The sequence below is a fragment of the Neopelma chrysocephalum genome, unplaced genomic scaffold (genome assembly GCF_003984885.1).
Source record: "Neopelma chrysocephalum unplaced genomic scaffold, ASM398488v2 Primary Assembly neopelma1_25, whole genome shotgun sequence".
Classification (NCBI taxonomy): domain Eukaryota; kingdom Metazoa; phylum Chordata; class Aves; order Passeriformes; family Pipridae; genus Neopelma; species Neopelma chrysocephalum.
Genome location: NW_020897694.1, coordinates 30,921,023 through 31,065,201, shown reverse-complemented (window position 1 = coordinate 31,065,201; position 144,179 = coordinate 30,921,023). Strand labels below are relative to the sequence as shown.

General features: G+C 39.7%; 4 protein-coding genes across 24 annotated transcripts; 3 read left to right on the top strand and 1 right to left on the bottom strand.

Annotated features, from left to right (window-relative positions):
- Positions 1 to 38,980: 38,980 nt before the first annotated feature.
- CD99 (CD99 molecule (Xg blood group)) lies at positions 38,981 to 66,283 on the top strand. Of its 2 annotated transcripts, none has more exons than XM_027674772.1 (11): positions 38,981 to 39,131; positions 56,338 to 56,373; positions 56,730 to 56,789; positions 57,275 to 57,307; positions 58,223 to 58,264; positions 58,417 to 58,449; positions 59,804 to 59,875; positions 61,418 to 61,459; positions 61,992 to 62,102; positions 62,929 to 62,982; positions 66,164 to 66,283. In XM_027674772.1, exons 1-11 carry the CDS (start codon positions 39,071 to 39,073, stop codon positions 66,187 to 66,189), a joined length of 570 nt encoding a protein of 189 aa, XP_027530573.1. In that variant the 5' UTR covers positions 38,981 to 39,070; the 3' UTR covers positions 66,190 to 66,283. The 2 variants fall into 2 exon arrangements, with proteins under 2 accessions (XP_027530573.1, XP_027530572.1); XM_027674771.1 differs by having other exon boundaries at positions 62,926 to 62,982.
- Positions 66,284 to 72,703: 6,420 nt separating this feature from the next.
- Positions 72,704 to 91,718, top strand: XG (Xg glycoprotein (Xg blood group)). Its single transcript, XM_027675188.1, has 9 exons — positions 72,704 to 72,764; positions 83,077 to 83,118; positions 83,433 to 83,489; positions 87,131 to 87,166; positions 88,030 to 88,095; positions 88,979 to 89,035; positions 89,671 to 89,709; positions 89,991 to 90,110; positions 91,287 to 91,718. The coding sequence occupies exons 1-9, from the start codon at positions 72,704 to 72,706 to the stop codon at positions 91,301 to 91,303; spliced, it is 495 nt and encodes a 164-aa protein (XP_027530989.1). The 3' UTR covers positions 91,304 to 91,718.
- A 3,299-nt stretch (positions 91,719 to 95,017) lies between these two features.
- GYG2 (glycogenin 2) lies at positions 95,018 to 114,642 on the top strand. 5 transcript variants are annotated; one of them, XM_027674768.1, is made up of 10 exons: positions 95,018 to 95,050; positions 95,272 to 95,433; positions 101,005 to 101,146; positions 102,894 to 103,068; positions 104,261 to 104,423; positions 104,959 to 105,085; positions 105,971 to 106,193; positions 108,402 to 108,542; positions 110,203 to 110,313; positions 112,198 to 114,642. In XM_027674768.1, exons 2-10 carry the CDS (start codon positions 95,427 to 95,429, stop codon positions 112,357 to 112,359), a joined length of 1,251 nt encoding a protein of 416 aa, XP_027530569.1. In that variant the 5' UTR covers positions 95,018 to 95,050; positions 95,272 to 95,426; the 3' UTR covers positions 112,360 to 114,642. The 5 variants fall into 5 exon arrangements, with proteins under 5 accessions (XP_027530569.1, XP_027530570.1, XP_027530568.1 ...); XM_027674769.1 differs by lacking the exon at positions 95,272 to 95,433 and having other exon boundaries at positions 95,030 to 95,050; XM_027674767.1 differs by lacking the exon at positions 95,018 to 95,050 and having other exon boundaries at positions 95,071 to 95,433; positions 110,189 to 110,313; positions 112,198 to 112,311.
- Positions 114,643 to 121,093: 6,451 nt separating this feature from the next.
- On the bottom strand, positions 121,094 to 142,592 carry LOC113963544 (arylsulfatase D-like). Of its 16 annotated transcripts, none has more exons than XM_027674752.1 (12): positions 142,477 to 142,588; positions 139,537 to 139,606; positions 138,887 to 138,940; positions 138,420 to 138,560; positions 137,553 to 137,674; positions 136,546 to 136,668; positions 133,959 to 134,382; positions 132,289 to 132,425; positions 130,294 to 130,428; positions 127,905 to 128,067; positions 126,767 to 126,888; positions 121,094 to 121,900 (listed from the first exon to the last, which is right to left on the bottom strand). In XM_027674752.1, the coding sequence occupies exons 2-12, from the start codon at positions 139,587 to 139,589 to the stop codon at positions 121,530 to 121,532; spliced, it is 1,845 nt and encodes a 614-aa protein (XP_027530553.1). In that variant the 5' UTR covers positions 139,590 to 139,606; positions 142,477 to 142,588; the 3' UTR covers positions 121,094 to 121,529. The 16 variants fall into 16 exon arrangements, with proteins under 16 accessions (XP_027530553.1, XP_027530549.1, XP_027530554.1 ...); XM_027674748.1 differs by having other exon boundaries at positions 142,462 to 142,575; XM_027674753.1 differs by having other exon boundaries at positions 142,435 to 142,532.
- Positions 142,593 to 144,179: the final 1,587 nt, after the last annotated feature.

Sequence of the window (144,179 nt, the reverse complement as noted above, 5' to 3'; positions counted from 1 at the left end):
TAACTGCCAAATCAGACTTATAATATATCTCAGAAGTTCATCATGAGCATGTATGAAAGAGTTCAAAGTAGGAAAATGCAAACAAATCACAGTCAAAAATAAATCAATTAGGATAAAATTGAGGATTCTCCTGCTTCCTGCCAAATTAAAAGTTGAAAAGAATACCGCTGCCTGGTCAAACAAAACATCTTTCATGTAGAACAAAAGGTTTCATTACTTTCTGGGACATTTCTGAGAGAGACAAAGGGATTTTCCTTAAAAATGAAATTAAAAATCAGCAATTTAAGGTGCTATATTACATGCATATTGACATTAGCTGGAACACTGAAGTTATTGAATGAATCAAGTGATTTGTCCTTTTGGGGATTATTAAAATGCATAAGGTCTAACATTCTTTCCATGCTGCAGTGTAGGTTACTTTGAAAGTTCTTAAATTTCAGGCCAACACCCATGTATTTCTTTGCCAGAACCAAATCAGTTCTTTGAGATTAACCTCCATGATTGCTGAAAATGATGGTTCTTTTCTTGCCAATGTAGCACGTTCTGAAACACCACTGAAGATCTCATTTTATTGCTGTTACCTTTAGAAGTATGTCTCCTACTGACTTTACTGATAGCAAGATGAGGTGTTTCTACAGAATACAATATTTTCCTATGAAAGCAATATCTGTGCTGACTTCAATGGAAAATTTTCCTGCTAATGGAGCATAGGATTAAGCCCAGTAAGATGATTGTGATTTTCACCTTGGTGGAAATAGAATGGAATTACTTTCCTTAGCTCATATTTTGTGCATAATTTGCTACACTGCAATGATATTTACTTTGGGAGTATAATTTACTAAGCTAGAAATTGTGAAATGTAAATATTAGAGCCTAACAGTCTGATTTGGTTTGGATGCATGAATGCATGCCTAAGCTCTTCCAACCTCCTGGACACACCAGGAGTGTTCTTAATTAGATTTAGTCTTTAAAATAAAAGAAAAAAGTCTGCCTAGTTTTGTAGGGATATAATTTTAGTAGCTAGGTGATTATTAGATATTATGCATAACATCATCTGAATCATTCTTAGCTTGGAGATACAATCACGGGTTCCTATTCCATAGTCATGCTTGATAGTTACTTTTTAATATTTTATGATTTTTAGTAGACCAATAAGAGAAGCTGCACTGTGCAGTATTGTATGGTGTTCTTAGAAGAGGTTTCTGAAGAGACATGGTGCAAATACTTCTCATTGCTCCCCAAACATTAAAGAGAACAGCAGAATTTGGGTGGGGGGCGGGCAGGAATAAACACTGAGAATGGATCAGTCCTGCCTGGTATATGGTCTTCTACTATAGAAGCCTGCAAGGACAGAATTTCATAAGGACACCGATGAGATTTCCCTAGTGGCTTTAATAGATTTAAAGAAGAGGCAGCTTTGTCTGAGTCTGCTCCCTGCTCCCAGCACCTGCTGGAGGTAGAACTTTTGACCCGCTGGTCAGTCATACACAGCATCCCAAGTCACAAAGGGAGAGCCTCAGAGTCCAGCCCTTACCTGGGTGGCACATTCCCCAGGAGCAACAGAGCCCCTTTCCCTCACAGGAGGACACTGGGGCAGAGCAGCTCCTGCAGCAGTGCCCCACTTCTTGGAGAGGAGAGTCCTTCTGGCTGCAGCAGCTTCACTACACAGAGCAGCTGCTGCACGTGGTGGTGGTATTTCAGTTCTGCAGAAGACTTTTGTCTTAACCAAACTCTTTTGCAATCTGTGCACTGAGTTGAAACAGAGGATGGCTGTGGCTTTGCAGCAGCAGATGGCAACTGCCCACGTGGAGGAGGGTTTGTGTTTCTGGGACTGTGTTTCAGGGTCACAGGTTTTCAGCTTCAGCCCAGCTGGGCATTCTAGTTTTAATGCAAAAGCACTTAGATTCAATTAGGCCAAACTATAGGAAATCATTATGAGCTCAAAGATTTCTAAATTAGATCTAGCTGAAGGGTGAAATGTACATTTTCACAGAGCAGGCACAGTGTCTGTCAGGGGAGTTCTGGCAGGGCCATTCCAGCTCCCTGCTAGTAACTCCCTTCTGACAAGAGGAAAAGAAGTTAAGCTGGCTTGAGGTATTATATAAGATCAAAAATAGGGTTAGAATGAAATTACAATTACAAAGTGCTAATTGAATCATGGACACAGTGACTGCTGGAGCTAATTAGAAAGGGACAGGGTTGCCTGTGTACCGGTACCTCATTCAGGATGGGATTTGCCCTAATTCAGGTTCTTTGCATCACTTGATTTCCACTCAGAGCAGCTACTGGCAGACAGAGAGGTGTTTGGCTAATACAGTTTCCCATCTTGGCATTTTAACATAGAGTACTTCAAGAAAATGAGGGTTTATGAACATGCAGTATTCTTCCATGAGAGATTATTCAGTTTAAAACACTGATTTACTGCAACTTAGTGCCAGGTGACTAAGAATTGTCCTGCAATTGTACACAGGCCTGTCAAAGCTTGAATGCTTCCAAGGCGAAACACAAAGCAAAAAGCTTGTTGGAAAGGTAAAAATTAAAGAATATTAACAACAAAATTAAATATTTTTTCCGCTGTATCCAGTATGGAGAATTAAGCTTCCCTTATTTATTTTATACTTTCAGTAGATATTAATTCTGTTCCATATAGTGTAATACACTTTGAACAACAAAATGAAAAGCATTGCAAAACTCACTGTTACCTTTCTAAAGCTTTTTATGTTTTTATTCTTTTTATAATGTAGATACTGCAAAAGATAATCATATGCTATTAAGGACAATTTATTCATATTTGGTTTTTTAAAAAGGTAGGAAATGGCTGTGTTATCATTGCAATTTTTGGCTATTTTACTATTCTTTCACATTTGTCATTTTTAGTGTGGAGTAGAACAGACAAAGCCACTTGCTAAATAACAACACCTCTCCCTCCTAAAAGCAAGAAATGGGATGAAGGAGAGCTTGATTAGAGGGCTGGATACTGAGGGAAAAGAAATTACAGCATAACTTCAACCACTGTTATTCAGTTTGTAATAAAAGTAAAATCCTTTACAATTTCTGGGCTTCAGTAATATGTATACCTAAGTATTATATGTACTTAGGTATGCACAAAACTGAAGCATGTGCTACTTGCCACTGTCTGAGACCTATAAAAATCTATGGATATTGACACTGACTTAGAAGGGGGTGAAAGCAGAAGGAATTTCACCCAACGACACCATTAACTCTTAGAGTTTTCCAATTCAGTAATGTGAAAAATGTTAGACAGAGCGGGAACAGGCTACATACTTATTAACAACTTACCCAATTTCTACCATTTAATTTACTCCCAGGTATCACAGCTCTAGATCTTTTTTTTTTTTTGCTGTTAGCCATAATTATAATTGATTTTCATCTCCCCTTTTATTAATCATGCTTACAAAAATAAGGAACTTACTGTTATCCTCTTGTTGAAATTATGTGAGTCGAGATTGCTTGTAAAAGGGGTGCTAAGAATTCGAGAGAGGGATGACCAAATGACAGAATGACATTGATATATTTGCCAACTCAGTTTTTATTTCCATTGGTATTTGTAAATATCAAATATTTATAAACCGTTAAATCAGTATTGTATAGAAAAAACACCGTGCAGCTCAAGGAAAAATGAGAACAACTTCTATCATTGGCTGATTTAACACAGCACCAGCCTATTACAGCCTCTTCCCAGGAAAAGAACTGATGCAATGATGATATCAGAGACATAAGCAGAATGAAATTTTCTAGATATGTTTCTTTAACAGCACCTAGGAGCCAAGCCATAGACTGAACTGTGACTAGATCAAGAGCTGTATAGGTTTTGAAGACCGTTCCTAATCCAAAGAATTTAGGAAAACGTATATGCTAGAGGGGACACAGCAAGGCTATTAGACATATAGACCTTTTATGGAATACCTTTTAAGACAAGCATGTGTAAGATACAGTTTTTTGACCATGTTAGGCCAAAAAAGAGATGAGAAAGGAACAGATTAGAGAAGGCAGGGATGGTGTAAGGAACAAATGCTGCTTCCTATAGAAGGGAACCTTGTCTGCATATGGCTTCATGCCTGAAGACTGAAGAGCTGGTCCTAAATGCACAGGTCCTTCTGAGTGTTTCTTGCAAGAATTTTAGGAGCCTTTCTGAAAGAAAAGAAATAAAGGAAATTTTCTTCAGCAAGTTTATTTTAGGAAATTAAATAATAGTAGAAATTTGAGCGTCATCAATGTATCTCAGCATAATTAGCTGCTTCGAGACCTTTAGAATTTATTTGCTTGCCTATCGCAATTTCCAGAAAGATAGGAGAAAAAACAGACTTCTCTAGGCTGACTCAAGCAATGTTAAGTAAAGGAAATGTTAGGCAGAAGTGTAATTATGAACTTGATTACATTATTCCAAATATACATTGATTAAAAATACATTAAGTTAGAACAGGAGATCAAAACAGGCCATCAAAATAAAACAAAAATATAGATAAATACGGTTGCTGACCTCCTTATATGTTTGTAAGAGTTAAAGATTTCCTTTTTTGTCCTCTCAGAGAATCAAACAAAGAAGAACAATTGTCTTAATTGATTTAATCACCACGTTTACAAGTTAGGATTTTAAAACTCGTAATTTTTCTCACAAGCTGGACAAGGGATTGTTGATTTTGTAAACCTAGTTCCTTTGTATCCTGTCGTAATCCCTTGCCAATTTCTTTTCCTATAGTTTTACAGCCACCCTATGTATTCCAAGCAGTGTTCTCAGTAGCTATAGAAGGTCCTGGAGCATCATCGTACAGGTGAAGCATTTTCTGGTTTGATTTTTAAGGAGAGACAAAGCTTTCAACCTTTTGATGAGGTTTTACTGAGTTTCCCTAGATTCCACTCTGTAAAGATACAACTAAACCCACCGCAATAATCTTCTTCCACCTCAGCTTTATGCATTTTGGTAACCAATTACTCCAAACTCATTGTAAAATGAGGATGAAAATACGATTTCCTTCTTCAGCAGCGATAAGAGATAAAGACAAGGGGTAAAAAAATAGTATTCACAGTGCCTTGCAAACCAAACGAGGTTGGAAAGTTCTGCTTCTAAGGTCATCATCAAATGATCCCCGATCACTTCTTTCTCTTTTTGATCTTTGTTTATTTACAGATGATCACTTCCAAATGGTGTCTTGCCGCTGGCATAACCACAACATGTTATGTTGAGCTATGGTTTTGTTGCAGCAATCTCACAAGCTGGAAGGAAAGCAACTCACTAACAGAAGTTTCCTGTCACTATTATGTGTCTTCTCTTCTTTGGAAAGATAATGTTAACAGAGAGGGATGCTTCATTTCTTGTTTCTGACACTCCAACAGCCCCAGGAGGATTTTTTCCCTCAGTGGTGAGGGTGCTAGATTTCTATGAATCCCCTCTTCTTCGTTTTTCTATCATCCTCTGAATGCCTAGCTTGCAAGTGACAGGCCAGACTAGCATACTTCCAGTGTAAAGAATTAAAAGAGGATACATTAGTTTTCTGTTCAGCCTGAATTTTGAGCATAATCTAGAGGACTATGTGTGGGACTGCAAATGCATCCTCCTGGGGCCCAAGGACATACCCTGAGCACGCTGGCTGTTGGGGCACAGGTGAGTTACGGGGGTGAGGTGCTAGCACAGCACACTCAAAACCCTACTGCCCCCAAAACTCTTGCTCAGAAAAGTGTATTCTACAGAATCCCTTCATAGATTACAAAATGTAGCTCACTCATGATTAAAGGTATGTAGCCAGATGCAAGATGTAACATTTCTAGGTTTGTTTTCATTAGCACATTCTGTAAAAACAAAACTGAATTATTATGTGCAGTGGCTGCTCTATCTTTTATTCAATATAGGACACAGCAATGGAGAAGAAAGGGAAGGAAACAGAATCTGCCATTTCTAGGAAAAATCTAAACAAATCCTAATTTGCAAATAACTTTCAACGATGGCATGCTATGAACTAGAAAGAAACACAACAGAACTGAAACAACATAGAATCATAGAATCATCAAGGTTGGAAGAGACTTTTAAGATTATCAAGTCCAGCCATCAACCCAGCACTATCATTGTAACCCCTAAACCACTAAACCTCATCACCCAGCACCAGATCCAGACACCTCTTAAACACCTCCAGGGATGGTGACTCTACCACCTCCCTGGGCAACCTATTCCAATGCTTGACCACTCTAACAGGGAAAAAAATTTCTAATACCTAATCTGAATTTGCAGTGTCTGAGTTAAGGCCATTTCCTCCGGTCCTCTCCCTGCAGGCACGGTAGAAGAGACCAGTTGCCACGTGGCTACAACCTCCTTTCAGGTAGTTTTAGTGTGCAATGAGGTCTCTCCTGAGCCTTCTCAAGACTGAACAAACCCAGCCATTCTTCATAAGTGTTCTCTGATCCTTTCATGAGCCTTGTTACCCTTCACTGGACACGGTCCAGCACCTCAATGCCTTTTTTTAAAGTGAGGGGCCCAAAACTGAATGCAGTACTTGAGGTACAGCCTCACCAGTGCCAAGTATAGGGACGTGATCATCTCATTTGTCCTGCTTGCTACACCATTCTTGACAGAAATGACAATTTGTATCAGTAAGAAGTATTTGCCATCATTCTGAAAATAAAGGTGTTAGAAGGAGAATCCCATTATGAAAGGGGTGAAAGGTGTAAGAAAGATTAATTTTTTTGAGGGCACCGTCAACACAGTTTTACCAAAAGTAGAAAAGAAGAAAAAAAGAAAGCTGTCTTGAGGCTTGGGCAGACTCTCTGGCAGTCCAGAAAGCTGACCCATGTGTCTAAGACTGGGTTCATGATGGCAAGGTGCCTCACTCCTGGCCCTCAGACCAGAAGTCCTAATTCCCCAGAGGACTGTAAGCTATCATGGGCTATTCTGGGATGGATTTTTCATAGTTGTTTGCATCCAACAAGGACAAGTCTTTCTAATTTCTCAAAGAATTGCTAAGTGTCTTCTAAACACTTTTCCACTTGCAGCTCCTGACACTGGGAACCACTAGGAATCATCAAAGGCTTTTGTCAAAATGGGAAAGGAAGACAACAAAAGACAATAGGGTTAAAGGTACGCATAGTTACAGAAGCAAAGCCCTTTTAAAGTCAAAGAAATGGAAAAAAATCCCCACAGAAACAGTACCGTAATTCTATAATCCATCCCAGATATAAAGGTTTGCCCTCACCTGTTTGAATCAATAAACAGGCTCTCAAGATCAAGCAGCTGAAAGTAAAGACTTGTGGAGTGATATGTTTAAAGAATTGAAATATGCTTAAATAATGGATGTTTCAGCTTGCGTATTGCACTTGATCAGCATATTTTTCCTTTTTATCACTTGCAGAAAACCTGCTGCTGTCTCTTGAGAGGCAAATAATTTAAACTGTGTCTAGGAGAGCTGTGATCTAAGATAAACAGCTATCATCAGAGTGATAGAGCCTGAGACAGCATGACACATATGAGTCAGGGAGCTTCATGATCGCAGCCTGATTGTTAGCTTGGAGATTCAGTCTATCTGTGCTAGCCTAAGAACAAATATCTATAAATATCTGTTAGAAAGAGTGCAATTTTTTCTTCATATAATACCTGTTTTATGCTATATTGGAGCCAACTGAGTCACTGAAGTATCAATGCACTGTTACAGTGCTTTTTTAAAAAAAACTATTTCCATGGAATCTGAAATTGTGTATGCCTTTAATTATTTTATAATCAAAATTTGTAAGTGAATATTAACACTCTGCTTCTTGCAAACTGCAGCCAAAAACAAACAGCTAATGTTAGGTGCTCTCAAAAAATCAGGCTGCAGAGGATTCAGGCTGGACTTTCCAAAATAGTGGGAAGATTTCCCCTGAGTTCTCCTACATCTCAGTTGCTTCTTGGTCAAATGGGAAGGACACCCCCTCCCTCTCCCACAAGAACAATGTGATGGTGAATTCATTCAGTCTCCTGAAGCACCTGTGGCATGGAACACAGAAGGAATCATGGAGAACAGGTATGTCATACAAGCTGGGCTGGGATAGTTACTAGTGAACAAGGCAAGAGGCCTCCCATGGAGCAGCACCATGACAAAGAAGAAAATACCTGCTTGGGAAATAACCCCTTCCCCCCAGATACCCAGTCACGTACCAGGACCAGTGGGGAAAAAACCAAATCTTTTTAAGACTTACATCACACTACACATTCACAAATGGTCCAAGACAGCATTTAACAGCTGCAAAAATCTGCATGCCCAATATATCTTTACTTTTGAGACAGTAATTTTGTAACCTTGCCAAAGTACCATTAACAATTTGATTAACATTACTGAAAACCTCTGTTCACACAGCCATGACAAAGCAAAACCTGAGGTCTTCTTAAACTACAAAATTAGCCTGATTAAAACTAACTTTTCAGTTGTGTTTATCCTGTAAGTCCAAAAATATGCATTTTCCCCTGTTAGAAAGATGCTCACAGCTTTGCACTGAAGAAGCTGTGCACTGTCTTGTGCAGCTCTGTCAGTATTAATATAAGTTTATGAAGACGTTGAATACTTCTGAAGGAAATTCAATAGAACACATTGAAAACTTATTTAGCCAGTTCCCAGCCCGTATAATGTGCTTTCCCACAGTGAGTAACTTAGGGTCCCTTTTCTGTCTTGTATCAAGTACCAATGGAAATTATATTTTACAAAGGAGAAGAAGAACCACAACTGCAAGTGGCACTACAACAGGAGGCATCTGTTCTATATAGCTCTGTCCTGTTATTTGTGACAGAGATCCTGAACTGCCTTCATCTTGTTTTCATTGACAAGGGCCGCAGTACTAAAAGCACACAAACCACACCATTTCTTTTATTGTTTTTGCTGACCAATGGTATGCAAAGGAGTATCCTGATTAGATATTCTTAAAAATGGCTCTATTGAAATGTAGGGAGAGAAATATTAATGCGGAGAACTTAGCATAATGCTCAGTGCTGCCCATGCAGCTCTCCCAATGAGTTCCAATGAGCTTCAGAGAGAATAAGTTACTTTGACATGCCACAGCTGCCAGTGTTTAAAGTACAAACATAAAATAAGCTTTGCCCACAGGGAAATGCAGGCAAGTTCCTAACTCTATGTAGAATTTGTAGATTTTTTTTCTTTAGCTAGAAAGGCTTTAGTTGCCTTTCGAAGAAGTGCGAGTATAAGGTAACACCCTTTCTTCATGGAGTCACTTGATCTACAGAGAGCTCAAGTTCAAATGTTCTCCTCAAGGCACTTATACCCCAGGAGTGCATTGTGGCCAGTGAGATATGCTCCTGTGAGGTTCTCTCAAACTTTTTTGCTAAAGCTTATTTAAATTTTTGCTGGATAAGATGAAGAAACAGAGCTAGAGTGATGCAGAAGCCTGCACACTGCATCTGCAGGAGGCATGCTCTCTTTTCTGAAGACAAGGAACTTTAATCATTTCATATGAAGTAAAAAACCCACCAAACTTCAAAAGAAAGCAATGACAGTGTTACTATGAAAGGATAGCCTCCTGCATACTGATGAGAGTTTTGCAATGCAGGTTGTAAATGTTGGTTCAGCTTCCTTTGGTCTTCTTAAAACTGCATCATATGAAAAGTTAGAGAAGGGATCAATAATCAGTCTTCCTTTCTTCTCAGGTTTCCGGCATATAACAAATGCTTCATTTATGGTGGAAAGCATATTTCCTTTCTTTTTCCTTTGGCCCACACTCCTTTGCTTTCCGGGCATATGCTCAGAGGCCGGGACTGCTCTTCTACTTCAGTTCCTGGATCTGTCTCTGATTTCATCAAACATCTGCAGATTTTCTGTGCCTCAGTTTCTCCATGTAAAACACTGTCTTGAGATATCAGTAGCTGCAAAGTAAGAAGAACAGGGTGAGGATACAGGAAATTTGGAGAGTTGACAGAGTTGTATTTCTGGAAATTTTATTTCAAAGCATTATTAAAAAACTTGTCAGTCTTGCAACTTATTAGTAGCCTGATGGCATACTCTGAAAAAGGGAGGTATTTTACATATGGAATATAAACTGTAAGGCCGGGGGGAAGTATCATAGTGTATTCCTAACAAAGAAGGACGGCAGAAAGAAAACAATGCTGCTATGACACTTAAGAGTATTAAGTTATATTGTTTGCACTGGCCTAGATATATTTTCTTCTTTCTGCTCTAACTAGAACCATTTTTTAAAATTCACCATTACTCCAGTCAGAAGTAGGTGGGGCTTGTAAGTCTGGAATAGCTACTTTTAGAAGGACTGTGAGTCTTTTGCATGAAGCCAGTTACGGTTTGGAAAGCAGAGGCTGAATTATAGAGGAAGTGGGTTTTCTGCTGGTTTTAGTTTTGGGGTTTGTTTTGTTTTGTGTTTTGGGGTTTTTTTTTGGTTGGTTGGTTGGTTGGTTGGCTTTATTTGGTTGGGGGGGGTTGTTATTTAATCTCTAATGCATAAAGCTGGATCAGAGCAAATTCAAAGGCTGAATACAGAAAAATTTGTATATTTGAAAGCTGAGCCCATCCATAACAAATGTTAGTAGAGCAGATCTTTTGTCTCCCCAGACAACATAGGCACCTCTCTTAAGCTTAGTCTTGCTACATCTCTGCTACGGCTGGATAATATGAAAAAGAAAAAAAAGCTCTTATAAAAAAAATTCCAACAATGCTTTCCTTGGGAATATGCATTCATTACACTGATTACACAGCACTCTTACTGTGTGTCCTTCTGCTCTTTACTTGTTCTCCAAGGAGTAAGGATTAGTGTTAACATGACATCTCAGCTAGCTTGGTAGCCAGTCCCTTATTACAGGTTCTACTCTGCATCTGAGATGAGACTGCATTAAGCACTGGCTTTGTGATGTATGCTAGGAAAGCCCTAATTTTTGTATTTATGAAACAAAGAACAAATTATCTTGTCCTGGAGTTCTCTTATAACAAGATTTTGCTGTACAAAATTTTAACTTGTTTCCTCCCTCCATCACTCTTCCGAAGTCTTACCTAACAGGCCACTAAAGGGATTTGTTAATAGCTATTCCCTTCCCCTGACTTTCCCCTCATGGCTGTTGAAAATAACTTTCTGTAAGAGAAAAGCAAATGAATCATGATTATTTTTCAATGCATCATACAAGCCATCAGTACTTATTGTTTAGGCTCTACAATCACCAGTGATGACAAATGCAAAGACAATGAAATCATCATCTAATTTTGAGGTCCATTTACCTTTTTAGCACATAGAAAAATTACCTAGCTGTAAATGGAGGTGTTTTTCATTGTATACATAAGACAGGCAATTGTAGCTGAAGTACAACAGAGCCTCGGGAAGGATATAAGCAGAGGTTCTTTGTTCCCCCCAATGATGTTGTAACACTTAGGTGCATAGTAATACAAGGTCAGAAGTGAACATTTCTGCATACCCAGTGCTGAAGCAAGAGTGTGTGCACAACTAGTGGTTTTCATCAGTCTTAAATACTCAGAGTCTGCCTGTTCAGGTTGTTACAAACTGGTCTGTACGTGGTCAAGTTAGGTGACTTTCTACAATGGCTGGTTGCTTTTTTTTCCCCAGCAGAATGTCTCTGTTATCTCAACATTATTAAGAGTGTTTCCTGGTTAGAAATCTGACGTTGCCAGCTGTATCTTCCTGATAACCTCAGCATGCTCCAGGGTCACTGAACGGGTCACATGCACATTTTACATACCACAGTAGCCACAGCCCATAAAATTAATTTCTATAATGCTTTTGGCATCACCTTTTATTAATATATATTCAATTATGGCAATTATGATCAATATATATTCAATTAGAGCAATAATAGTGATCTCTTCAAGTTAGAGTTCAGAGGCAGCCATGAAAGTACATAGCATGACTGCAAATGTAGGGGCCCTTCAAGATTTCCCTTGAGGAGATGTGAGAGAGGAAGAAAGAGATTTAGTCTCCTAGTCTGCCTCTCCACTGCCCACTCTCTAAAAAAAGGTGCACCAGAGAGGAAACTGAAGCCACACCCATGTCATTAACTTGCCACATCCTGCCACTATGTCAGAAGTCACCATCTGCATCTTCACCTCTAGCTCAGCCACATCACATGGCTCCACAAATACCAGCCTCTATAGTATGACCAGAGGCCCCTTCCTTCTGCACCAGAGACCCAGCAGTCTTGTCTTCACTTAACAGGGAGATCAGTGACTGGCTTGTGTGCTGGTCACTCTCATGTGAGGGTGACTTTGCTTGGGACAGGGTGTTGTGCCATAGCCAACTCTCCTCCCATTGCTACAGCAGAGACCTGAATTACTGGTGGGTCAGCTCCTGAACAGCTGCGCTTTGCAGCATGTATTTTTCTGGTTTATAACCAAGATCTGTCACAGTTTTTAGGTCTGTAAAAGACAGGGTCAATCACCTTCACCCACTACATCCAACAGCAAGGTATCTGATGAGAGAAAAGGACACAAGCAGCTCACAATCTTTCTCTCAGGCTCCTTCTTCCAATGTGATTGTTTCTTCCAGTGAGATGGAAATGAGATGAAACTTTGGAAGACTCAAGTGGTATTGAATAGAGAAGCCGGGCAGGAGCACTGGACAGAGGAGATGTGATGGGAGGTGCCCTAAAACAGGGAGATGAAGTAGAGGAACTTTGCTTAGCTTCCTTTCTCCTTTCTGTGAAGCTTCAAGAACCTTCCTCAAGATTTACATCTATTGGACTAGTTGTCCTTAACAGGGAAAGTGAAGAGCCCACTCCAGGAATTAAGTCACACACTTCAGCTTCCTGGCAATAAATAACAGAAACGGATCAAAGTGAAGGTATCAGTCAGCACATGGGTGTCTTTTCTTCCTTAAAGCCAGGAAGTCCAGTCTATTTTTTCTACTTCCCTGCTGTCATGGTTTAACCCCAGTCACTAACAAAGTACCACACAGCCACTTGCTCAGTCTCCCCACCCTGGTGGTATGGGGAAGAGAATCGGAAAAAGCTGAAACCTGTAAGTTTAGATAAGAACAGTTTAATAATTGAAGTAAAATATAATTAATAATAATCATCATTATAGTAGTAGTAATGAAATGGAGAGAGAAAGGGGGGAGGGGGGTAATAAAACACAAGAAAGACAAGTGATGCATGATATAGTTGCTCAGCACCCACTGATGGATGCCCGGCCCGGCCCCAAGCAGTGATCAGCCCCTCTTGGCCAACTGCCCCATTTTATATGCTGACATTATATAGTATGGAATATCCCTTTGGGCAGTTTGGGTCAGCTGTCCTGGCCATGCTCCCTCCTTGCTTCTTCTGCACCTGCACACTGGCAGAGCGGGGGAGACTGAGAGGTCCTTGACTTAGGGTAAGCACTACTGAGCAATGCCTAAAACATAAAAATCCAAAACACAGCACTGCAACAGCTACTAGGAAGAAAATTAATTTTATCAAAGCCAAAAGCAGGACACCTGCACTTGTAACTTGAAGCACCTTGGCACCTTCAGAAACACTGGGAGGTTGTCTTTTAATTCCACAGTTTTATTGTAAAATTTGTCTATTACAATTAAAAGGTGGGGTGGGGTTTTTTTTGTGAGTGTTTATTGATTATAATTTCTGATTTCCCTCTCCTCATTCAACTCTGACACAGCTGTGTCTTTTGGTCAATATCCACCTTCTAGTAGCTAATTAACTTTTACCTGTTAAGTTCAGATTTTACCGATTGTTTTAATATGATTATTTTCAAGAAAGAAAAAAGAATGCAAACAGTTCAACAAATATTTATAACGCGAAACCAAACACTCCAAAACCAAATCCAAATTAATCTCAGCAATCCTGATCACCATGAAATGCTTGGTGGCCATTAGTCTCATTTTCATCTGGACTATGCACCTCTGCCCCTTGTGCTTTTAGTCAACCTCGAAGCCTCTTGAGGTTATGTAGTTCTACAGTACAGTTATGGATGAGAGGGCTGCAAGTAGCAGTGCAAAGAGAACACTCAGTGGTGTAGTAGTCCTGTAACAGAGCTACAGAGAAAATACTAATATTTGCAGGTCTCCCACTCATACCTCTCTCGTCAGTACTGTGAAGTTATGCATTACAGCAGTGTGAATCTGCAGGGGTTCTGTTTGAAAAAAACAAAATCAGAAGAAAATACACAGAAAATCAGGTTGTAAGAGAGGAAGCTTCTAGAAGAAGATAACATTCCTCTAAACAAAGCCCAAGGTAACATGACCTGTATCTACAAATAAATAGGACTAGGAAATAACCTAACAGAAGTAAACTCATTCGTGGTGAAAAACCTCCTCTAGGTCATCTTGTAAAGTCAAATCAGGTTTACTTGAATATGGCATAAAAAGCCATTTTCAAAGTCAATAACATCTTCTTGAGTAGGACCTTCTAGGAGCCTTGAATGATGCCTATAGACATTTGGCAATACAATGTGAATTGAAGGAATTCATAGTACCCATGGGTAACGGTAGATGAGTTGGAGGGGGGAACCTTCAGGCCTTGGCTTCAGTCCATTACCTAGAAAGGTGCATGCTCTCCCACCCTGCCCCCCACCTCGTGGCCTGTGACCCCCCCAAAGGAGCACACACGCTTACCACCAGGGAGGGACGGACGAAAGAGGAAATTTAATGTGGGGTAGGGGTTTATAAAGCTCTTGGGAGGGTCAAAGGGGACCGTTTAAGGTGAGGGGTCTTACAAAAAACCAATCAGGTAGGGAGTTAACAGCCAAATAAGGAAGGGGTTAACAAAAGACCAATGAGAACACCTTAGGACATCTTCCCAGGACACTCCTGCCTGGGAGATAAGGGGTCTTTACAGAGGGTGTCGGGAAGAAGGAGCAGTAACTTGGCAGAAATGCAACAAGCCATCTTAGTACATGTTTAAACAACATTAAAAACTTCTGATTCACCAGTCCATCTTTGGCAGGACTTTTTCCATAAATCCATTGCTACACATGGAAATTTTTAAAACCATGTCAGCTTCCTCAGAAATGACGTAGTGTGCTTGTAGAAAAGTCAGAGGACCAAACCTCTAAATGAAATATCCCTACTGATTCCTGCAGTCCAAACCAACCCCAGCAGAGGATCTTTGGAAAAAAACCACCCAACCAACCAATGAATCTTCAGGCTCTACATGTTTATTTAATTCTAAGAAATTAACCCCCTTGGATCCTTTGTAAATCCTAGATGCATCATGCCTATGACATTGCTCACATGAGTAGAAAAAAGTCTTCTGTCTCAAGGAGCTTTATGGACTACTTCTATAAGTGATAACTGTAGGGATAGGTACAAATTCAGAAGAATTTGTGACGGAAAGCAAGGAACTCAGTTTTCACTAGGAAGGCTTTCTGCTTAAATGGTGACTCTTTCTCAAAGGCAGTTTCAATGCTTTCTCCCCCCTCCCTGCATAGCAAGAGTTCTCAGCCTTGCTCTCTGATATGTGAGAGGAGAGTGATAGCCCTAAGAGACATGCACAGAGGCCTTGGGAAGGTGAGGGAGAAACAGAGAGGATAAAGAGGCCCTGAAAGGGCAGGAACTCACCTTTTTTCCCCAGAGGCCCGGTGCGCCTGCATCATCAAGAAATGGTCCTTGCATCTGAAATAAACCTTTTTTTTTTTTAATCCTTCCAGTGCCTTGGCATTATTGGGAAGAATAATAATAATAATGGCCAGTCTTCGCGAACGAAGATTTTGGGAAAGGTCTTTTACCTTTCCAGCCTGCGCAATGGGTTTTTTAGGTGAGACACAGCCTGCGCTGAACTGAGCCCACCCTTTAATCCTAAGGTTCATCTGCCGGGGCCAAGCGAGCTTGGACAATGGCAGTGAGGTCCTCAGGATGTAGGTTTGTTTAGAGTGACCTTCTCATAGATGGATGGCCTCACAGGCTAACGGGCTCCATCTGCCCGGGGGACTGGGAATCGAACCTGGGTCGCAGCGGTGAGAGTCCCGCATGCTAACCACTAGGCCACCAGGGGTCCCCATTGGGAAGAATACCTGTGTATGTTTTACCTTACATAGCAGATTCTTAAAAAAACCCAAGCAACTTCAGGGTGTGGTACATTTAAATAAGGGGGGTAAAAATGACAGCTGTGACAAACAGGAGATGGGGATGAATCACTGAAAGTTATGTGATGGAAATGCAGATGGCATAAGAAAGAATTTGAAGCTTCCAGAAGAGGGAAGCAAAGAACGCTTATCAACACTTTAAGATTCCAAAGTAATTCATCAACATTTCTCCCTCCTCTACTGTTTTTGAAGCAAAAGTTGAGTGGCCCACTCCTTAAAAAGTCATGATGGCCTCTTCCTAAAACAGTTGCTGGTTTTCATCCCTGAGCTGAGTAAAGCTTGAGGAAATTCTTGGTCACAAGGTACATTATCTTCCCAGTGCAGATAGTTAATTCATAACAGCTACTCTGCTCAAGGGCTGGCTGTTGGTTCTACTCCATGCAACTTTGTGGGGAGTCTAGAACAGATGTGATATGCTGTTTGCATAATTCAAAAATCTCTGTGTATTTTTTTTGTTCTAAATTTTAGCTCTTGGAATCATGTGATTAAGAGAGGACCTCCAGGTTTTTGTCTCAATTACAATTCTTCCTTGTGATGGTTTCAGAGAAACAGTTGAAAACAGGAACCATGAATGCTAACTACAGAATCTGGTAAGACAAAATACATGATTCCAAGCCACTACCATAGTTTTTTTTTTGTAATCCAATACTTATTTGAGGATCAGTATGAGGCTTGTCCTGAGCAGCCTGCTGTGGCTAGTCTTGCTTCAGCGGGGGGTTGGACTAGATGATTTCAAGAGATGCCTTCCAACCACAATGATTCTGTGATTCTGTGTTTGCAATGTTAGACATTTCATTAAAATCGTAAAGGGGTTCATCTTACAAACAGTAAGGAGACCTGTTGTTTTCTGTTGCTATGTGCTGATCATTTCCCAGATGTTCCCCCCTGAGTATAAGAGCACACACACATACCCTCACCCTCACATACAAATACACAAACAGATGGTCTTGCTCTTTTCTAGTCTGTATGAATAATGACTTGGTTATGATAAAAAGCACAACTGGAATTTCTTTTGAATACGTGTGTCAGAATGATAACGTAAGCCAATATGATGACATTTCATTGTGTTAAGCCAGTGACAAAGGTGAAAAGTATGAAGGTGCCAGTCTCATACTTCTCTCCAAAGCAGTTTATTATGAAGCTCTGATATGCCATATTTCCACCAAGGAGAGAGTGAGATCTGAGAAATAAGCCTTCATATGCAGCCCAACATATCCCACTTCCACAGTGATCGTGCCTGACTGTGGATCTGTGACAGTCAGGGTATTTCAGAAGGCTCTTAAGACACTGGCATACACTTTAACTCACCACTTCCCCAAGCAGCCATGTGTCCACGTCTTGAGTACATCACCTATAGAGTCTGAGCATTGTGAGCCTGAAACAAGTAAGAGATTAGTTGAATTAATAGCACTTTGTGCCCTATGAGAAAGATAAATCATAGAGTATAACTTGCATTTAAGGTAAGCAATCGTACCTTGCCATTTTTAAAATATGTCTTTCATGGTGTCTATTAAGTTGTTGAAACCACTGGCTTCAGAGCTCTATCAAAAATGTAAACATGGGCAACTCTTTCCAGCATTTTCTTTCTGCTCTGAGCACTACAGGACTAAGGACAGTAGCCCACTTACCTTTTAATTGTCGAATTTCATGTATTTTACCAGGAAGACTCAGATTTTTGGGTTTTGGTTTTTTGTTTTTGTTTTTTTTAAGATAAAAGCATGGAGAATTGTTTTGAATGCAAATACCTTTATGAAGCATATGTGAGATTATAATATACTTATGGAGGACAGTAGAAATCTTATTCATACACAATTTAAAAACAGTTTTCTTTCATTAAAAGCTGTTACAATATGTTCAATATACTGACTGCTCAGCAAAGAAATCCTGCAGGAGAGAAAACAATAGGTCCAATTACCAAAAACTTGGAGTTCAGAATCCATACCAAAAGCCAAGTGCCAACACAATATTTTTAGAGAATATAATACATTAATTGAAGTTATCACCCTCTTTTTATGGAAATCCTGGGCTATTATAAAACTTGTCCAGTAGGTAGGTGCTTCCTATTCATAAAACAGCTGAGTGCTGAGGGCACACTAATGAGTCATTGCTCTGCCAGAACCACAAGCCTCAGGAATGAATGGCTTGCAGGGAGTTGGGGAGCAGTAGCCATGTAGCTGTGCAGAACATTTTGCACTTGCTGATCATCTTTAATGAATGTATTTTACCCCTTCTCCCTTTCAAAACCAAGGACATTATTTCAAATTCTCACGTTCCACCAAATAACACACAGAAGGAAAGATCACAGTCTGAGACCAAATGTCAGCACCTGTCAGCATTTTCACTAGCAGTCCTCTTTATCTGAAAAGCTACTCAAACTGTTTCATAAAGCTACTTACATTAATAATAATGATTTCCTTGCTATGTAAACTTAAACGCTTTTTGAAGTTGGCCATAAAAAACCCATATGTCTGTGGCTAAAGGAAACAGTCCTTAATTTATGGGCTGAGTGTTTGCAAATGAATGTGTATCTGAGATATCAAGACTAACATTTTCCTCATGTATTACGCTGTGCATTGCAGTGCTTCAACATTGAAAGTAAACAAAACCCACTTAGCTGGTACCTCAGTAGCAAGTCTGTAGCTGGAAATGCTACTTCTATGAGCCTTCCAATAAACTTTTCATGTTTAGCATCTGGAACAGCATCAACTTTATCTGGCTCTTCCAAAAGAAATCCAGCAATGTGAATGCAGCGATGTCTTTGAAAACGTCATCTATCAAAGGGTAGGTTGTTTTACTTGACATATTCAATGCATCTATATGGAAAGTTTTACACAAAGGCATCCTAGGTTGATGAGGGAGCTGGCAGAAGAGCTCACCAAGCCGCTCTCCATCATTTATCAACTGTCCTGGCTCACTGGAGAGGTCCCAGATGATTGAAAGTTGGCAAATGTCATGCCAATCCACAAAAGGGGCTAGAAGGAGGACCTGGGAAACTACAGGCCTGTCAGCCTGACCTCAGTGCCTGGCAAGGTTATGGAGCAGATCACCCTAAGTGCAATCACACAACATCTACAGGATCAGACCCAGCCAGCATGGATTTAGGAAGGGGGGGTCCTGTCTGACCAACCTGATCTCATTTTATGATCAGGTGACCCGCCTGGTGGATGAGAGGAAGGCTGTGGATGTGGTCTATCTGGACTTCAGCAAAGCCTTTGACACTGTCTCCCACAGCATATTCCTGCAAAAGCTGGCAGCCCAAGGCTTGGACAGTGGCACTCTCTGCTGGGTTAAGAACTGGCTGGATGGCCGGGCCTGGAGAGTGGTGGTGAACAGTGGAGAGCAGCCAGGCAGAAAGGGACCTGGGAGTCTGGATTGACAGGAAGCTGAACATGAGCCAGCAGTGTGCCCAGGTGGCCAAGAAGGCCAATGGCATCCTGGCCTGTATCAGGAACAGCATGGCCAGCAGGTCCAGGGAAGTGTTTATTCCCCTGTACTCAGCAGTGGTGAGGCCACACCTGGAGTACTGTGTCCAGTTCTGGGCCCCTCAGTTCAGGAAGGATATTGAGGTGCTGGAGCAGGTCCAGAGGAGGGCAACAAGGCTGGTAAAGGGACTTGAGCACAAGTGAGGAGAGGCTGAGGGAGCTGGGGTTGTTTAGCCTGGAGAAGAAGAGGCTCAGGGGAGACCTCATCAATCTCTACAACTCCCTGAAAGGAGGTTGTAGCCAGGTGGGGGTTGGTCTCTTCTCCCAGGCAACCAGCAGTAGGACAAGAGGGCATGGTATTAAGCTCTGTCAGGGGAAGTTTAGGTTGGATATTAGGAAGAATTTTTTTACAGAGAGAGTAATCAGACACTGGAATGGGCTGCCCAGGGAGGTGGTGGTTCAGTGTCCCTGGAGGTTTTTAAGATGAGACTGGATATGGCACTTAGTGCCGGTCTAGTAACCACGGCGGTGTTGGATCAAGGGTTGGACTTGATCTCGGAGGTCTTTTCCAACCTGGTCGATTCCATGATTCTATGATTCTATGCTCTTCCTAATTTACCACTCATCTGGCAGGAGTGTTCACGTGTTATAATTTTACTGAAAATAAGAACAATTATTCTAGCTGCAAGGATAACTTTGTTGCTCTAAACTGCTTAAACGCTTTTTGTGTGTCCCTTTTCCTTCAGAAAACAAAGTAGCATAAATAAACAAGGACCACAATGTTAAACAGAACAACAACATTTGTCTCTTGTTCTATCATATTAATCAAGTGTTAAGAATGCATTTGTAGTAAATATTTATGGAATGCTTTCTCTGGTGTCCTGGGAACACACTGTGATTGCTGATAAGTCAAGATGCCATTGCCCTTCTTGGTCACCAGGGTACACTGCTAGCTTATATCCAGCTGGCTGTCAACAAAGATACCCAGGTCCTTTTCCACCAGGCTGCTTTACAGCCACTCTTCCCAGCCTGTAGCACTGCATGGGATTGTTGTGACTCAAGGACAGGACCCATCACTTTGCTTTGTTGAACATCACAACATTGGCCTTGACACATCTATCCAGCCTGTCCAGTTCCCTCTGCAGAGCCTTCCTGCCCTCCAATAGATGAACACTCCCACCCAGCTTGGTGCCATCTGCAGACTGACTGAGGGTGCACTCAATTGCCTTGTCCAGATCATTGACAGAGATATTAAACAGGACTGACATCAATATGGAGACCTGGGGAAAACAACTAGTGACTGGCTGCCAGCTGGATGTAACTCCATTCACTACCACTCTCTGGGCCTGGATATCCAGTCAATTTTTTACCCAGAGAACAGTGCACCCATCCAAGATATGAGCAGCCAGTTTCTCCAGGAGAATGCTTTGGGAAATGGCTTCATTACAGTCCAGGCAGACAACATCCATAGCCTTTCCCTCATCCACTAAGCAGGTCAAGAAGGTTGGTCAAGCAGGACCTGTCTTTCCTAAACCTTACTGGCTGGCTGGGCGTGCTCCCCAGTTGTCCTGCATGTGCCCCTCATGGCACTTGAAGTGATGTGCTCCATGAACTTCCCCAGCACCAAGGTCAGGCTGACAGGCCCGTAGTTCCCTGGATCCTCCTTCTTACCCTTCTTGTAGATGGGCATCACACTTGCTAAGGTCCAGTCAACTGGGACCCCTCTGGTGAGTCAGGACTGCTGGTAAATGACGGAAAGTGTCTCGATGAGCACTTCCACCAGCTGCCTCAGTACCCTACATCCAGGTGGTGATGACACAGACAATGAGGAACAGCAGACATATATCTTACTACTCCTCAATGATTTTGGAAGCATCACAGAAGCAACATATAGAAAAAGATAAAAGGTAAGAAAATAATTATACTTTTTTTACTCTGCTTTCTTCCTTAACTAGTTAGCAACTGACATTTATGTTACTTTCTCTAGAATGAATTTTCTGCAAGAAAATAAAAATTAAGTCTAAAAGAAGGTGGCTACAGTCTAAGTGTAAATCCTCTTTCTCAGGGCAGGAAGGAAATGGGATGTTCTCCAGACATCTGTGTGAGTCACAGCATGCTAACGGGAGGCAGATGGGCATACTTATTTGGCACAACTTTTTTATAATTTGGTGTAACTATTCTCTTAGCTTTTTCCTTAATTACATTGACATGAAGTAAAAAGAGCAACAGGTCCCAGGATGTTTGACTTAGATTTGCCCTGATTTGTACAACTGTAAAAGACAAATATTTCAGGATTTCAGAGGTTAGGACCAAATAAGGCCAGAGATTTAAATAAACCCATGTTTAAGTCTCCATTTCCTTGAATTCCATTTACAAAACATTATATTGAAAATGGAACCAGAAAAGTTTGGACTCAGTGCTGTTAGTACTAAAAATCTGCTAAAACCCTGAAATTGTAGCTTTAAAATATATTTTTAGTATTGTGTTTCACTAGTCTCAACAATAACAACCCACCAGAAAGCTATGCATGCATGAAAGAGCTGGAGGCACAGCAATTAGTTTTAGATATTATGATTTTTCCAGGAGCTGAAAGGATCTGATCAGTTCAACTGCTGTGGAAAGGGGTTGCTATTGCCTAACCCTGCCTCAAGCATCAAGGTTTTGGCTTGCAAATGCTACCAAGAACCTAGGCTTACTTAATACCTGTTATCTAAGAGCAGCATTTTTGTATTCTGCTCAGTGTGCTGCATGCTCCTCCCAGACACACAAAATTAGCTTAACTCCAGTTTGAGAGAAGAAAGGCTGTATCGTATAACCAAGAGTCCACTGGGCAACAGTTCTCCTTCCTTTGGTTGCAAGTCCACACCTGGACACAGAAGTTTTATATTTTCTTTTAAACCCATTATCTAAGATGAAAAGAAAAAAAAAACAACACAAAAACCAAACCAAAACAAACAAATAAAAAACCCCCAACAACCGCCCCCCCCCAAAAAAAACCCAAAACCAACCAAAAACCACAACCAACCAACCAAACAACAAAACTCAAATCCACATATGATTTGTCCATGCTATCAGGTGGAGATAAATTCATTTTGTTATCCAGATGATGTCTGGGAACAATGAAAATAGAAAGCTTCTGGACTGAAGCTGTGCTGGTCTTCAGTTCTCTTCAGAGATGGTCTGTTGCAGCAGGGCTAGAGATTCAAATAGTCCAGATGCTTTACCATAGGTATTGTAGGAGCTAGAGCTTTGCCATACATAAATACTGCAGCAGAGATAGAAATAGTACCTGTACCTTGGCAAGACTTTCTGGGCTAGGCTTATTTATTTGGACTTTGCTGAGTGTGCAGTCTTAAATGGATGGTCCATGAATTTCAGTTATCTGGTCTTTTTTAGCCTCTATAAATAAAGAAATCATAACCCATGAAAAGATTAGCAGCTTTTCTCACTGCTAATAAGTCAGAATCCAGTCAACCAGTGTAGTACTCCAGGTTTCTGCTAGTCAAAAGGCTCTGAAAGACTTAACTGATACAAATTTCAAGTCTCATAGTTTCATAATGGAGCAAATCTCCTTCCAAGGGGATATTAAGATAAACTGTAGTGCTTGGTGTGGTGCCATCCAGCAGACATTTAAACAGTACCAGCTAGGACTCAGAGAATAGTCACTGAGGTTATGAGGTTTTGCTCTGAAGTCTTCTACCAATTCCAGAGCATGCAGAAATCCTGTGCCAAGTTAGGTCCTCCACACTGTTGGGAGAACGCAGACTCCAAAGCTGCTCTATTGCAGGAAGGAAAGAGAGTTCAATCTTTGTTCAGCCAGAAAGTTCAGGCCCTTCCACAGATGCAGCTGAGGGCTGTCTACTACCCTGTGCAGCTGCATCTGGCCTAAGCAGGCAGCCGGGATCTGCCAGGGCGTGTAGCAGGAGTGCAGAAAATACCGATGACTAACACTTACCACTCACACCCTTGCATTACTTCTGGTTTGACTCAGACAAGACTACCCTTTTCTGATATTTTGTTTTGCCATACTCTCACTCACTTCCAGAAGGTAATCTTTCTGACATGTTGATTTTTGTTATTTAGCATTTGATCTTTTCACAAAGGTCAGCATTTGGTTGCCAGAAGGAAGTTTTAGGACAGCTGAAGTGCTGTCTTAGCAATCACAGATGAGATGGTTATATCACACAAAAGCCTTTTTGTGTCATGACTAATTTCAGATCCTCCCTATCTCTTATGCAGATTTCAGCCTTGTTCCCTCATACGCAGAGAAATAAATTCTGCATTTCCTTCTGGTTTTTCCTCTAGGACACAAACTTATTCAGAACAATCAGATGAGCTCAGGAGGCAACAGGAGGACATCACCAACAGCACTTGCTATCTACCCTGCAGGACTCCTTTGCATTTCACTGCATGTCTGTCCCTGGCACAGAAGGGCTACAGGAGCTAATCTTCTTCCTATAACTGCACACTTGGTCAAAGGCCATCTTTTTTTCTCCCTTTCCCAAGAAAAGTGTCCTGCTAGGGCAAACTCTAGACTGCACTCTCCTGCCAGTGGTGAAATTTTAGCTTTCTATGTTTTTCTGCATGTTCTGGCTTTGCTAGGAGAAGTCTCACCTATGTCAGGTGAGTATCTCTACAAATCTGTTATCTACAGTGGTCCTGACTAACATCTGCTGAAGGATAATCCTCTTCACAAGTGCAGCAGGTGTTACAGAACTTTATCTACCCTTTGCACCACTGTAGCCTCATACATGCAAATGCCTGATAATGTTAAGATAAATCTCAGCAGAGGTAAAGTATGATTGCCTGCCCTATTTATAGGTTCGTTATTCTCTAGATGAAACTAATGTACACACAGGTGTCCTGTTCCCAGGAAGCCATACTCATTATGAAACAATTCAAATATAAATAATTAATCTGTTTTATTGTATCCAATTTCAGGCAAAACAAGGCTAAAAAGAGAAAATAAAAGCCAAACAAATACATAGATCCTACTTAAACAAAATCTTCTAGTTTAATTCTGATGGGGCAGTTTCTTGCAGCTTCTGCTGCTCTGAATAAATCAGGCATGCATTTCCCTTCACTTACTGCTTTCAGAAGTAAAACTTGCTTTGATTACAGCTGATTACTCACATGCTTCTTTCAATATTTTCTGAAAGCAACATCAGGTGTGTCAAAAGACTCTCCTTATGGCTGCTTCCGCAATTACAAAGCAAGTCTCCTAGATACTATTTTTTCTTTACTTGGGTAGATGAACTCCTTACATAATAAACATGCCTTCAATATTTGAACATCTGTGACTATATTTACCTCAAAGGACAGATATACTCCACAGCAGGACCATACCATGTTTTGACTCCCAGTCACCCAGATTATGGCATCTCCTGAAAAATCCTGCAACTATCTCCCATGCTTAACTCAGAGAGATGTTTATCTTAACAGAGAGATGTTTATCTGGATCTTCACCTGAATCAGTACTGAGATGGTGCAAAGTGGTACATCTGAAGCCAAGGGGCAGGAATCACTCCCAGGCTCCCCTGGTAGAAATGCAGCTTGTGTGACTGTTGATGGAATTTTTTCATCTGTTTGAGAAGAAACTTTTACAACTACAGTAGTTTTAAGGACTTGCTCCCATCACTTATCAAGAAGTACATATTTTCATGACAATTCAGCTATCAGATATGCAGATGGCATCCCTATCTCCCTGCTTTCCTAAAGACAGACAGCAAGAATAACAACATGTATTGTTACTTAAGTCTTATAATTTGAACTTGAGAAATTAATACTTCTTTTTCCAGAAACACTGAAAGAAAATCCCTTGCACCCCATCTATTACATTAGGGGGAGAAAATGCTGAAGAAACTTGAGGGTGGCCCTCTCTGCCAGTGCCTTCCCTGGACTTTCTGTTTCAGTCCTGTTGCCATTGCACTGTTTCCTCAGATTACAACTCCATAACATAGCACCACTGATGGTGATCTCTTCTGGTTCCCCATTTCTAAAGAAAAAGAAAAGCTTGCCTTGGTTTTACAGGTGAGATGTCAACATTCCTTCTCAATCTAACGCGAGAGCTGGCTTCCTTCCCTACTCCCTCAAGGACCAAGTGCCATGCCCAAATCTCTTTCAGAGTATTCTTCTAGTGTGGTCTTTAGTTCAAATAAAAGCTGGCATTGAATTTTTCTTCCTGATCTTCCTCTTGACAGCAGAGGCCAACTTCACCACTCAGCCAAAAACAGGAGCCCTCCCTCAGCTCTATCCTCATCTGAGATGTATTTAAGCAACCAGTCAGCTGCTTTGTACAATTGCACAATATTAAAAGCAAAGAAAATATATTAAATTCTACATTAGGCCTATGGAAATATTAGAGAAGTATAATCAACATTAAAAAATCACACCGAAGATGACTGTTAGAGTATGTACTAAAGAAGGCAAAGTCAAAATTACAGAATTCTAGCACAGAATTTATAAGAGAGATATAGAAAAAATTAAGCCAAGCACTAGGGGACTTGCCTTAGAGCTAAACAGCTGAAAATGTTTAAATGTTTAAACCAAACATTTTGTAACTAACTGTTATTTAGGACTAGCTTTGTTAGTAAGATTCACAACAAATTAAGAAGAAAGGTGCAATAGCCTGAGGCTGGAAGTGAGTAATTTTTTTCCTACAGTTCCTTTTTCATACTTGGTTTAGTCAAAAGATTGCAAGTTCAGTGCAGAAAAAAAAAGCACAAAAATTTTCAGCTTCAGTTGCTCACAGCACAAACTATGCTGACCTTTTCCAGACAATTACATAAACCAGCAATGATAAGCAGTAGGGATCCCTATTAAAATACAACCCACAGCTTTTGTATGTGTGCATGCCTTCTTTTTGACCCACAGTTACTGGCTACACTGAAAAAGATTTTATGAAGAAAAACAACAGATATGACAAATTCCAACAGAAATCAGATTCCAAATATGAACAGCAAGCATAACCACAGCTGAATCCAGCATTTGCTTAATTCACCAGGGATGGTCTGAGACATCTTTTATCCTTTATATTCAACTCAAACTAGGCATGCTCGTAAAACCCCATTAATCTGTTTCATGAGTCATGGGCATCTTTGTTCTGTGCACTTTGCTGACAGTTTCCTTTATCTGAGGGTGGAGAATGTGCTTTGTATAAAGTTTCAATTTGTGTGTAAGTTTTCTCTGGCAGAGTGCATGTGCCCTACACAAGAGACTGTTTTCCTGTGCCACATATTGCTACAGCTGAAATAAAGTAAAAATCTCAAGCAGGAAATCCCTTAATAAGAACTGTTCCTCTTTTCTCAGACTTTGCAAAGAAATGGAAATGACTGAGCAGACCTTTGGTTGCTTGGTTTTTAACATACAGGCTAGGTAGTTGTATTTAACAAAAAAAGTAAGTAAATCTAGCATCACTGTTTGCTTGTTGGATCACCAATACAGTGATTAGGGTTGGGAAATAAGTTATGGTGGGTTTTTTGATAGCAGAAGGCAGCTTTCTGTGGAAAAGGAATGCCAACCTCTCCTACACAGTTTGCAGGGGATCAGATTTCAGTTCACTGCTACTCCTTTTGACTTTTCCAGCAAGAGCAGGCATTTCTGAGACATTCCCCAAATCCTGTTTGAGGATGGCAATATAAACAAATGATTCTTTTTTCTTGAAAACAGGTTTAAATTCACCATCAGTAAAGCACACATAGTTACATAAAAATGAATCCACCTCTCAGTGCAAAAAAGAAAGTTCTACTTCACCTTCTGAAGGAACATACTTCGAGGATGTATAGTTTATTATTTTCTTCCATTCTTTCATTCTCTACTAAGGAATGTTTCTGAGCTCTAAAATAGCTCCACACAAAATTAATGCTGTTGAATTAATGAAGGTCTGCAAGCCAGATCCCTGAGAATTTGATCAAGGGATCAAGTGTTGATTTTCACCTTCCCATATTATCAACCAGAACACTTGAAAAAGGATGTAAACATAAATGATGTAAATTTAACTTAAGTAAATATAAGCAATATTAGATTTTATATATGTATCAAATTAGTTGCATGTATCAATCTCAGCTTTTAGACTTGTAAAATCCTTTATATCATTATACAAATGCATCACTGAATAAATGCTGATAGCAGGGGATAAGATAATTTCTGGTATACTGTGAATTACACTGATAATTAAACATACCTGTTTCGCAAGAAACTTCAAGAGTTGTATAAACAAAATTTAAAAGTTATATAAATTATTATTTGTAAATAAAGGCAAACTTGACATTCAGCTTTTGCCAAAATTGGTGTGCTGAGCTGATGTTTTCCTTAAATCCCATTGTGTTGAGTTTAAAAAGTCCACTGCAAAAGCACTGAGCAAGAACAGAACTTGACAGGTCAGATGCATGTTTGTCCATTGTTTCACCCTCCTCATGCATCCTCTCCTGCTCAGCATTACTTTTGAGGCAGGAAATTCATTACCATAGGCCAAATAGAGAAGCAAAGCTTGATTTTCCTTCTCATTAGGCAGCTTTAAGATGTGAGCACTAATGCCGGTGAGTAGAGCTAATGCAGCAGAGAAAAATACTGTGAATCTGGAAGTGTTTCAAGACATTTCCAGCTGTGCATAAGACAGCAACAAAGAGATTCTTCTATCTGCCTCATCTCAGTGCTGTCTTCAGAAAAGAAAGGGGCTAGGAAGCTATTGTAGAGAGTGGCTGGCAGAGCGTGGAGGAGACTTTTGTACAAAGCTAAGCCTCTGGAAATCATTGGGTTGTTGTTGTTGCTATATCAGAGAAACAACACGTTGAAAACATCTGTTTTTTTCTGGTAGTGTCAGTTTTGTGATGCCAAATACCCTCAGCACCAGAATGTAACACAGCTGAGACTCAGTGTTCTGTGTGCTCCTGCTTGCTGTACTTCAAGATCACAGACTAGGAATAAAAACAGAAATCTCAGTTCCTAAGCTCCCTATTTTCATCACTAAACAATCACTATCTTTGCTCAAAATATGGAAAGTCCTCTTTTGAACCTTTACACAAACCATAAATAATTTTGTACATTCTGTACTCTAATATAAAGGCAGAGGATGTCTGTAGGACTTGACTACTTTAATTATAAAAGGACAGCTCATTCCCTGTAATCACACTCCCTCACAGAATATTCTCAGAGAGAGGCTAAGTGCACCTTTCTCTACCTTTCTGTAATGTTCAACTAAACCATAGGCCATAGCTATACCCAGTGTCCCATTACATGGCACTGTCCTATAGGAACCCATGCTAGCAGGGTGCATCTATACGGAAGGGACTTGTAGTGGGTTTCTGTGGCTGGGTTTTGGTAGTGGAGGTGGGGCTACAGGGATGGCTTCTGTTAGAAGCTGCTAGAAGCTTCCCCTGTCCCATGGAGCCAAGGCCAGCCGGCTCCAAGATGGACTTCCTGCCACTGACCAAGACCAAGCCAATCAAGAGTGATAGTAACGCCTCTGTGACAACATATTTAAGAACAGAAGATTTTTGCATAGAAGAAATTCCAGCCAGGGAAGAGTGGAGTGAGAACATGTGAACAGCAAGGTAGACACCAAGGTCAGTGCAGAAGGAGGGGCAGGAGGTGCTCCAGGTGCCGGAGCTGAGGTCCCTGCAGCCCGTGGTGCAGACCATGGTGGAGCAGCTGTGCCCCTGCAGCCCATGGAGGACCATCGGGGTGCAGAGACCCACCTGCAGCCCATGGAGGAGCCCATGCTGGAGCAGGTGGATGCATGAAGGAGGCTGTGAGCCCATGGGAGGCCCAAGATGGAGCAGGGTCCTGCCAGGGACCTGCAGCCTGTGGAGAGGGAAGCCCACACTGGAGCAGGTTTTTCCCAGGTAGGACCTGTGGCCCCTGTGGGGGACCCACACTGGTACAGCTCATTCGTAAAGGGCTGCACCCCGTGGAGAAGTGACCCACGGGATAGCAGTTTGGGAAGAGCTGCTGCCCGAGTGATGGACTTACGCTGGAGAGGTCCATCAAGGACTGTCTCCCATGGGAGAGACCCCGTGGGAGCAGGGGAAGGACTCCTCTCCCTGAGCAGCAGCAGAAACAACAACTGACTGTAACTCCCATTTCTCACCCCCCTGCACTACTGGAGGAGAGGAGGGAGAACATGGAAGGAGGGGTGTGGAGAGGTTGTTTTAAAGACTTTTATTTCTGACTCTTTTGCTCTTACCCTGTTAGTAATAAATTTAAGTACTATGCCCACTTTGAGTCTGTTTTGCCCGTGAAGGTAATCAGTAAGTGACCTCTCCCAGGTGTTATCTCTACTCATGAATCCTTTGCTGTTTTTTTTCTGTCTCCTCTGTCCAGTTGCAGAGGGGAGAGTGAGAGAGTGGCTTTAGTGGGTGCCTGGCATCTGGCCAGGGTCAACCCACTACAGGACTAAAGTGGCAAATGTATATTTGTCACACAAATGTATACACACCATTGATCTTACCATTGATCAGGAAGAAAGTAATAACAGACTTCTATAGTATTTTGTACTTTTAAAAAGATCCTTACTGACATATATAGCAGCAGATGTCAATTAGAACTGGGACCATCTATAGTAAAATATATAATTATGGTAGAAATGCTCTGGACAGATCCACAAAGTTTACTGCCCTTCTGAGATACTTGATATGATCAACTGATACATTCTACTTTCTTAGCTGGTTTTAAGGTACTGAAGTCTGTCACTGCACTCAACAGAGTGCAGACTGAGGCATAACAAACCATACTAGTCATTACAGTTTGACCTGGTTTTGCACCATAAATGAGATGCAACATAGTCAGTAGCAATGCAAGACCTCATTAATACACATTTGTACTTTTGGTCCCCCCTCCACATCTGATATCACTGTGTAGTTTTACCTTTTTCAAATTTTGGCAAGCATAAAGCTTCAGATTTTACATTACAAGGCTGCAGGGGAACACTCTCCAGTAAGTCTTAATTTCAATGTGGTCTCCCCTCTGACTCCACGGTACCAGATGTAGCTGGGCGTGCTTAAAACTAAGGCCATGGTGAATTCTTTTGCTGCCTCATGTCTAGTGCTCTCAGCAGACAGCAAGGGCAAGCTTAAATGACTTTTCCAATTACCCAGATGCAGAAGTAGAAGACAAGGTAACAAAATGGAATAGTATATCGGAAAAGAAGGTGAAGCAATGATAAGAATGGCCAACAGTAATAACTTCGAGATTTTTGAAAATGGCAATAACAAGCCCCACATGTAAAAATCTGGCTCCATTAGGACCAGTAAGACCCCACTGCAATTCCTCACTCCACTCCCCCACCAAAAAAAAAAAAAAGGTAGGAAGATTTGCTGTCATTTGTTCAAGCTTTCTGATAGCACTCTGGGCACTTAGGAAAACAGCAGTGTAAAAATAAATGAGTCAGAAAAATGGATGTGGGAATGTCAAATGCATGAGCTATTTTTCTCAAGTGACACTTGCTTTCCACATTTCTTAAATTCTATGGAGAAGTTAGTCACAGCTAGTGTTCCCAAGGCAGGAACAGTTATGCTAGCTTGTTTTATGAACTCAAATTTTATATGTTCAAATGGAAAATGCTGTATTGTTTGACTTAACTATTGTTTCCTAAACTACCCAGACAGGAAAAGGGGGTGTTCCAGCTGCGTGGTTTGTATTTCACATATATACCATTTTGCCTTGTATTTATCTTCTTTTTTTTTTCCTTAATTTTGCAATGCAGTAAAAAAATTAGACAATCAAGAACATTATAATTTTGCTTTAGCAAGTTGCACTTTATTTTTTTCTTTAGATAATAAGAGAAAAATATTAGAAAAATACAGTTGTCAATGTTCTTGCTCAGGATTACAGTATAGATCTGCCTCCCCAGATCCCAGCATTAACAAAAAACCTACACGTAAATATGTAAATTTTTATTCATAAGATGTATTTTAAGGAAATAATAAAAGATAACTTGAATTAGGCTTACTAAGTGCCTTTCTGTTATAGATGCTTTTTTATTCCTGCAAAAGCAGAAAGGTAAAAGTGGAAGGAAGTAAATAATTAATAAAGAATTGGAGGAAAACACTATTTCTCTCTGTAGTATGGAAAAAACCAACCTACAGTGTTATTCCTGACCTTCAACTGACTTTAAATCACTACTTTCAAAAATAAAAAAAAAAGAAATTCCAAAGATGAATCAACTGATTAATTTGTGAAATACACTATCACTCACTGCCAATTGAAACATGGAATAATTTAAACTGCTTTTAATTTCTTCTCAGCTGGACCACAACATCAACTACTCCTCAAGTTTCTGCCTTTCCACCCAAACAAATATCTAGGCTTCCCTATCAGTACACCCTTCTTTCCATCACTGTCGTAGGGATGGCTGCAAGGTAAAGGATACTAACAGTAATCTTTTGGGAACCAAACTCAGGAAATCAGCTTTTTTTCACCAACAAAATGCACAAGGACAGCCATTTCTGAGTCAAGATCCAAAAAAAGCTCTATGGGCAGAGGAGGAAACGTCGTGAGCTGGCTAATTGGCGTCATTGAGCACAAAGACACAGACTGTCATCTGCTCCTAAACAGATGACGAGATAAACCACAGGAGAGATCCTAAAGCAGGAAATCCAGTCCTGAAAGTTATTCTTTAAAGAAGAATTTTAAAGTTTTTCAAAGGGAAATAAGAATAATGGTTTTCTACCCACCTTTTCAAGCATCCAAACATTAGGAGGGCATTTGACTATTTGGATTAGTTTGTTCCTCAGACCATGCATGACTTGCAATGTGTTTGGTTCTCCTGTGTGTGGAAGGAGGTTGATTCTGGGTATTCCCATATTTAAAGCATTGCAAGTTTTTCACTGCCATGATTTTGAACTTATTTATATAGCTATGTCTTTTCTAGAGCAGACAGTGTACTAAGTGTCTACCTATCTTACTACACCGGCACCAAATTGAGTGTCTTTCCACACACACGCATTACTTAGTCACTTAAGCATCTTTCAGTCACTCAGTACACAGCCAGGCTATGCAAAGATAGAGGCCACATCTTTCAAACTACACTTGGGCTTGAAGCATAAATTTAAAAGCTTTAATCATAGAATGGTTTAGGTTAGAAGGAGTCTTAAGGATTGTCCAGTTCCAACCCCTTACCATGGGCAGAGACACTTTCTACTAGATCAGATTCCTCTAAACTGCCCCTTGTCCTCTCACTTACAATCCCTGATAAAGAGTTCCTCCCCATCCTTCCTGTTGGGCCCTTTAATGCCAAGGACAACAACAGTACACTTCATAACATACTGGAGCAGCTGCAACACACGACTAAAATAGTTTATGCCTGTCTTAGGCTGTAGATGGCTGAAGTTGCCAACAGCATTTGCCACAGCATCTTAATGAAGGATTCTTATATGGAGATCTAAGCAAGAAATACAGAGATGTTTTTGTTTTATCAGTGGAGCTTAAAAGATTTTATTCTGATGTGATGCATCTTGCGTGCATATACAAAAATCATTATGAACAAAATGCCTTCACAACTGACTGCTAAATTCTTGGTGTGTTTGTCAGAGCTGCTGGCCTCTTTCAAGAATCCAGCTACACCCTCATGGTGGTTACAAAACTGAGCAGTCACCTAACCCATGCTACATAACAGAGGTGGAAATACAGAAGACAATAAACCATAGAAGAATAATTAGCTTTCATTAAGCCTTAGCTTTCTTCCTTGTTCTGAATCAGTTGTTTCTAACCTGAGCCATCAGCACAGCATATAACCTGGGGTTGTCTCGTTGGATGACCACTGAAATTCCTAAATCCTGGTCATCTTAGAGTTCACGCAGTTCGGTAACAGCCCGTCAAAAGCAACTGGTCCAGATCATGTCCCTGGTGCATGTGGCCTTTTGGTCCACATTGCAGGAGGCTTCACCTGAATAGGTCAGAGGGCATGCAGGAAAGCAAGCCCTAGCAAGCCGTAGTTACACAGTGCTACATTCCTGAGGCAAGGAAAAGAAGGGGAACACATAAAGTGACACGTATGATTGCTTCCTTCCATCCTTACAGGAAAGATGTTTTAGGAAACTTGATTGTTTAGGAAACAATGATACATGCAGACTTCAGCTTAAAAGGAAGCTTTGCAAGAATAGAAGAACTTGTGGCCTTTTTTACTGTCTAGAGAATGTCAGTACTGGGAGTACCACAAATATCACACTGTTGCTGAATATGAAGGCATTCCAACTTTGTTTTACTTCTTGTGAATATAACACTTCATGAAAGTGAGCTATTTTTACTTTGAGGAGAAAATACAAGCAAGAACAAAAGCATTGAATAGCATATATTTAGATAATATGGCAAATGACAACAGTACCTGAACAACTAGAACTTATACTCACATGTTCCTGTTTTATAGAATAAAACACCTCTAAAATTTGTCAAGAATGCCAAAATCACATTCATTTAGACTTGGAAGGATGCAGCTCAATCAAACGGTATAAACAATGTGGAACTTACCTGTTTAAGAACTGCTTCAATCAGTTTTCTCTTCTCTCTGAATAGCAGTCAAGCAAAATTTCACATCAGGGAAAATAACATACAAAACCATCATTAAGTTATCATCTTAAAATTATTTTCTTCTTAGAGGAAAAAGACAGACAAAAAATTGGACATCACAGGTTTTTCAAAAGGAACAAACATTTCATAACTAAAAAGGTCACTTTGCCAAAAACAGAGGAAAGGTATTCTAGATTTTCTTTTCATTAAGTCAAATATTTACATTAAAATAAAGGTGACTTAAAATATTAAAAACAAAGTTCCATGGTGAAATACAGAGCTATGAGAAACAGGTTTCAAAAGGTATGTAGTGAATCATGAAACCTGAATCTCAGCAGCTAAATTACAAAGACAAGTTTACACACTTAGCACAAAAATGAAATATTACTAGAGGAATCAAGAGCTCCTATCTGCAGAAGACCTACTCTACTTTTCTAGTAAAAGTTTACACCATAGCATACCTTACAAGGCTTTATCTTAAAAAAAAAAAAGTGCTTTTCACTATCATTAATAAGCCTGTGTAGAGGTCTATACCATATACTGCTACAACCAGACTCCTTTCACCATTTATACTAGACTAGATATTTCTAGCTCATAATGTTATGAAGAAAAACTGTTATAAATGGCTTTCTAGACAGCAAAAAACCTCATCTGAATTCACTGATACTATAGCCTAATGAAACAGGAATTAAAGAAAATAAAAATGTTAAGGGTTGTTGCTGCAGGCTTTATTTGTTTGAAAGGGGTTGTGCAAGAAATAAAATATTCCTCTGTTTCTAATAAAATCCAATAATGCTAAAAAATTCTTATAAGAGATATAAGTTATTTCATTAATCAATAAGCTGCATTTTCTATTATGGAACTAAGCTTGGATGGCACCCATGTAATTTAAAATACAGGTACTTTATAAACAATTTTTCACCTAACGTCTCATCAAATGTAGATCAGTATGCAGAAAAATGATCTATAAAATTGTATTTCTTTTTATGAACTGCTATGAAAAAAAAAACTAAGAGACTTTGGATGTAGAAAGGTATTTGGATAGTTACCAAGAGATAAAAATCAACAAAACAAAGTACAAAGCTATGTGGGGAGAATCTGAAAAGGAAACAATACTCAGCTGATAATTATAGTAGGAGAAGTCTCTACAGTAGTAGAAATAGGATGAGCTTTAAAGGAGATAGGCTGTAAGTTGCCATAGACTTTGGTGCTGTACTACCCAAGCTAGTGCTATAAGTGGTGTAGGTATACTGCAATAATTGCTGCTATTGGAGGGAACAAGTGGTACCAACAGAGAGGACATTTACCTCATGAAAAGCTGCGGGTGGTAAGGACTAGGGAATTGGCTTTTGCAGAAGTTGTTCAGGATCTCCTGAAAAAACTCCTTTCTGAAACAACCACTGTTATCAAGCAGGCTGGTTGTAGAAGAAGCTAGTTTGTTTCCTTGGGAAGAAACCCTTGGGCTGCAGTGTCTTCATGTCTTCTCTGCCCTGCAAAGCAGAGAGCATCAGAAAATAGCACCCAACAGGGGAGCCAGCAGAGATTCTGGAACCTCTTTGGACTCTGGCTTATTGTAAATATACCCTTAGAACTGGGAATACTACTGTTGCTTCTTAAAAAAAACCAAAAACCACCAAAAAACAAAACAAAAAAACCCAACCAAAAACATAACGAAACAAAAATCAAACAATCCTGATGTAGTATTATAATTTTTGACCAAAGATCAAATGGTGTTAATTATATTTTTAACATATTCTTTATATTCAATCCTTTAAAAAAAAAATCGTGATTGTATTGACGGACTATACCATACCAGTTTGTTTGTGGCCCTAAAACTTCAGATTGTTGCTAAAAGTTTAAGCTTATTTACAGGAGACTTTGCCAGTGGAACTAGCCCCTTCTCACAGCTCAAGATGAAAACATTGGGAGAAAATAAGTTGTCACATGTTTGACTTTTATTTAAAAATACATACAAACATAAACTTTTATATCCTCACAGCAAAAAGAAACATAAAATGAGAGTCCATGCTTCAGTAAATGCCATGATAGAAACCAGTGCTGAAACCCTGCCCTTCAGTTGGATTTCTGATTGAGTAAAAACCATAGGATACAATTATGGCAAATACTCTTCCAAAACACGCTGTTAGATGAAACCACATTCTTAACACATTCAAATACACTCCTTAGATGTGACCATGTTCTTAGCCTCACAAACATTGCATCTGAAATACAGTCATTGCAGAGTATTGCCAAAGTCTTGCAAATAAATAAAAGTAAAAAAGGCAACATAATTTCCAGGGTTATTGTACTCATACCAATTTTGTAACAGTAACAGAATGTGTGTACATCAAAGAATAGCTTGCCAATACTACCCATTTCCTTTCTTTTTTTTCCCCTAGTGCTGTCTTTGCCCATCTGCTTCACCATCCACTGGCAGTGGCTGTGGTCTTCTAATTCCAAAAAGCATCCTAGGCAGTAAGGTTGGTAACGTTTTAACTGCTCCATAAAGACCTGGCTTTTAGCAAATAAAAATCTATTTGTCTTTCCTTTGCTTCTTTGAATATCTGGAAAGCTATGATGTTTCTGGTAAGGTTGGAAACTCATTGGTAAAAGGGGAAAAAAGTTTTGCTGAAGCAGGAAAAGAGCTACAAGGACCTTATTTCAGAAAAGGAATTGGAGGAAACTGAGAAGAAAGAACATTTACCTTTGTAGCTCACAGACAGCTCTTCAGCTGTGCATATCACTGAGGTTGTTCAGGTTTGAACAATTTCACCTGGGTTTACAACTTCCAGCCTTCACTGTGATGCTGTATGTCACGTTTTTTCTTCAGGCCAAACCACAGACCATGCACATCTTTTAAAGTTCCTGTTCTTTAAAAATAAGTCTTAAGGTAACCTTTTCTCCTTTCAAGACATCTTCAGATCAGGCAAATGCCCAATCTATCTGCAGAGGCTTCCTGGTAGAGGCTATGGGCAGGACAGAGACAGTGAAAAACCTGTTAGAACAACCATTGCAGGCTGGGCAAGCCAAAGATAAGTGCTACTGGAAGAAGTGGTTCTCAGATTATGAGTATTATTCATACAATCAGATAAACAGCCTTATTACTAAATTATTTTGATTTTTACAAGTGAGTTGGCCTTACATGTGAAACAATAAAGCCTGGATTTTTTTCCTGATCAAAGTCCACCCATAGAAGAGATAGTAATCACAAATAAGGAAACTCATTTTCACAAAATGCCAGTGAAATCTTCAGATCAAAAGATCAGTAAGACTGAACACCCCCCCCCCAGATATTTATAAATCTGGACAATTTATTAGCCTTAGAGTTGCCATGGCCAGCTAACTGTACCCCTGCCTCAAGGATCGAACCAAGTGGAAAACAAAAGCTCTAGTACAAAGCACAGTTACCTCACATCTGTTCTAACAGCAGGTTTATTTTACCTCATCTGAAGATGGTAGCTTTGGTGAAGACTAATTTTGGCAACAGGAAGTTACAGGGCCCTGATCTGACATGGTAATGTCAGTGAGATAAGTTTTCTTTGTTAGTTCTGCAATTCTTGGGTGGCGTTAGTGGTTTGGTATGATGTGATTAGAGAAGTGTGCTGTATACCGAGGAGTACCAACTCTTGTTCTTTTTGGCAAGAAAGCAACTTCTTAGGTGATGCTTAACAACAGCTATAAACAAACATTCTCTTAAAGGACATCCTTTGAGCAACGTTAATAATTTCCTGTGTATGTGTACATAAATGTAATGGCAGGATCCATGCTGCTGGATTATACAATGCATGTGCACATATTCAATATTACCTTCTAGGCTTGGAGTCTGGGAAAAAAAGAAGCTATTAACCATGTAATGTTGACTTCAATACTACTCATGCAAAACTCAGACATTTTAATGGAAAAGCTTATCCTTAATTTAAAACACAGCATAATTTTAAGTGTTTATTATTACAGTTAAACTCTTTATTACCTAAGGGTAAATCTAAAAATTACTTGACTAATCACTGTCAAAAAAGAAAAAAAATAATACCATCAATTTATGAACTGGTGACAGTGATTTGCCAACTCTATGACTTTCCACTTTTCCAGCTGGGAAGGTTCTACAAATGCTAAAGAACAGCTACAGATCTCTCTGAGGAAGGTCTATGACCACTGAATCTGAGTCAGTTGCACAGCACCAGTTACCTTCCGAATCACATGCTGCGTGTCACTGAACTTCTTACTATCCAGTCAATAACCAGCACGTTTGGCAAGTGAAAAACCAGGATTTGGGAGTTGCGTATTTGTCATACCTGCCCCCAAGCAGAGCTCAGCACAAGCGTCAATACAGTTCTGACCACGACCTGCAGCAGCAGCGCTCCAAGCTGCTACTACCACACTTGGGCACAGACTGGACCTCAACACAAGCCATTCAATACATGGCACAAAATGGCCACTGGAAAGGGATTTATAGGAAATCAGGATCTTTAACGTTCGTCTTCCCACAGTGCTGTAGCGCACACAGGTTTACATTTGCACCTATCAGCCATGGGTCAGGGCAGCATTGCTTGTAAATACAAAACTCAAAGCTATTTTACTCCGACTAGAGAAAAAGCAAGCCTGCCATAAGCACGATTATTAAGTGCCCTGGTGCGCTTAATGTTGGGTGATTTTTCCTGAGGAAACACAATGAAAGAGAGTGCCTGGGTGAAGACAGGGCAGCGGTGCCTAAGCGTGCATCTCTGCTATTAAAACCTGTGGCCAGAGTTTAGCACCGTAGCCCCCTTTCGGAGCCTCCCTTGGTTCGCAGGCAGGCTGCACGGCAGTGGTCAGCGCTGAGCAGCACCCCGAAGCAGCTTCTCTATCCCGCCGGTTCCAGGAGGGCTCGGCCCAACCCACACGGGAAACCCAGCTCCCGAGCTCAGCCCGGGGGCGAACGGGACTATCCCACGGCCCCGGTTGGACGAGGTGCCCGCGGGGCGGCCGCGCCCGGCCCGGCAGCGCAGCGGGCCCGGGGCGTGTTCCGGGCGGTGCCGCAGCCCCGGGGCGGTGCCGCTCGCGGGCCCGGCGGGAGCAGCTGCGGCGGGAGTCGGGAGCGGCTGTCAGGGCGCGGGCAGAGTCTGTGTGTGTGTGTTTGTGGGGCGGGCAGCCATGCGGCGCTGGAGACTCCTTCTCTTCTCCGTGCTCCTCGGCGTGCTGGTCTCCGTCAGAGGTGAGCAGGGCCCGGCGGGGAGCGATCCTGCCGCGGATGGACTGGGGAGAGAGGGAGTGAGCGCTCCCCTGCCCTCCGTCCCCGGGCCGGGGCCGAGCGCTGCGGCTCCGCATGGAGTCGGGGCTGGGTGGGGATCGGAGCGGTCCCGGGACAAGAAAGGACGGGAGAGAGCCGGGCAGGTCCCCGGCTGCCCGTGTCTGTCCGGGGCAGGGAAGCGGAGCTCTCTTCCTCCAGCCTTTTTTTTTTCTTCCCCCTTTAACTAACTGGAAAAGTATGCCTGAACTTTCCGCCCGCCCTCCGCACTGGGAACCCTGCCTGGTGTTTTATCTTCGGTGAACGCGTGTTACTTACCCCAGTACGGCCCTTGGGTGCAGGGGGGTCCTCGAAGGAGGCTGGGAGGGGGTTTCAGAGCTGCGGAAAGCTCGGCTGGAGCGCGGCTTCCATTTTAGGAAAGAAAGCGGAGTTACGGCGGTCCTAGGGCATCGGAGAGTTACTCACCAGAAAATCTGCCGTCACCCGATACTCTTTAAAAAAATTAGTATGGCAAAACCTCAGGGTAAAACACACTGGTGTATTTTTTGCTAAGCTTCTCGTTGCTTCGGTGTGTGTCAGGGACGATTTCTTTGAACGCTGATCAAAAAAGTGTGTATGTAATAGCGCGCTGGTGTTTGGTAAAAGGAAACATTGGGCTGAGGGAGGGGGAGGAGAAAAATAGCTAAGTCTCTAATACCAAGTTTTTTTCAGAAGGAAAACTGCTAAACTGGAATATGCAGTGCAAACTGTCATTTTCCATTTATATAACTTTTTTCTAAGACATTTCTTTCTTCTTTTACTATGTTAATAAGCATACTTGGTGCTATGCCTAGGTATTTTCTTTTGGGTATGTTGTAAAAGCAAGACTTCAAATCTTAGATATCTATCTCATCATTTTAAAGGAGAAAGAAAAATACCTATTCCTAACTTTGCCTGGAAGCTGTAGATAATGCATGCAGATGCCAGATAAGCAGTTTGGCATCAAGCCTGCCTTGAATTCAGTTCTGCTGTGGCCCTATTGTGGTCTTGAATCCTAGGTTAGCAAAGCTGAGCTCTTGCAATAATAGTACAATTTTACTGTAACCACCTTTAAAACTAACAGATCATTCAGACTGCTAACATTTATCATCTTACTACTTGTGTGGAAAACTCTCTCCTTTGCATCTGCAAGCACTGCTCAGAGTCACAGACAGCAAAATCTTTGCTGTGATGCTCTTAACATGTGGAAGTATTTGAGGTCACTCAGAAATAGTCTTTCTAAACTTTTGTCAAGAAGTGTGGAGATGAAAAGAGCCTGTCTGGTTTCTGCTTCACTAGAGGGAAGGTGCACAAAAACTGCCTTTAGGAGTTTTGTTTTGAATTCTGTGAAAAAAGATACTATATTTTAAACAGATTGTTTTTACAAAGCTGGTTAATTTATATGGGTACTCGTTAATGCCAATAATATGAACTGAGTAGATCAGTTATAATTAGTTTGGACACTTTTCCTTAAAAATATGTAAGAATTTGAGAACTGGTGAGAATGTCAGCTTGAGGAGGGTGGGGCCCTCCAGGGGAATTTCAGATCTGTGGTGGTGCAGTCTTAAATGACAATAAAGACAGAACCTGAATGACATACTTTTGAAAAACTTAATTTCACTGTCAGTAAGCTGGCTGTAGTCTGACTGTGCAGAACTGCTGTAAAAAGTTAAGGATCTGTCTTTATAAGCAGTTCAGCAGTTGTGTGACTGTGTGGAGATGACTGGTTTCACTGTGACTGCCTGCTTTCATGATTCAATTAGGTGAATCTACTCCAGACTGATAACTTCTTATGGATCATCCATTTTAGGCATGTGAAAGCTGTTAGTGTTAAATCAGTATTCAACATATCATGAGAATTTGAATGTATTATTAAGCAAGGGTGAACTTCATTATTTGAGCTTGCTTAGAGGAAGAGCTCACGGTTTTAACCTCAAAACTGGTATTCAGGTGTTGTCTCATTTGCCAAGTATGAACTCTGCGAGTCTGGCAAAGCTGGAATTCAGATACCATTGAGGCTGTATCCAGAGGAAGGTCGAATATGAGTTTTTATACACTGGTTTCTATGGATAGTCTGACAGCTTGCCCGTGCTAAGGAGTGGGATCTTTCTGCTTCCTCCTGTGTTTGGTCTGGTGCCCATCTGGGCTTGCACTGAGATGATTCAGTTTGATAAGTCAGCAGATGACTAATCTGGTGCATTGAGTTTGCTCTTCGGAGTGTTTGATGGGTATTGATGCCAGCAGAAGGGAGTGGCAGGGCCAAGCATGGGAGAGTGGAAATGAGGTGGGAATAGAGGAGGAGAGAGCAGGAAGCTTCCTGCTTTGGCTGATTGTGAGGAGTGAGACTGGTTCAGTGTTCTTATACCTGCAAAACTACCAGGTTAGCCCAGCATCTAATTTGACCAGTAATTCTGGTTTTCAAAATACAACAAAAGAAAAGTATTAGACAGCATGACTTCTGTACGATGTGTATGAAGACTACAGCAGAAGAAGAATTAAACAAAAAAATCCATACATGATACTCCATACATGGACTCAATGTTCTCAGAGATCTAAACCAACCTAAATGATTCTGTGTTATTCTGCATACGATGAGCAGCAAAAAACTGCTGCATGCAGACACAAGGCTGAAAAGTCTCTCTTATCTGCTGCAGAAAGATCAAGGCATGAAAAGCTATTTTACTGAGGATATAGAGTTTGGACAGGGGGATATATGGTTTAATTATCTGTTGCAAGAATTCAGTAGAGCTCGTTGATTAGAAACGCAATTGTCAGAGGAACAGTTATGGTAGTGAACACCCGTATGTGAGCAAAGTACATGCTGGAAACTGAGGTATCTATGTTGTAAGATCAGTAGCCTAGGGTGATTTGCAGGTGGAGATCCCTTCTTTGTAAGGTGATTGTAATTAGAAGGCTCTGAGGAAAGGAAAGGGAACGCTTGTGCTCCTGACTTCTTGTTGAGCCAAGTCAGTGTTGAGAGAAATGACCAGTTCGATGAAAGATGGTGACATGATCCTGTCTGTAATCTAGATGGAGCTTTCAGCTAGGGCAGGGAGGTGCTGCAGGGACTCCTGGAGAGTGAGCTCTGCTTTTTGGGCTCTGGAGTTGTTTGCTTTTTAAATCTGATTCAAAAAAAACCCAAAAACAAACTAACAAGCTGCCACAAAACTTTCAGTTGAACAATTTCAGTAGCAGTGCTGGACTGGATACACGGCAGTATGAACATTAAAAGTGCAGCATGTGTTTCTCCATCTTTCTATTTTCTCTAATTTGAAAAGCTTGAGGCCTTTTTTTTTTAATGTGGTGTTATTTGAATAAAATGGCCACTGCACTGCTAAATCAAAATGATGTCACTGCAACAATCCTTAAGCTTTCCATAGTTACAGTGATTTAACTTGGCAAGAGTTAAGTGTGACTCAACCTACTGCAATGCAGCCAAGACCAATTTCAATATTTTCCTGATGTGCATGTGATGGGTTTGCCTGCGCTTGAGAAAGGACTCTGCTTTAACTCTTACTGTCTTGAACTTCTCATTCGTATCACCTTTCATCAGGTGACAGCTGTGTTGGTAAAATGCAATAATAATAGGAGTCATTGGTTAAGATCATCTTGCCAGGGGCGTTCCTCTTTCTTCTAGCTAAACTGCTTTTTCATGCTCCAGCACAGGAACTGACTCTTTGGAATCTAGTAAAAGTGTTTTGAGAGAATGTTATGAGCAAAACAGTCTCAGGTTGTAGAACTTTTCCATTCTTCTGACACAGACAGTAGTTTTCCTCACTGATGATGATTATCATGATTTCAATCTTGAGTAATTTCTCCACTGCATTAGTGATCACTTAGGGGTCTGTGCATATGTATTCTCAGAGCCAGTGGTGTTCCTGAGCATGTTCTAAGGGGACTCCAAAGGCCATTACTTCTGCAAACTCATGGCAGCCTCTTCAGCATGTAACTTGTCATGTGCTGGGGCATTTTATAGCCAGAAGAGTTCAGCCTTTTTCATGTTGTTGATTTGCTGGCTTCGGACTAATCAGTTCAAGTTGGGAAAATATGGTGCCCGTTAGTTAGTATTGTTTTTGAGAGCTTTTCTTTTAATCAATGTCATCAATACAGTGGAAAAATTCTCTAGAGACATTACCTTAAAGTTTTGTGGGTGACACCATGGCAGATGGTGGGGCTATGTTTCCACCCTTTGCAACAACCAGTTCCAGACGTATTGTACACTATTCCAGGTGAAAGCAATTGGGGTCTGCTTCTTCAGCGAGAAAGATTGAAAAGAATGTATTTACAACACCAGTTGTAACATACCAGCTATATTTTTTGGCTTCTGGCTCATTCAAGAGCTGTAGCACACCTGGAATTCCAGCTGTTAATGCAGCAGCTGCATCATTCAAAGCTCTGACATCTGCTGTTAACTGCAGGTACGCTTCTGGACAGGCTGAACAAGGCTGTTGTAAGATAAATGTGTTTTGAATCTCTCGCCTCTTGTTTTTCTGGGGAATGAGTTGCTAATTACTTTTTAAATCTCACCAGTGTCCCCTTAATCAGTTCGGTACCTCTTTCAGCAAATTATTCACATTGCTAGGGGAAGAGCATATGGGTCTGAGTGCCTGCAGCATTGCTGGGGTCAGTAAGAGTCCTGTAGCTGGTTCCTTCCAGTACAAAGCACACTGCCCGTACCAAAAGCCTAATGCCTTCCTGCCTCATCTGTCCATCTGCAGTGGTCAAGAAGGGCAGGGCAGTAGGGGCAGTGGCTACAGGTAGGGGCTACCAATCTTGTCTATTCAAACTGAGGCTGCTTTCGTTAGAGGTAGACATGTGTCTTCCCCACTTTCTCTGGGTTCCTCTGCATTTATCACTGCTACACAAGGGCAATAAGGTGCACTGAGCACCCATATCCATTAGGACACAATGGAGATGGGTCCAAGTGCTGCCTGGCTGCCTTACTCAGCCCAGTAAATGTGGTTATCTGCACCTGCTGCTAGTGCAGTGAATTGAGGTGGATTGTCTGAACAATGTACAGTCCAGAGACTGTGGCAGGAGAAGGCAGTGGTTGAACTGAGCTCCACCTCTGTCCTATGCTCACAACTCCTCAGCCAGCAATGCAGCATCTCTGAAAGGCCTTCCATTCAGCTTGATCATACCCTCTCTTTTTCCATTTAGGAGCATCCATAAGTCCCAGCATCTGTGATAGGGGCATACAGAATTCCTATTCTTTTCAGGCATTTTCCCCCGAGATTTGCTGTACTGAGGGAATCTTGATGTTATCCCTGGCCTTGCTGTTAATCCTATGGCATTCTTCCCCCCATTATACCTAGGAGGTCATTCCTTGGTCAGCAGGGGTCCCACCATGTTATCAGCCTCTGCTAGCTAGACCCTGCAAGTTATTCCCAACATAGGAAAACAGTGTTCCAGCTTGTGTGTCTTGGCCTTTCTGTCTGTATTTTATTGGCTGCTGCAGAAGGTCTTTGTGCTGGCTTGCAAAGGCACATAGTGCCAGCAACAGCACTGAAACACCTTTTCTGCAGACTTGAGATCAATACTGCAAAAGGTAGTGTTTGGAAGATTGCTCGGTACATACAAACTAGTTTTGGTTTACTTTTTCATTAAAAAAATTAATTTTGTTTTTCTATATGCTTGCAAATTCTTGTCTGGGAAAGATATCCCTGCTTGATGGAGGAAATTTGTTGCCTGCTGCAACGGGTACATTTCTCACCTGTATAAAATAAAAATAAATGTTGTGATACTCATCACAAATTCCTTTTCAGCTGGTTTAGTCTCTGCATTTGATGTGACTGTGAAGCTCAGAAAAATAGGATCCGGAAGATTTTCTGTAAAGTATTCCAAAAAGTCATAAGACAAATTCCTTTGACAGTCCAAGAACTTATTTTTTGTGGAGTAAGGCCTGTTTACAGTAGTTCTTCTAAATATTGAACAGTTTTTCTAAATATAGAACAGTTCCTTTAAAATACATAGTGAATGTGTCAAATGCAGGAGTCATTCAAACGTGTTCTGGGAAAATAATTTTGAAAGAAAACATCTACATTTTAAGTCAGGTCTGATCACACAATATCATTAGCTGCATAACAAATGCATTTGGCTTACTTTATACAGATATCAGTCACTTCTGAAGCATCCACATACTATAAGCATATAAGAAATGTCATCTTTAACAGTACTTTTAAAAGGAAGCTCCCTTGACTGAAACAGCTGTTAGTTAACTGCAGTTGTTAATTTGCTCTACTTTTCCCATAGCTTGTGTTCTGTAAAACTCCCATTGGATCTCTTCTTGCTTCCAAGTTTTTCACAGGAAATTGAAAAATACATTTCTTGATGTATGTACATTCTGGATGTATTTAAAGTAACCATAAAGCTCATTTCACTTTGACCCAAAGAGTTTTAATAAAGTAAAATCAAACATCGTTTTTAGGATAGCAGTCTTTCTTTCATCAGGTAAATGTTATCACTCAGTATAAAAGTTAATCTTTCTGTGAAATAGAAGTTCTTTTTGATTAAACGCCTATCAATCTAATTGGTTAAAATCTGATTTTAAATATAAAACTGTCTTTGTATGCTTTTTTGCTTACAGAAAAAGCATTTACCACAGGAAAATGTTGCTTGTATATTTTCTGTTTGTGAAGAAGTCCAGTATTCTGTGGAAAATATAAAGTGAAAAATTGTTAAACTCTGATATTTCTGGGAAAGCCAGTCCTGCAAGTCTGGTATACCTTGCAGCGTTGGTAGTATTACTGTTTTTATAACTGCCACAAAAATACTACACCCTAAAGCTTTTCTGTCTGGAAAAAGTGGAGTTAGGGTGTTTAGACTCAACATTTTACCACCACTTGTTTGTTCCCTGTGATTTGGAGGAAAATATTGAACCTATGTGAAGAGGGAAGTAGTAGTGGTGATAGTAGTCAGAGTAGTAGCGAGATGCGGTGAATTAAAAATAAGTGAGGCAAATGTGTCGGGTAGCATCCAATGTTTATTAGAGCTGATGCTATTGTTGGACAAAACAGAGAGCTCTGGAGTCACACAAGTCCTTGTTAAATTTAGAAACAAGCTTTGGGGGAAGGGTTTGGGGTAGCCTATGTGGAGAGCTTTTAGATAAGGTTATCTTTTTCTGTATTTTATATCTTTATATTTCAGTCTACTGATTCTTCCCTCACCTGCAGCTATCCATACCTGTCTATATTTTCCCTCTTCGATGCCAGAAATGTCTGCCTGCATGCCTCTGTGTTTCTCAGTACATCCTGGATGCAATCTTGTGATTGGTTCCCGAATTAAATGGTTACTTCACCCTCTATACCCTGCTCTCTTCCTCTCTAATTGTTGCAAATGGTTATAGAGACATCACTTCTTCAAATCAGAGCAGTTACTGCTTGTCTTAGCCAGCAAGTTTTCAATCTGATTTACAATATCATTTTCTTCCCCCATTCTCAAAAACTTTCAGCTTTCCTTTGTGCTATTTTGGCCTTCTGTAAAGGTCAGTTCTTTTTTGGGCATTCTTAGCAGAGGTGTGGATTTTTTTTTCCCAAAAACTTCAGGCAAGAGCTGTCATTCTGAAGCTCGTGGCTGTAGTGAGCTGACAAATCCTCTGCATCTACACCTAATCTCTCTCTCTCTCCTTCTTTCTCTTCCCTGCCCATTGCTGCTTTCCCTTGGGTGTTGTCAGTGCATTATTGTCACTGGCTCCAGTGCCAGTCCTGCAGACAGGTTTTCCATCCATTTGTATTGCTTTCCTGTGGTGCTCTATGAAATGAGTAAATTTCTAATAAATGAGTAAATTTCTAGTGCAGACTGGAGTCTGGCATTTAGAAGGTGATACAGAATTCAAGTGGAGATGATGAAATTATTTCTTAGAGTGGGCATGGAGAATTCTTGTTGAAGATTTTGTCTCAATATAACAGAAGTACTTTCACAAGATGCACTTGAACCAGAAATGCTTACAGTTTCACTGTGAATGCGTTCCAGATGTTTTGCTGAGCACATGAACACACTGAAACTGCTTAGAATATAGCCTTGGTACAATAAGGTGCAACCACCTTTTAAATGAGAAACAAATCTGACAAAACCTATGCCATGTTTCTGGCTTGCCATCTCTCTGTGGCTGCCACTTAGTGGAATACTAACTAATCTATTTATTATATCTGTCTGGTTTGGGCAACTAAAACTAGTCACATTGACCTGGGTGCATGGATGTCTTTTCAGAAATATTTTTTTGGTAGTAATTTTGCATACACAATAGAAAGGTATTAGAAGTAGAAAAGATGAGCCTTCTGCTGCAGTGTTCCACGTTGCCCAGAGCAGCAGGCTGCTGTCACGTCACACATCCTGTGGCTGAAGCTATTCTGCCCATTTCCAAACCAGTGCTGTTGTGGTGCGATGGAGCACAAGCTGTGAAATCCTGGCTCACTAGATTGTCACGTAATCCAGCTGTCTCAGTTAGTACCTTAATAGTAAATACCTGTAGGAAGAAAAGTGTCAATGTTGCTACTGAAACATGTCAATGCTTATTTTGAGTAGAACAATAGGTTTTGTTTTAAAATGAGCTGACTAGTACCAGAAATGGTTTAGTCTTAGAGCAACAGATTAAAATATGATTTGAATCATTGCAAACACTGTACTGAGTCTGGTTTCCTCTACTCCCTGCCTTCCCCACAGGAAACCACAAGCGAGACCCAAAGTCTTCCTCTTCTTACTTTTTGCAAAAGATGTAGTAGCTCTTTTCAAGTACACAGATTGAAAAGCCTGAAAAATCTTTTTAGCCATAGCTGAACAAGCCATAATGAAAAAAATTCAGAAAAGCAAAGTCAATTTTACTATTCAGGTAATGTTTTTGGCTAGATTACAGAATTTGTTTGGACTTTACTATTAGTAAACAAATTATGTTGAATTGGTAAGGCTTCTGGTGAGGAAGGTGAAAGAAACAAGCTGTGAAATTAAATGTCAGTTGACAAGTATCAGCAGACATAAAACAGTCCTGCTTACTAGGAGTCCTCTTGTCGGTGCACTGCTGTAAAAATAACAGTATTGATCTGCTTCTGTGTGCATTGCAAGTGTATATTTCAAATGAATTTTATTTTAAAGAAGGAATTTACAAATGCAAATCCAAGTTCTATGTACTTGTTCAACTTAAATTATAATTTAACTTTTTTTTCCTTAATCATAGTGAGGATTATTTACCAGTAAAACAGTCGAGGTTTTGGAGCCAATGCATATTTTTACCCAATGCCTGCCAGATCACAGATTTTGGTTTCTTAGGACTTCCTTCTTCCTTGTGCTAAAATTTTTTCATCTTTCATCTAGTGCAGACCCCCCCTAACCTTTCAGCCCCTGAGCCTTGCTGCTGCACTTCCCTTTTCCTCTGAGCCGCCCGGGAATGCTCTTTCTTCCATCCCTCCCTGCCTCAGTCATAAGATGCTACCAGAGATGTAGAGTGTGAGCAAATAAGGATGCAGACAAAGGAAAATACTGTTGTTTCCTGACCATTTGTTGGGGAGGAAAGCTTTCAATCTTGCATACTTTATCGCTGTGTAAAGTGTTTTACTGAATTGGGATAAGCAGAAAAAGCAGACAGCTCTTGAAGTCATGGCTAAAGACATCACACAGTTTCCCTGAAAACACTTCTTTCTCTGCACAAGGCTGGGCAGGGTACTGAGCTGTAGAAATGCATATAGAGGTCTTCAGTGCAAAAAGGAGAATGTTGTTATCTGAGTAGAAGCTGTCTGGATAAACTTCTGCTGATAAAATAGCATTAAGTTGTTTGATGTCAGTTGTAGTTACTTTCAGGAGAACCAGTGATTTTATTAAATTGCACAATATAGAAGAGTTTGCAACCTGCTTGAATGAAACAGTTTTCTTAAATTGGAAATTAATCCTTTGATTAAACACTGTTATGGTCTTTCCAGTGTATATGACTGTTAATTTTTGGTGCTGGCTGCAATTTGGGTTGTTATTCCAGTGAGGCTTAATGTTCATGAATCTGTTCATGAAGGCCAGAACACTTGAATGTTTGAAGGACCTTGAATGCATGCCCCTTTCCAGCCCTATCATCTCCGCTGGTGCCCATCTTAGTCCCATCAGTGTGTATGTTGCTGTGCACTGACCAGTTTTGACTGCTTGTGATGTGGCTGCTGTTTTGAAGTACACACTTCAGAGCGAAAGGCTTCATTGATGTCAGTCAACTGCAGAAGGGTTCCTGTCAGGAACTACTGAAGGTATTTCTAGACGTAAGTGCAGAAATCCTGGAAAAGTAACTGGATTCTTTGGCACTGGAAGAAGGACAGGTGCTGGGAATACTGGCTTTGACCTCTGGAGAATGTTATCACAAATTTGCAACAGGCCCTTGCCTACTGAAGAGAGAGACTAGGGTGCAAAATACAGAATTACAAGGGTAAATACTTACTTATGCACACGAGGTATCCTAGCCAAATTGGGGCACCCCAATGTGGTTTTACACAGGGTTCTTGTAGCTTTTAAATGTTCAAGTATAAGAAAATTTGACTAGTCACTGACATCCACAGTACTGAATACTAATTATAGTAATACTTTGCAAAGCACCTATATTTCTTGCTGATTTTCAACTGATCCAGACATTCCTGAAGTCAGACTCACTTTAGTTACTTATCTATGATGCCAGCAAATGATGGGAGGGTTTCAGAGAGGTGTTAGAGGGGCTAGGATGCTGTTAGTGACAGTGCCTTGGAAGCTCTTTTAAGCTTAAGGAGATGATCTGGGACCTGTGGCTCTTCTGTTTGGTGCTGTTTTGCCACTGAGGGTTATCACCCAGCATGCCAGCTGTAGATTGGAGGGGGAGTGGTCACATGCGTTATGAATGTGAAGAATTACAAACTGTAAGAAAAGAATCAGACTGCAGTAGACAACTCATCACTGGGGGGGTTGTGATTAAGATGCCAAATATTTGCTTTTATCCTCACTACTTGACTGAAGGGAGTCACAGGAGTTCTTACTTTTGCATAGTTCTCTTTCACCCCTTCTCATTTCTGCATAAGCAGCTCTGCTTTTGGCAGAACTGTTGCCATCACGTTAATTCTCTAGCTTTGCAACTGACTCAGTTCTTCTGTATGTGTTCTGCTGATTTAGGGCTATTCATTCTGTCCTCTTATTCCTATGTCAAATCCTCCCCCGGAAAACTCTGCTTATAGTTAATAAGAGCTCTAAGAGCCTTATTGTATTTTCCTACTTTCTATAGCTCAAAGGGGCAACAAAAGTTGCCCAGTGCATGGGAAAATTTTAAGCAAGCAAAATTCCCCAAACTGCTTCAAAATATGGTTGTTTTCATCTCTGGTAAATGGCTTGTTTTACCATGTTTTGTTAAAAAACCTTCACATGACTACAGCTGAAGTAAATAGTTTGAGTCAAAATGTATCCTTGTAGGCTTTTAAAAATATTAAGTTGCCATTTTTGAACAGAAGGAATAGTTAGTAATTCAAATTAAAATAAATCACAAATAAGTCTAAACACTTTTCTAGCAGCTAGATCACAAAAAGATTAGGCCACATAATTGTGTAACTTTTTATGTGCTGTATTTTCAAGATAGGTCCAAATAAAGTAACTTTTCAGGGAAGAAACTTTTCTATCACTGTACAAAAATGAAATATGATTGTTTTTAGGGTAATCTTACACGTCTTTGAAGAGGAAATAAATTTTTTTATTCATTCCAGTGGAGATTTAGCTGACTTTATTCCCATCAGTAACATTGGTAAATGCTCCAGAGATGCAGAAAGCAGACACACTCCAGATGTAAAATAAAATTGTCTTTGCTTTTTTGGCTGATTTACAGTTGTTATTTACAGGTGTTTGGGGCATATTTGTTTTAAGCAGGAAGGGGCTTCATTCTGCTAAACAAAATTTTATGCAAAGTTTTTTGTTTTTTCTTACTCTGCAGAGAAAGCAAACTTGAAAAGCAGCATTGATAGGTGGGTAGTTGTAGGAGGGACAGGATTTGAAATCAACAGTGTGGGATTTAATTTCATGAGACTCTGGGCAGGGATAAACTGCTGCTTGGCAGTGGGAGTAAATGTCCTGTCTGCATTGCTAGATGCAGAGATATCACCTGCAAACCTCTGCACTGGCTGAGAGGAAAGAGTATAGTTTTAAGTACATTCCTCTGTTAGCTACCTAGCTGCAAGTAGTTTTCATGTTTCAGGTTCTCTATTTAAAACGTTAGAGATACAGTTCTTAGAGTAAGATATGGAGAACCGTCACCTTTCTCCCAGGTTTTTTTAATTAAATTGCTTCTCTTGGTTTTGCCTTAGGACAAGCTGGAAAATAATTGTCAAAATGTGAGCTGAACAGTAGAAGTCCTTTATTAGTAGATAACTAATGCTGGTGGGGCAAAACCTGGGTTGAAATCAAGTGCTTTTAAGCTTAAAAAAAATTGTAAGGTATGGAATGTCTATGTTTTCATATTTAAAGTGCTTCTTGAACAAGTTCCAATGTGTTGACTTTTCTGTATTTTCTGTAGGTTTTGTTATGATTAAGTGTTGAATATTTCTACTCCATGTGTTTTCATTCCCCCGAGCAGCAGGAGCACAAGGCATGAGAGTATAAAATCCAGTTACCCGCTTTTCCTGCTCAAAGTTGGGGAAGCTGCTTTTTGCCTGGTTTCCCGAGTTTATGCCTTTGTGGCTACCAATATCCTTGTCCTGCAAGAGTGCTGCCAAACCTTGTGCAAACTCTGCAGGGAAGAGGGGCCTCTTTGAGCTCAAGATTTTTACATATTTCATGAAAATAAGTGGCTAGGGAGCAGGACAGACACCAGTTGGGCAGTAACAAACTATATGACATTTAACAAGAGCAAGTACCAGATTCTGCACCTGGGATGGGGTAATGCTGCTTCTATGTAAAAACGGGGGACAGGAGGCTGGAAAGCAACCTGCTGAAAGAGATCTGAGGGGTTGGGTTGAAGGCAAGTTGAACCTGAGTCAACAGTCTGGCAACCTGGCAGCCAGAAGGGCGAGTTGTGCCCTGAGGTGCATCAAGAACAGCAATGCTGGCTGGTTGGGGGAGGTGATTGTCCCACTCTATTCTGTGCCGGTGCGACCTCACCTCAAGTCCTTCTGTACAGTTTTAGGAGCCTCAGTGCAATAAAGAGACCAAACTATTGGGGTATGTCTAGAGGAGAGTGCCCAAGATGGTGAAAGGCCTCAAGGGCAAGACTTACTAGGAGTGGCTGGGGTCACTTGGTTTGTTCAGCTTGGAGAAGGGAAAGCTGAGGGGTGACCACATAGCAGTCTACAGCTTCTTCAAGTGGGCAGTAGAGGCAGAGGTGCTGATCTACTTTCTCTGGTTACCACCAACGGGATGCAAGGAAATGGAATGAAGCTGCATCAGGGAAAGTTCAGATTGGACCTTAAGAGCAGGTTCTTCTCTGAGAGGATGATTGGGCTCTGCAAAAGGCAGGAAGGAAGTGGTCATGGCACCAAGCCCGACAGAGTCTAAGGAGTGTATGAATGAGGTTCTTATTCATATGGTTTATTTTTAGTTAGTCCTGTGAGGAGCAGGGAGTTGGATTTGATGATCTTATGGTCCCTTCCAACTGGAAATATTTCATGATTGTAAGTTAGTCAGCCACTGATGGAGTAGCAGGTAGTGTCGAGCTGTGGGATGAAGACAAGGTGACCATTGTCACCTGGTCTGTAGGCCAACAATTGGAAGACCAGTTGCAGCTTGCAGGCTCTGTGGCACCCTGTGGTGCACAAGGTGCGAGGGAGAGAGGGAGGGAGGGAAAGAAGAATGAGAACACTGCATTTTTAAGAAAACGAAATTCAAGCAGTCTGTTGCTCAAGTCAGAAAGTTATGTTTGTGGTGATTCATCACAAGTCTCCTTTCTTGGTGTGTTGCCGTACACGTGACTAAGAGAGGAAGTTTCCAAAGCTCCTGTCAGCTTCTGCAGTGGAATGTAAATATGACTAATACTGTAGCAGTAAGTATCTGAGAGCGGTGATAGGTTTTCGCAAAGCACTGCTGTTTGCATAGTTACTTGGATCTCCTGAATACCCTCTAGCTCTTCAACTATTCAAAAACCTATGTTTGCTCTTTTATTTTACCTACTGTTTTTCCCACAGCTAACACAGACTATGCTGGTTACTAGGGACAGCCTTCTAAAGATCCGTCTCTTGAGATCCTGGTATTTGAGCTACAGACATGAAAGGAAAATAGTGTAGACACTTCTGAAATGTTCTTGAATATGCTCGTGCCCCTAGGAGCTAGAAATACCTGCTGTATCATGCTTTATATGCAATATAATATCTGCTTTATTTGTAAATATCTTTGCTTAGACTAAGAAAATGCTTATAAGCTTAGTTGCTCTGGGTGCTCCTTAGACCTGTAGGGAGTGCAGTGTATTCTTGCTGATTTTTTTTCTTCTTGGATCCTGATAATAACCTTTATTGTAGTTCTGTGGCTTTATCTCTTGTTTTCTGATTATTTCTTATCTGCAACCAGCTGAATCCCTAGTACTGAGCTTTTCTCCTTTCAGGCTAAGTCACTGAACTTCTAGTTTAGTTGGACCCACCCATACCAAAAGCTGAGCGAGTACAGTTGTAAAACCAGCTGCTTTAAAGACATAGGAAGGTTTGCCATAAACAGTGGAGAAACACCTTTCTTTGCTGGGAAAGCAGACTGCCAGCACCTTAGAGTGCAGATTATTGTAACCAGTTTCATAAGCTAGTATTTGACATTTTCTGCTACTTTATCTCAAAAAAGTAATGTACGTGAGGACCCTGGCATCTTGCTGCATGCTCAGAAAGAAGAAGCGTGGTTGCAGAATATTGAATCACTCCAGTCAATAAAGCATGATCTTTTATTAACTCTCAAATTTGTTTATTCCTCTGTCAAAGCAGCATATCTTCTGTGAGATTGGCAGTCAGCAGTCACATCCTAAATTATTTCTTCATGAAGATCTTATGTGAAAACAATTCCTTAAAATAGCAATGTCACTGAAAGCACCCCTTTTTACAATGGTTTCCTCCTCTTAAGGAAAAGCACTGCAGCTGGAACTATTCTGAGTTCCTGGACTATGTTTCATGATGGCAATGGGAAACTCTTCAAATACCCTCTTTTCTGCTCCGGGTAAAATTTCAGCTGCACCAAAGCATAATGTTGAGTGTATGTGCTTTTTTTTCCATCTCTCACTCCTCCTAAAAAGAAACAGGACTTGTGAAATATACCCACCATAGTAATGTTCATTCTCTTAGTGATATATCTTTAATTTTAAGACAGATAGTGTTAATAGTTCGTGATGGTCCATCCTCTGGTTGCTACTCTGGTAGAGTGTTTTGAGGAGTATGCATCTTCAACAGATCCCTCTGCCTGCCTTCTTAGAGTCAGATTATGAAATATCTGATCAGGTCCTGTCTTAGGCATACTTCCCAGGAGGACTGTAGCCCGAGAGATACATGTACTCAAGAAAACAAATAAACTAGAATTCAGAGTTGAGGAACAACTATGCAAATACCTGTTTAAATTTGAGTGTTCTGACCTCTTTTTGCCTGTTGATATGGAGGTTTCTTGGTGTAGTGTAACCAGGGGGGTAACTTCAAAAGTAACTGACATTGGGGTCTTAGCACCTTTTAATTTTACAGAGTTTTTTGAGATCGTATTGCAAGATAATATTGACTTCAGATAAGCAACCCTACTTGGCTGTGAGCAAGGTGGTTCTTGGTTCAAATGTTACATTATGAGAATCACTGCTTAGACTTCAGATTTCAGTTTCTGCTGTAGCAGTTCAGTTGGCCAGATGAACACTTTTTTTTTGTTCCATTCCAGTTGTCATTCCTAGCTTCCCTATTTAAAAAAAAAAAAGTATCTTAGTCTCTTTTCTTCTCAGTTATCTGAGAAGTAAAAGAGATTTCAATTTTGACCTCATTTAAGAGGAAAGATGTCACCAAGTATAGGAGCATCCATCATTCATGATACTAAAGTCATGACTTGTCCTTGTCTTAGCTTGGTCTGTCATGCAAGTGAAAGGGACATTCTGCTTGTGGTTTGATTTTGATGTTTGTTTTTTTATTCCTCTCTTCAGACTTTGCAGTAGCCAGTTCCGATGCCTCTTTGGTAGCCTCATTCTTAGGGGAAAAGCCAGACACACCAATGCTTTGTGCAGTTATCTTCTGAATTCAGGTAGTTCTGTTTGGAAATAACTTTTGCTCTGTCTGGCTTGATAGTGAGTAGGTAGAAAAAGTCTTTCAGCTTCTATTGGGCTGAAGCAGTGTATTTTTATGTCTTTTTCTTGAATAGCCAGTATCTACTTCCATTTTCTTATTCCTTGTTTCAGTGAAAGTAGGGATAATGAACAATCAGATAAAACAACTCTTGGGGTGTATCTGTCCACTTATTTTACAAGCCTCTGCTGCTGAGATCACACTACTATATTTATGCTGTGAAACCAGTTTTTATCACGTATATATTGAGTTAGTGTATTTGCAGTTGGCTGGATAAGCAGCACTAGCTCTAGCAACTGACTTAATGTAGCAAGAGTGGGTGTTTTTGTCCTAAAGACTGAAAATAGAATTTAATCCACCTTGAGTAGAGAGCCTATAGTTGCACCAGCTGCATTTAGCTATGTTTTAGGAAGTTAAAGAGACTGCTCAAGATCACCTTCATACTGCTAATCTTGTTAGGGGGAAAGGTAAGTCTTATAAACACATTAAAATTAATTTTTAATGCCAAGATTTTAAAAGCAATACTCGATCACGTGACTTCCATAATGGCCTTTGTGCTCCAAGGCTCTTCTTCACACTTGAATCTTGTAAATTCTTGTGCATTGGAGCTGTCCCCCTGCTCATTTTGTGGTTTGTGGAAAGAAGGCTGGAAAAGAATATTCTGTGGATGGCACTAAGAAAGCATGCAATAGCAGTGGCAAGAATAAAGGATTAAGTTCACTATATTGGCTGTTATGGCCCTCTGGGTCCTTTCTATTTTTAGAGCTGTTCCTTTTTTTCTGAAGAGATCTGTGGATAGTGATCTGGAGAAATAGCAAAGAATGTCTTCAACCCTGACTGGAAATATTCTACTCTGAATCAGGAAGCAGAAAACATACGATAGATCAGAAATATGTTTATGACTTTATTAAGTGTTGGATGTGAAAAAGAAAAAGTAGTGTCCTTACTGTTTCTTTTATCTTCTACAGGCAATATTGATGACTTCAACTTAGAAGATGCACTTGGTAATTATTGCACTCACAAATTTTGGGAGGTAGGCGGGAAAATAGTGGATGCTCTTCTGAATTGTTTGTTTCCAAGTATCACTACGTGACCAAGCATGAAACCTTCCCTGCATATGTTTGGTTTAAACCTCAGTGGAACAATTCAGCTATGGGTATGTCAAGGTGTTGACCACATAGAACTCAAATTTGTCTTTGGAACAATTAAGGATTTCTTTTAAGGGGAAGTTGTCTTGCTGTATATATTTGATCTTGTGCTTTTCATTGTATAGACATATACTTATATTTGTCTTTCGTGTAGCTTCTGAACAGTGTATTAAATAGTATTTAACTTTTTTTTCTCTAACCATCTCTAACAGGAGAGATAAAGACGACAAAGAAGCCTCTTCCATCCCAGAAGACACCAACACAGGACTTAGGTGGGATGTAATTGGCTTGTAATGTCTTTTATTGTAAAGTCAAGTGTAGTGTACATAATAATTTGAGAGCCTGAACTTTTCAACATAGTGGCATACAGGGTTGTGATATTTCTATAGAAGAAAGCAGTTTCCTAAAAGCAAAAAGATTTCTTCATTTTGGAGTCTCCTGGTAGTACTTTCACAAAGGTATTTGTGATTTCACAAACTTAAAGACTCTGTGAAAATCCCTTTTGTTGGCTTTCAGTCTGAATGTTTGGAGCTTGCTCACCTTGAGCTGGCTCTTGACAGGTATCATGGTCACCAAAAGCACCATGTCGTTTGGCAGATAGTGCCTGGTACCTGTGGGGCTCCTCTGTGGGCCACTGTTGAATGAGCATGCTGTTACATTCTTGGTGAAAACATTTTGAGGTCCGTTTTGTGTAAAAATAGTCTAAAACTATTTCAGTTTTTGCATTACACTTAAAACTTTCCCTCTTTCTTTGTAGATGATTTTAACTTAGATGATGCTCTTCATCCTGGTAAGTATCGTGTTTTCCTGAATACTGCTCAAAGGTATTTGTGCAGTGTCTATCTGTGCTTTATGACCTAAATGTAATAAGGGCACTGAGTTGATTAAGGCAGCAGACTGCAGATAAATTAATTGCAGTCTAGTTATGTTTATTTACTTTCATTTTAAAGGTTCTGGATCACAAAAACTGTATGAATTTCAATAATTTCATAGCCAAGTCCTACTTGTTTCATTATTGTGTCTTCACTAGATGGCACTAATTCCATAAACTATTACTTATGGAAGTAGTTTTTAAATCCGAAGTAATCTCTTCCTTTATAGAAGTAATTTGAGTAGCACAAGTAAACATCAATATGTTAGAAATAATTTGAGGGAAAATTCTCTTTTTGATGTGAAGACTGTGACCAAATACAGAAAAAATTACTAAGATCTCTTATTTTTCTATTTTGTAGCAAGCTAAATGAAATGTCATTGTGGGGACCATATTTTTAATTCTATTCTGTGTACCTTGTCTATTCTTTTTACATGAGGTACCAACTTTTATTACTGGTTAAAAGGCAGTAATTTTAAAAGAGAAAACAGCCAAGTAATCTGTACCTGGTAGAAAAATGTAAAGAATTTCAGCCTTTGAAATACAATGTGCAAATTAAAATGCTGCGTAACGCTTGAGTTCTTCGGTATATGTTTGTTATAGCAAGGATCTGACATACAGGTTAATATAGCAGAAACACTGTTAGTTGCATTAAAATACAGTGTTTAGCTAAAATAACCAAACAAATACAGCATTAGTTAGTGAAAGGAAAAATGACGTGGGGAAGTTTTGATGTCATTTTTTTAGGTCAGATAGTCTTTCAAGGTCATTGCATGGTCTGCTTTTAGTCTCTTCACACGAGTAACTTTATTCTAACTCTTTACTTGTTTACAGATGGTCCCAAGCCAAATCCTCCTGCAAAACCTAAAGACACTGGTAAGACTGACCTAACAGGAATTTCTGAACAGTAGAAGAGTATTTGTTAATCTATCCCAGTTCCTTTCAACATGTAGTCCAGTTTTTCTGTCTTAACCTTTTTTTTTCTTTTTTTTCTTTTTTTTTTCCTTAAATCTCTCTTCTACATATAGATAACCCCAAGCAAGATCAACCTAAAGACACTGGTAAGGCTTCTAGCACAAACTCCTGAATCAGGGTTTTACTGTCTCAGTTACACTTCTACTAATTGATCTGTGTTAATTGGCTGCTCTCTATGTCAGATGTTGCCCTGGATAAACACTGAGGATTGAGGAAAAGTTGTCTTGCAAATAAACTTTGCAGCAGTCTTGAAATTCCATAACAAGCCTGTTGAGGCACTTTCACTTAAAAGTAGGATGGTGTAGAGAGGAGGGAGGATGGGACAGAGTGTGTGTGTGCTTGGGGCAATGCTGTACTTGGCTGCCTGTGGTGGAGCACCCTGGTATTGGATTGAGTTCTTTCTTTCGTCTTTACAAACTGAATCCCTTCTAGTCATGCCAGAAGATAAATAGGAGCTGCCTATGATCTTTATTCTTAAAGGATCTAAATTAAAGATAAAGCTCCAAGTTAAGGGGTTGATTTGGAGGGTTTTTTGTTTTTTTTTTAAAGGCCCAGTTAAGTAATAGAATTATTTGTATTTGAAAGATAGGCTTAAATACATGTCCTTCCCTGTTGTGCTTTAGAGGTCTTCGCCTGACCCAGAACAAAACAGATTTAGATCGATGCAGTTGTGAAAATGCCATTATCCATGAACATTGTGGTAAAGAGTCCTTAACTGGAACGCAAGCCCTGGTTCTTGTTCTTTCTGTTTGCAGCAGATAGTTGAATTTGGGTCTTGCATGCCTCAGTGCAGTGCTTTTGCCACCCAACTAAAACATCCTCTGATGCAATACTTTTAATTTTGCTACTTGAAACATATTTGCTTTACATAAACTAAGGATTCATTTGGCAGCAGAGGTAAGGAGGAGAAGGTCTCATGAGGGGGAAGGGAATGCTCTGTAAGGTAGGGTTCAGTGGAAATGGAGAGTCCAATGTCTTGCAATAAATCAGAGAAGGGAATTACGTTTGGACTGTTTGTGACTAAGAAACCCAACTCTGAAGATTCACTCACAGTTGCAGCCCTGAAAAGAAACGATCCTTTCCTATCCATGTCCTTTCTTTGCTTTCACAGCATAGAGAGACTTGAGTTATTCCAATTAAGTAGCTTATAGGGCTTCTTGCTTTCTTAGCCTGATTTGTGCTACTCTGCTCTTCTCTCAGTTGTTCAGAAAGTCCGGAGGCAGGAGTACTGCTGTCAAACTGTGTAGTGCTCAACTGAAGGGATTTGACATTGTGAGGGCTTTTAAAATGTGAACATGTTGTGACTATGATGCTAAGCCTAAAACCACAACAAATTCAATTGAACAATCTTGAGAAAATTTCCATGTCATTATGTGTCTTGAGGTGTCTTTTCACTGAACTTAAAACATGTAAGGTAATGCTATTTACATTTTTTTATAGGCACATTTGATGATACAGATCTATTTGATGGCAGTTTACCAAAAGGCGGAGGTGATGGTAGTGGCAGCAATGGTAAGACAGTAGGTCGTGCTTCATATTGTTTCTATGGTTACCTGAGTTTTTTGATAAAATCTTGCTCCCAAGCTGGTTAGCATGCTCTAATTTGTAACACCTTTAGTTCTGGTATCTGAAACTTAAGAGCATATCTTTGAATTCAAAAGTAATGTGTTCTGTCTCTACCAAAAAACCCCACCCCAAATAATTAAGAGGTAAACTTGTCTAGAGGTAAAACTTCCATGATTTTTACTGTTATACGAAGAAGGATGGCTTTTTAAACTGAGACATGAATGTAGTACTTCATAATTTGCCATAAATATAGTTCTTAAAGTCCTCCAGGTGCTATTTTTAGATCTTCTGTGACATACTGTCAGTTTCTTTTAGTTCTTGTAGTTAGAAGGTCTAAAGGTGGGCCAGAAGAAGATCCACCCCATATTCTCAAAAATGTGCTTTGTCCCAAAAGATGAGTTGATCCTTACACTTCCAAGTGATTCTTAATCTTCACTTTTTACTGTGAGAGTGGTGAGGCACTGGAACAAGTTGCCCAGAGAAGTTGTGGATGCCCCATCCCTGGAAGTGTTTTAAGGCCAACTTGGATGGAGCTCTGAGCAACCTGGTCTAGTGAAAGGTATTCCTGCCCATGGCAGGGGGGTTAGAACTAGATGATCTTTTAGGTCCTTTCCAACCATATGATTCTATGTAGGGTGTATCTACTCTGAGCAGAATGAAACCATTTCATAGTTTGCCAAACTTTCTTTTAGTAATTTGACATTTCTAATCATTGTGGCTCAGCTCAATATAGAGGTGGTCATTGCAACCAGGCTGCAGTAATGGTCATCCTTGGGATGTGTCTAGTCATCCCTGTGTGCATTACTGAAACTTTACTATTTCCAGATCAGAGTTAGCTGAAGTATCTTGATGGGGTTTGAGGTGTGCCAATGGTTACTGACTTCTTCAGAGAGTTATCCTAGACAGAGATTCCCTATGCCACTTTTTTGGGTAGCTTTCACCTTTCAAGGTATGTTCGGGGCAGTATCTTGAAAATTGGCAGGGGCAAGAAATATCTGTGGAGACTTATGGGGTGTTTTGATCTGCACGGGTTCCTGCTGCAATGGTACAAGTTGCATTGTGACAAATATAGTTAGTATATATAGAACTTCTGTCTTGCTTGCAAAGAGAATTGCAAAAGTATTTAGTAAATGAGGCTGGGATTTTAGGAAAAGATAGTTGTTTTTGTGGAAATACAGCTGAGTGTTACTCTGAAGTTATACAGTGTTCCTCTCCACTGAGTGTTCTGTGGTGGTGCACAAGTTGGTTAAACCAGATTTTACAAGTGCTCTGTGCTCATTTTGTAGAAGTGCTGAGTAGTCAAGGCTGTAGTTGACACCACCATGACCAGTACTTTGAAAGCAGAAAGTTTGAATGCCAGAGTTTAGCACTGTATGGATATCATAGATGGTTTGTAATTTTGGATAATTAATTGACAAAAGGGTTGTCAATTATGATACGACTGTTCTTTAGACATGTAAAATGTAACCTTTCTGTTTGTTTTTACAGAACGAAGGGGCCAAACTCCAAATAATGGCCAAGAAGATGAGGGTAAATGCATGAATTTGTGTGTATGATGGCGTATGGATGTATGAAGTTTCTTTTCTGGAGGTTTCTGTGTTGCTAATCTTCTGCTAGAATGTTCACTACTGGGAGTGGGTTACAACTTAAAAACTTTTGTGGAATGTGGAATTCTTACTTTCAAGCTCTGCTTTCATAATCCTTTAAAATCTCTATGTTGCAAATAATTCATAATTGTTAAGGTCTCAGAGATGCTGGTGCAGTGATCGCACGCATGGAAAGTAGATATCGCCATGAAAGGGTAGCATTTTTAATTAGTGGAAATTAGAACAGGAGTGCTTAAGTTCCTTAATAACAGGCATTGCTAAGAAATCAATGGTTATAAAATGAGACAAATCACTTTTCATTATGCATAAAGACAGAAAGAGTTGATGATTACAGTTTCATGTAATTTCAGTTTAATGATTTTTGGAAGTGTTCATAGGGTTTACTTTGAGACAATACAATTTTGACATGGCTTTCAATTCTGAAAAATGTATACAAACTTCTCTGTTTTTTTCAGCTTCTCAGGGAGCAATAGCTGGAATTGTAAGTGCCGTGGCTGCTACTGTAATTGGAGCAGTATCTAGTTTCATTGCTTACCAGAAGAAGAAACTCTGTTTCAAACAAAGCGGTAAGAATTCTAAATTAGTTTTATTTTCTACTGTCTAAAGAGATGTGTTTTTGTATTTATATGGGGACTAGAAACTGATCCTATGCATAAAGTAGTTTTAATAGCCCAGTGAATTTATGTTCACAGGGAGTAACCTTTCTTACTAGTCATCTAAGACAGGGTGACTGAAGAATGCCTCGCCCAAAAATTAGACTTTCAGAAGCAGAAGAACTTAAGGCTTTACATTTCCTAAAATAAAAGCACTTCTTGTTAAAACTTAAGCAGGAGAGACTGCAAGAAAATACTTTTCAAGGAGAATCGATTGGGATTGGAGACTATTTTCATGCTGAAAAAATAACTTATAATTTCTAATTTTGTAAATTTTGCCTTTGTCTTTTCTTAAGATGCCTGCCTACTTATTAGTTTTATGACAACTACCCCGATGGTCATCCCCAAATGATTCTACTGCAGTCATCTATTGCTTGCTATCTGCTTTATTTCCATCTAAATAACATATAACTTAGATCAGAGAACTTTGGGAATCCTGCAGGTGATAGGAGGGGCAGAAGCTTTAGTTTTGTCTCTTTCAGTCTTTCTGACTGTTTGGTGTGGGGTAGTGCAGTCATCCTGTCAGGCACTGCTGTTTTGTGATTTGGGAAGTTTGGAAATGAGTAACATCTCTACCATGCATGTTAAAATGAACATGCAGGCAAAACAAGGGCAACTCAACTACCAGCAGGTAGCCCATTTTCTTCAATGCTGTTTCTTATGTCAAATTATCTCTATTAATCAGTAACTTCGAATATAAGAGAATTTGAATGCTAAACATCTCTTTGTTTCCCAGCAGATGAAGAGAATGTGAATATGGATAGCCATAGGGGAGCACAATCTGAGCCACCTGGTAAGACAAGAATCTAGATGGAAAATCAATTTTTTGGTGGGGATCCTATTAAATGCACTTTATTGACATCTAACATAATGGAGAAAATTATTTGCACTGTTTTGTTTAAAAAAAAATACTTATAATTATCAATTTGGCAGAATGTGATCTGGCAGTGTGTCCTGATGGCCTAGAAGGCCAATGGCATCCTGGCTTGTATTAGAAATAGTGTAGCCAGCAGGACTAGGGAAGTGATTGTCCCTCTGTGCTCAGCACTGATGATGCCACACCTTGAGTCCTGTGCTCAGTTTTGGGCACCTCGCTACAAGAAAGACATTGAGGTGCTGGTGCGTGTCCAGAGAAAGGCAACAGAGCTGGTGAATGGTCTGGAGCCTCTTAGAAGAATCGACTGAGAGGGGAGCTGAGAGAAAAGCCTGGAAAAAAGGTGGCTCAGGAGGCACCTTATTGCTTTCTACAGCTACCTGAAAGGAGGTTGTATGGAGGCCTCTTCTCCCAGGTAACAAGTGATAGGACAAGAGCAAATGGCCTCAAGTTGTGCCAGGGGAGGTTTAGATAGGATACTTGGAAAAAGTTCTTCACAAAAAGGGTTGTCAAGTATTGGAACAGGCTGCTCGGGGAAGTGGAAGAGTTGCCATCCCTGGAGGTATTTAAAAGATGTGTAGATGTGGCACTTGGGGACATGGTTCCATGGTGGACTTGGGAGTGCGGGGTTAATGGTTAAAATTGATGATCTTAGAGGTGTTTTCCAAAATAAACGATTCTGTGATTCTATGATTTTACCATGACAACAAACTTAGAACTAACTCAAGAGTTCCGTTGTGAAAATGTGGCCACTCTTCTCTGGTTTTTTATTCTTTGAACAGATTGGTTGATTGCCTTGAGAAGTCATTGAAATACAGGAGCTTAGAGAAAGTAAAGAACTGAATTTTCTCTGCAGAAGTATTACTAAAGACAATTATGAAAACACAAGCCTGCTCCTTTAGTGTAACACGTAACTGCAATTAACAGTTTATTCGTCTGTGTTGTTTCTGATTGGAATCTGAAACCTTTTCTGATTACAAACTGATACAGAACTCTGCAAGAATGTATATTAAAAATAATTATGTTTGAATTGTTACCTAAAGAGACTGCAGAGAAAAAGACTCCAGGACAATTTAGTGTATAAGTGTAAAAGGAGTTGGTCCTTTAATTAGCCTCAGGCCAGGGGAATACACAGCACGTGCGCGCACCCAAACAGTGGTTCTATGATTTTATAATAAGGTCCATCCAATCCCAGGTCTATCCATCCCCGGTTCTGCCCCATTCTGCCCACCGACACGCCCCTTTAGGAATTGGGTTTGGGGTCTTTGGGACTCCTTCTTCCTCATCTTCATCTTCTTCACAGCACACATAGTCCTTGGAGCTCCTCCAGAGTTCTGGGCTTGAAGGTTACTGTGTCTGTGTGATACGTCCTGGTCCAGGCTTAGAGTGCTGTGTTCTTAAACAGAAGTGTTTTTCTACAAGTCTACCTTAAAAAGAAGACTAAACACGCTAACAGAATTTAGAGGGATTGATATGAAATGGGGTAACAGGGTTGCGTATCTGTAACTATTATGCTACAGGGTAAGGGATATAATACAGCTACATTAAAATCTACATTTACTACACAACTACTTCTAAAATCTACAAAAGTTAAAAAATCCAAAAAGCTCTGAGGCATCAGAATAGAGATGTAACTACACTGGAAGCAAGGAGGACTAAACTCGCTAGCATGTTGTTGTAACTCAAGCATTTTCTGTTGTGAACAGGGAATGATTCTTCTATGAAAGAACCATCACGTAATTGATCTTTCTACAAAGGTGACACCTGTGGAAAGGTCTCTTTTAAAGCAACAAAAACTTTTACAACCTCACCCTTCACATGTGGTGGTCTAGGGTACTTGGCTAGTAGAACAGGTGTTTAACTCTGGGAAAGCCATAGATAGATCTGGAGGAAATGGTATAGGTGAAAACTGGGTCTTCTAGCCCTTGTGACTGGTCAACAAAAGAAGTAGTAGTATAACCTCATGCTGAAGTTTACTGAGTGTTTTTGAAATACTGAATATTTAGATACCTAAGCAGTATATATTGTCAGTATATTCTTCTGTGAGTTTAAAATCTACAGAATTATTTCTGGGTTTTATGTAATTAAAAAACCCCAACAGTTATATCTTATTTTTCTCAGGTATTTCATCTGTTTGCTAAAAACTTTCATCTGGCTTACGGTCATCTTTATAAACACTTTTCCTTTAAGCTGTTAAATGTATAAAACTCTCAAGGGCAAAACATTGTCTTGTGACTGGCTGTCAGGACTGGAGATAGGCAGGTATCCTCAATTCAGCAATGCATTACTGAAGCACGTAGGATCATTCAAAGACCTATACGAAAGGCAGTTAAAAATATGAATTGTAGTTGGGATATCCTAAAATATTGGCCAAGATTCATCAGAACTCAAATGTGAAATATGTCAGATGATGCGTATTTTATTTTAACCAGTAAAGTCAAACTCAGGATGTTATCATATATGATTACTCCTGCCTACGTATTGATGTCATATTACATCCCATATTTCATACCTCTACTATATTTTGCAGACAAGCATGATCATGTTTTGAGCCAAGAAACTGGGCATCCATGGTCAGAATGGTGCTGATCTAAGTTCTGGGAGTCAGCACATGTCAGCTCTGCTGGTAATAGAGTGTTGATGTACCTACACAGCTTCTAGTTTAAAAGAGGTCTTTTATGAAGCCAGGTCAGATGGCACAGCAGAATAGATTTATATTTTCAAAATTTTATGTAAGCTTATCTTTGACTTCCTGAAAATATAGTTAGCCTAGACACCTTGTTTCAATAACCTACTTTTCTATTATTTACACAGTCTGTACTCCATTTCATGTTGGCATCCGCAAAAACTGCAAGCCTGAAACTGCAAGTGTAGATAGGTTCCCAGATGTAGTAGGATGTGGTTATTTGAGTGAGAAATCTGGGATGTAATATACCTTGATGTGCAGTGTTTTGGCTTCACAGAATCAAGCTCTGCTTACCTGAATTTATCACACAGTGCCAAATGCCTACTGAAACTTTGTTGTCTGCATAAACTATTAAATAACTTACAATGTATGTGAACTTAGTGTACTAACCTTGAATTGTTTTTCACTTCTTAGTTCAGCGCACACTTCTGGAGAACTAAATTAAAGAAAATGTGATGAAGAACAGATCTTGAAACTGGATAGAGAACCTGCATTCTGCCTGAAAAAAACCAAAAGGACACAAAAAAAGCATAACATAAACAGCAGATCTGAAGTTGCATTAGAAAACTGTTCTTGTTTGAAACATCTCTGGGAGTGTGACTTAGACCTGAGTACTTCTGTATGGTTAGCCCTGTGAAGCATTGTTGCACACCGATACATGGCCTTAATGAGAGGAGTGTAGAAGTATGTTGTGCCTTTACATTCTTGCCTTTGCTCCTCTGACAACTGGGTGTGTCTCAAGAGCATTCGGTATGTTTAACTTTTCCTTACCTCTCCAAAAACAATAAGCAATTAAGGTTTTGTTATGTCATTGCTTTCAGGCAGTACAAACATTTTTTTTCAATACCCTGTGTGCAGTGAGTGTGTCAACCTACAAGCCTGGTGTATATTGTGGGTACCAGAAAGCAAGTGGCTCACTGTGTATGAATGATGGATCTGGGTGTGGGTGCTGCTGACCCAATCTATGTAGCTGCCTGGGTCAGCCACCAGGGAAGAGATACTTGTTCTTGAGCATTCAAGAGACAAAAATTCAGTTTTGTTTTTGCGGTTTTTTTTCATTACATCTGTCTGGTACAGATTGAGAAAACCCAAACTTAGTGCATACAGACCCTTCATCCTTTCTGGCTCTTCCTGCTTTGCGAGTACTGAGCTGGTCAGTTGTGGAAAAGCCTTATTTGCACATCAGAACCATAGCTGGATTTTGTATATCCAGCAAGATTGATATTTGGCATTGTCTAAGCAGTTGTGGCTGAAGCACTGGGGAGTGGCGATTAACAACTTTAGACTTCCATAACCAAAAGATTAAGATAATATAATGTTGAATTCAGAAGGTGTATCATACACATGGAAGGGACAGAAACTACTACAGGTCAAAAGTACAAAATAGCAAGACTGACCAGAACAACCCAACCCCACTCCACAGACATCCACTGAACAGTATAAATAGCATACGTGTGAGAAGTGCTTTTGGACTTGCGAAGGATTGCCCTTGGGATGACGACCTATGATTGCATCCTTATTTGAAAGCACTTGAGAACTGTGCTGTGGCTCTTGAAAGTGAAAGGAAGGTTTCAAGGATCTGTGGAAACATGGAAAACTGCAACTCATAGCAACTAAAGGACTAAATTTGGAATAATAACTAGTTCCATCTGGAAGGAATAGTCTGACCAGTTTTGTTGGCTTTCATTCTAATTCTTTTAAATTTTCATGCATTTTTACAATATGTGTCTTACTAATGTGCTTTAGCCACCTGACAGAGTTCTACAGGAAGATGACATTTCATGGAACATCTTAGAAGTCATTAATGAATTTGGATATTAAACCTGTAAATATATCTGTACATTCAAATATGAATGTATGCCAAGGATAATTCATTTAAGAATTTCTTGTACATGTTTCTTAGCTTGCAACAAAGCTTTACGTAGATTTTAGTATTTTGTTTTGGAATTAATTTGTAAGCCTCTTGCCCCACTTCTGCTTTTGGTACAAAAGTGCTAAAACCTTTAAGTGTGTTTGAGAGTGCAAAAGTGATTTTTATATAAACATACGCTCTATGTAAATACAAAGAAACGTACTGCTCACCTGAATGAATAAATAGGTATCTCATATCAATGCCAAGTGTGAAGAAAACAGACTAAGTCAGTGTTTGTTAGAAATAGAATGGCAGGGGAAGCTCAAAATAGCTTTTAGCTAACCAGACTTTTGAATCCTTTTTCAGCTTTTGCAAGCTTAAAAATTACTTATTAAAATCTCCTATCAACATTGTGATTTTTCTAAAAATAAATTTAAAAAAAAAGGTTTATGTGTTTTTCTCCTTAGTAGTTCTAAAAATACAAAACTTTTGGTGCTCAACTAGAGAAGGAACCTTCAAATAGTTTGTCTTCCTGCTCCATCAGCTGTTCAGATTTATTTCTTACAGACATTTTAATCATTTTAGAAGAAAGTTGGCCAATAGCAATAAAGTTTTGAATCGCTTTCACAGGGTGCTTACCAGTACAAAGTGCAGAGAAGACACCTCTGTGAAGGACAGGCATGACTTTTGAAGAAGATTTGGTAACACAGTCTTTACTGAAAATATGGACAGCAATAGAACGTTTAGTATGGGCAAACTAAACACTGTTGAGTGTTCCTCATCCAGATATTGTCACATCCTTTAGAAGCAGACACTTTTTCAGGGCCATGTGTTGTCTCACCTGAGGTGAGAGGACCATAACTGAATGAGATGACAATGCAGGGGTTGCCAAGTGCCTAAATACTAACAAATTTACTAATTCTTGTTTTCAGTCTAAATAGACATAGGTTACTGCATGAATTTTGGGGACAACTATACTCCACAAAGCAGGCAAACCTAAAGACAGTGTTTGCAGGGAAGGGCTGTTGTAATGCTGATTTCAGCATCTCTCGTGTTTAGTTTTGCCCCCTTACAGATTTGCAGGCTGGAGTTGTGGAAGAAGGAAGAAAGACTCGCTGCTGCCACCTAGGAAGAAAAGTTTAAAGAGAAAGCTTGAAATTATAAGCTGTTCTCTTGTTGTGAGAGGCTGCCAATTTATGGATTTCTGTTACTTACCTGTGGATAAACTGTAGCAGTTCACTTGCAGCTATTCGGGTATTAATTGCTATGTTGCTATTTGCCTCACTACCCATAGAGTCTTTGATTTGTTTCTTCCTTGTTTAGCTGCCATTACGTTACATAGCTAAATATCCTAATTCATTATTTGTCCTATTCCTTGGGATAGTAAACATTATCAGTTAAAAATTATTCATCACCCTAATTAAGTAGTTTTGTGGTCATCTCCCACAGATCAGCTGCTGCCCATCATGGCCTTATGACCTGCGATGACTTTCAGATCCAAATTTGGGAATTAACGTTCTAGTTTCTGTATAGGTATCAGTCAGATATAGTGGAATGTACAGTGGAATGAAAAAATACTGCCATTTCTGGGCCCAAACTGCAAGTTCACCCTGGTGAGTACCTTTACCATTAAATTAAGTTAAAATGGATGGCAACAAAGAGCTCTATCCCATTCTTGTGGCACACCTTCTTCAGTTCTGTTTTTTTCTTCAGTCTACCTCCTTTGAGGACAAGGAGGAGTTACCATCAGTAATAGGAGGAAAAATAATCAAAGCAGGATCTTTTTGTAGAATAATATGCCACTTCAGCTTCTACAGGGTAGATGTGGTGGCAGTTTAGTTCATGCTCTCAGTGAAAAAGACTGCTTTAAAAATATTTTGATGGCTTTCAAGTGCAATGCCCATTTCAAATACTTATCCAGACAAATTCATCGGGCTGTGGAAATGAAAGCAGGCAATTCTTAAGCATGAAATTTTGTCAGCTTTTTACTGTAGCTCTTATTTCATCTCATTTCAACGTGAGTGACAAGTTTTGAATGCTAAGAAAAACATTTTAGTACACTCTGGTTTCAGCATACCTTGGGCTGAATTACGCTCTCAATGTTGCATTTCTGTGCCTTTTTTTCCACTAATTAGGCCACCATCTAAACCATACTGTTCTATGTGTGTTTTTCACTTGACAAGATTATGAGACTAACCTTTTTACAAACTGAAAATATTATTTTCTTTTTGCCCTTTTCTGTTACTCAAATGTAAAAGACCTGTTTGAAAGGAAGTGATTATTAGGAATAGAAAAAGGACTTGAATGGAGCAAAAATACATTTTTTTCAAATCTCTGCATTTGGAGTACTTTAAGAACCACAGAATAAAATACTAAAATACATGTTCCTCCATCTGCTTGTGAAAAAAACATTAAAGTTTCAGCTAGTGCATAGTAATCGTAATCCGTTGACAAGAAATTGTATCACCAATTCACTTGTGTGTTTGGCTTACATTTAAATTAATGCCTAATATTACTGGATGCTTCAATATTTTAATTAAAATACTTCTGGTTTTATGACAAAAGATGAGTAGTGTAGGATATTAGTGGCTTTCCCAAGTAGTTCTACTGTATAATTCAGTTCTTTCATCTCCTATAGATGCATACAGCAGGTTACCCATGCCAAAGAGCAATGTCTAACCTCTGCCCACAGGAAGGATGGGGCTGCCAATGTGATGAGTTGTGGCTGTCCTCTTTTTCCTTTTTAGCTTCTCTCATTAAGAGAGGCCTGACAGGCAAAAAGTAAGTGCCATAGAGAATAGACAAACATGCTGGCTCCTTTCCTACCCTCATTTGCCATTTCTAAAATATTGGGGTTTTCCTTGAAAGAACAAATGAAAAAAGAGTTCATCCATCTTCTCAGGTGAATACTAGGCAGAACTCTTTTTTTCCCTTTAAATTGAAATCAATGGGTCAATGATATCTCAAAGTATTAAAACTGCAATTTATGGTCTGGTGTAAGGCTATATATTTCTTTTTAATATATAATGGTTTTTTATTTGCTATCTTGGGCAAGCAGTTGCATGTTTTTGACAGAACTAAGATTAATGAGTTCCTGCAATGCCTCCAAGAACAGAAGTGAGATAAATATTCAAGACATCCTGACTCCTACGCTAGGTCCACTCCTTCCGGTGCTACCTTTGTGTTTTATTTAACTATACAGAGCAGTAGCTGGCTTCAGAAGAATCAGACAAGATGTGCATCATCTTCAAACTTCATCTGAGAATGTTCAATATCACAATGAATTTGTATCACTCTCAGGTGAGAGAATGCATTTTGGGAAGACTTCACTTAGAAGAGCAACTGCTTTGAAATAAAGCTACTGAACATGAGGTGCTTCGACTTGCCTGGGACTAGTACATAGCCTTGCTAACTTTCCTGTTCCTTTCAGGCAAATTTAACATTGATATGAAGATTACCACACACAGGCCTGCTTTTGGTATTCTTGAAAAAAAATAAACTGGATTTACAGGATTGCTCATTTCATGGTTTAGTTCTTGTTTTAACTGGCTGACAAAGTCACCTCTTCAACCTAAATGTCCTTAACTCTTTGGGGATGGAGCAATTGGCCCTGACATGGACAATGATGATACACAAATTGAACCTTAGAGCTTCTATTAGTAGCTTAAAAACAGTTAAACCATGTGATACAATAAGCCAGACCTTTGTAAAACATTCTGCTGGTTCAAATTCAGGTGGGAGGAGTCAACCTACTCTAACATCAAGCTTCTTGAAGATCCAGTATCACCAGGTTCTATCAGTCCAACTTATGTTGTTGCATCTGTTTTTTGTAGTTAGCATAAAAGCATGAATTCAGTTGTACATTCTAGTTAACAGAAATGCAGTTGGGGGCAGCCTGTGCCCCACATCAGACTGAATCACCCAGCAACACCACAGGTGTTCAGGTTGGCCATTCATGGAACAGAGTCCTGAGCTATTTGCTGCCCTAGACAAAACAGCACTGACAAAACCCCCTGCAGCTTACCCTCCAGCCCAAGAGAGGATGCACACCGGTCTCCTTGCTGGCGCCGTACACCAGTGTGATGGCTGCGATCCAGTTCAAAGGACAGAAGCGTTGGTGTATGTATTTGCCGAGGGAGGCTGTGACAGAACTGGATTTAATCACATCAGTGACTTTAAAGTATGTCCATGTACAGATAGATGCATGAATTTTGTTCATTTTCCAAAGCTTTGTATGATCGTACTTGGTGCTGTCTGACATCTCTCTCCATGTAGGATATGCACGGATATGTATAATTAAAAAAAAATACAAAACTAGGTCAATGGAAAAAATCATGATGAGCGATGTTTATTTTACCTTGTGAAGATAAGAATCCACTGGGGACCTGAGTATGCTTCAGTTGTGTAGTCGAACATCACATTTTAAGTTTATAAAATTAGATTTTTTTGTCATCCCTCTTCAGCCAATTCACAAGTCTCTGCAAAGCAGATTCTTGGCCTCTAATTCCCTAACACAGCGGCATGAGTTAGGGGTTAAGGCTCTGGCAGTATTGCCTTTATCAGTAGTTGTTGCTCAGCCAAGAACCAAGCAGCGAAGTGGTACTTTGAGGACAGAGTATGTCTGAGTGATTCTTTCAAGTGCGCTTCAGAGAAAGATGGTCTCCTCTTAAAAGCTGCTTGAGCTCTCACAGCACCACACCCTGCTTTGAAGGCAAGGATGTCAAACAGGTTGGTTTTCCCCTGCGGGGAGGAGGTGGACTCACAGCACTCTGGCTCCCTCCTCATTGGGTGCTGCCATTGCTTCCCCAGCTCTCCATGCTTCCTGCCTGGGTAATAAATAGATTTCTTGGAGCACAGTCTGCACCTCAGGTGCTGCTTACAGCTTGGCCCTAGCAGGGTTGTTTGCTTTTGTTACTTGTCTTGTATGCAAACAGGTTTTCAGGGACTTCTCTCTGTTCTGCATTGCTTGGATGTGATGGTGAGAGACCTCTTTGGGCAGAGGCGCTGATTCTAAGCGTGTCCCTCAAACCTTAGCACTGCCATTGCAACATCATCACTTGGAAAAAACCAAGCGGTACAATCAAGGCACTGCATAGAAAAGCATGGAGAAATTCAGAAGTATTTTTCTTTTGTGCTTTGGCTTCCTTCTAGTCCATGTAAGAGGTAAGTGACCTTTGCCTTGGCTTATTTCTAGTGCATGATTATTAAAAATGGAAAAAAAATCAAAACCTTAAACTCCAACCCCTAAAAGAAATATGTTTGTTTATTTGGAAATGCTTGCTGCCTTTCGTTTCTTTGTTGTTACCAATTCATGAGAAGCATTCAAGAGTGTTTACGTAAGTACTTCTGCAGTTTATAAAGAGATATATATCTCTTGTATGATTGCTCATAATAGCCATGCTAGTTGGAGTTTCTTCTTTAATATATCTTATTTTCTCTATAATGTTGCTCCCATAAAATTATTCACAAGCTTAGACTTGAATATAAACTTTTTAAATGGAAGCGGTAAAATGAGAGCTTCCAGAGGAATTTAGAGTTTCCAAAGAGATCCTTAGCAGAATACTGACTTCATGTTTTAAAGCTTTTCTTGGTTATTGATATCTTGAAACATATTAGGTTTTTTGTAAAAACAAATTCTTATTCAGTTTAAAGATTCTCATGCTTTTATATTGTTGCATATGGTTAAATAATTTTAAATTAATAATTGATTAACCTTAGTCCATGCATTCAGCACACAAGCATACATTTCTTCGTGCAGGATTAGTTAAGAATTGAGTATGTTTTAGATACATATTTTTGATGAACGAATAGCAGTCAGGAAAATGTAACCCTTTCATACTTAGTCATTTAACTATATTCAAACACAAGGTCTTTTAGCAAAACATTCTGTTAAACTTTTCTTTATGTCAAACCAAATAGGATCATCCTTGTGTGCATTTGCCATATGGTGTACTTGTAACCTTTTCTTTTTTGTGTATTAGCCTTACTTCAGAAACTTGCAGTGCAGTGTTTGGCTGCAGGAAGAAATCTATCATTAATCACTAGTTCCAAAATAGCTCCTGCTGCTGCTGCTGATCCTCCCACCACCCCTGATTTAAATGGAGTCCCTAGGAGAACTTGTAGTGATGAGCAGTGAAAACACTTTGCCTTAACTTAGTGCAATATTTTGATTTTAACAAATGAGAAATTATTTAGAGGTCTTCAGCAAGTAACATTGCATAGAAAGAGCAGAGCAGCAGGACTGTGCAGGCCTGCATGTAGCGTGTTGTGAGCAGTGATGATTCATGCAGTCTCTCATCTCTGGCATGCAGATTTTCTTGTTCTGGAGGACTGTCTTATGTTGAGTATTTCTGTTCAAACAATCTGAGCATGAGCAAGCCAATTTCCATATACTCTACCATTTTAATTATAAGGGTAGTCAGCCTAATCATTCTTGATTTATGCATGTCTTAATTTAGAGCCTGTTCAGGCCCTGCTTTGGGGGAGAAGTCATTGCTGAAAGTTGCTGTGGGCTTTGTGCACAGTCTTATGACTCTGGAAACTATTTAATCCACTTTGATGAGCAAAATTAGTTGTTTTAATCTATAGCAACAGATACTGAATTTTATCATCAAAGTATTCACCATGTTTCAGGGGACATATACAGGAACCACTTCTCAGTCCTAATCAAGACATGATATGAGAAAGGCTTGGCCATGCTGGTAAAAAGCTGGTCTAAGTCCTCATGATATAAATGTCTGTGGCATTATCCACCTTTTTATATTGCAGCTTAATTCTTTTCTAAGCTGTAACCATCTGTAATAACTTCTAGAAACTACTGTGCCACCACAGTCAGACCAGATGACGTTATTCTTCTTCTCATGTAGCACTTCCTTTATGTCTGGCTATCTTCAGTTAGTTGGCTAGATTGCCTTGATGGATACATCTCAACAGAAGCATGGCATAAAGAAGGACCACATTGCACAAGGAAAGCGAGACCTGGTACAATTCAGAAACTTACATGCTCAGTGCAGTCTTCCATTTTAAGCTTCTTTGGCTTTTGTAATTTCCAAGCCTAGGTAGGTTGCATGAAGGCTCCCATGTAAGTTGAGCTGCAGCAACTAATTGTCTGAATGGCTTTTAGCCCAATCCAAATGAAATAAACTTCACAGAAACCTTCCACTGGAGTCCATCCCACATCAGTTACTGAGGCTGGGCTGACTTGTGGTAATCCAGCTTGGGCTGTGTCTACATTGCCCACTTAGGCTGTGCTGAGACACAACTAAGTTAGGTTCCTAGCCCCCCAGTAACTGAGATCATGCACTTGTTGGAAACATAGTATAGATCTTATTTGGACCATAAACCTGTGTGCACACCTGCAGTGGGGAAGCAGTGCAACCTGAGGGCTCTCTCCTTTATGGACCTGGAAAGCAGGTGAGAATCTCACTCAGACCTGACTGCCCAGAATGCTCCTCAGGTTCCCAATATAGACATAATCTATATATCCATGGTCTTTAAGGTCAGCTGATAGACCATGTGTTTACTTAGTAACAAGGACAGTGAAAAGATTGATGATGTCTGAGATGCCTTAAGTTTGCTCCATCAGGTATGGAATGCTACACAGGTAAAGGGAACAGCATTTATTGCTAGCCAGTAAGCCATGTACCACTGTTCAGCTAAGACTTACAAAGTTTTTGACTCAAAATTAATTGTATTCTTGGTTAATTAGCTGGGCACTTTATGGGGAGAAAATTACAGACCTCTTTGGATTTGAGAGACTATGTGACTTAGTGCTATGAATAATGTAGTTTTCACTTGAGTTAAGAGACAGAATAGAAGAGACAAAAAACACAGTCCTGTTTTTCTTACTGCTCCATCTCGATCCAGTCCTCACTGTCGTTCTGTGTGAGGTCCCTGTGCACATGCTGAAGCGCTCACGGGAACGAGGGCAGGGAAGTATCAGACAACAAGTTCTCTCCTGCTGACCTCCAAAACTATTTCAGTCCCAATACCAGAACTTCCATTATCTGTAGGCATGTCAGTGCTATCATTCAAGGGTGTGATTGCAGTGTGATAAATTGACATACCTGAACTGGTTGAAACAGTAACTGAAACACTAACGGCAGAGTTGTTGCAACATCAGAGCTTGAGAAGAGAAAAAAACTGGGGTAGTTACTCAGCTTCTCAGATTCACTTTTCAAACATTGCTGCCACATTGCAAGCCTGGCACCAGTGCCCAACCTGCCTGTTTTCAGTATGTATTTTAACTCATTTGCATCAGCAATTGTCAATCCCTTTCCATCCCATTGATGGTAATTAAAAAACAAATAAATGTCAGAATTCTTCCAAGATTAGAAATCAATAAAATAGGCCCTCAAGAGAAGGGAGGTTCAGATTGTCTTGATTAGTCTTCCTTCATTTCCACAGGCTGACATCTATGAATGTTATGGGCAAATACTGTCTAAAATCTGATCTGTAGTACAATATCTCATGAAGGCAAACAACATCTCAGATGATAGAAAGGGCTTGGATGAAAATATAACAGTCACACTTCCATTGAATAAGCTTTGCCTGTCATCAATAGATTTTTAATTCCTGAGGAATTTATGTAGGAAGTAAAATCACAGCAATATATTTTTAAAGGGCAACAATGCCCCATATTAAATGAAAACAAAGGCCAGAGTAAGCACTAAGATTAGCAGAAAAATTAAAGCAAAGTCCTTCCTTACATCCCAGGTCTCCTTCCTTACATCCCAGGTCTTACAACACCGGTGGTGAAGGAACCAGGAACATACACTCCACATCAGGAACAGTCCTAGGTTAACAGCAACAAAGCCTCCAGGATCACAATCTATATTGCATCAAAACTGCAACTCCATCTTGCAGACTACCATCTGGAAGGAGCAGAAGTTGAGATACAAGCCAGATATTTCTATTCACGAATGTCTTATAGACCATTTTGTTTCCTGAGTGCAATAGTAAAAGAAAGAAACTGGCTCTTTGTTCATAAATCCAACCCAGATATTCACAACATTTTGCATGAGAAGGCTCTTCATTTCAGTTCTCTGTGGAAGACTAAGCTGTCAGATCCTCTTCCAAGTCTCTTGCTTCTGAAATTCAGATACAAACTGATGCTCCATCACCCTCTGTCCAGGGTTATTCTGAGAGGCTTCTCTGTGCACTGTGGTGGCACGTGCAGAGGCTTCTTCAGCCCTGAGAAGGGAGCCTAATTGTATTTCTCATTTACTCTGTAGAGACTTTGTTGCTGAACAGACCTGCTTGCTTATGTCCAGCAAATCTTTCCAGCATCATTTTTTTCTGGAAAACCTGTTCTTAATGGCATGAAAGAGAGAAGAGGCAGGCCTTGCTTTATTGCTGTCTTGCATTGTAAACACACAAGCAAAGAATCTGTATAGAACACCCTGATCATCCACTTCAATTTGGCAATATTACTAGCCCCTTTGGAAGTAATATAGATAATTATGCTGATGGGCTACTGTGACTTCAGGGGGCACAGAATTCCTGAAACAAATTCAACTTGATGTTAAGTTACAGGATAGCACTATTGAGATCTGTGCTACCTCTGCTGAAGATCTAGAAATACTTTGCATGTATTTTACCAGTGTACTTGGTATGTCCAGAGCAAAGCGAATATCATAGAACTAGAAGATTTTCTTTCATGTTTGATGAGACCATGCTGCACAGAGCTAAAGCAATACTGCCACTCTTGCTTTATTAGCCCATCTAAGTTGCTGGTAATTATTTAAATGTGTTCTTGTTTGAATAAGTGAGACAGTCCTTTTAATTTCCCTTACATTCAAACTACAACCAGAAGTAGCCTAGCTAAAAACGCAAAGCCAATAATCAGGCCACATGTTGTGGTCTATATACTGGACCCTAGGTCTTAATTATAGATTTTAAAGCATACTCATTTTCCACCCCAGCATCGAAGAGTTGCAATGGCAATCATTGTTTGTGAAACTAAAGGGTCATGAAGGAAAAACAAGCTACAGTAACCTCATCGGGAAATATGGATCATGAGGGTATTACATGAAAGAAATAGTTCCTGCTAATTGAGATTTTGTCCACAGTGTCCACTCTGGGGTGTGAACTTTAATGTTCTCCCAAAACTTTTCTTAAATGAGTAATTTCCTTTAAACAAACATAATTGCTTCCTGAATAAAGTTGGATCAATAAAAGGGTGTGTTCTGAATCATATGCATGGGAAAATCCATCCCATTTTCTCATTACAGAGGAAATAGGTCTCATGATTTTATTATAATCAGAAATGGTCTGTGCAAAGAATAACTTACTATTTCAGCTAAAAAGTACATAAAATGGGTCTCATGAGTGATTTTGGTAACATATTGTTCCCTTTTAGAAAATTTTTGTTCTCATTTTTTGAGTCATTCACTTCTTCCCCAGTCTCTGCCAACTTCATAATGTTTTAAGCTCATTGTATTCACGAAACAATTCTTATTTAATTACACTGAAGAAATCATACTTGTTCATGTCTTTAAGTACTGTAAAATAAGCTTTTTTTCCCTTTCTGTCTAGCTCACAATTTGAAGTTAGTTGCTTCTAATTTATTTGTAACACAGGTAATACCATACCAATCATATGACTGCTAGTAATGCACTCAAAACCAATTAATTTAATCATAATAATTTAATAATATTAATAACAAAATTATTTCTCTAACACACATGTGTATCTATGCATTTGAGATGTATGTCCACAAACATGTACACATAAAAATACAATTTCTCATGGATCTTAGCTTCATTTTTAATACTAGACTGTGCATATTAAAAGCCTGAGAAGTTAATTTCATTTGTCGCATAACCTGATTCTCACTTAGCAATATTCATGCTGTCTTATTTAAATATGCATCATTTTAAGGGCCACAAGCTGTGCTTGTATGGATTCAGTGCAGGACTGAGCCTACTTAGGGAGATTAGAAATTGCAGAGTGGTGTCATGGTAGCTTTCTGTCAGAAAACTTCTGACCACAGTTGTAATGATGGATTGGTAACACTCACCTGCAGAATCCAGCCTTGTTCCTCATAAATCCTCCTTAAAAGCTGTGGGACCTCAGACCCTTGTGATCAAACAGCTACATAGTTAAAGGGTGATGGATCCATCTAACATTTATCATAGACAAAAGACACTGCTGTCTGCATTTTAGCTACTGGATATTTGTGTCACATTTTCAGAAAACTAATATGGGCCAAAGCTTGTGAACATTAAATACACATGTGCCTGAGGACTTTGCAGGGGACTGACTGCCTTGACAGGGTAAGATGACCTCAGCTCAACGGTGCTTCAGCAGGATGTGTCTTATATTCAAGGGAAATTACTTAAAACTGTCTTAGTATCTCTGTGACAAACAGCAACCGTAACAGTCTCCATATCACCAGCCTTCCACATATGATATTACAAAGGTTAGGCTGGGTCTACACTTTGTTTTTTTACTGGCAGAGCTACAGGTCTTGGGTGGGAATGAGGAAATGACATCCCAAATAAAACTGGCAGTGCTAGCAAAAGTCCTGCTGTTATTATAGTTCATTGTGTTTGAGCAGCTAGCATAAACATAATTTAAACAGGTCCTTTCTCTCAATACAATCCATATATCCATCTAGAAGGCTTGCCTTCTTAGCTTTGCATTTTCTCATTTGCAGATAAGGACTATTTTGCGGTGTTAGGCAATGCATATAAGCATTTTTTCAAATTCTCTGTTATGAATCATTGAGGACCACCCAACAAAAACCAGTATTACAGTAATTTTATTTCTTTGTCAAAACACGGATACTCCCAGAAGAAAGGTTAGAAGTTATGCCAAGAAATAGCATACTAGCCCAAAGTAGTAATAACAGAAATAACTCTGTTACCACCTGCACAGCTAAATATCTTCATTACTATTCAGGTTTCATAACTTTTTTCAACCAACAAAACAAACAGCAAGAAGCATATACAAAACCCCCAATCAAATAAAAACCCCAAAGGCACAAAGCCATTTTCACCCCACTAAAATTTCTTTCATTCTCATTTTCATGAGTATATTTCTAGCTGTTTCTATTATGGAAGCTGATCCAAAAGAAAGGGTCATTTTTATATGTGGAAAATGAATTTCTTTCAGTCTGTTTATTCTGTGGAGAAGCTTCAGTAATTTATTTTCTTTGTCATTTATCTTCAAAGTTCTCTGGAGTGACTGCAGTTCTTATTGAACTAAATATTCTGAGTCTCTAATGTGGTTTTGTTTTTAGACGCACACTTTTGTGAATGAAGTCTGGACTGTTCAGCTATTTAACCATCTGTTATCCTCCAAAATTAGATTCCTAAAATGTCTAGGTACAGTCTCAGAAATAGTAATGAGCATTTAAAATTCTGCTCCACAAAGTCCTACTCCTTGTGGTCATTTGATCCTATTATCAGAGGAAGTTGGGATGGAAGTCTAAGCAATCTTTTGGTTTATTGCAATATCACTTGTAATGCTGCACAGATGTCCACATACAAACTGCCCATCTGTCAAGGTTTATATTTACACAGCTAAAGAGATTTCAGTGTGGATTCCTGTCTTACTCCCAAGCAGTCATTCTGCGTTGGTGTCTGTTTCTTTTTATTGCTGGATTTATTGTCAGAAATAATTTTTAAAATATCACTCTGAAAAATTTCTCTTCTTAAAATTGATGTAGCTTTCTTCTATTTCTCCCTTGCAGTCTCAAAACAACTCCTTTTGCCTTTTCCCAGGTTTTTGATAACAGAACAGACATACAATAGGAGAGGGAAATGTTGTTGTCCAGGAGAAGGGAAGATGTTAGTAACTGTTTCAGTCTGTTGTTTTGTTCTAGTTCTCAAGCAATTGAAAGCATCTGCATCATCTTGCTTGAATTCTTATTAGATTCCATATCCTATTTTTATTTTTTTCTAACTTCAAAGAAATATGGTACCTGAAGGTTTCCAGTCTTCCTTCAGGAGATGATTTTGTCACATTCTCTTTACAACATTAGGACCTCAGTAGTTGCTTTCCATATTGTTAGTTCCTGCATGTCAGGACCTGTAATGAAGCTGGTTTTGCCAACAGCTATTCAGTGTTACAAAATTATTTCTGATGGCTCAGTCCAATGTGAAATGGTTTTAGCCCTGACAACAGCATCCTGTGGCAGTGGGGCTCAGGTCAGACAGCCTCCTCCAGCACTCAGGATGTCAACCAAGTGAGGATTTAACCAGAGGACAAAATCAAAAGACAGTCAAGTTTAAGTTGCTTATACTCCTGGCACTGAAGAAATGTTTCAGAAACATATAATGTGACCATATAAGTCAAGGCAGTGCCAGGATGTCAGCCTGCTGGTAGTGGCCTGCATCAAGATCAAATGGTTCCATGGCTGGGGAGCAGCATGGTGTGACACCCCATGGACAGGGACTCAGGGCCAGTAAAAGCTGGTGGTGCACTCAGGGCTCTGGCAGGGAATATATTCTGATGAAGCAATTTATCTATTTTATGTATTTATATATTTAATGGATTCATACTTAAAAAACCCATCAGTGTCTTAGAATATAGCTTTAGTAATGGCTTTAAACTGAAAGAGAGTAGATTTGAATTAGATATTAGGAACACCTTTTTTTTTTTTTGCTGTAGGGGTCATGATGTGCCAGAACATGTTGCTCACAGAAGCTGCGATGCCCAATCCCTGGAAGGTTGGATGGCTCCCTGAGCAACGCGGTCTAATGGGAGTTGTCCCTGCCCGTGGCAGGGAGAGTTGGAACTAGATGGTCTTTAAGGTGCTTTCCAACCCAAATCATTCTATAAATTCCATTAATATTATCCACCTAAAGACCCCATTCAATGGCTACTGGACTCGGCAAGGTTAGTGGCCAGGGCACCAGAAGGAGAGGTGGCAGGATAAGGTGACACACTGAGAACAGATCAAATTATAAGAGATAAAACACTACTCTAATAATATTAGTGGGAAAGCCTTATGCTGTTGCCTGTTTTTCCTTACCAAACAGGGGTTCCTCATAATATTTTGTAGGGTCAGATTTGCTTTAGAAGCCATTTGCTACTTTGCATTCCAACCTTGCTTTATCTCTTCTGTCAGACACCAGCTATAATTAAGTTCACAGATTCACATTAAAATCATCACGGGAATCGAAACATTTCTACTTTATACTCCTGTGCTGACTGTTATTTGAGGATCACACAGTGTTTCACCACTGATAATTAATCTTTCTGGGAGCTCTTTGACACAGCAAGAGCTATTATTCAGGAACAGTGATTAATGAAAAGAATGCCATGAAGATGTACAGCACCTGTCAAGATCAGGGAGCTGAGCTGAAGCCAGTTGTGCTGAAGAACCTCTGACAGCCTCTCTCTGTTGCTCAGTTTCCCCACTTGAACAACAATGCCTTTCTTGCTGTGAAGTGTTCAAGACTTATCAAGAAAAACAATGAAGAGTTGGGTATTAAGCTTTTTAGGTGGGAAAATAAACAGATGCAGAACAAGAGCATCTTGAGGCTTGCTCAATAGAGCACAGTAATACTTTTCTGTTTAGGGAAGTCATGACACATCAAGACTTTTTGTCAGTTTGTGCCAGCTGATCTTGTATTTGGAATGCAAACACAAGGATGGTGCAGTTTCAGCCTGGATGAAAACTAATGGATACATATTCTGCAAAGAGGTGTTTCATGAACGCTGTGTATTAAAAGGAAAGTGGCAGATTGTAGAGTTGAAAGTAAAACTCACATGAATAACTGTGTGTGTTCTGTTCAAAGTTGTCTGCTTCAGTTTATATATTTTAAACATTTTCCAGTTTTATTTACCTGCTAATTTCAAAAGTCAGGATGCTAATTGCCCTGCTGTGACATTTAAAGACATTATGGTCACCTAACATGGAACAGGAAGGATTTTTTTTTTCTCACTTCTCAGTCTTTTTAACGTACAGGGAAACTAAATTAAGTAAACACATCTTAATATCTTTTGCTTCTGGCCCATGTTACAGGAAGAATTAAAAAAAGAAAGTTGATTTGTGTTACGAGTGATCACAAGGCAGGTTTGCCAGTAAAGCTGCTCTCTGAAGCTGTGCTAGTAAAATAATAATGAAGATATTAAAAATTCTCACCCAATGATTTTGGTTTGCAAGTACCACACTGAATGCTATTTTCAGCTGTCTCCTGGCAATAGTCCTGTGCCCTATAACGGGCAACCTGCGTTCTTCAAAGGCATGTTTGCACAGCAGATGAATATAGATAACATGAGAGAGCAGCTTCTCCTTGCACTACGCGAACAAATAGCTTCTTTGAATTAAATGAGCCCATCTCTCACAGTCAGTCAGGACTGCACAGCACAGCTGACAGCTTGTTCTGTGCTTGCTCCAGTGTGGATGGGGGTTTTTTTGCCTCTTACTGGTGTTCTGGCTCTGTACAGAGCCCTCAGGTCTGGAGGTCATGGAAACCTGTCCACTGACTTAGTGTCTTTTCTTTTGTCACATTCCTTATAGGTCAAGGCGATTTTGATTTAGCTGATGCGCTTGATCACCCAGGTATGTAAATCTCACATCCTTATTTTACTATAGCATTTACACCCATAATAAATCTTAAGTCTTTTTCCTTGAGGAATGGAATATGAAGTGGCTACCACTTAAGTTAAAGAGATACAGAACTGGAAAATGCTAGATTTCAATGTTTCTGCCATAAAATGAAAGACTTCTTTAAAACAAACAAACAAAAAATGGCTTTGAAAACACATCCCTTCATTTTTAGCTTCTGCTGTGATAAAGAACTGTTTAGATTTGCAGATATCTGCTTTTGTTAAATTGAAGCTTATTGCTTATTGGCGTGTCGTTGTGTCCAACAGATGACATAATTACAAGGAAGCCTACAGTGATCAGAAGACCCACAAGGCCTGTGCTGAGTGAGTAATAATGGGCCATAAAGCTGATTTTTTATATGTAAGAAACTGTCTCGTGAGATTCTGATAATTTTTGCTACTGTACTTTAGCTGAGATTATTTGAGTAATAGATGTCTTCTTTATGTAAAGTAAGTGGTTTTTTGACAGTTACCATTTACAAGCCTTTATCACTTCCAGTAAGGCTTTACAGCCTAACTGGCTAGTGATGATATTTTATTTCCTGAAGATCTTCTTCATGCTTTTCCAGACTGTATTGAACTCCCTGAGGAGTATAACAATGGGTAACTGTTGCTAAAAATGGATAACTGATCTTCTACTTTTTTCCCATTCTTTTTTTCTTTTTGCATTATTATTCATGATGCTTGATAACAGACTCGGAAAAGAATCAGAAGAAAATTAGGTGTTCTTTCTTCTCACCATGTATTTACTTCATATTATCTAGTACTGATTGCTACAAAATCTGTGTCATAAAGGAAAAAGGGTTCTAGACAGTGGAGAGAACCAAAAGGTTTTAGCTGTAGTCCTGAGAATGGCAAAAAATAAATTCCAATGAACACTTGTTAATGCTGAAAAAAACATATTTTTGATGGAACAAATTATAATAACATAGAGCTTTTTCACCTAAACAACACTGAAATAAATTTCTGTCTATCAAACAAAATGTTTGAATTGGAAAATGCTGGATAACATTAGCCCACACAACAACTTTAGGTCTTTTTCTGGATAAACAGTTCAGTAAAACTTGCAATACATGAAAGCAGTTATATTTTCCACACAACTCTTTAGCTTGCTCTTTGAACAAACAGGGGAAGCATTTTGTGAATGTGGTAGCTACTGGATCCTTTAGTGGTTGCATTCTTCCTTCCCACTTTATTTGGCCAAGAAAATCTGTGTTTGGCCTAGATTAGAAGTGTCTCTCTATTTTAAAATACTGCACTAATTGTGGATTTGATCTCATCTAATGTAAACATTTCAAGTAAGTTACTTGAATTGCGCCTAAAATACTCTGTCCTTGGTCATGTTTAAAGGTAGCTTAGGGATTCTAGTATCTGCACCGAAGCTGCCTCAGTCAGGTGAAATGAATTTGATTTTTAGGGACTCAGAAATCTGTTCGAGATATGACTGCCAAATGATTTGAATCCACTGCACTAATTCTTGAGAATGAAGAACTCCACATTTTACAGACCATTTGGAATCTCTTTCAGTGCTGAAGAGGATTGCAGAGAATTTTAAAAATCCCAAACCCACAGTGTTAAAAATCAATTATTGGATTTGGAAAGTCCAGAAAGATGAAACAATAGTATGTTTCAGCATCTGCCTAATGCCTCGTCTTAACGTCAGGGTTGCCTCTATGTCTCATTCGGTCGATACCATTGAGAGGTGAGGCTGGCTGAGATTTTTGTTCAGTTGAGGCCAATTACTACACAGGCCATGTCCTCTGGGCATCCCACACATCTCTGCCTGAGCTGAAGCTCTCCGGTAGGTACCTTCCTAGTGCAACAAAATTCATCACAAAATTTAACAGAAGGTAACGTTTATTTACAAAATCTCAAAATAACTTGATTTTCCCCACTCACATTCATCCTGTATTTGATTTAATTAAGCCATATCCTCAAACCCATGTGCTCATGAGCACCAAGGTGTATGTGCTTAGGTGGTCTGGTGAGCATCATGTGCAATATGGGACAAGGTATGCCAGCTATTGAGCTCTTATCCTGTCTCTGTGGTTCTTCATGATCATGAATGACAAGCTTGTTTGTGTACAGATCTTTTATATCCTTTAGGAGAAATCAAGTATTATGGAGAGGTTCTTTTGCCTCATATTTCTTACTTCATTGTCTCTGAACCCTAGGCCAGGTTGCTGCCCACTATCTGGTTTTGCTTGTTTGGAATACACAGACTATGTCCAAGACTTATTTTCTGGATGGATGATCAGGAAAAGTAGTGATATGCTGCAACCTTTGGTGTAGAAGTTCTTTCTGCTTTTCCTCTGCTGACAAGTCATCTGTGCTGTCATCTTATTGGAACACAGGCCAGCTAGTTTTGACAGAAACAACACATTCCTCAGTTTTATGGAGGGAATAGTGACCTTATTGTCTGTTCTTTTAACACTTTCCTGATTTTTATGGTCCCTACAGACGCATGCATTTCCATTTGTATTTCATTCATATCACCCTTAGCATTTATGCAACAGATCTCTGCATGAACCCTCCAGAACAGAACTCTAAATTTTACATGAATTCTTCATCTCAATAATAAATTGAATCCAGTTTTCAATTTATTCCTTCTCCCAGTGTTACCATTTGACAGGTAAAGGTATTTTTGAAATGCAACTCTCTTCTGGCCAGACATAGGGAGGATCAACACCTGACAAGAACAAACCAAATTATGTAGAATGAATTTGATAATTTTCCTGCCAGATTTCCTGGTAACACCAAAGCATTTCTGAGTTGCCACACAAATGAGACTAGATAACTAGATATTGTGCAAAAGCAGCTTCTCACTCCTACTGGATATAAAGAACACAAGAAGGCAGATTTCTGTGTGGTGATTTGGGAATTCTAACACAATTATAATGAAAAAGATATTTATTTAATTGAGAGTCTATCAAATTGTCTGTGGCAATAAGCACTGGTGTCAAAATTTAGGTAGGTTTTGCTGTCCCATTTCTTCTGATTTATTGTAGCACTCCACATTTATAAGTGTAAAGAAAGGGATTCTTGGAGTTATGGCATCCATCTAATGTATTTCTCTCAGAACTCGCCATCATTCCGTATACACCTTAAAATATCACCCACACACTCATATCCACATCCGTATGTTGGAAACAGAGTTCCTCTTTTTGCATCTGCAGCTCATAGACAAGTTGTTTATTGGATGGAAAATTCCATCCCAGGTACAGCGAGATAAGTGTACAGTGCTGGGTCAATGGTTGTAGTCTGTTGATTTTCTGTGTAACATGCACATGCAGACATTTAAGTCTATTTTAAAACCTTTATAGCTCAGGCAAAGGAGAACTAGGCTATCACCCAACCTCAGACAGGTGCATTGGATTGCCTGAAGCAAAATTTTTATGTCACCGTGACCCTCACATAGATTAGTTGATTCAATCTCTCTCTCCAAGTAGGTTTATTGCTTCCTACTATTTGTTCTTGAAATGGGTATTCAGTTTTTGCAGTTCAATAAATTACACTTAAGTCAAACATACATATACCAGTTTTAACCACAGACATAGGTGTTGACAATTTAGCATATTTAAAAAATAGGTACAGCACAACATATTTAAAAAATAGGTTTATTATGTTAACATAGCAAATTTTATTTATGTACTTGCAGATATATTAGAGGTATTGATCTTGGTTCGACTATAAGATTTATTTTGACATCATTTACAGCAGAAAAAAACCCTTCATATTTTGAGTAGAAAATACTCTATCATTTGTCAATTAGTGTGCAGGAAACTACAAGATTCTATTAGAGTTTTAAAGAAAAGTGTAATAGCTTAGGTAAGTTTGTGGGACTAACCTGAAAAAGGTGCTTGTCAAACATTCATTTGTACATGTTCTATTAAAACTAACGTTTCACTTCCCACACAAATTGTGTCTAACTCACTTTTCTGCATCTTCCTCCTATTCATTTTTAGACAATGATCTACATTTAGGAGATGCTCTTGGTGGGGGTGAGTACTCTCTTCTTTCCTCAAATAGAATGTTGACATTTTTTGGTTGTCTTTTTCTCAACTCTGCCTAATTTGTGAAAAGAGATTGCAATACTGCAGGAGGAGCTACGATAATGAGAGTCATTCCAACTCCTGTACGTGCAGCCCTTCTGCCTGAGGCCATCATGCAGAGTGGGGACAGCATCTGGTTGCCATCTACCTAGGAGCTTTCAGCTCTTGCTACTCCAGCACTGTATGTGCAGTTTGGAAACTGCTATGAGTCAGATCTCCTGCTTTAGCCAATGCATCTCTTTCCAATACTTTGGCAAATGCTAGCACAAAGTCCTAAAAAACAATGAAGCTGAAGTCTGAGTTCATTTTGTACAGTTCAAGAGTAGAAATTTCATCATGCATTAGACAAATTCAGCATCTGTTAGATTAAACTAATCTGCAGATTTTATTAATACCTGCTGATGGCACAGACACGACCTGTTGCCTCCGGTCCAGCCTGGAACACCAGCTTCTCTGTCGGCTCTGCAAAACTGAACTGCTGACAGCCAAGTAACACATTGTATCTCCCAGTTGTCAGCATTAAACAGTATTAGCCCTTGCCAGAAATACATTAAATATTTTCCTTCAACATTTTCATGAATTCTTCTCATGTTTTAATTTAGAAAACATTCCCCGTTCACTCCCAAATCAGTTTTAGTAGCTAGCTATTTTTTGATATAATGCTTAAGTAGTTTTAACTAGTGACAAGGTCCTCTTCTTAATTCACTGGAGGACAAATTAGAAATAGGTAGAAAATCTCAAATTATCATACTTTTTATTTAAAGGTCCCAGTTTTGCCCATTCAACCATCTAACAATATTAATTATCAATAGGTGACATCTCAAGAAAACCTTTATATCCACCTCTTCCACCACGACCGGGAAGTTATAGTAATTCTGGTAAGAATATTTTCTCCTAAGAAAATCTAGCCCTATGAACTGTTCAGAGCAGATATTTTTAAGACTTTACTCTCTTATTTCTTTATTAATAGTTTTTATCATCCTTTCCCATCGTCTCCCTTTTTAATCACTGTTCCAATCTTTGGAAAGATTTTCTGAGCTTTAGTGTTAGTACCATAAAGATTTTCTGTCTGCCTAAAATGTGAGATACTGGCTTCTAAGTGGCATGAGACTAACACTTTGTTTACATTTTCGTTTCGGGCATGTATACACTGTACTATGAGACGGTTCAAATTTGACATCTAGCCACAGGACATGGATAAGCCTGTGTTCAAATCTGTACTGAGATGTGCATCTGAGATGGCTCTGGGGCATACAGCTAGTGGGACTGAGGAGAGGGATGTAAACCTGTATTGTTTTGAGTGCAGTCTTGGACACCCACTTAAATAAAATGAAAGTGGCACATCTATCCTGGCTACCACCATGTATCCTGTATTTACTTCTAGTATGACTGTAGTGGTGAGCCATGGACATGTCCTTCTGGAGTCTTTCCTAGAAAGGACCCATTGACTTTCTGCTACAGGAACCACTGGAATTCGAGATGTCAATATTATATAAGGATCTGTGCTACTGAGAGCCCAAGTCCACATATCCCACAGGTGCAGAACAGGTAGACACCAACAGTGTTAGTGCTTCAGCTTTCAGGAGAATTTGGGTAGGTGACCATTCAGTGCAAGACACACGACCCATCTGCTATGTCAAAGCTTGGATTTCAGAGGTCTCTCATGCTTCCCTAGAACATTAAAAAAGGAGTGGACAAGGGAATTTGTCCAATTATTCATTGGATAATTTTGCAACCAGAATCTTAATCTTCATCTTGCAGGAGGTTTTGATGACTCAGATCTCCTTGATGGGAAGCCTTTACCACCCGTCATAACAGGTAGCACTTCCCAATTCCCCTTCCAACTTGTTCCTAACACTTGTAAATCAGCGCTGTTTAGTTTTGCTTTAGTTGTAATCTCTTTGTCTCTGAGGGACATTTTTATTTAGATTAGCTATTCTTCACCAAAAAACAGGTTATGAGCCTGAAGCTAAAACTTGAAACATATTCCTAAACATTTTGTAGCATTCTGGCACATGCCAGAACCCTGCCGGATTTGTCCCTTTGAATTCAGCTAGGACAGTCCCAAAGCAAGGGGTTTCTGCCCAGAACTGAAAGCAGATGCACCAGATCTTGACTTAAATTACAGATAAGTCATCTGATTGTCTGGCAGCACAGAATAGCCAGAGCATACTGGCCTCCCACTCCCTGTGAAATCCGTTTGATGCAGACTGCTAGGTATGACACTTCTATTAGATGTTAATATTCTTCTCCAAAAATTAAGTGTCAGGAGGATGAAGTTACTCCTCCAGTCAGCACAGCTGTCAGGGAGGACTAGAAGAGGAGCTCCTCTCTTGCGGTCAAGCTGCACCTTTTGCCCTCTTATACAAAATCATACTTTGCTGAGCAAAAGGCTCAGTTCTCAAAACAAGTTGACAAACATTTCTTTGATGAAACTTCACCCTCTATTCCAGGAGAAGAGGAGCATCAATTCAATGATGGAGGAAACACAGGTATAGAGTAAATAATTTATTCTACAATTTATTTCTGATCATCATGATATAGAAAAACAATGTTAGCCTTATAAAAGTAGCATATATACTAAATTAGGCTTTAAGACAACATTTTCACACCAGCTGTAACGTAACATAATTTCTATTCATCTGCTTAATTCTATTGTTTCACCAAACAGTTCTCACAGTTTGGTAAAAGCATACTTTAGTAGACAATATGCTTAAGTCAAACTATTTAAATACCTCTGAAATAAAGGCCAAACCTCTTTCTTTTTCCACAGATTCAGGATTAATAGCTGGAGTTACATCGCCTGTAATTTCTGCCTTTGTAATACTGGTTGTTGGATCAATAGCAGCCTACTCTGCTTACAAGAATAAGAGACTTTGTTTCAAACCACGTGGTAAGACCAAATCAGTTTCCCACTGATTTAGTTCTAAAGTAGATGGGAATTTGATAAACAATTTGAGTGGGGGCAGAAACAGGGCAGGAATAAAGGCATTTAAAAATTTTGTCCTAATGAGCCTCACTGGTCTCTGAGAGACACTGGTAATTAATATTCTTCATCAACGACAAGCATGGGAAGCCATAACATGCCCAGAAGATGGATATGCATCACTTTGTGAAGGAAATTACAGGGTGTGAGGTCAATGCCACCACAGAAGTGCTGTTGTGGCTCTGCATGTGAAAAACAGCCTGCTTGCCTCAGATCAGCCTCACCAGGGGGTACCCCACGTACCCTCTGGCCAGGACCCGCATTTTAGCTCTGGCCTGGGTAGGCTTCCTGCCCCAGGCTGCACCACATCCCCACACACCTGTCCCAGCCTTGAGTCTGGGTGGCTGGCTGGGTGTTCTGGCTTGGCCTGTGGCCTGGCTAGTTGCCTTGTCTTCACCTGATGATGGCTGGCCCGTCCATGGGGCCCAGTTGCCATCACCACCGCTCTGTGCACACCCACCACCAGGGAGGCAACAGCCTGGGCCCTGTGCTGGCTGCCCTTGGCTCGTGGCTCTGTGGGAACAGCCTGGGCCTGGCCCTTTGCTGTCACAGAGGGCAATTTAAACCTCTAATTCACATTATATGTTCTGTAATGAAACTAATAGCTAAGAAATAAGTGAAATGCAGGAGAAGCTTCACAGGCATTTCTAAGAGATCTGTGTAATCCCCTGGCACTTCAGGAAGTCTAGGAGAACCGTGGCAGGCTCCAGGGCAGCTGCTGCTGCTTAGGCACTGTGGGAAGGCTTGGGTAGGGTTACATAGGGAAAATCCAGCTGTAACATAGCCCTGGATGCCCTGGGGGAGGCTGGTCAGGGCTGTGAAGGCTGCTTGTGCCCTCAGGGTCCCTAAAGTCACTCATTTTTCCTCCGTTTCTATGGCCAGAATGTAACTAAAGCATCAGGTCAGTAATCCCACAGCCCTCTAGAAATGGGGAGTGAGACAAATGGGGAAGGCTATCCCTGTGTCTCTGGGGATACAAGGTTCTACCTGTTATCTCAAAAGGACTGAAGCAAAAAATACTCTGAAAAGCTGGCAAAGAGCATCCACAGTGGAAATACTGAATGTTCAATCTTGATTTTTCAGGTGGGGCTGCAGTGTAAACCACTGAAAGAAGAGTTGCCCTCTGATCACAGGCTCCTTTGGTTGGTGACATTCTACTGTGCCATTCTGACCAAAAAAAAAAATCTTCTAATGAATGTTTTGTTGAGACTGCTCTCTCTAACTTGATGTCACTTTTGTGCCTTGAGCTTCATGTCATCAAAGATATGCTTAAAATATCCAGGGATTGTATTGCACTATCTGACGTGCATTTATAAAGGTTGGATATGGATTTTGACTCAGAAATTATTTTAAACAATAAAGAAATCAAGTGCATTATAAGCTAAAAATGGAAAGGTTTGGGTTTGTCAGCATTTGAATCATCGAACAAATTTATTTTTCTCTTTTCAAATTTACCCAAAAAACAATCCCTCTGATAGAATAGGAAAAAGGAGTTTGCCATTTTCATTCTTGCATGTTGGGTTTCTTCAGTATATTTCTGTAATATTTATAATATTTAAGGAAAACTTATAGTTGTCTAAAGGATTCAAAATTTTACTGCCTTTACTTTGTATTTATGTCTGAATTCTAGCAAAGTGAAGGGAACTATAGGTAGAAAATTCATTCTTAATTTTATAATAAACTGAAAAGAATATGTACATTGACAAACCACTTTAAAAAATAAAAATAAGAGAAACACATGCTGATTTTATTTCTGTATTTATTTATTTAATTACTTAGTTACTGAAATGGTGTTTAGCTCTTCTCAGGAACTAGAATTTCACACTAATTTAGTTTCTCTTTTTGAAAACTTAGGCCTTGCTCTAGGAACCTTTGAATGCACTAATCTGGAAGCTGTTTTTTTTAAAAGCAACATATTATTCATAGCTTCTGAAAAGGGAAAATGGGTACAAAGCTTTCTGATTCATTGAGAATGAGTTTGTGACACTTCATTCTCTAAAATCTAAGTCACAACAACTTTTAAACTTTATACATATGTGGAGGTCCATCTCATATTGGCCTTTTTAGCCACCAACGCGCTTGCAACAAACGTGGGTAGAGCCCTTCCCAAATCTTCGTTCGCAAAGCCTAGCCATGATGATATGTGGAGGTGTGGTTGACATAGATTTGCCTAGCAAAACTGTTTCATCTTTTTGCCTCATTCCTGATCAACCCTGACGTGCCCACAAATGTCCTTCTGTAGATAAATCTATCACAAAAACTAACACTTTTCCAGTCTCTCTGACTTCATTTAGCTAACTGAATCAAAATGCCATCAAATAAGTGAAATACAGATGAAAGATGACAAAACTATTAGTTTACTGACAATACTTCCATTTTGGCTAACTTTTTAAAGCATAAGGAAATCACTGTGTTTTTTATCTTAATTTTGTATGCAAAGCATGGTTTTGCTACCAAAATTCCATTTAGATGAAGGTAAACATGACTTTGTATTTATTAAATTGTTGAGAGGAAGACATAAACTCGAAGAGTACTTTTTTCTTAAAGTACAATACTATTTATCTAAATTATTCTTAAAATTGATATATATCAGTTTCTTAGATTGTCACAATATTTATTCTGATCCTGAAAGTAAGAAATTATAATGTACATCAGTTTAAATATGGAAATACCTTGACAACCTGCAAAAAAACGAACACTTTTGTGGCTATCACTTTCAACTTATGAATGAGAAAATATTTTTAATATAGTTTTCAAGGACACTTGATATTTCTTTTAATATACTAATTTTCCATGGTAATAGTTAAAACAGATTGATGTATATTTTTTCAGGTAGACATAAAGTTTTGATTAATGAAATGTTAAGTCTTTTGCTATTACCGCTTCAGTTGTTTGTTTAACCAGGAAAATATATATATTTTGTTTCTTTCTCCTGAAAATTTTCAATAAACACATACTGTGTTTTATCTAAGATGATCTAAGTTTTGTTTGTTTTGTTTGGTACTTTCTGGGACATATGAGGACTAGTACCGTCTATACACAAGTTCAGCTGTGTCCCACTAGGGCAGAGAAAGAAATGCTTCAAACTAACGACAAATTACAGGGAAAAAAACAACCAAAGCAGCTTAACTATCTATTTTTTCCCACTACCTGGTTAGAGAAGGATCTATGTGAACTGTTAACACTTTTGCTTTTGACATACTATGACACTTCATTTAAAATTGCCCATAGTGTTTTCAAAACAATTTATTACTCATGTTAATATTAGCCCAAAAGCCAATTTATTATAGATAATTTGAGCAAAAACCATGAATCTGAGTGGATAAACCCTGCTTACCCAAGTGTTTAACCCTCTGAAGCTCTTTGGTCTAACTACATCAGCATGCAGCCAATATACCAGTGTGCAGGCACACTTTTCAGTGTTAATTAATTACCCTTTTAACTAGGATGATGATGATGATAATAATAATTTTATAATTATTGTGATTATTATTTCTACTTTTATTTTTTGAGGTAATTGAAGGATTATGTAGGGAAGATCCAATGTATTTAAATCTGGAAGGGAAGGAAGGAAGGAACAGAAGCTGGCTGCTGGAACATCAGAACTCTAGCTTGTATTACTGGCTCAAATATTTAAAATCTATTCTATACTGCATAAAAAGTTGGTGACACACAAGTAAAACAGAAAATCATCTAAATGTAGACATCACTTTAATTACCAAGAAAAAGCTTTTGTTGGTCATAAAGTCCCCGAAATGAAATAGATCTGCCAGTGAAATTATCTACAACAGCAATCTTGCTACTGATAAGCATGTTGTTTAGTTGACTTGTCTATACAAGCTGATGGTGAACACAGATCCCCAAGAATTTTGTTTCTGTGAGCTAAGTAAAGCTTGATTTCCTATGTGTTTATGTTCTTGCTTTGTTAAAGTCCTCACCACTACTAGAGCAATAATACCCTCTTCTCTAGTAGACCTTTGGGATTTTCCCAGTGTGTGAAAGAACAAATGCTGCAGCTTGGAACAGCAACAGTGATCTCTTGCAAATTATTGGAAATAAAGTTTTTTAAATAGTTGAGTGGTACCATTAGGTATTTTCTTCAGTGGCACACTATCTGAAGTTCTTGACCTTTGCTAAGTAGTTATTGATGTTCACAGCACATGGTGATGCAAAAATACCTCAGCTGAACCATGCCAGCCTAAAATTACCTTGCAGAGAAATTGTGTGGCTGAATTACATGTCATGGTTACATGACTTCTAAGTCAGTGGCAAAAACACACTGTGTGAATACCTGTGCATTTATTTATGTATTTCTTAAAATATTTATAGCTCTCTGAATAGCACAAGCTCCCTGAAAACATCTACTTATCTGGGTGACAAGTTATCACACTGTGTGTATCCGTAAGGGGGTACAACGGCCCCAGAGAGTTAGGGGTAGACTCCCTTAAATTACAGTAAACCTCATGTATCTGGGTGACAGTATGCCACGCTGGAGTCATCGTACTCTAAGACCTCGCTCCACACTCTGCCATTTTCACCACCACAGGCTTTCTTGTTTCCCTTCAAGGGCTGCACGGCAGAGTCTCCCACTGCCTGTCTTCCTTCCTCTCCGTTCCTCCACAGCCATATGCGTGGTTGGGGAGGCTCTGTGGCAGCGCCTGAAACCCGGAGCCGTTCAGAGCAGCGGGCCGGGACCGTGCCCCGCCGTGCTGCCAGCGGAGGAAGGGGAGGGCCTCCCCCCGGCGCGGGGTAGGCGCTGCCGCGGGCCGCCAATGGAGCGGGAGCGGGAGCGCCGCGCCCACTGGAGGTGCCGTCGCCGCCGGCGGGCTTGGGGGCGCCGCGGGCAGGTGTGGGGGCCGTGTCGGGGGGTGCGGGGTCCCAGCTCCGGACTGTGCCCTGCTCGGGAGCGGGGCGGCGCGGGGGCGCACGGCGGGGAAGAGGAGCGGGCAAAAGGAGGATGCCTGTCCTGCAGTACAGCCAGCGCCGGGAACGCGGGCGGGGTGGGTCGTGCCAACACCACCCCCCCGACGGTCTCTGCCGCTAATGCCGTTTTTCTGCCGCTGCGCAGGAGTCCTTGCGAATGTAATTCACCTGTCACTGTCTTCAGCAGGAAAGAGGCTAATCCCATTTGGCGATTTAGCGGGCCCGCCGCCAGCAGGTGTGGTGGCGGTGGAGGTGGGTGCCCGGCCCGAGCCGTGCTTGGCCGGCCCGGGGCCTACCAGGATGTCCGGTGAGTACCCCCGGCCGGGGACCGGCGTTCCGCAGCTCCCCTTGCACTCAGCAGCCTCTCGGGGCGGGAGGGGCCGCTCGGCAGCGCAGGCTGGTGTCCCCCGGGGCTTTCGTCCTTCTCACACCCCGATGCGGGCGGGGGTCTCAGCGGTTTCCTTATCAGCAGAGTACTGTGCTGAATTAGCACCTTCAGATTGGAATTTTAACTGTCTGGGTGCTGGAATGAAATAGTTGAGCTCCTTTATGTGTTCCGCTTGTACGTACAGGTTGGCCTGCTCGGGTCTCTGTGCGCTTTCCTGGTGGATCCGCAGGGTGACAGCCTGGGGTTGGCTCCCTCGGTCTAAGGCAGATTCAGAGAAACCTTTCTCATGCCCCTTCTTACAAAACAGCGGTATTGGTCTTATTCGATTATCCTTAAAGCCATGAGGTACTGATTTGAGGGATAACCAGATGTGGTGGGTAAAGGTGCCGTTTTGTTTCTTGAACATGCTCTGAAAACCAAGGCAAATGTTGAGCAGCAGCTCCCCCAAAGCTGGGTTTAGTGAACGATTTGAAAGATGTCAGGCATTCAGCATGATGGGTCGCAAGTTTGAATTCCTGTATGTGGCACCTCAGCACCACTGGGAAGATCCAAAAAGGGAGTCTGCAAATTAAAGGATTAGAGGATTGTGGGTTTGTTTGGTTTGTTGTTTGGAGTTTTGTTTTTGTTTCAAGGAAGGTGTGGAAAGACTGGAAACATCTAACTTGATACATATCAATTGCTCTGTTTCTGGATTGCTTAAGCAATTATTACTAACTTTTTTCAAACTGGTATGTAACTGTTTTGTAACTATTTTTGGGTGCTATGCCTTATGCCTATTTACATATTATAATGTTGCATTTGAGTTTTTATGAGGGTCATTTACTATGTTGAATAACAAAATTGCAGGGTCTTGAAGCAGAATGTAACTTCTTAACTGAAAAATACATAGTAAAAGCTACAAAGAATTGGAATCAAGTCCTCTTCCAACACAACAGTCATAATCTTGTCTACTAAAATTAGGTATTGTTTTAATAAAAGATAAGAGCAGATCTGCTTTTGGATCAGGCAGAACTTCATTAGGCCAAGAGAAATATTGCATTCCATTGAATATCAATTTATATTGTTATGAAAAGGTCTGTGTAAAGTGTTGCTAATGTAAATGTTTCTACTACTAGACCCAACTTGAGGAAGCTGTAATTTTTTTACTAGGGCAAGAGCTGCCTCTTTGCTGAAAACTTGCATAATAATTTCTGATGGGAGTCTGACACAGGTTATTGTCTGATATCATTATTCATTTACCTACTTGTAACAAAATACTTCTCGACTGCTTGTAACGTTGTGGGTGTCAGCTGGAGCAGAGCTTTCTGTTCCAAGACGTGTTTGTGCTAGGTCAGAGAAGTGACAAGGCCTGTTGCTTGCTTTGTCTTTGTGGTAGTCTTAACACATTTTCACATGCTGCTGGGGGACGATTCATAGAGACCTATGTGTGGGAGGGGAGTAACAAAATCGTTGTTAGGGAACGTGCTGTGAACTGGGGCTGTGTTATTTCATTGTCACTTGGGATTTCAGAAAGGTGCTTTGGGCTCAGTGGGCACAGGTCCAAACTGTAGCCTGCTCGTCCTGCAGGTTGTCTCTGAAGTAGTAGGGGGGAGGTGACAAAAGAGCAACAGATGGTATTGGGGAGGGATTTAAGAAAGCAATTGTACGATGTTGGTTAGTATGAATGGCAGCACACACCTAACCAGCCTGTTGGAGGCGTTTGGCTATTGACTTATCTGCTCTTATTTTTATGCATGAGATGGCAATGTGTTATTTAAAATATGCTTGTAGAAAAATCATAACATAGGAGTGTCTGGTCTCCTGTTGCAATTTTGGACTGGGCAGCTTGGTAAATTTGAGTTGTTCCTCTAGGAGCAACAGTTAAAGCACATTTATCCTTTCTCTGTCTATCAGAAGAAATACGAAAATACATTTAAAAAGTTCTGTCTAGTGGATTATGGAAAAAATCTCCCTACCATATTTAAACTTGTCTTGAAGCTGGCAGGTGCATCTGGATCACTCAGTGGTTGTTATTATCAGTCAGTCCTGATTCTCAAAATGGGTACCTGGTGTTTGTTAATTTCCTTTTCTCTTTTTCTTTGAACATCAAAGTGAGCACCACCTTGTCTGCTTGCTCTGTCCATATTCTAAGTAAGGCTTTTAGATGCCCTAGAGTTGGTTTTCATGCCGGTTAAAGAATTTTGCCTTTGGCAGTGTCTGAGGTACTACTGCTATGAGTAAGTAGCATAAGAAGTTGGCGATCTTGGCTAAAAGAGATGTAACAAGTTCCACATAAGATCACCCTGACTGTAGTGATTCATATACTTTTGCTGTCTTTTCTGTGTGGCTATCTGTAGCTTCAGAGCAGGTTCTAAAATACTCACCAAGTTACTTTCTTGAAAATCCTTGTTTTGTTCTAAGAAACATTTGTTAGATAATAAAACTGAGAAGCCACTACTGATGATAATGATTTCTTAATTTGCATCATCATATGCTGTGTAGCAATCCATATAAGAGAAATGAGCAGATTTATAAATTCATATGATAGGGTTTTAATGGGATTCTAATCATACACTTATTTTTCTCATAATTCTCTGATAGTGGTATTAGCAATAAGGATCCACAACTTGAAAACAATTTGCTTGAAAACTTAATATTCTTCACAGTAGGTGTTGTCCATAAAAAATCCTACTGTCATTCAGCACAAAGAATTGGAAGTTATGCATAGTGGTGTTCTTGACAATTAAAAAAAAAAACAAACAGTAGCAATGAATTCTAAATACTTACACCTTTGGATTTCAAACTTAAAAGATCAAATCTTCTTTTGCAGCTTAAAGTCAGCAAGTGAAACCCTGTGTACATTAGATTTAATGCAGCATTGTCCTGATTTCAGTTAAATGGGTACAGTTTACTTTCACAAGTTTATATGAAAACCTGATCCTTAGTTTTCGGTAATAAAAATAAAATGTTTACTTATGAGGACAATATTCCAAGGAAATTTATAAATAAGGCAAGTCAAGTAACACTTTTTCCTTGAAAGCAAGGATTAGATGAAAGAAAAAGTAATGATAAAATATTTTGATTTTAAACCCCCTATGGTTCCTTAATGAATTAGTGATGCCCCTGTAGGATTTTAAAATAGCTAGAACATGCTTCTCTCTTTGCACCAGAAATATTTTAATGTAGAATTATTTCAGTCAATAGTTTGATTATCTATTTAATTAATGATTCAGTGTATTAAGAAGGCCATAACATGTATTCCACATCTGATTCTCAAAACAGACACTTGGTTTCTTTGTGAGGTATCAGAAAGAGTTTCTTAGAAGTAGTATTTGGCAGTTTACTTCCTTGTGGTTATGACCACAGCTTTTGCTCCAGAGGTACAGGGCATGAAGGCATGTCTGGGATGTGGTAATTTGCCATACCAGCTTGCTGAACTATTTGACGATTAGCTTGTGTGGTTTTATATGTATTACTTAAGTAGAGATTCAGTTTCTGTAGCTAAAAGTATTTGCAAAAGCCATGCAAAGATTCAGCTTCGTGGTTGTTATTTAAAACCGTATTTTAAGATTTAAACTCCCACTCATTTCACAGCTTGCTTTTTGTATTAACCTACCTCCCACATTCCTCTCAGTAGTTGTTTTATTACCTTTCTTTGGCTGAAGATGCTTGTTGCCTAACACAAAAGTGCTTTTCTTTGTTGAGTTTCTGTCTTTTCAGAGTAATTTTATTGCTGAAGTAGCCTTCAGTGTCTTTTTGGTTTATATTGGTTTTTATGGATGCTTATATTTATTCCTTTAACCTTTTGGAAAATTGCAGTAGGAGCAGTTTACTTGCACAACTGTCCTTTTAAAGTAACTCCTTATTCATTGTTTTCTGGAACACCCATAACTTGTTTGAGCTGTTACAATAACAGGAGTTTTGAAAGCTCATTTTTTCTTTTGCTTCTCCTGGAAATTGTCGTTAGAAATATTATTGGAGTTTACTTAACTGTGAGTTCTGCAAACTATTTTAAATTTGGGTGAGTGATTCAGGCTTTTTGGCCAAGTTTGACACTACGAGGATTCTCCTAAGGTGCAGAGATGTTTTGCAATGTCAGCAAACATAAGGTATATAATGCTTGATTTGAATTCAGATCTGGCTGGAGATGAGTGAGAGGTAGGGGCAAAAAGGGGGGAGCAAAGACAACACACCAGTGAGTCTGTGCTTTGCTCTAGATTTGGAGGACATGAAAAATGAAAATACTTAGTATCTGAGAGCTTAATATTCACAAGCACCAACCATACTTTATTGCATACCTTGATGTTAGGCTAGAGGTTTGAGCTCATTAACTTTGGCAGCCTCTGGCTGAGGCAGCCATGAGGTCATTTCTTGGGTTCTCTGCAACTCGTTCTCTGAGATTCTTTCCTAGTGTCTGTCACAGACCCTGGAAACTGTATGACAGGGGTTTTATGTTGTTATTGTTTGGTTGTTTTGATTTATTTAACGTAATTGCTTGTGCCTTAGGATGACTGTGGTTTTAAACAAGTATTTCAGTGCAAGTATTTCAGTGCAAGCGTTTATGAAACTCTGTAGAGCTCAGTGGAATTCCCCTCATCTGTGTGACCTGCTTGTCTTGTTCTGGTTAATTTTGTAGCCTACAATGCTGAGGTCATCCTTCTGTTCCAAGAAGGCTGTTCACCTTGCTGAGTCATTGGTTCTGGCTCATCCCAGGAGAACTCTGATAGTGGTGGTTCTGTCAGAGGGCAGAGCTGAAGAAGCAGCCCCTAATGATACTGCCACAGGCCTGTTATCTCTACAAAATACATTATGCCTCCTGTTGTGCAGAAGTGTTTCTTTCCATCTTTTTTTAATTGTAACTTTTTTCCCATGTGTTTCTTGACAATGAGGAACACTCCTAATTTTCTTAGTGTTACTTGAGGTAAGGATCCTCAGCTTCTGGGAGGTGTACCAGTCTTGGTAGCAATTTCTCTGCACTTGCTCAGCCAGCACCAGTTACTCCAGTACAAAGAGGACAGAGCAAAGAATAATGTCTGTTAGTGATGTTACGGAAAGAAGAATATTTCTGGCTAGTACTCCACATCTTGTTCTTTTCCTTAGCTTTTGGCACTGTATAAACAGGAATGTTTTCCTTTTTGGTTGTATTATATTATTAGATAAATCTCAAACCTAAATATTTACAATTTTGGCTTTTCTTGGTTGACATTATGTTTAGACAATAAGACTTAGAGAATTATTTGTTTAAGGCTAGTCCAAAAACTTCATACCTGTCATTTTGTAAATCAGGTAATCAAAAATAACGCAAGTCAGAAACATACATACTGCAGTCACATTCACTGGATTTTCTATTTGATTATGTCTTCTGGGGGAGTTTGGAAGAGAAAAGAGTTTATCACAGAAACTGCAGGTTTTATAAAGCCACAGCCTATTGCTTAGCTAGAGGAGGAGGGAATCTGCCAAAAGAGCTTATGTTAGAGCTGTAAAGTGAACCTTCTGAATGTTTGCTTGCAGTAACAGATCAAGCTTTTGTGACCCTTGCTACCGATGACGTGTACTGTCAAGGCGCTCTGGTTCTCGGACAGTCATTGAGGAACCATAAGACATCTAGAAAATTGACAGTTCTAATTACACCAGAGATTTCCAGTGGGATGAGGTAAGTATTCATGTATTTTTGGAGATTTGATATTATGGAAGAACAAACAACAGCATCAAAGATTTTAGTAGGCTTCCCTGTTGGCTAGTGATTTCTGACAGGAGTCCCAAATAACATCCATGATAAGATTTCAAGCATAATAAGAATTCACTTACAGGAGTAGAGCTTGTGGCTAGAAATTGTCTTAAGCCCATAATTGAGAACGTAATCTGAAAATTTTGGAACTAAGGTTCGAGTGTCATGCTTTTGAGCTGAAATAAAGGCACTACTGTTGGTTTGTTGTTTTGTTGTTTCCCCCCCTTCCCCCCCCCAGTGTTTCTCTTTTAGAAAGAGCAAGATATATAACCACCTGTAACATCAGAACTCTCCAAAAACCTAAGGGGCTAGGTTTCAGATGAGTAATCTTAAAATATTGGTGCACAGCTATCATGATGAGAAATTAATTTCTTCTTGCTTCTTTTTTTCAAAATCAGTTTCCAATTTGGGTTATGTTTCTACAGCACTACAGAATTGCATTTACACCAATCTGATTAGGTCTGTCGAACTCAAGCCCTGTTATTTGGAGGACTGTGTCACTTGTTAAAAGGAACATGCCGTGCCATAGCTACTTAAACTCTTAGTTCTGTTATGGCTTAGGCAGTGTGCAAGCTCCTGATTTCTGTATGCCATGTGAATATATTTGCAAGGCATCTGGCTCAAGGAACATGTTTTCACATTTTTCTGTGACTGGATGCACAAAAATCTGTTTTTACAGACTTTTTAAAGTATGGATTTTGTTATGTCAGAACACTGTCACCTTCCTGAGGGAATACTGTATCCATTTGACACATGGGTTGATACTAAATCCACAGGGTTTTTTTTCATCCCCATTCAGTGGGAAGAAAAACCTTTATAATATATATTTTTAATCAAAGATAGCATTTTTTAAAAAGTACATCCCTGAACTATCCTTCTAAAAATCTGTACCCACTCTTGGATCTTTCTCAGTTAACTCCTGTCCCTTGAGGATCAGGCAGGCAAAAGCTAATGTCCCTGAAATCTAGATTTCGAACAGCACAGGGTTTTCTCCTTCTGTGTTTGTGTGATATCCAGGACTAGGCAGTTAATAGTGTAATGCAAATAAATAACCTGTGTTTAAAACACTTTTTTCTTGTTGGAAAATTGCCTACTTCAGTGTTACCTATAAAATTCCCATGAAAGACATGCAGAGAAAAAAAGTGTCTTCCTAAAAGTCTCATTTGAGATGACTTGTAGTAATGAGCAAGTATATATTGCCTGTTTGAAAATGTGCAGTTCTGAAGCTGTGTTTACTTGGGCATAATAGGTGCAAATCACTGTGCTGGCAGTGCATGTCTCATCCTGTTCAATGTAGAGAGAACAAAGTACGATGTTTTGCTTTAGAATCAATTGTGCAGGATGAAAGCTGCTTTAATTTCTGTTTGTGTTTATACAGGAGATCAAGTGACTTAAGGATTGTTTTCTCCTTCATACAGCAGCTGTTGCTTTTGAGATGTGCTGGCCTCCATAGTGTAAGAGGCAATGGTTTGTGGTCTGACTGATAGCTGTCACTTCAGCAGACTATTTGCAAGGACTTTGCACTTCTGACTTCTTATTCTAACAATCAATCTAGCCTTGGTTATTGGCATAATTAATATGGTGCTGTGTGTCACTGTTTTCATGCCTGAAGTGAACTCTGATGAACTTAGGTCTAAGTGCCCTTCTTTCTCTCCACTGCTCACTCTGGTAGGTCAGTCCTCCGCAGTGTATTTGATGAAGTAATCCAGGTGGATGTGCTTGACAGTGCTGACTCAGTCCATTTGGCTCTAATGCAGAGGCCAGAACTGGGTGTAACCTTTACTAAGCTTCATTGTTGGACTCTTACTCAATTCAGCAAATGTGTGTTCATGGATGCAGACACTTTGGTGAGTAGAGTGGGAGCTGTGGAAACATTTGGGTCTGTCTCCTCAGTGTGGGGTAATTCCTTGTCAGGCAGCCTATTGGCCCGTGAAGTGACCAGATTTGCTGCTCACAGTTTTGCTGGCTGCATAAAAATAAATTAATTCTTAGGGAAAGTAGCCTCAGGTTTGTCATCAAAAGAGATCACAAACTCACTCTATGCACAGAGGCTTCTGACAGATGTTTAAAATAGATCTCTCTCATATACTTTTGTTTCTAATTATTCTGGTCAGGAAGGCAGGCTGGTTTTAAAATGGAAAAAAAAATTCCCAGAAACATTAATTACCTTTTTTTTTTTAAAGCTTTTAGAAGTATAGAGATAAAAAATGGCCATAATTTTGACACGGGCAATCATGTCAGCCTTCCCTTGCACTTTCACGGCTCACTTTGAAAGTCTGGGATACATTTTAATTTAATAGAATAGTATTTGAATTAGAAACCAGTTGAAGTTATTCTTCTTGAGGAGAGAGGCTTATGATTTCCTGATTTACATTATAGTTAAAGGAGGAAGGCAAATTTTTGTCTTTGTTTTAAATTCAATTAAGTAATCCTTCTCCTAAAAAAATTTTCGTCCGGTTTTCACAGTTGTAGGTGGGGTCTGCACAGCTGTCTTTCCACCAGCTTTAAATGTGATCTGGGCCTTAACCTGATTGATTTTTCTCACTTCCGTGTGAAGCTTAAAAAACAAAGAACTTAACTTACATTAGAAAACTGGTAGCAAGATACGGTTTTTCTACTACCCCTTTAGTCAGTCTGTTGCTAGCCCAAATTATTTAGATTCCCAGTTTTCATTCAGGTCTGTTGCAGTTACTGAGAATAATGAACTATGAAAGGTGAGCTAAGAAAGAAGGAAACTGTGTATTTTCAGGGTATGTTATAATATTTAAAAGGACCTTGTAGATGGTCTCCAAGGTTCGTGAAATAATATCACAGGCTCTGCGCTTTTATCAGAGAAATCATGGAGAACCACAGTCAATGTTATTTATTAAAAAAAGGGGTTCTGACCCCTAGCATATTTTACACTGCCAATACTTTTATGCCCTGCAAGCCATATACTAGACCAAACTAGCAATTTACTGCATTCGTACTAATTTAGCAACTCATGTTTTAGATAAACATTTCTTCTAACATTTTCTTTCTTTTCCTACTCTTTCTAAGGTACTTTGCAATGTTGATGAATTGTTTGATCGAGAAGAGTTTTCAGCAGCTCCCGATTCTGGCTGGCCTGACTGCTTTAATAGTGGAGTATTTGTGTTCCGTCCCTCTTTGAAAACTTACAACCTACTGCTCCGGTTTGCTGCTGAACATGGCAGCTTTGATGGTAAGGGTCAAGGCATAAGGAATGAAGTGCAAGTCATAGTTTCCATGCTGTCAGGCAGAAAAGAGGAAGGCAGGAGTTCTCTATGCTTTATGTAATTCTGCCCCACAAAGAATTAAAGGTGCAGAACTTTGCCTCTTATGCTGTATTTAAGACCCGTTGATTTAATGCGGACTGTGCTTCCCAGAAAAGGGCAATGAAGGGACATTGGATCTGAATCTTGCTCAGTAAGTTTTAATTTTGCTGTCTGGCTTAGGAGAGAGAAATACAGCTGATCTTCAGTCTTCTGCTCTGAAGGAGACCAAACCCTACTCCTTTCTTCATATATTACAATAGAACTTCATTTGCACTGAACTTGCATCGGAGTGAATCAGGTATTATTCATTTGTACCTGCTCACATGGCCATATTTTCAAGCCCAAGTTGCTGTCCCACGAACACACCAGTCTCATTCCCATCCTTGGATGTGAAATTTTGATATAAATTTGAGTGTGCACATACTACATAATTCTGGTAATACTGTTTTATGTATTCTTTAGGAGGTGATCAAGGATTGTTGAATAGCTTCTTCAGCAACTGGGCAACAGCAGATATTGGCAAACACTTACCTTTCCTCTATAACTTAAGCAGCAGTGCTGTATACACCTATGTTCCTGCTTTCAATCAGTAAGTAGTAACACTTCTGACTGACTGTAAACCTCTGTAATTTGTTAACAAACATCCTTCTGTAAGGGAGAGTAATAGTGGCATATTCTGTTGATGATAAATTACAGTAGTAACAAATGATCTTACGTAAAAGCCATGCAATAGAAGCTTAAATGCAATATGAATGTCTTGCATCTGGACACAGGGAGAGTCCCAGAGTTCTCTACACTGTCTCATGTTCTTTCAGAGAAGCTTCTTTCATGTTTGAAAAGATGTAATTACTTTGGCATTAGGTTCTCACAGCTCTACTTTTAAACTTGTTCCTTTCATTTCGAGTAATTTCTTTGAGAAACAGTTGGAGTTGTTTAAATTTTTTGAACCATTTCTTAGGTTCTTCTGTGAAACAAGAATTATACTAATTATATGACTTCAGACAATGCAGCTGACAAATTTTCAGGTAAAAAGAAAGTTAGATTTAAGGTGTTATGAATTTCTGTTCCAGTTGCACAATACACTCTTACTGGGAGGTGAAATTAGGTCAATATAATTAGTAGTAATTTTTAATATGAAATCAGTAATAACCAATTATGTTGATTTGGTATTTGAAGTGGTATTTGTTTGTGAACGGAGCATGCAGGAGGACTGGAAATGGTACTGCATGAGCCTGTCAGTTTCCTTCATGAGCTTTTCTTCTAGAATGAGCAGCTGGAAGCAAATGGCAATGCAACATTTTGTATTTTAAATGAGATGACTTAAACTAATAAGATAGAAAAAAAAATTAAAATATATACTCATCTTGAATGTGTTACTGCTGCAAAATGTCCAGTTATCTCACCTGTGAGAGTGTGTTTCTTTAGTAGTTTGTATATGCTAAAAAAATATTTAATGTATGTTTGATCTCTACAGTTTTGGTAGAGATGCCAAAGTTGTTCACTTCTTGGGAGCGACAAAGCCCTGGAACTACAAATACAACCTTCAGACAAAGAGAGTTATGCAGGATGACACCACTTCTGGATCTTTTCATCAACTGTCATTTCTTGCCCTCTGGTGGAATATATACAGTGCCAGTATACTGCCTTTGTTAGAAAAACTTCAAAAGATGGAAGAATCAGAATCCAAGGAATGCAAGGTAACTGATAAGGAGTTAGTTGGAATATGTCGAAATCAAAAACAAAAATTCTGAAAATTTTATGTTTGTTAGAGGAAGAAATTACATGATGTGGTGGGCTAACCCTGGCTGGACCCCAGGTGCCCAGCAAAGCTACTCTATCGCTCCCCTCCTCAGCTGGGCAGGGGAGAGAAAATATAACGAAAGGCTCATCGGTCCGGATAAGGACAGGGAGAAATCACTCACCAGGTACTGGCACAGGTGAAACAGGCTCAACTTGGGGAAACTAATCAAATTTATTACCAGTCAAATCAGAGTAGGGTAATGAGAAATAAACCCAAAACTTAGAACAACTTTCCCCCATCCCTCCCTTCTTTCTGGACTCAACTTAACTTCCTATTTTCTCTACCTCCTCCCTGCAGTAGCACATGGGGATGGGGAATGGGGGCTGTGGTCAGTTTATCATGTGTTGTTTCTGCTGCTCCTTCCTCCTTGGGGGGAGGACTCCTCACACTCTTCCCCTGCTCCAGTGTGGGATCCCTCCCACAGAAGACAGTCCTCCATGGATTTTTCCAACATGAGTCCTTCCCATGGACTGCAGTTTTTCATTAAGTGCTCCAGCACAGGCTTCCCTTCCATGGGGTGCAGTCCTTCAGGAACAGACTGCTCCAGCATGAGTCCTCCATGGAGTCACAAATCCTGCGAGCAAACCTGAGTGCAGGCTCCTCTCTCCATGGTTCCACAGGTCCTGCCAGGAGTCTGCTTCAGTGTGGGCTTCCCATGAGGTTGCAACCTCCTTCAGGCATCCACTGGCTCCAGTATAGGGTCCTTCACAGGCTGCAGGTGAATCTCTGCTTCACCATGGACCTCCATGGGCTGCAGAGGGGCAGCTGCCTCACCATGGTCTGCTCCATGGTCTGCAGGGCTGTCTCTGCTCTGGCACCTGGAGCACCTCCTCCACCTCCTTCTTCACTGACCTTGGTGTCTGCAGGGTTACTGCTCTCACACATTCTCACTCCTCCGTCTGCAGTTGTCCAGTTGCACAGCAACTTTTCCTCCTTCTTAAATCTGTTATCCCAGAGGTGCTATCACCACTAATGGGCTTGGCCTTGGCCAGCGGCAGGTCCATCTTGGAGCCAGTGGGCATTGGCTCCGTTGGACATGGGGGAAGCTTCTAGCAGCTTCTCACAGAACCTACTCCTGTAGCCCCCTGCTACCAAAACCTTGCTATGTCATCCCAATACAGTTTGGAAAGCCAATAGTACTAAAAATCCCTCCTAAAGATTAACCGCAGCCCTCTTCTTAATTTATAAACTGTTTTTATGGGAATGTATGTGCATAGATTCTGCAAATTAAAGACAAATTAGCTGAGGAAGGTGATAATCTGGCTGTGAAACAGACTTTTGTTTTTCTTGAAGCTAAGTTGATATAGACTATCAACTAATCCTTGAATTGTAATAAAATTTCACCTTTTCAGAACTGCATTATAAGTTGTTTCATGATGGTCATAACAAATAAATCAGGATTGCAAAAGCAGAGTTAATTATGCTTAGGATGTTATACACAGTACTCATGTCACCATACATTTACTGATCTCTATGCTTTTTTTCTTCTTTGGAGGAAATGCAGCAATCTATGCTTTTCATGAATAGAATAAAAAATCTGTTGATAAATAGATGATTTCTTGGGGACCAGCAGCATAAAGTAATGTATAGAAGTACAATTTTTAATTTTGTATCCAGACATGACAAATTAGATCACATTTATGCATATGTAAATATTTCTTAATGTTTTGTAATGTTAAATTATTACCATCCTTGAACTAATTGCATAGTCCCATAGGATCAGTTGAACAATTACCATCAGAGAATAATTTGGTTTGTTAACATCATGACAAATTGGAAAGCAGAGCAAGGAATGGGTAGTTTTTGATCTTATACTTTAACATGCTTTATTTTTAAGACATTTTACATTAAAGAAATACTTCAAATATGGTAACATGAAGGTGGAAATACCTGTTAGATATACCTCCTGAATATGCTAGCATGCTCATGAGTGCAAAAATCTAAACTACAACATGCTCTGAATCTAGGATTGCCCACTTTTTTTTTTGCATTAACTTATTCCTTTCATGCTGAAATCCCTCTAAGGAAGTGCAGCTGTTGTAAATAAGATATTACTTTTCTGAAAAATTGTATTTTAGTGGTGAGATGTTCTTGTTTTTGTTAGCACACTTTCAATGGAGTTGAAATTACACTGAAGAAGGTCAGTCCTTGTGTGGCCATTTCGCAGCAAATGCCTGAGCTTCCAGAGCAGGCAAATGAAATAAATCCCACAGTGTGTTCGCCTGAGGAACTCACTTTTGAAGCTGTAAGTATGTTGTATATTACTATTTGCACTAACAAAGTAAAATTATATACTAAAAGGAGATTCTGTCATTATGCTTCTGATCTGGGAGATTTTATCTTCAATTTAGCTGTACCTCTTGAATGTTCTTGCTGGCATCAAAAATAGTCTAAAGGGTATTTATTTTTTTTAATCTTAAGTCATGCATGCTTGAGGTGTCTGGAGGTTGAACGAGTTTGCATTGTATTTTAGGAAGAGGTTACTTATTCAAAGTTGTTAGGTACTTAAATGTAATATAAAAAAATCTGTTACCAAAGTAATACTTTGAATATTATCTTGTGAATTAATATATTCAAAACTAGAATCCTTTCTATCGCTTCTCTGTAGAACTTTTTTTTCCCCTCAAGTGTTAATCCAGAAAACTGTTCCCAAAATTTCTGTGAATTGGGCAACAAGGAGAGTCTTGAAAGAATCCATTAATGAACATTTCAGTCTTCCTGTCTTTTGTCACTTTTCTTGTATTCGTGTATTTCTGTTGCACCAGGTCCCCTTATTGTATGCAGGAATTAAGTTGGACATAATAGCAGAATGCTTCTGCAGGTGTAAGTCATTACACCTTCTATGATAAACCGTGCTATGCAAGGTACAACTGGGAGAAAATAAAATTAGTGTTCTAATGTCATCTGCTATTGTAACTTGTGGACTGCTCTCCAGTAAGATGAAGACAACTTTTAATATGTTCAGTGCTTCATCTCTTTAGACTATATTTACTCCATAAAGTAAAACTATAGTCTTCCTTTCCCTTTCCAGGGGCTTAAGGAAAATTGTGAGTCTTTCAGATCTATAACTTTAAAATAATTTATTTGCAAAGAATGTATTTTCTTGTGTGCCTCATGCATCTGACTCCATTGGGAAAGCTCAAACCAGATAGGAACACATTATCAAGGTGTTTGTTTGGGGTAAAAAAATAATAATGTTCACTTAAAGTAGTTTCATTAAAATTTAAATTTCTCTTATTATTTCAATTACTAGGATTGTTTATCAGAAGACCATATAAATTAGAAAGAAATAGCCTGATTCTCTTCTTACTTAGGAATACCATCATTCCACTTTTTATTGCTTTGCTTCAGTAGTCTTGTGGGATTGTTTTTGGGGAAAAGACTTCAAAATGGGGTCTGCCTACTCATTTATGTTTCGGGATTTGTTAAAGGCAAATACTTGGGACAATATTTTTTGGGCAATCTGTTTTTCCTCTGTTTTGGAATACATTGTTCTGTTCTTATTTCATACATATAAAAAGCTTATGCATCATAGAGGAAGCTGTTACTCTAAAATGAGATTTTTCTTGTTGAGGTTTGACCTCGAGAATGGTAGGTGTCTGCTGTAAGCTCACTTCCGAGGCTGTATCTGTAGTCACTGAAGAATAACAGCCACTTTGAACCTATCTTAGGGTGAGATGAACTGCCCTATGGAAGTATTTGTCCTAGATGGATTATAGTAAGAATTTTGATTCAATGCCATTTTGATAGCTTAAGCTAGGTGAGATGAATTTTCTCCTTGGACATAATGTGCTTCCTTGCTTTTCCTCCCATCACTACTTTCCCCTACCCCAAGACTGAAAGCTATTGTATTGTATGAATGAAAAAAATATTCTCCTAATAAAACCTCAGTGGCTGTATTTTAGCAACCTGTATATGAAGTTGAACCAAGCGATTCTAGCATCCATCTCTCTGAGCCTGACAGACCTTCAGAACAACCTGTGTCCCATCCTGCATTTCAGGAAACCTCAGAACTGGTACATGTAGCTTTGTGCATTGTACATCTGTTGGTGATTGCGTGCATGTCTTAGCTGCCAACATAATTTTTGGGAAATCTCAACTAATTATGATACAATGTGCAAATAAATTCTTTAATCTTTTAGCTATGTAATTTCTTAACTGCTTCCGATACTGGGGTATGATCCCTTTCTAGTGCTCTTTTCAAAACTTGGAGTTTTTAAATGGGTATTTTGTGTGCTAACCCCCAAGTAATCAATGCATGATGTTAATTTTAGTTCTCCAATACTAATACAAGCAAAACTGTTTGTTTTTTTGTTTGTTTGTTCTGTTTTGTTTGGTTGTGGGTTTTTTGGTTTGTTTTTTTTTTTTTAATCTGCTGAAGTGATACTTCCAAGCAAGTGGAAAGGGAATCTACAGTAGCCTAACTGACTAGGCTTTCCTTTGTGTTCTTGCACTGCATTTATGGGCACTTGCACATGTGGGTGGTGTGAGAATACAAATAGACTTGGTGTTGATGGCCTTGACAGGGTGTCAAGGCCTTGTAAGGTACACAACACAGCCATTTTCCTAATGAGGCCTTTTGTATGATTGTGAAGCACTGTGGTGAAATACTTTAAGACTGAGAAAAACACCCGTAGCTTCCCTGTAGCTGGAGGTGTTTGGGCCCTGGCTAAAATTCTTCATTTCTAAATACATGATCATTCCAGTCTTCTTGTTAATTGCATCCACAGCTGTTGATAAGACTTGCTAATGATAAAGAAAGGAATCTTCATGCATTACTGCTGCTCAAAAATTAAATACAAATGCGTATTGCATGTTTGCATATATAAGGAGCAAGCACGCTCTTCAGAGTATATGCTCATGTCTAGGGTGATGTTGGTTGCAGGTGGGGATATATACGAAAGGATGCAGTACCTAAGCATATAGTGTCATGTTGGCTGTTTGAAATACCTTACCTTGTCTTGCACAAGTCCTGTGCCTTGTCTGCCCAAAACTGGCAGTTATAGTGGATATTCCAGGGCATTTAGGCAGTTTAAGCCACTGATTCCTGCCCATTAAGTTCTGTTCTGAAACACTTGTATATTGAATTTGTGAGGGCTTCAGTAGAAGGTCATTCTAATTGATTTCAATTTTGTTTATAACATAAGTTGTTTGCCTTTAAGCTTCTTCGAGTAGTACTGAAAGCAGGTTTTCAGTGGCTGCCTTGATTAGTCCTTGTTATATTTCACCTTTATTACAGATTATAATTGTTGGGCTGTTCCCTTTTTACTGGCATTGGTCAAGCATGGACACAATTTTTCTTTTATGTGGTTGAAATTATTGCTAATAATGTCTTGCATTTGTGCACCTATGATAATTGTGAATTCTGGTTCAAGGTCAAGTTTTGGACTGTCATTCAAAATGAACTAGCTATTGGTATGATGAATAGTGTCAATCTTTTGAATTAATTTATGCGACCCATGTGTCTCACATCTGCTAAATAATACTGATTTCACTGATGTTCAGATAAAACAAATGACCAAAAATTCTAGAAATGTATGTTCACATGAAAGCCTATTGAAAACAAGATTTGCGGAGATAAATGGTTACACTTTATTGTAGGAGTTATTCTACTCTAAACAGGCCATATTTGTAAAATTTTTATTGCTGAGTGTACCAAGGTTTGAGTAAAGATCAGTAAAATAAGTGTTTGGTATGTTCAAAGATGCTATGGAAAGTAGTAAAAGCATGGGAAAATGATCTCACATTATCAAAACAGGAATGGATGTTTGAATAGTTTGTTTTATTGTTTGAACTGGGAGTGTACAATGCAGAAGTTTGACAATTAAGGTTTAACATCACAACACTGAAATGAGAACAACCAAATGACTGTTCTCCCACTGTTCTGCTTCTTCCCACAGAACGAGGTTGCAGATTCTGTTTCAGAGCTGTCTATTCACCTTAAACCAGCAAAACCAATTCCAGAAGATGAGCGGAGAAAATGGGAGGAAGGACGCATGGACTATATGGGGAAAGATGCTTTTGAACATATCAAAAAGAAATTGGATGCATTTTTACATTAAGATAGAGTGTACTGTAAAGGCCATCATGATATATGTTTCTTCTATAAATGCAATTCTTGAATACTTGGCTATCTTAACAGTTTACCTGATGCCAGAGGTTATTATGGATCCTCATAGATTCTTGGAGGAGATTAACAGATACAGACTCTTTTTTTTTTAACCTAAAAGTGTGCCTCAAACTTATGTCTCATCTTCATTGTTTTCCAACAGTGCCTTCTAAAGAATAATGAATGGTACGCTCTGAATATGATCTCTCACGTATTTATCACTCTTCTCTGTTCCTCCCCATAGCATTCTGCAGAAACAGTCATGAGTGGGAAACATGTTGGAAGTTGAGATTATTTTGGAAGTTGAGTTTATTTCCCAGACTGAGATTATTCCTGAAGTACTTACAAAAGACGCTATAAAGCTATTTAAATAAAAAACTTGTTCCAGAAACCAAATTAATGCTTTCAAGGGCAACCATGATGTAGACTTCAATATGAGAAAACAGTGAGGAGATGAAATCCTGTCCTCATAGGAGTCTGCAACAAAACTTTTTAATCTAAATATGATTAGGATTAGAGGAACTTCAGACTTCATTTGAAATCACTAGTCGATGTTCTGTGTTTGTCTGTTTATAGGAAGATGCTCAGTTTTATAACTAGCGTAAGGAAGAGTGGCTTAAAACTCCTAAGACAGACTGGTAATGTATGTTAACCTTTTATATTGTTGCTATAGGATACTGTTGCTTTTTAAAAGATTGTTAGCTTTACTTGCATATTCTGAGTTGTGTAGTCAGAGGAAGAAACATGGATGGTATGGTGTAAACCTTCCGGTGCTTTATATAAGTTTGTTTACAGTACTTCAAACTGCAGCTGATAAAGGCTTCTTTCTAGCTCAGGATGATAGCCCCATATTACAGGCAATTTGAGTGCAACTGGAAGCACAATTGGCACTTGTTTTAGTAAACAGGCCCTTTGAAGATATTTTAAACAATAGCTGTGTGTGGGAACCAATAAATCTGTGAGGGTTGTTCCAGAAAAAATCTACTGATGAGACTCCATTTTATTAAGGATACTTATGGGGGATTGTTTTGTGAATTTGGGTATTTAAATTTGACTTAGCGAGTTTGCCTTAGCAAACAAGAAAAAGTACTTTCTTTCAAAGTAAAAAACTTTGAAAGAAAGGATCTTGACAGTCATCCTAATATGATAACAGGTTTGACACAGTTATTTGTAACCTCACCCAATATTAGAATAAAAATTCTGCAGTGATGATGCAGGACTTGAAACATTTTGGTCTTAATATGTCACCAGTTTTGGTAGAGATATACATAATAAAATAACTTGGGAATTCTGTTTCAAAACACTGTTACATTATGCATAAAAGGGATCACCATAGATGTTAGTGGAAAAAAAAGCAGGATAGGAGGGAAGAAGAAATTTTTATTTCTTTTTCCTCCATCAGAAAGTATGTGAGGGTGGGGCAGAGAATAACTTGCGCAAATTAGGAAATTAATGAAAGAGATTAAAAGTTCTTTAAAAGAAGAAAAACATATCTTTGAGTATCTTAGAATTGCTTTATAATATTCACAATAGTGGACTTGCTTTTACTTTTGTAGGATTTTTCTGATTTTTATCTAGTTCTCATTTATTCTAAGCACTCGAGTGAAATTCATTGGTGTGTCTTCTGCGTATAAGCTTCTAGGTTAAGTTAGATGTTTTAGGGTCAACAGAGAAATGGGGAAGAATCATCTCTCTTTGACTAACCTGGGGACCCTTGATAGCCTGAGCCTTTCTGGGTAGGTGACCTTCACATGTTAGCACAGGTAGGTGCATTCTACCTCTTGGTGCTGTGGCCCAGTGCAGCACTGTGTGGAGATGGCAGCAGCTGCAGTGTCCTTTAACTCACATGGCATTTGATCTACTGATTAGCCCTGTTTCTTTGTAATCCTTGTGCACTTCTGAGAAAGTTCTCTGTTTTAAAAGCATAGTTGCTAACATAATTCAAACAGGTTTTGAAGACTATAAAACTAGTCATCAATGTGAACTCATGCATCAGGGAGGTGTACTTTTTACAGTAACAACTAGATCTTACTGGGCACATTAATTAGATTATGAGAGAAAAATTACTGATGTGAAATCAGTAACTGAAAGGTTTTTTATATAGGTGTATGAGTGTAGTAGAAGGAGCTGTGATTGGACACGTCAATCGGTTAGTATGTAAAATGGTACTGTGTGGCTTATACAATGTTTTGCAAAGAGTGTACATTAATGTAATGGAAATAAAAGAAATGGAAAAGACATATGAAGTCATGTACTTATCAGATGATGCAGAGTTACAGGTTGTTTACACTGTGCCAGGGATTATTATTTGTGACTGACTAGTTACTTTAATTTTTTTTAATTTTATTTAATTGCTTTTGAGACATTTAGCATTACCTGCTGAGCAGAACTAAAAGGTTAGACTTATAATTATTTCTACAGACATACATAATCATAATGTTTAGGATCTCTTGAATTAGCACAACAGTATTTTGTTTGTTGTATTTCATGGAAAAGTGTAGCTGTTAAAGGCCCTGTCCAAGTTTTTACATCCTGTCTTCACATAAAAAAAAAGTTGAACTAATTACACATAATGTAGTGTTGTAGTGGCTTCTAGCACACAACCGTTGTCACCAATGTGTGAGAAAGGAGAATCTTGTATGTGACTCCAGAATTTGCAAGTACTATGCTTCAGGCAGCATTCTGTGCTTTTATGGACATCATTCTGAAATCCTGGGATCACAGGCAGGTCTGAGAGGTGTTATGGGCTGCATGCTGCCATGAACCACAGGGCTGAGGTTTCCTATGTCAAAACACGACTTGGGGAGAAAAAACTTACCAAGCTTTACCTGGAATTTTTTCCTTAAACTGTGGTACAGCCCCAAGTATTTTTAGGATGAAGAAAGTTGAGAAGTGTAGGCTATTGCTGTGTGGCAGACCGTATTTAAAGAGGACAGCTTGTGTTTAAAACAAAACCTGCTGATACTACTTCTGTCATGTGCTTGGAGTTATTCATAACCTGATTTAGAGGGTAATTTTATTTGCCATACAACAATTTTATTGGGTGCTCTTCATGTATAAACAGGAGATAGTGTGGGTTAGACGTGAGCTAATGCACTTTCGTAGCCTACAGTAAAGGAGATTGTTGTTCATGAAATATCACTTTTCTTAATGCCTGGTGTCTTGTGAGGACTCTTCCAACTGGGTTATTCTTCGTAAATAAGAAGTTTTCTTTGTCTCTCTAATTCATTCAGCTCACAATTGTTTTTCTGAAGCTGGTATTCGAAAAAATGCTTAGTTGTTTCATTTTGGTTTTTTTTCACCTTGATTTTTCTGTCCATGAATGGGAAGCTGGATTAGTAGCAGATGGTGATATATGTTTGTGTGCTCATGTAAACATATAGTTGTTCAACAGCAGCAAGTCTGCAGCGTGCCTACTTATTCCTTAATGGATGTGATTCTGTTGCTTTCCTAATCTAAACTGTTTTGATTCCTATGACTTTGAAATTAACATGATGGGCCTGTTTTCTTAAGTCACATCTCATTAATTCACATCTCACATTCCAATTCCCCACCAATTTTCTTGTCATGATACTGGGATTTTATTTCTGTAGTTAGTTTGATTTTCTTTTTTTTTTAAATCAGCCTTTTAAATGAGATTAAATGCATAGTAGTAAATTCTTAAATAGCCTGCAAAAATACATGTCAAGTTAGTGGTCATTGAAGTAGTCTGCATCGTCAGTATATTGGTTGCAAAATGTCTCAGCTGAAATTCTGTTCATCCCAAATTGGCTGGCTCATAAATAACATAAATAATAATCTGTCAAAGAGCAAAAGGTTTTTTTATATTTACTCCTTCTTTTTGGTCATTTATGTAAATGCTTCTCAAATATACTGAGAGTCCTCGAGAATTTCAAGCTGGATGAACTTTGAGCTCAAATTACTTTTCTGAGTTTATTTGTTAAACAATTATTTTGCATCCTTAAATGATTGGATCTTGTGGTCCATATGCTGGCATTCCCTTCGGTCCCAGCAGGGAACAAAGCAATGCGTCTAATATTTAAACAGGGTGAAGTTTCTTAGAAGCTTATTGTCTCAATCCTGTGAGATTTGGCAATTACTCTGTTGAGTCAGTCTAATGCAACAATTCCAAATGTCATTTAATAATGATCAAACAATTTAAGTGGAAGTCAGCTTCATACAGCGTGAATGTCAAACATTTACACAGTATAACCACAGCTCTTTCAGTAAAACAAACTTAATTTGTTACAGAGTAATACTCCCCTCTCTATGGTGTGTGTATTGAACCACGTGTAGGCACATTCTGGTATGGTTATCACTGGCTTGGAGATTGGTTAGTTGTTTCAGGTTTTCCCAACAGGCCATTTTTATGTAGTCCTTGCTTCTTTCTACAAAGGAAGAAAAGAAGGGAGAAAACAGATAATTTAGCTTTTATTCTTATATTAATATATTTTGCAAAAGATCATTATAGATGACTTTTCAAGCAAACTTAGGGACCTGACTCAAGAGTTTCTTCCTTACAGTGTTATTCAAGCAGTCTTTGTAACAGCTCTTTTACACATTAATGCATTTCATGTGAAAGTGTGCTTGAGGATAACTCTTGGGTGATGTTGGGTTCACCTGCTTTACAGGGAATATACATTTGCCGGGAGATCAGAATAATAGCTTGTGCAGATCTTATGTGATGTGGTTAGAGTATACACAGACAAAGAGATCTGCAACCACTCCTGGCTAGGATCTGCATGAAATGGGTAAAATAATTAACCTCCATTCTCTGCTTACCACTGTCTCCTCAAAATTTTAATCTTTTAAGATACATTTAGATTTAGACAGTAAAAGGAGCTTAGGACTGAAAAGTCTTCTCTCCTGTCCCTCATGTTTTTTGAAGTGATGTGCATCCTGTTCACCAATTTTCCATTACATTGTTCTCCTTGTCGCCTGCAGATCACCTCTGTGTGCACTGTCTGCCTCTCCCTCTGTGTATGGGAAAAGCACATTTCTCTTTGCCTGGTTGAGGTTTCTTAACAGTGAGTTAACAAAAGCCAGTTACGCTATGCTGCCAGCCCTAATTCTTCCTCCTCCTGCCTGAAAGCCCCTCTGGCTTTCCACAGATGCCAGCCAAGATAAAATTATCTATGTTTGGATGTCAGGAAGGCAACATGGATATCTACGTGACTCCTTAGCATCTGACTCTATATGGCAGTTTAGCAAATTTAACTTTCAGAAGAATGAGGTGTTACACAAATGTTTAATGTTTACATTTATACGGTGTGATTTTTTTTCACACTGTGCTTGGAAATGGAGTTCAGGGGTTTGCTGATGTATTGGCCTTCCTAGTCTGGCTTTCTAGAGTTTCAGTCTATGCTTACAAGCTGAGTGGGTGCTTGAACACCTTCCCATCCCCTGGTAAAAGCTCTCGTCATGACCTAGTGTGGGACTGGGCATGTTCTTGTGTATGAATCATAGAATCACAGAATATGCTGAGATGGACGGGACCCATCAGGATCATCAAGTCCAACTCCTGGCCCTACGCAGGACTCCCCAAAAATCACACTATGTGCTTGAGAGCATTGTCCAACAGTTTTTAAACTCTCAGGCTTGTTGCTGTGAGCACTTCCTTGGGGACCCTGTTCCAGTGTTCAAGCACCCTCTGGGTAAAAAACTTTTTTCTGATATCTAACATAATGGAGTGGAGAGGGAAGTGAGCTGAACTGAGAAAAAGTTTATCCTTGTGTTTAACTGACAGTGTAGATGCTACTAAACTTATTGGCTTGACTCTAGAGAACAGCTTTTGGTTTTGCTCCCCACTGAGCAGTAAGATTTGTCCTCCATCTCTGAATCGGCCAAACTGGCTTTAAAATGCATGGTCTTTTATGCTCTTTTCTCCCTGCATGAATCCAGTGAAATGCAGCTGCTCTGGTTTTGGTCCACGTAAGCCACAGAAAAATGTCAAATCTTCTGATGAGTTCTTAGCAATGTTGATGTGGATTTAAATGCTATCAAGCAGTGAGAACAAATGTATTTTTAGATACTCCTGTCAAGTGTAACATTGATGCATCCAATCAGTTCATTGTCATACGTGCCCTTTGATTTATGTGGAGTGTTTTCCACATAACTTTCTTGGTGACCTTTTAGAGGAAAGACAAAATGGGAAATAACCTGAAGAAATGCTCAGTCAGCTTTTTGGAGACTTGCACTTGGTGTTATGTCATGGTCACACACAACCATGTTTAGAGCTAAACAGCAGTGACTTACCACACTGCTGACCTGCCACATTGGAGGTGTAAGTCAGGAGGTTCTCTGAAAGCACTGCAAAAGGTTCACAGTCCAGGCCTACATTTGCTTCTGTCCTGAGGTTGGTGAAAGGGCTGGGATCTGCTGTGGCAGCTCAAGAGCTGAGAGAGGGACCTGCTGCAGGCCTTCCTATCTCTTGTTGTTTCTAGAAGGCAAAAAATGACACACAGGCAACCTTGGTACTGAATAGAGCTGCACTGGTGTGGTTCTGCAAGTCTGCTAGCTTTAAGGAAATAGGTCACCTGAAGTACCTGCTCTGCAGCTCTTACCATCCTTTGTTACTTTTAAAATCTGGGTGACCTTTAGCTGTGTGGTACGAGTGAACATACAGTGTTCAGAAAGGCTTAAAGTTTGAATCTGAGTTTCTTGCCTGCAATCTACTTTTTCTGAAGGCAAAAATACAGAAACCTCCATTTAAAAATAGGATTTGACACAAAACCAGGCAAGAGCATGGTTAGGATTACATATTGAGAGATGAATTTATTTAACCTGAGGGCAGCAAGAGAGGATTACATATTTTAATCCCCTCCCTTTCCCTAATGACTGTACAGAGTGCTGACACTTGCTTGGCTTGGAGAAGATGACCTGTACACAGAAGTGATTAGTGTGTGAGGTGAATTTTTTTTTTTAACACCTCCTACTGAAAACAAAGTGCTTTCTCACAAAAGCACATTTTGCATGGCCCTCATATGAAATCAGAGTCACTGTCACTCAAGTGGGACATGCAGCGTATAAATTGGTCTCAGATTGTGAAATTTGGGACCTATCTTCTCAAGGGTGATGCTTTTCGATGCTCTTGCAAGTGAGATGACTTAATGTCATGGTTTGAAAAGGCCCAAAATCCAATTCTGATTCCTAGCCTCCCACCCACATCTCAACCCTATGTGAGATGGGTTTTCCAGACAAAAACACGAGATTCAATATGGGGGGAAAGGAATATATTACAAGACTATACAAATAAATACTTATACTATAATACATTGCATACAATCTTAACTCTATATCTATCTCTACCATGACAATAATATTTACAATGGGCCAAATCCCTTCTCCCTCCAAATAAAAGTCCAGGAGAGAAGAAGAAGAAAAGACCCCTTCCAGTCTCTCAGCAGCAGGTCTCTCTCTAGGCAGCAGGTTCTCTTCTTCTCTTTCCAGGCAGCAGTAGTAGTTGCTGGCTCTCTGCCAGCACACACGAGGGGGTCTCCAAGCCCCTCGGCCCTCCGTCCTCAAAACGGGGGTCTTTCCGTGGACTACGTAACCCCAGACAAGGTCGCATCACCACGGTCATATCACGAAGCACAGGGGTCTTCGTGACGGTCTGGTATCCTCAGGGGAAATCAAGCCCCTGTGCAGAGCTCCCATGCTCTGACTCAAAGATGGCTGCCAGCTTCTCTGAAGCTGCAGCAAGGAGGGGGGAAGCCCAAGGTCACTCCCTCCACACACATTCCTTCGGCCGTCCTGGCTTATCTCTCAGGAGGCCATGAGCTTCCTAGCTCCTCTCAGCAGTGCATACTGCACTTTAGGACTCCTCTCAGTCCACCACCCCCTCCTCTTTCTCGGAGGGGTCTCTAGCGAGTTTGGGGGGTTTGGTTTGTCCAGTTCTTACCCCGAAACTCTGTTCCTGCTGCTGGCTCAGTCCTCTTTCAGGTGCTGCCTTTCTGCTTTCCTTTCTCCTCAGACATCTCTGTGTTTTCCATGCAGCATACTGGCTTATGTTCCTCCTTCTGGTCCTTATCAGTTGGCTCTTTGCCACTGCTCTTCGGACGCTGCTGTCCCTGCTGCTCCGTCACCCACTCGCAGTGGAGAAAACTCCTTCGGCATCTCAGACACAGGCACTTAGTTCAGTTCTGAGTCCCTGCAGCCCCCCAACCGGGGGCTGGGGGGGCAGAGCCCCCTAAGGGGCCGGAGCCCCAGCTCCTCGTGGCTCACCACAACATGGCCACCTCTTCTTCCAACAACAAGTACCATTGCTTCTCTTCCGGTCTCCAGAGATATGTTTATATTTTGCAGGAGCACTGATTGGGTCAAGCCCCAAGGGTCACCACCCCCTGGGGGTTACCACTTTCCTAGTTTCAGGGGGAAAAACCTGGCTCAAACCACTACACTTAACTACATGGAAAATGCATTTTGGTAAGAATTGTGGTTTAACATTTCAGCATAGCTAGGTACTTTGCTGCTGATCTTGAGACGCTAACTTCAACTATCTAATTTTTAAAACATACTTGTCAGTTCAGTTTTCCATGGAAATTCTTACATGATAGAAAAATGAATGTACAGATGAGGCAAAAAATTGCTGTAAATTATTAGGTGTTTATTTCAGACAGGCAAACGAATTTTGGTATGTTTCCAAATAAAATGTGGGGTTTTTTTCATTATTTATTTCTTTTTTTTCATTGTCATCATAATTTCATTTTTGTGCAACAGTTTTTTTTTTCCTTAAAAGATAAGCCCTGAATAGGGATACCCTTTTGGGCTTAGTACTGTTGTCTTAATAAGCATATTTCCTGTACAAACAACTGCTATGAAAAGTTTACTTTCTTATCAGTCATCATTTGCTTGAATTGAAAATCACTAAGAAAAGAAATTTTTTTGGGGGGGGTATTTAATCCAGAATTATGCACTTGAGGGGTAGATTATACAGGTGACCCCTAATTTTTAAACTACAGGTTTACTGAATTTCTGTGGGTATGGAAAAAGGTTGAAGAAAAAAACCCAATAATATCTCTTAAGTTATTCCAGTGTAATTTAACCCATATCTCTAATTTCTCTATGAATGCAAATGTCATGTAAATGTGAAAACTATCAACTTCTTTAAAGAAGCTAACTTTATTAAATTATGTTATCTGCTTTGTTATTTTCTTCATGACACCAACAGAATGGGAATGTCCCACAGCATGGCTGCAGCCATGGCTTCCATATATTATTGTAAGGAGACAGCTGTTGTGGGACTGAAGTCAGCGTCTTGCGATGCTCTTCCACAGCTTTTCTTATTCTCCTCATCACAGCGTCAAACAAGGGCTCAGTGTCAGCTGACAGAGGATTTGCCTCAGACGGATCTTGTGAGAGATTGAACAGCAGTGGAGGGTCATGATGGGTTACACCATCACCAAAACATGGGCAAATTCCTCTTCTGAAACAGGCTCCAGAGGCTTCTGGTTGGAATACTGGAGTAGCATAATGAGCTTTCCACACGGTGCCACCTGTCGCAGAAGAAGCACATTTGAACATCTTAATGGCATTAGGAATTGGGAGAGGTGGGGGATGTGTCATGAAAGTTTGGTTCACATTTAAGTGATCTGCTTTGTCATTCCTAGGGCAAGCTTATGTCACACATGGGGAACAGGTCTTGTGGAAGCTGTCAGGATTAAGATGTTTTTTGTGGCTTATGGGAACACCTTGGCTCTGGGTACATGCAGGGCCCTATATGATATGTGAATGGTTAGCCTAATATTTTGAATAAAGAGGGAGTCTGATACTTTCTTGTGTCCCTTTAAAAATCCACAAGCCTCTTGGAGAGGGAAAATGGAGCATGCAGTCCCCAATTTCTGGCTGTAAGTAATTGTAGGTGGTTCTTCTGCTGCCTCTGTATATCTGAGTGAAGAAGTACACCTGGGCAGAAATTCATCACAGTTTATTTCCATGCTCATGTTCCAGCACACTTTTAAATAGGGTGGTAATTGCAAGCCAAGAAAACAGTAAAATTTGGAGTTTTTAAATTAACATGATGAAGGCAGGTAGTTTGCAGCTTTAGAGCTTCCACATCATCAGGCTCTTCTACTGGCCAGAGGATAAGCACAGGTCTGTAACTTGCAATGAAAAAATGGCAAAGGGCTAGGACTAACTCTGAATGCAGCTCATCAGCACACTTTACTGCCTCCTCCTTTTCCCCCTATTCCACACCCCACATTTAGAATACAGTACACTGAATTCAGAGCCAATTCTGTGCCCAGCAAGAAGACAGCAATTAGGTACTATGTCTGAAAAAAGGAGACAAGAAGAAAGGGGACATATAACACTTGGAGCCACTTCTCTACTCCACTGAGCCCAAATAGCTGACAACTGCATTGTCCTTACATGGAATTTTCTTTTTACTTCAGTGGAATTAGCTGAACTTTCCTTCCTTTTTTCTCTTAAAGGTGTTCTTTATTTCTGGAGCCTGCAGCTTTATTCTTTGGTCTCTGTCTTGTCACTACTACTAGAACACTATTTTGTTAATAAATAAAATTTTAAAACTTCTGAAAAGGTGAGGGGAAACAAATAACAGATATTAAGGCTCAGATAATATTTTAGCTTAAAAGATCTAGTTGCTAGCTGGCTGTGTATCTATTTATTTTCACCCAGTGGTTTCCACATCCTGCTTAAGCTATGCTTCTGCACTTCTGTGGAGGGATGACATCTCAATGGTTCTGAAATGTTTTGGCATAATAATTCTGTAACACTTCTAAATGTTAGATGTCTCCATTTCTGAAATGGTGGGAGAAAGGATGATGAAGGTTGATTGGGCTCACTTTCTGACGGCTTACTAAGGACAGACAGATACTCCTTAGGTCTGTTTGAGTGTATGCTTTGCTGCTGGCTGGATGAGCTCCATGTCCTTCAGCTTATCCCTGTCTTGTAACTAAAAGAACATTTGTCTCGTGACAAATATGCAAGCATCCTCTTTGATATCGGTGTTCCCAGAGCATGGGATTTGGGTCTTACGTTTGTCCGTCAGGTAGCACAGATACTTGCTACAAGGAGTTAAATAAGCACTTTCTGGGACAGGCGTTTTTTCTGAGTATCTGGCTTAGTTGGAGTGCTGTTGAGATATTGGCAAAATAACCATTTATTAGGTAAATACAAGATGGAGAGGCTTATCTAGCTGTACATAGGAATTTATGTGATCGATGTTCAGAAAAAAACTAACTAGTCATTCTTTTCCATAAATAATTGGGCTGAATTCCTTATACACTGTATGAAAATTTGGAGTACTGAGTGTAGAGTGTCTGATGCTGCTAAATTTTAACATTCCCTTTTCACAGCTGCAAATAATTACTGGAAATGCAGGGTGAGAGACAGCCAGGTCCTTGTTAGTTCACTTTGAAGGATTCAGAGAAGCTGATTGTAATTAACCTGTGTTGGTGAGCTGAGCAGACAATTGGGTTACAGGAGGATAAAAGAAAAAAAAAAGGTGGTAGAAATCAGTGCTGATAAAAGCAGTGGGAATTGCACTCATCTCCAAGAGGCAAACAGGGATATGCAATTTTCTATTGAAGTAGCTCTGATAGAATCAGAAGGTGCATGTGAATTTTAGGGCAACATGTTAATTTAATATGTCCAAGGGAAAGGAAACCTGCTGCTTCAGTACAAACATCTCTCAACCCCATCTGGTAACAATCAATCAGTTTAATGAGCAGAAAGAAATGTACTGTCACTAATAAGAGTTATTGTGCTGGGGTAAAGGAAAGGACTCTTTTACTTATAAACAAAGGATTCTTCTGGCTTCAGTGAAGGGCTTAAAGGATGGATCCTGCCTGGGTGACATCAAAATACAATGGCTTCATATCTAGGCTGACCAACAGAGAGATGTAAATGGACACTAAATACATAATATTAGTGTGATTTACTTACACATGAGCTAAAACCCTCTAAATAGTCTGTCAGCCCAGACAGAAGAAATGGCAGTTGGAACAAAGAATCAAAATTTATATATTGGTTGAAAGCTGAGCCACATATTTGATTAGCTAGTCTTTCATATGCAGAACATTGCATTGTTTTCAGGACCCTTGCCATAAGCAGTTGAGGTTCAATGGGAAAAATTGTAGAAAGGCATGCATAGGAAATCTAGCTGTGCATGTGGCTTCATAGGAACATGAACTGCCACAAAATATATCTCGCATCTGCATAAGTATGCATAGCTACTTATGTAGAACTTATATAGCTTAGAAGAACTAGTGATGAAAGCTGGGTGAGGAGAATAGCAGTCCTTCAACTTGAAAAGCAGCTCTTCAAATGCATGGCTTGAGAGGAGTATGTATTTAGCCTTTCAGTAGGGAAATGGGGCATGACTCGTCTAGCAGGAGTTTTCTCCAGGAGTTCGGCAGTCAGACACAGCTTTCTCTGCCCAGAAACTTTGTTTCCAGAAAAAAATGTGTGTTAAAAGGAAACAAAGAGAGATCTCTAAGAATAGTGACTGATTTAGAGACATAGGAGATTTGAGTTTCTGGCTGCTGTTCTGCTCTAGGTAATGTGAACAGGTGACTGTGTTTGGGGTTAGATTGTAGAATCATAGGATTGTTTAGGTTAGAAAAGACCCTTAAGATGAACATGTCCAGCACTGCCAAGTCCAACGCTAACCCATGTCCACAAGTGCCACACCTACATGTCTTTTAAATACCTCCAGGGATGGTGACAAAAACACTTCCCTGAGTGGCCTGCTCCAATGCTTAACAAACCTTTTCATGAAGCAATTTTTCCTAATATCCAGTATAAACCTCCCCTGGAGCAACCTGAGGCCATTTCCTTTTGTCCGCTAACATTACTTGGGAGAAGAGACTGATGTGATGAAGCCTGGACCTACTGGTAGTTCTGGTGTGTGGGGCCAACTTGCCACCAGTCTGTCAGGTGAACTGATCTCTCGCATCTCTAGTGGCAGCTCTAAGAGCTGTGCTCTCATTGTCAGTCTCTTAACACACTGGTCTGCTGTGTACTGGGTGCATGGGGAGGGAGGTTCAAATCGGCAGCCCTGAGGTTTCTGCCAGGCATGGGCCATGCCCCCGTCTGCTCAAACCTCCGGCCAGGATCACAGGGTGCGTGCTCCAGGAGGTCATGAGCAGCTACAGTGCTTTGGGAACGAAACCACTGCACTGGGGGGCTGACGGCGCTCCCTCTGCTCTCCCACAGCTGTAGGTGGCCTTTCATACGGGGCACCTCGAGATATGAAAACGAAACACGAAGCGGCTGGCTGCGCTGAAGGGCCGGGAGGTTAGGTTTTGTTTTATTTTGTCTTGCTGTTTAAAACCTCCTCGCTAAAGCGCTCGCCGCCGCCCGGCAGGCCGCGGCTGTGGCGGCCGGCGGTGTCGCGCTGCCCCCTGGCGGCGCTTTGTCTTCCCGGCCCGGCGCTGCCGGCTCGGCCCCGGGCCCGTGCCCGGCACCCCCCGCTGCTCCCCGGAGCCGATGGGGCCCGGCGGGGAGATAAACTCTAACCAAAACTGATTGCCTATAGTGGGCTTGGCTCAACTAATCATAGAAACACAGAAACGTTTGGGTTGGAAGGGACATTAAAGATCGTCTAGTTCCATTGTTGGGTGCTTGTTGAAAGTTCAGTAAAGCATTACAGCTGCAGTCAGCTTGTCTAATGCCACAGCTGAAAAAAATGAAACAAATAAGACAGGACTAATAAAAAGAAATAAACTACTGCTCAGGATAAAGACCTTGATTGCACAATTCCTTTTGCTTCAATCCTACACTAAAGCTGAGACCCCTGGTGGCCTAGTGGTTAGCGTGCAGGACTTTCACTGCTGCGACCACGGGTTCAAATCGCGGTCTCCTGGCCTGATGGAGGTCGTTAGCCCTGTGTGGCCATCCATCTATGAGAAGGACACTCTAAACAAACCTACGTCCTGAGGACCTCACTGCCATTGTCCAAGCTTGCTTGGCCCCGGCAGATGAACCTTAGGATTAAAGGGTGGGCTCAGTTCAGCGCAGGCTGTGTCTCACCTAAAAAATCCATTGCGCAGGCTGGAAAGGTAAAAGACCTTTCCCCAAATCTTCGTTCGCGAAGATGGGCCATTATTATTATTATTACACTAAAGCTGATCCTGCATGCTTATGCTTCAAAAGTGATACAAACACTGCCTCAAAATGGGGTTTCTTGAAGCTATGCTTCCCAGGAAGCAAAACCCTTCATCTCAGGCAAGGCAGGACAGCTAACAATGAGGCCATTCTGCACTTTGCAGAAGAACTGAGAGTTTGAGACAATAAACTTACTCCAGATATATGTATGTATATTTTTACATGACACTCTCTTGGGAGCTAGAGATCATTACATGGTCTCTGATTTGCTGGAGGGGGATGTTGATACTCACTGTCCTTCTGGTGCCACCGCACTGCGTGCAGAAACACACCACAGTAGTGAAACATGAACTCGTGCCCGGAGTGTCGAACCGTCCCACGCAGCAGAGGCAGCAAAGTGCGCCCATCGATTACCCTGAGGGAGAGAACCGGAGTCACCAGACTGCTTAAGGATTTCAGTCTGCAGCTGGAGCACGAGCACCACTCACTCTATGTATGCAGCATTAGAATTTCAAGCGTCATCTCTCAACTGAGGTACCTTTTAGCTAATGAGCCCTGAGATTTTTAATTGCGTGAATGGGTGGAGATCAGGAATTAGCACTTACTAGCAGCTTTTGCAAATACAGCTAGTTTACACGTCCTGCCTGGGGAGTTAAGTCACCACTGCTGTAATTTTCCTGGAAGTAGGTGATAAGCACAGATTAATTTTGCTACCTGAAATGGAAGTCACTGAAGTAATTGACAGCTCTGTGAGCTTCAGGCTTTGTAGAAAAAAGAAAAAAAAAGCCACCTACTGAATTGACTAAGAGTTGGTTTATTTACACACCACCAGTACTTTTTTTGCTTTTTGCTGGAATGACTTAGCCACCTATGCTTTCTTGTGTCCTTTAGAGGAGGCTAACATAGATGCTAGACGTTGTTTACTATTGAGGAAGCTACTTCTTTGGTACCGGCAGTAAAATGCTGGTCATGTGCCATTTGCTCCACCTTCCCTACTTGTGAATAACCAGGCTTCCTAGGCTTCCTGTCCTAGTACTCTAATAGGACCAACCAACTTCGTGAAAGTCTGTGGATTTTTGATTTAAAAAAAAGTAAAATTAAAAAGGGTGGCTTTGGTTGTAGGTTTTGTTTTGGGTTTTTGTTGGGGTTTTTTTTACAGTCATCCTAGTGTCCCAAATCAACCAAATTGCCTTTTGGTGATTAGAGGACTGAGTTAGCTAAATGACCTTTGATAAAAGATACTGTTTTTTCCTTTGCCTTTTCCATACAAGCAGACAAGATGGGGAAGGCTATGCAGAAAGAAAGTTAGAGAATTGCCTGGTTTAGAAACAATCAGAATTTACCCTGTGGCTGTCAGGATGCATGACTTAGTCAGTTTCTATCTAAATCAAGAAAGGGAAGCAAATATGGTTTAGGAAGCCACCTCTGTACCTGTCCTGAGGCACTGCCCCTCCAGCTAAATGAACTACTGTAGGATAAATGTCCATAAGGCTTGTAGGTTCATCAATAACTGTTCCTGCAGGCAACACTCCCGACCACTTAAATATTCCTGGAACACGGATTCCTCCTTCCCATCCTCCCATTCCTTTTCCACCTGTTAAAGAAGAGGAGGAAAGTGTAAAAGAAAAAGATAAAAGAATAAGAGATACTAGATGTTAATTGTGCATGTATAATAAAAGGGTTTAAATTTTTTAGAATATTCACATAACTTTAATGAGAACACACTAAATCCTCTAGAACGGTAGAGTGACTACATTGGAAATTCTGTTCTTCAAAAATAAGTCTTATTAACATCTTTATTTTACACTGCTTTCTTGGGTGGCACATATAATAACCCACCACTAAGCAGCATTTTTGGCAGAAGAGGAACAATTCCACCCTTTGATGCCTGAGAAGTCATTCTGACCCAGAGCTTAAGTTGAAGGTCATTTCAATTTAAGTATCTGAGAATAATCTCCACATTCCCTAAAAACATGCCCAAGAAAAAAATCTGTTAATAAAAATCAGTTAATAAAATGAATGAATAAATGAATTAATTAAATATTTAAGAGCAAAATCTGACTTGTCAATGGAATAGGGGTTGCAGCCCCAGTTGGTACCTGAGGAAGGGAAATTAACACAGAGCAATCTTGGTTGTCAGCTCACAATCAAAGACAGCGGGAACATTACAAAATTAATTGCATTTCTGGAGGGCAGCAAGGGGAATTAGGATAATATGTGATTGCCCTCCAAGAGAATACAGTCCCAGGGAGGCTCTGAGGTGGTCCCAAATGGAAGAGTGTAGAAGCCATGCATTAAATAGGGAGTGCTCTGAATATGCTGCAGTGACAAAGACTTTCCACCTGCATTTCTCTTGAAATTGTCTTGAGGTAATACAAAGAGTTTTCCTTAACTTGTTTCTCTTGCATTCCTCTGGTCTTCTAAGTTCTTTCCTCCATGCAGTCTCTTTTACAAATCAAAAAATTCATTGAATAGTATTTCAAAGTGAGAACCATTAACTAATTACAGATTTAAGTTACAGATGTCAAGGATGGGAATATTAATGAAACAGTGTGGTTCAAAGTTAGAACTCTAAGTGAAGGATCCAGTTAGAAAACAAAAATTGCAAAATTATTAAGCTCAGATACTTGTATGACTTTTTCTCTGTTATTCCTCCTATCAAAGGCAGAAATGACAAATTGTGGCTGGAAAGTGTTGTAGGAAAACTGGCGAACAAAGCTTGAAGGCAGCTGATTAGCTCAGTTAATAAATCAGCAGCTGAATGGAAGCTTACATTATCCCCAGGCTTTGCTAAGTAATACTGTACCTTGCTACAAAGGAGGTGTGCTAATAGTTACAACTGAGAGGCAAGGTTCCCAGAGCTTGGATTTAAAGACTGACAAGGTGTCATGATGGATAACAAACAGGGCAAGTCCAACTGCTTCTGAAATAATCTTTGTGCTATGTAAAATAGCAGTATCTCGTGCTTTGTCAATCAGCAGAAGCTCTTCTCATTATTTGGATGTGTGGCTTATTTGTCTTCTTGTTTTTAATATGCTGTTTCAAATAGCAGCAGTGAGGTTTACAGATATTTATTAATTAAACTGTATTTTTTAATCTTGCTAGTTAGTTTCGGTGGGATGTCCCTTGTTCTGCCATGTGTGGACATAAATGGCCTTTCTGTTATTGATATCTAAACTGATATTATATCTTCTTTTGCCTTCTCTCTAAGCAGGCATGATTTCATCACTGTCCTCTCATACTGAAATCTCTAATGACATTTACCTTTCCTCTCTGGCCTCTCCTGTTACTAATATACTTGTGTTCAGCTGGTAGAAGTGAATTCATTAGATTAGATTCTAAACTATTCAAATGTGCCTATTGGCCTTTTTGCAACTGCTACTGGTATGGAAACTTCATATTAAGAAATAAAGGCTCATTTTGCATTTAGGACTGTTCCTAGATGGATCCCAGCTGTATCAAACATCGCTTGTATGGCCCATCAAGTAACTTGCTACTAGGCAGTGTGTGTTGTCATGCTGAGCAAGGTCAAGGTGCACACAACTCTTCTTCCATAGGGAAATAAGTGATGGGTACAGTTTTCAGACTTCATTATACAGTAAGTGCCAATCTGTGTAAGCTGTCACAGTAGCTTTTCAAGGTTTAACAGTCTGGAGGGGGCACATGCAAGAGATACCATAGATCTTCATTTCAGATCTATAATTCAAGATTGTAATACCAGCATATAGTTTATGAAATTTAGTCTGTCTGAATGTATTTTAATCTATCATTTTCTTTTTAAGAGGAAGTCTTATGCATGTACACACTACCAAAATTTTACCTTTATAGATCCCATTCCATCCACCCAACTGAGAATTTCTTCTGTGAGCCTCTAAGGATCCTCCATGATCAGATGCAAAATAAATGAATGTGGTATTCTTCAAGCTTTCTTTGTCAATAACATTCAGAAGCCTTCCTATAAACAAAGCATAGCATCATAATTACATCAGGAGATGCACTCAGATTTTCTAGGTCTTGACTCAAAATTCAGTGAAGACTGAGTCTTTCCATTTACCTGAATGAGTTCTGTTATTATCTACCACATTCAATACAAAGAGACCTCAACAAGTAAGAGAGATGGGCAATCACCAGTAGTATGAAGTTTAACAGTGGCAAGTGCCAGATTCTGCACCTGGGATGGGGCAACCCTGGTTGTGTGTATAGACTAGGGAATGAGAGGCTGGAGCAAAGTGCTGCAGACAGGGACCTGGGGGGCCTGGTCAGTCGCAAGGTGAATGAGAGTCAGCAGTGCCCTGGCAGCCAGGAGGGCCAACCATGTCCAAGGGGGCATCAGGCACAGCATCACCAGCTGGTGGAGGGAGGGGATGGTCCTGCTGTACTCTGTACTGGGACAGCCTCACCTTGAACACTGTGTGCAGTTTTGGGCACCACATTATAAGAAAGATATTAAACTATTAGAGAGTGTCCAAAGGAGGGCAGTGAAGATAATGAAGCCGTGTGAAGAGCAGCTGAGGTCACTTGGTCTGTTCAGCCTGGAGAAGAGGAGACTGAGGGGAGACCTCATTGCAGTCTTTAACCTTCTTACAAGGGGAAGGTGGAGGGGCAAGTACCAATCTGTTCACTGTTGTGACCAGTGACAGGACTTGAGGAGATGGCATGAAGCAGAGTCAGGGGAGGTTTAGGTTAGGCATCAGGAAAAGGTTTTTCAACCAGAGGGTGATTGGGTGCTGGAACTCCCCAGGGAAGTGGTCACAGCACCAAGCCTGTCTGAGTTCAAAAACTGTTTGGACAGTGCTCTCAGGCATGCAGTGTGATTCTTGGGGTGTCATATGCAGGGCCAGGAGTTGAAGTCGGTGATCCTGATGGGTCCCTTCCAACTCAGAATATTCTATAATTCTATGAAATAATAAGAGCCCAACAAAAAGCAGATGAGTGTTTATAAAATTTGTTTGTAGTGTCTATAAAAATAGGAAAATAAAAATTACCACCAACTGGAAAATAATTTAAATGATTGACCCTTTTATTCAAGCTACTCAGAATACTCAGTCAACTTTATTCTGTAAATTATCTGAGTCAAGGAATATCCTGAGTAGGTAGCCTCAAACAGCTTGAAAAGCTTAAATAATAGTGCTGCCTTGATTAGTAGCCATAGTAAACTGCTGTGTCTCACCAGCAACTGAACAGGGACTCTGAGACCAGGCTACATACTATCAACCAAAATCATCTCCTGATAGCAGTGATAAAAACCTTGTGGACTGTAATTCAAACCTAATTTAATAAGGAATGTTTTTGTAGTGGTAACATCAAGTGTTTATACAGAATGTGATTTATCTTAGATTGGTTGTCCTCATCACCTTCTGCATCAAGTATATTTGCCAAGAACAGCTTCCATAGCTATAGAAGCAGTAGCAAAAGGTGAACTGCACAAGGAAAAAGCATAATGTAATATTTAGCATCAGCACCACTTACATCTTCTAAGACCAGACAGAGATGGAGAAATGTCATAATTATGATTAACAGCATGATCAAGGACATATTTGATTATATGTCTGCATTTAACACTTCAGCACAGAAGCTGAATTACACAGAAGTGTCAATTAAAAAAGATAAAGAACAAATCCTTACAAAGAAAGTTTAAGCTTTCATCTTAAGAAAGAAAAAAAAGAAGTGTTGTTATGGTATGGCAATCTTTGAAACCAACTGTGTATCCGAGGCATGATTTTTACATGTGCAAAAAGGGAGTCTGGTGATCACTCCTTTAAGTTCTTTTCCACATTCAAATAAATGAAGAATTTTCTTCAAGACCAACACTTACCCACCATCCAATCCATCTCCTCTACGTTATCTCCATACAGGCCATGCTTGCTTCTTCCTTGAAACTTCTCTGTGGTAGTGAGAGGGGTGTGAACATGTAAAAGGGAAACGAAGAGAAGAAATGGTCTATGCTTGTTTCTGAAATAAAAGAAAACATGGGTCATTTCTCTTCAAACTGTCACTCAAAGCAAAATATAACAGTGGTATTGTAGTTACTATCTCGATAAATATTATTATTGTGATATAAACAATTTTTTTTTTATTTTGACATCTTTTTGCTTTTGAGGTTTTGGGAGACAGAGGGGTTTAAAACACTCTCAAAGATGTTTGTTCTGTATTAAGATCAAACCAGTAACGGGCCCTTTCTTTTTCATGTTCCAAATTAGACATGTTAGAACATTAAATAAGCAACTAGGAAAAGTTGTAGCTGAAAGACTGACACAATCTGAGAGGCAAGGAGAATAGGACTTGCTTGCCTAAACTTAAACATGGATGTATGTCACTGAGCATTTGAAACATCTTCATGGAAGAGGCAGATATGACACTGTACCCACAGTGAAACCATGATCCCTTAAACATCAGGCCAGGTAGGATATCCTATGAACCTAAGATTACCTACACTCAAAGTTTTACAGAAGGAATATATTTTACCTCCAATTTCCTTGAGAAAACAAACACACAACCCCAAAACTGACAGAAAGAGTATAGTCTTTTTCAAGGATGTTCCCAGACTTAACACATGAATAATTTAAAGACTTAGTGGTTTGTTCAATTCCAATTGAGGTTACTGATAGAAATGAAGGACACCTGTCAGAAAAAAAACCCAAACACAAAACTAAACAAAACTCACTATCACTCTTCTGTTTGCCAAATATTAATTTCATATGACACTTCCTATAACAGTCCATTTACCAGTCTAAGACCATTTTTCTCTTCCTACTGACAGAAGGCACAGTCCTTGGCCAGGACCCCTTGGTATCAGCTGAACAAAACATAAACACCAGAAAAATCATCTTCCTTTTCCCAAGGAACTGACCAGCGATGTTGCCATGGTTTAAGAATGGTGCTTCCTAGTTTAGTGCTCCCACTGAGACTCTCCAAACCATGCTGCTGCTTGTCCACTTTTCCCTCTTTCTCTCCCCCCTGCAGCAGGCTGGAGAGGAGAATCGGAGGCACAAAAGGTAAAGGTTACAGGTTGAGATAAGAACAGTTTACCAGAAACAGCAATGAGATAGCAAAATGAGCAGGAACAGCAACAATATTAGTAACAAAAGTGTAGAAGAGAGACAAACGAGTGATTCACATGCAAAATGCTCAGAACTGGAGTTACCTGACCACTCCCTCTGCCATGCTTACTTGACCAGGAAAGACACCTTCTCCCTACCCCGGCAATGATGTGAGGTGGTATAGAATAAACTCTGTATCCTTTTGCAGCCCCCTCCTGGGTGCTGCAAAAATTAATCCTCTCCTGGCCAGAACCAGGACAGATGTATAATACAAAGGACAGCAGCTGGATGCTGACGGGTGGGAAAATGCCAGAAATTAACAAATTACTGACCAGCATTAGGACGGAGAGTTCAGCATGCCAGCTAACTAACCTAGTGTTATATGACACAATAATGACATTATTATTAAAAACCCTTAAAATGTGATATAATTTTTGTTGATTACCTTTTAATGAATGTAACTGCCTCTTTCAACATATTAGAAGCAGTTCTGTTTAGGTCCATAGGTTGTTCAGTGATGTCATGGTTTCTCATCAGGATACAGTTCCAGTACTTGGTGAAACCATAGCTGGAGAACCAGGAGATGAAGTGAAGGAGACCACAGATGGCCAGACAGATGATTATTTTCCATTTTATTGGGAAAAAATTGGCAAGTTTTCCAATCATAAGAGTAAATACTGCAAGGGCGATCATCTGCGTGTAAAGCCAATACTTATCTTGCAAAGACTTGGCCAGTTCAGGGTCGTCTGTGCCTTGACACTCATTCACAAGGGTAAAAGGCATGCCATAAAAATAGTCAAAACCATGATTTAAAGGATGATGGCAGTGATCACGGCGGGTTTTGCAGTTCACACCCATATGCCACTTCCCTGAAAATGTAAAATAAAGATCTTAAATCCAACATGATGACTCCTGGGTGTGTCTGCCTGTATTTCTAAGAGGCTGGCTGTACCCCTCAGTTAAGGTGCAGCTGAGGGAGGAGCTGGTGTGGAATGGGGATAGATTCAAGGAGCAACAATGCATTGGCACTTTATTTGTCTAGAACAGCTGCTTCTCCTTGCCTATCAGTTTAAATTCCATGTAGGGCAATGGCCCAGCTTAGATACATCCTTGAATAAGAACAAATAAGGTTGCAATAGTTGGTGCTTATTATTTTTCACATGATGAAGTAGCCATGCATTAACCGGTAACCTGGTGGGGAGAAACTGAAGACATCCTTATGTCAAAAGAAACAGCTAAGTGCAAAAATATGAAATATTTTGCACACAATTTCTATCTGACCTTCATAGTCTTGGAACAAATTTCAGGAAGAAGATGTATGTATTGGCTCATCCTAAAACGAGTAGCAGAAATAGGTCATTCCAATTATCCAGTACAATTGGATATATCAGAATATGTAATACACTGATAATGAACCTTAATTAAGTCATATTACAGAGCAGTGTAATTATCCTGACATTGAAGGACAGACAGTCTATAACCATGGGCTTAGGAGCTATTACCTAGACAAATAACTTCTGAGAACTGCTGACCAGTCCTGCACTTGTGTACATGAATGTAGTTTACAGTATAAGCTATATCAGACTGCAGTGAGCAGGGTGTGAAGTCAGTACACCACTGAGACTTGCTTCAATTTAGGAACTAAATGACACCTCAGTGTGCAGAGATGAGCAGAGGTGTGAAAAGCACAGTAATTACAACTAAGCACAACACACCTTTGACTACATCAAAAGGAGTTTAAAAAGGAGAGATGCTTAAAACACACAACCTTTAATTGCTCTTCAGTCAAAATTAGCAAAGAGTTAACAGGATTTTCTTTTTTCAGACATGTATTTTGAGCCAAGGCCCACTGAAGTAAATGGGATTCTTTGAGCTTTTTTTGGAAGAGTTTCCTTTTGCAGAAATAAAGGAACTTTTAGCATCCTAACTGTGATAATAAGCAGGATGCTTAAATAACAGAAAAATCTTGCCACCAGGTATCACAGAATGGGTAAGGTTGAAAGGGACCACAGTGGGTCATCTGGTCCAACCTCCCTGCTCAAGGAGGGTTGTCCTGGCACATTGCACAGGATTACGTCCAGACAGTTCTTAAATATCTCCAGTGAGGGTGGGTCCACAACCTCTCTGGGAAATCTGTTCCAGTGCACAGTCACCCTTACAGTAAAGAAGTTCTTCTTATTTTCAAGTGGAGCTTCCTGTGCACCTGTTTCTGCCCATTGCCTCTTGTCTTACTGCTTGGCACCACTGAGTAGAGCCTGGATCCATCCTCTTGACACCGTTCCCTCAGATACTTCTACATATTGATGAGGTCCTCTCTCAGTTGTCTCTTCTCAAGGCTGAACAGGCCCAGCTACCTCAGCCTTTCCTCATAAGACAAATGCTTCAGTCCCCTAATTATCTTCATTACTGATGAATAAGTCAAACAATATTGGGCCCAGTATTGACCCCTGGGGATGCCACCAGTGACAGGCCTCTAACTACACCCTGTGCCACTGATTACATGTCTCCAGGATCTTCTATTCAGCCAGTTCTCAATCCATCTCACTATCCAGTCATCCAGTCCATGCTGAGTTTGCCTATGAGGATGTTGTGAGAGACAGTGTCAAAAACCTTGCTGAAGTCGATATAATTAAGACCCTGTGCTGAAGTTGATACAATTAAGACTACTGGTGTCTCAGTACCAACCAGCAGACAATATTTTTCTGCTCTAATAGATCAGTAAAAATCTCTGTTGGTTCATCCTAAAGCAATCTGGACTGGGCAAACAAGATTATTTCCTTTGAATTTACTTCCATTTGCATTGTGTATCTATATATTCCATATATTCTGATTTTGGATCTATCAGATATGCTTTACTCACATTGGGACTTGTGGATAGCATTCTAAAAACCCTGCTGATTTTGAAAGTTGTGCATACAAGAAAATCTAGTTTAACTGATCCTAGACATTTTGCAAAAAAGAAATGTATTTACAGAATCATACTAATTTGAATAATAAGCAATGAAAAGGCGACAAGTTACTCTGTCTCATACCTACAAGTGCTGTAGAATAACCTTGCTGGTGCAGTATTCTGGCAAAAGTAGTTTCATTTGGTGGAAGCCCCCCAGAACACCCGTTCCAAAAGAGAACCTGCTGTTGAGTGCTGGAGGCCATGCCTACAGAGGAATAACAATCTTTAAAACAAAACAAGCCAGATTTCAAATTTTCAGTCTGCTCAGAATGTGCTTTCTAATGAATGGGACTCAGTTGCCTAAGCCTAGTGCCTTTTTATAAGCCACTTAGTATGTCGTGGGATATTCTGATTGGCCTCCGGAATTATGTCTCTTCCAAGTCCCATGTCATTATATGCTACTCCAATGCAGATGCCTCAGCTATGCTGGGGTGTCTACAAGTGGCAGGAAGCCGGCTATGTTTGGACATTAGGCAACGTCTTACAATCAAAGTTCTATCAAAATATAATGTTAAAAAAAAAGAAAATAAGTTTTTATAGAACAAAATGTTTACCGAGTCAGGGGTACACACTTCTGAAACGCACAGTTCATGATTAGATTTCTCCTTAAGCAAATCAGAATCACATCAGAGGTGCTGCACTGATTACTATTGCCATATGTGGTGGCTGAAGTTTTCTGTCATGAATTTACGTGGCTGAAGTAAATCGGTTTTAAAACATAACAACTGAGAACTATTCCACAGTCTGATGCATTTCACTGTGAAAAAATTTGCCAGGATATTAAAAATATTACATTTAATATAATCTTAATACCACTAGACAGACAGCATTTGCCTAATTTTCTTCTTCATTTTTCTGTCTCTAGGTGCTTTGTGCTGTTTAGATTTTTCATCCATTTAGCCACATTAAATGTACTTTATGTGGGCATTTTCCCCTAGAAATCAATCATTACTCATCTCTATTTCTTCCCATCTCACTGAAACTCCAAATCCCAAGATTAACTAGTCTTTAAAATTGTTTATTTAAGGGGATTTTTAATATCAACACTGACTAGACTAACTGCATCAAACCATTAGAGAGTGGCCCAACCTGATCTGATGGGGTATCTGCCAGTCAGGAAAGCGGCTCTGCTTGGAGTACAGACAGCAGCTGCAGCAATGTGCTGAGTAAGTCTCACTCCTTCCTTTGCCAAGCCATCAATGTTAGGAGTCCTAAAGAGAAAAATCCCGTCTCTGATAAAAACATATTACACAGAAGTTCATGGTATCCCACTCCTCTTAGTTTTGTGGAGAATGTCACCATCAAATTTACAAAAATCTGTTTACCTACAACTCCACTAGAAAAACTCTGTGTTATATATATTTTTGAGACACCTTGACTCCTTAGAAATTAATTTTCCATGGAAATTAATAACTAAAAAATGGGGTAGAGGGAGGAAGAGAAGGTATTTCAGGTCTGTCCTTTGTCAAAATCTCATGCAGCATAGGGAAAAAGAGTCTGTTAATAGATACAGTAAAACAAAATATCCAAGACTATAACAGGCTAGAGCAAAGACATGATACCTCTACAATCATTCTCTCAATCAATCTACATACAGATTGATAACTGCACTAGGGATAAATATATCACATAGTCTAAGCTGTCCTAAAATGCCTACTAAAGTTGTTAACTGATATTAAATTCTAATCTCATTTCTTCATCTCCACAGAGTTGTGGAAATTTGTACATTATACACATGCCTGACAAGTACACTGCACAGACATAATTGCAAAGTTTTAAGTCCAAGCAAGTTTCTCAAGCATGCCTCTATAATTTTGACTAGAGTAGGAATTACTGTAGAGCAACTATTTTGTATGTAGGTTGAAAAGAAGTGTATCTAATCAATTAATACTGAATTTTCTAATACTGTCATCAGTGCTTTTTTTACTTCACTAGGAAGGATAATTTATTTCATACCTTATTGTATCATTGCCGTAGCAACCCACATCTCCAATACCAAGATCATCAGCCAGTATCAGCAAGAAATTAGGTTTTGAAGGACTTGAGACACAGGTTCTTGGAAACAAGCATAAAATTAGCCAAATGTTTAAATAGCTCCTAAAAGTAAAAGTAAAGAGGTAATATTACAAAAAACAACTTTAAGTTTTACAACGGACTTTAAACTATTATTCTTAAAGTTTTATGGGGACTCAGTATAGTCAAACAGCAACCAAATACTGCCAGTAGATGGAGCTCCTGAATATTTTAAACAGTCCTTGAGCTTTCTATTATCAGTAATTTTTAAAATTATTATGATTTTTATATTATTGATTTATTTATTATTGTTATTTATTCACACAGGAATTTTGTGTCTGCATTTCTTTATCGACATATGCACTGATCTCAGTGGATGTTCCCAGTGGATTGAGTGGTTGGATACTTGCAAGTGTCCTGAGGCACTCCTTGTGCAGGGGTGTAGGATAGTCCTGTTAAGGCTCCTGGAATGAGTGGGACAGGAGCATGAAGGTAATTGGTGTGGAATCACGCTGGTCATTACGGCAACGGCTTTACTATTGCATCTACTGCACCCATTCCTACATACAGTGTTTGAAAAGTGCTCCTTAAGCCATGGGACCATCTGCAAAATCAAGGTGCAGCAATAGGCTTAAACTTGATTATCTTCCTAAGATATATCCCTAAGAATATCTCCGTACATGTTTTAGTTGCTCAGGGTGTTTGCAGTCAGAAGCTTACAGATACTCACCTGAAGTAAAATACACATGCTAGAACATAATCTTCTGAATTCATTAATAGATACTACAATGTGTTAAATGCATAGTAAGTACTAGTACTAATACCTAGTAAGTACAGTAAGTCCTATACTAAATATTATACATACTCCTAAACCTCTGTGTCTTATAAAAGTAGGGTAAAAGGTTTTGAAATACCAATAAATCCAAACCTGTATTGACTACTCTTAGATCCTCAATGAGTTGTGGCAGGAGTGGCAGGGAGAAAGTGAGAGATTTGTTTACATTTTCTTAAGAACAACACCTAAAAGCCAGGAAAGACCATCTGTGAATGTTTTTCTTACCATTGTTTTCCCTGATAAACTTCATAGTTTTCCCTTGTATGAAAGAGGTCCATAATTGGTCATATGAATTCTGGTGAAAAAGCAAAAAAAAAATCAGAGCCCAGCAGTTCCGGTGACCTTGCATGCAGTTCCTCAAGACCTGGCCTGTTTCCAACTGCTGATAACTCCAGGGGGACTTGCGGGAATTTGGAAAGAAGGCTAAATGTTAATGGCTTTAAAAAAGTGCCAAAGGTGCCTATTACACAATACACGCACAGAAATGTTGGTGTTCTCTGAAAGGAAGGTTTTCAGCATTTTACAAATGAGATAGTGGTAAGTAAAACTAGTATCTGATTTTTTACTTAACCTCAGATCAACTTTAGGGAAAATAATCTAACCTTTACTGTGAGATTAGAAAATATAAAAAATACATCAAATAAAAGCCATCCTGGAAACTAATTTTTGCAGTGTAATTCTTAGGGAAGGGACTGTAATGTTTTTTTGTTTAGATACCATCTAGTACATTCAAAGAGGTGTTTATCTCTGAATGTTACTAAAAGCTATCTGTAAACATAAATATCTTTATTTCCTTAAAGAACTCCAAAGCTTAATGCCATTTATAAATTTAATTTGCCAGGTTTTCTACCTGCCAACTCTAGGAACTCAACCTTTAAAAATCTAGAAATAATCATTCAGTTTCTAAATATTTATTTTTGTCTCACAAGGCAAACTTTATGAGTGGAAGCAATTTTCTGTGCTTGCTGAAACAGAGAGCACACCGTCTCTTTTGGAAAAAGAATGGCTTGGGAAATGCACTCCTCTTCCTTGTGAATTGCCTAAGGGATCTTCAGAAAACGTTGCACTGGAGTTGTGCAAACAGTCACGCAGAAGTACATGGTAAACTGGCTCCACTGAGGACTGGCACATGCTCACTTTCGTGGTGTACATTGTGCTAAATTAGATATGCTATTCGTTCCCTCATTGTGAAAAGGGATAGAAAAATCTGAAATATCCTATCCATGCAAAATCCCCACTTTTCAACCCTTCTTTCCATTTCAAAACAGCACAACAACAAAGGTGTCATCAGCTATATTAAGGAACAGATTGAAAGTAATTATAATATTTACTTTCTGTAACAACTCAAAACCCATTTGTAAACAAACAGTCACTTCTAAACACAGAGAACTGAAAAGTTTCATCTGGACTAATGAAAGACTTGTGGGGTTTTTTTCCTCCAAAAATCAGCAGGAAAATATAGTATTTTCTGAGGATGTTTTTTGTGCCGTTTTAGTATATAACAGTGTTGTTGAATGTCTAAGGAATACTAAACTGGCCAGACCAGAGTATAATCCTCCCTGTACATTTCAAAGGATTAAAGATTAAAAAATTGCAGATATTGTTATTTTGACCAGGAAAACAGTATTAAAAGAGTTAGAACCTGGGGTCCATTGATGATTTGTCCAAGTAATATCTAGATGCTTGTTTGGCTATGGCTGAGACAATATAGGAAATAAAAAACCAAAACCTAAAACAAGACCACCACCAAAAAAATACAAAAACCCAAAAAACCCCACAAAGAAAACCACAAACCCACCAAAAGAAAAAACCCCAAGTAAACAACAAAAAAACCCCAACAACAATAAAACAAACAAACACAGAAACAAACAGAAAAAAAAGTCAAGAAAAACCCAACAAACTTGATTGCTGTCAGTTACAGAATTTTATGTAGGGTTGATGTTTCCCTTTGCTCTTGGCAAGATCCTGAAAGACACTAATGACAGTTCATCCTCCCTGCCCAGTCGCTGAGTCAGAGATTAATGGGGAAGCAGCAAGACCTCTCTGACCCAATGCAGTGACTGTTTGAAGCAAGACCTTACTGTGGATGCAGATGCCTGAAGTCCAATATCATGCTTTGAAAAGCAAAAGACTAATTACTAGGATCTCAAATCTTTTTGAGATGGCAGCGTAGTGGTGTTTCATTATCACAGCCTGACTGCAGTCCCCCCGAAACCCCGATGAACTGTGGTCGCACAGGACAGAGCTGGGGTGATGATCAGGCAAGTGCATGACAGCATTATCCTGTGAGAATAAAGAATGAGCGACGGCTCTGGTCATTATCTATGATGGTGATATCTTTAAGGTGCTTTAACAATTGTGGCACAGCTCTGCCTTCCCAGCAACCGTTAGACAGCATTGCATTTAAAGAGCTTGTGGTACATGATTAAGCTAAAACTATTGCAATGAAAATGTTCTCAGTCTACACCAAGCAGTGGAGGATCATCATACCCCTTGTGAGCTGTAGTAGAGCAAAAGAACCAGACAGATCTGAACATTTAAGAAATCCCTTGAGTTCCCAGGGAGTTGATAAGGTTTCAAAGCTGCTACAATAGCTCTGCTGCTGTCCACATTCTCCCCCAGGTTCTTGCACCACAGCCAGCTGGTCACAGGATGCATGTCAGTATTCAGACAGAGACTTTGTACAGCCCCTCAGGAAAGCTGTGAACTCTGAACCAGGGAGGTGCACTGGTGGTATTAAAAAGATACTTCGATCTAATACCGTTGGCTGTGGCACCATCTGATTTACCGCAAGCCATTTTAGGAGCATTGCTCTTACTGAAGGAGTAGAAGAAGTGCCACACATTAAACAACCCCCACAATTTAAATATGTATATTCACATTTCTCCGTTAGGTTCTGATTCCTTCTGAAAATAGAGCTCTCACTGACAGTGCTAGCACGTGATGAAGCCGGTACTGGGCTCTAGTTTCCTTAGCTGTTAAATGAAAAAAACCAACTTGGTTCATAAATCTAACAGCAGCCGCTAGAAATCAGAAATTTCTTAGAGAAATCCAAGAATGTGTCAGATAGTAAGCCAGTAAGCCACGATAATGATTATCAGGACTAATAAAAAAGGCCAACACCATTTTACCTGTGGAAAACAAACAAACCCTTGTCTCAATTACTCTTTTTGTTCCGAAATCCCTCTTGCTCCTTGGTGTGCCGAGCAGTCCTGATCCTCTAAGAAGTGAGTGGGCAAAAGTGGGCTGGGACTTGCTCCTTTTTCTCTTGCTCTCCCTTCCCCCTGCCTCCACCTGGGATCCCTGCCAGCAACAGCCAGCAAACTGGAACTACTGTGCAGGTTTGACATGAATTCCAGGCAGAGTACAAAGTCCTTATTCTTGAAATACTGGCATAACATGGCTACTGCCTTTTCTAGATTCCCTATCCAGTTTATTTTGTGCAAATTTGTATAAAGTCTCTCACTGCTCTATTTCAGTGCTTTAAAAGAGGTGCTATAAATAATAGCAAGAGATGCTATGAATAATAGCAAGACATGCTATAAAGAGTTTTGGTTCTCCCACACAGCCTTTTCAGCCTTTGAGATAGGATAAAAGGATTGTCCTCCCTCTTTTCTTCTATCATGTTGTCTTTTTGTTTTCGTTGCATTTTCCAGAAAGGTAGACATACCTAAATTGTGTTTTCTTTCCCTACACCCCAAAACTGAACATCTAGTCTCCACCCCCCTTCTTTCAGATTCTAAACCCTGTTGTAATACATTTTACAGTTCAAAAAGTCTTTAGCAACTACTTGGATGAGCTCTTTCTATTTGCTGACATTTTGGTTCTCCAAGTTGCTAGAATACAGTGACTGCTGAATTTAAGACTGTGTTCTAGAGAAGTCAGTAGGAGCCAGTGAGGTGGAAAGTTGAAGCAGCTTAAACTCTCAGATTCATATAAGCCCATGGCAGGAATAACCAGGGCTGGAGGTTTTTTATTTGTTGACCTCCTTGCATTTACAAAAATAACTGAATGTAGTATAAGTTGTCACATGGGGCTACTTTTACTCATATCTATTTGACTATAATACTTATTTTCTATGACTGCTTAACAGCTTGTGATGCTTCTGGTGCAAAGATTTTTCTTGAAAAAATTATATTTATCAAAAATTACATCATGCTTTGGGAAAGGCAGATCTTTGAACGCTGCCAATAACATAAGCATTAATTTTCACCTGGCTTTGGTCCAAATTGTGACTAAACTTTTTTTTTTCAGTCTTTCTAGACATTTACGTCTTTCTCAGCATGTGCTCACTACTGAAGATGTGCCCATGTTGGTGCTGGCATGACTTAAAAATGCAAACTGATATCCCACCACCCCTCCCCTCCCCCCAAAATCCCCCACCTTTTCATTTTTCCCTGCTAACAAAACTAACTGGAAGCAAAGACCTTGCATTCTATTCCTCACCACTGTGTTAGTGACCCAGTAAAGAGATAACAGCAGTGATTACTTGTTGTCTTAACAGAACTAAATTGTAAACAAAGACTTTTTCTAGCAACAAAAAAAAAAAGTAAAGTAACACTGAAGCAGAAAGGAGACGATTTTATCTCTGCAGCTTGAGCCCTGCAATATTTCCTGCTCTTCAGCTAACCACTTTTTCACTGTGCCTGAGCACAGGAAGCTGCTGTTTACTCCCTGTTCACACAGGCAAATTCTCTTCCAGCAAAAACTTATTTTGAGTCACTGTGTGCTTTATACTGATGTTTTCTTTCTGGCTTTTTGCACATCTGAGTAGTAAAAGCAATCACTGGCATATATTTAGCCGCTTTTCCCTTTGACAAGTTTTGTGAGTGAACTTAGAGTAGTGAAAAACATAAATATTGAAATAG

Excerpts from the sequence above, each read along its gene's own strand:
- CD99 (XM_027674771.1), top strand. The coding sequence starts at position 39,071 with ATGCGGCGCTGGAGACTCCTTCTCTTCTCCGTGCTCCTCGGCGTGCTG. Across the intron at positions 56,374-56,729 it reads CAACTTAGAAGATGCACTTG|GAGAGATAAAGACGACAAAG; the intron begins GTAATTATTGCA and ends CATCTCTAACAG. Across the intron at positions 58,265-58,416 it reads TGCAAAACCTAAAGACACTG|ATAACCCCAAGCAAGATCAA; the intron begins GTAAGACTGACC and ends TTCTACATATAG.
- LOC113963544 (XM_027674747.1), bottom strand. Across the intron at positions 137,675-138,419 it reads TACGGCAATGATACAATAAG|GACTCCTAACATTGATGGCT; the intron begins GTATGAAATAAA and ends TTTTCTCTTTAG. Across the intron at positions 128,068-130,293 it reads ATGGAATGGGATCTATAAAG|GTGGAAAAGGAATGGGAGGA; the intron begins GTAAAATTTTGG and ends CTTCTTTAACAG.
- XG (XM_027675188.1), top strand. The coding sequence starts at position 72,704 with ATGGAGAAATTCAGAAGTATTTTTCTTTTGTGCTTTGGCTTCCTTCTA. Across the intron at positions 83,490-87,130 it reads ACCCACAAGGCCTGTGCTGA|ACAATGATCTACATTTAGGA; the intron begins GTGAGTAATAAT and ends ATTCATTTTTAG. Across the intron at positions 87,167-88,029 it reads AGGAGATGCTCTTGGTGGGG|GTGACATCTCAAGAAAACCT; the intron begins GTGAGTACTCTC and ends AATTATCAATAG.
- GYG2 (XM_027674765.1), top strand. The coding sequence starts at position 95,247 with ATGCCGTTTTTCTGCCGCTGCGCAGGAGTCCTTGCGAATGTAATTCAC. Across the intron at positions 101,147-102,893 it reads GAGATTTCCAGTGGGATGAG|GTCAGTCCTCCGCAGTGTAT; the intron begins GTAAGTATTCAT and ends TCACTCTGGTAG. Across the intron at positions 105,086-105,970 it reads TATGTTCCTGCTTTCAATCA|TTTTGGTAGAGATGCCAAAG; the intron begins GTAAGTAGTAAC and ends TGATCTCTACAG.